Source organism: Pseudorasbora parva, chromosome 3, assembly GCF_024679245.1.
Source record: "Pseudorasbora parva isolate DD20220531a chromosome 3, ASM2467924v1, whole genome shotgun sequence".
Lineage (NCBI taxonomy): Eukaryota > Metazoa > Chordata > Actinopteri > Cypriniformes > Gobionidae > Pseudorasbora > Pseudorasbora parva.
Window position 1 is genome coordinate 23,324,682 of NC_090174.1, and position 118,576 is coordinate 23,443,257.

At 38.3% G+C, this 118,576-nt stretch overlaps 5 protein-coding genes across 12 annotated transcripts; 1 reads left to right on the forward strand and 4 right to left on the reverse strand.

Annotated features, from left to right (window-relative positions):
* Positions 1 to 11,688: 11,688 nt before the first annotated feature.
* gcnt4a (glucosaminyl (N-acetyl) transferase 4a) lies at positions 11,689 to 14,115 on the reverse strand. Its single transcript, XM_067440051.1, has 3 exons — positions 13,946 to 14,115; positions 13,500 to 13,569; positions 11,689 to 13,392 (listed from the first exon to the last, which is right to left on the reverse strand). The coding sequence occupies exon 3, from the start codon at positions 13,389 to 13,391 to the stop codon at positions 12,102 to 12,104; it is 1,290 nt and encodes a 429-aa protein (XP_067296152.1). The 5' UTR covers position 13,392; positions 13,500 to 13,569; positions 13,946 to 14,115; the 3' UTR covers positions 11,689 to 12,101.
* Positions 14,116 to 14,805: 690 nt separating this feature from the next.
* Positions 14,806 to 34,889, reverse strand: ankrd31 (ankyrin repeat domain 31). Of its 7 annotated transcripts, none has more exons than XM_067440054.1 (21): positions 34,732 to 34,889; positions 34,570 to 34,628; positions 34,144 to 34,217; positions 34,008 to 34,045; positions 33,863 to 33,918; positions 33,462 to 33,621; positions 32,709 to 32,809; positions 32,342 to 32,521; positions 28,440 to 28,582; positions 28,198 to 28,342; positions 28,041 to 28,108; positions 27,769 to 27,934; positions 19,211 to 19,299; positions 17,557 to 19,117; positions 17,333 to 17,488; positions 17,108 to 17,250; positions 16,419 to 16,617; positions 16,165 to 16,286; positions 15,907 to 16,053; positions 15,544 to 15,667; positions 14,806 to 15,137 (listed from the first exon to the last, which is right to left on the reverse strand). In XM_067440054.1, exons 1-21 carry the CDS (start codon positions 34,818 to 34,820, stop codon positions 15,001 to 15,003), a joined length of 3,957 nt encoding a protein of 1,318 aa, XP_067296155.1. In that variant the 5' UTR covers positions 34,821 to 34,889; the 3' UTR covers positions 14,806 to 15,000. The 7 variants fall into 7 exon arrangements, 5 of the variants coding, with proteins under 5 accessions (XP_067296155.1, XP_067296154.1, XP_067296153.1 ...); XM_067440053.1 differs by having other exon boundaries at positions 16,165 to 16,283; positions 17,333 to 17,491; XM_067440052.1 differs by having other exon boundaries at positions 17,333 to 17,491.
* A 1,619-nt stretch (positions 34,890 to 36,508) lies between these two features.
* hmgcra (3-hydroxy-3-methylglutaryl-CoA reductase a) lies at positions 36,509 to 47,836 on the forward strand. Its single transcript, XM_067438194.1, has 20 exons — positions 36,509 to 36,717; positions 37,543 to 37,732; positions 37,837 to 37,948; positions 38,038 to 38,125; positions 38,233 to 38,317; positions 38,668 to 38,773; positions 38,918 to 39,024; positions 39,101 to 39,220; positions 39,556 to 39,716; positions 40,974 to 41,215; positions 41,297 to 41,466; positions 41,755 to 41,949; positions 42,612 to 42,770; positions 42,930 to 43,087; positions 43,182 to 43,287; positions 43,638 to 43,808; positions 43,891 to 44,031; positions 44,144 to 44,302; positions 44,442 to 44,596; positions 46,773 to 47,836. Exons 2-20 carry the CDS (start codon positions 37,568 to 37,570, stop codon positions 46,825 to 46,827), a joined length of 2,655 nt encoding a protein of 884 aa, XP_067294295.1. The 5' UTR covers positions 36,509 to 36,717; positions 37,543 to 37,567; the 3' UTR covers positions 46,828 to 47,836.
* Positions 47,837 to 50,503: 2,667 nt separating this feature from the next.
* cert1a (ceramide transporter 1a) lies at positions 50,504 to 106,720 on the reverse strand. Of its 2 annotated transcripts, XM_067438195.1 has the most exons (18): positions 106,249 to 106,720; positions 102,867 to 103,001; positions 91,834 to 91,950; positions 74,387 to 74,494; positions 74,153 to 74,291; positions 72,773 to 72,847; positions 72,328 to 72,485; positions 62,361 to 62,453; positions 62,169 to 62,255; positions 59,143 to 59,232; positions 58,771 to 58,851; positions 58,536 to 58,631; positions 58,215 to 58,347; positions 56,128 to 56,198; positions 55,895 to 56,023; positions 55,581 to 55,710; positions 51,402 to 51,539; positions 50,504 to 51,307 (listed from the first exon to the last, which is right to left on the reverse strand). In XM_067438195.1, exons 1-17 carry the CDS (start codon positions 106,333 to 106,335, stop codon positions 51,412 to 51,414), a joined length of 1,857 nt encoding a protein of 618 aa, XP_067294296.1. In that variant the 5' UTR covers positions 106,336 to 106,720; the 3' UTR covers positions 50,504 to 51,307; positions 51,402 to 51,411. The 2 variants fall into 2 exon arrangements, with proteins under 2 accessions (XP_067294296.1, XP_067294297.1); XM_067438196.1 differs by lacking the exon at positions 58,771 to 58,851.
* A 676-nt stretch (positions 106,721 to 107,396) lies between these two features.
* Positions 107,397 to 115,460, reverse strand: arsk (arylsulfatase family, member K). Its single transcript, XM_067438198.1, has 8 exons — positions 115,107 to 115,460; positions 114,690 to 114,819; positions 114,422 to 114,581; positions 113,060 to 113,342; positions 110,998 to 111,169; positions 110,696 to 110,920; positions 108,437 to 108,652; positions 107,397 to 108,280 (listed from the first exon to the last, which is right to left on the reverse strand). The coding sequence occupies exons 1-8, from the start codon at positions 115,212 to 115,214 to the stop codon at positions 108,006 to 108,008; spliced, it is 1,569 nt and encodes a 522-aa protein (XP_067294299.1). The 5' UTR covers positions 115,215 to 115,460; the 3' UTR covers positions 107,397 to 108,005.
* Positions 115,461 to 118,576: the final 3,116 nt, after the last annotated feature.

A 118,576-nucleotide genomic window follows, 5' to 3' on the forward strand; every position in this document is an offset into this window, starting at 1 on the left:
GACTGAGGAGTGTGTGGTGCAAGTGGGAGCCAAGAGTAATCATGGGAAATGTAATGTGGTGGTGAAAAACCAGAAAGAGACAAATTAAACTAAATTAAGCAGAAGAACAACCAAAAACAGACAACTGACACATTCATTCTTGACACACAATAAAATAATAGTAAAAAAAAAAAAAAACATAATACGTCACAACAAGATAACATTATACATTAGAGACTTAAGACTTCACTCAAGACATATCATTAAATAAAGTTAAGTATTACACATATATGTAATATACCAATATACATATACATACACATTTTAGTTTGGAGAGTAGAATTGATAAAAAATATTCTTTTATTACTAGTTTTGAAATTGTGACATTTGAAACTAAGACTTGTAATGTAAATGTACCCAAAAATGTAAATTTGTCCACTTACTCACCCTCAAGTTGTTCCATGTGTATGAGTTTCTTTCTTCTGTTGTACACAAAATAACACTTTTAAAGAATGTTGCTAATCAAACAGTAGCCACTGACTTCTGTAGTATAGGAAAATAAATATGGAAGTCAATGGCTACTGCCAACGTTCTGGTTACCAACATTCTTTGAAATATAATATTTTGTGTTCAACAGAAGAACAGGTTTAGAACAACATGAGTGTAAGTGATGACAACATTTACATTTTTGGGTAACTAGCCCTATACTTTTGATCGGGATATTTACATTTACATTTAATCATTTAGCAGACGCTTTTATCCAAAGTGACTTACAAAAAGGGGAGAGCAATAGAAGCAAGGAAACAAACAAAGGCCAACAACCTGCAAGAGCTGTAAGAATTTTCAGTTAATCAAGCACAGGGATATAAAAGCAGTGTTGGGCTAATGCATTACAAGGAATGTTATGTAATCAAATTACTTTTTTCAAGTAACTAGTAAAGTAATGCATTACTTTTAAATGTATTGTGTAACAGTAGTAAACTTTGAGTACACAACTAGTTTACAACTTTGTACTGCAACCATACTACAAGTAAACTTACAGGTAGACTACTGAGTTTACTAGTCAAATACCTTTTAGTACACGCAAGTGTCCACTAGATGGCGTCATGGAGACGGGTGTTGTTTCGAAGCTTCGGCACATTTGCTTCAACTGTTTCAGTGCTTCACGAAGCCTCGGTCTGCCCATCACTAGCAAAGGGTCGGATATACCAATTATGTTCCACTGATACAGACACAAACAGTGTCAGTTTTAAACAAACAAACAATACTCACAGTTTCTAATATTCCTAACACAGACAAACTTAACTTTTATAACACACAAACAAACTCTGCATGCACAGGTCAAAACTCTCTCTCAAAACACAATCAATCAAACGGGCTACAGGAAGTGATGACAAGCTTTTTAACAGACTGTGGACTAATCAGGACATGGCAGCAATTAGCCTGCAGGAACCAATCAGATAAACATCCTGGTCAGACAGAGAGACTCACAAAACAGAGAGGTCACAAAATACAAAACATAGGGTTGTAACAATATTTTTCCACTTTTAAGGAGCTATTATGTTCCTATTTAGGTATTATTCTAGCTTCATCCATCTTTCATGGAACACTTGAATATAAGTTTCATTAGAAAAAGCAACATTTTTAACAAAAGGCTGAGAAAATTGCATTTTTTCAAAGATTACATACATATCAGATTCAGAACAATGATCAAAACATAGATGGAGTAGATTGAGTCGTTCCTCTTTCGACATTTCATCCTGTAAAATTAACCAAATAAAAAAAAATGTTTTGATATGCTGTTAATGTTTGATGATCATGTTATTTTACATTTACATCACTTGTTGCTGCTTCTTTTTCACGTGTGTTTTGATCAGGAGATTCTGTACTATTTCAGAAGATGTACAATAGCGCCTGCTAACATATAACAGTGAAAACATGGATAGCTGGAAAATTCAGTAGTGGCAGGGAAAGAGTAAAGTAGATTTGAAGTAAATTCCTATGCTCTACCAGTGGACTATACAGAAAAAAAAGTTGATTAGGAACATATCTGTTTTCTTTATGAATCAGTATTTTTAAACAATGTCAGTCAAAATAGTATTTAGGCTACTCAATCGAAAAAATTAAACACAACTACAAGCCAAGTAGAATACTTAAAGCTACACTGTGTGATATTTTCCCCCATCTAGCGGTGAAAAGGTATATGACCATCCAGCGAATAATTGTTTCTGTTCCTCTCAATTCTGATTTCGTTTTAACTCCTATAGTGGCCGATTTAATCCAAAATTAACATGGCAATCCCCCTCTTCACATTCGACACGGTGCCATCGAGTGTTAAAACGCGAAAGGAGAAGCTTGAATTTATGGGTATGTCCCTCTTTGGCTAATGTACTTTCAAGATGGAGGGGCAACATGGTGACCAGCATTCAAACCCCTCACCCATATGTATTTTCAATGGCATATTATAAACTTACGAGAATACTTTATTACTTGAAAGAAGTAAATATACATTAATGAGGAACATATATTTTTGAAAGAACTAAGTGTTTTTAGCTAAGAATAAACTAAAAAAGTTACACAGTGTGGCTTTAATTATACTTTTATTCAGTGTTGGGGAAAGTAACTTTTAAAAGTATAGGCCGAGTGCATCACAACTTTGAGTCCATACAAATTTAACTAATTGCATCACTTATTTGCATCAATATTTGTTTTTTGGCAAATGTAAAAGCCTTTTCACACTAAAAGATAAACAAGCCACATGCTGAAGTAAATGCAAATTCACACCTGTACAACAGAGACCGCAGCTTTCAGCTGTGGAGCCATTCTGGATCACTGAAAAATAGGACACAGAAGAATAAAGTTCAACACTCTTGCTTCAGCAATAAAAAGGAAAAACAAATGTAAAATGTTGTGTTTGCTTGTTAAATTGGATCATCGAAGGTCAGCAGCAAAGACATTGGTTAGTATAGTGAAATTAAAAACATAATGTATATTTGTGTAATTTAACATTTAATTAATTATTACGTAATAAAATTAACTTTTTTTTTTTGTAAGGGTAGTCTTGATCTACCCTTGATTTATAATAAATGGGTGGATGGCTGGATCACTGCTGAACCTGTCTAAAACTGTAAATGCTGCTGTTTTCTTCCACTCTAAGAAAAGGGTTTTTAAATACAACACAATGCAAGACATCATTCAAAATACGGGTAAAACAACTGTAAAAAGTCAGTACGGAAAATCTCTTCATATTTACACAGTTGCCTACACTGTGCCCTATTTTTAGAGACTTTTTATGGTGTGTACAGTATTTTTACAGTTTTGGCTGCTTGCCCAGCATTCAGGCCTCGGTTATAAATTTTGTTTAAATTTATAACATTTAAAAATTGGCCAACATGGCACTTATAAAAAAAAATACTCTTGAGATCACAGTTGCCTAATATTCAGCAAAAATCATAACTAGACTTATACTTGCATCAAAGCAAAACACATAAAAGTGTCAGTTTAAGTGGCAGTGTTTAACCCCACCCCCCTTTTATCTGCATTTCCCCCTTATCTCTTTACACACTTCTTTTAGCAACGCGAAGAGTGCAGGAAGCCGCTATGTCTCTGACTGTTCATCACCCTCTGTGGTGTCAGTGACCTGTAACCACCTGGGCAGAAGAAGAGTCAGGATACATAAGACTTCATATCAATAATTGAAAGAAACTCAGCCCCCTCGTTTTAATTTATTGATAAGCCCACCTCGCAATATTCTTTAATTACTCTGCCACCTGCACGCCCACCCTATAGAATGCAGAGGAAGCCATTACACGAGGGTAGAAAATGATCCCCTGCCTCAACAATTGTATCTTTGTGGCTAAGACTGTGAGTTAGGTGTTGTGTTTCATTAGTGCCCTCATGTTGATCATGATAGGGCACATTTCTTTGAAGCTTATTGGCATTGCTCTAACAATAGACCTTCACAAGCTGTGAGGTGCGAGGTTCTTCTAGTTTGTCGATTACATATATTTAAAGCATCTCTCATTGTTTGCATCACATTTGAAATATGTAGGTTATTGGTTTCCTGTTGTTTCTTAGAACAAGGATGGGCTTGTGGCAAACCAAAAGTCAACAAGCCAGTCTCAACTGCTATCAGTCAGGTTAACTGTTATTAAAGCCTTTTAAACAAACAGTGCTCATTGGACTTAATGTGTCAGCTGGATTTAACCTTACAATTCCATAAGAAGACTGAAACATTAACATTCCTCACGCAAACAGGTTGTGAGGTGGGTTGTGTAACTGGAATGCATGCTTTTCTTATTAGTTTCCACTTACCAAACAAGACTGACTGGTATAAAACATTTTGAACAGTCCTAGTAACAAAGAACCAGAATCACTGACAAAACACTCCCAGGTTGCCTAATGAAGACGTCAATTAATTCACATAATAAGTCAATATAATGTAATGCGTTTCAATATTTACTCAAGCTTACTTCAGTTTTTATACTTATCTTTCTCACATTATGACTTATCGAAATGTTTGAGTAACACTGGTACAACTTGATTTTCCAGAGTCACTGATGATACACTCCCTGGTTTTGCCTAATGAAGACGTCATTGACTCACATAATGAATGTACATTATAATTCAATATGTCCTAATACGTATTGATGTTTAGTCAAACTTATACATTCTAATCCTGTACATATTATATGCACTAACATATTACTGGCTGAATGTTACAGCAGGGATCCGCTCAACATATAGACATGGGCCTGGTAGTATATTTCCTGGTACAAACTGAAGACAAGCCAAGTGACATTTTTATGCCTCAGATTAGATCATATTAAATAGGAGGAGTTCATGTGTTCATGTTCTTTGTTTCTAATCAAATTAAAAAAATCAAATGTCCTTGGGGTACACAAGCTTAGCCTGGAGGGTTGGCGAGTGCTGCGAACGAGGAAGAAGAAAAAAGGCTCTTTGTTGCAGTTTGGTCGGTTCGCCTGGCTGACTCCGCGCACGATGCTGAGTGACGGGGCTTGTCTTGCTAGCTTTTGCGGTCAGCGTGGCTCTGCTCATCTGTCATGGACCCTGGGGCCTCCATCACCAGGCTCACAATGGGTATGATTATGGCCTTGATTATAGATATGATGACAGTGTTCAGAGTCGGCCAAAGAGCACAGACTCAAACTTCTTGCAGGAAAGGGTTTGTTTTTACAGGACTTCTGTTTTCATTGATTGTGACAATACTCTGGGAAAATGTAACAGTTAGTGGAAGATTAAATATACATTGTACGTCATTTCTGCTAGCAGTGAATTGTCTGATTAATGTGTTTAATTGTACAGTAAAACAGCATTTTGCGTCATACAATTAATTAAAATTAATTGCATGCCATTTAGCAACCCAAGCCAAGCAGCATTTATTAATATGATATTCTAATATGGAGGAGCGGGGTGAACGCTTAACGTTATAACATCATTTTCAACACAATCAAATGTATCTAATATGATCAACAGCTTTGCATTACCTCACATACGCTCGACTGGAAGAAGCAAAGAAAAAGCTTTGCTGCTGCTTTCGGGCTGTGTGTCACGCTCATCTCTCATTAACAACTGCCTTAGCAAACTCGTTCAGCAAGTTGTTCCAAACCCGAGGAAATAATGACAGAATTTTCATTTTTGGGTGAAGTATCCTTTTAAGGGTGCATATACACACTCTGACTCTGAAGCATTTTGAAGAGGCTAAATCAGATAAAAACTTTAGAATTGTGAATTGACAAACATCAACTTTTTTAGTTATAGCAACCCAATCAACTCTGTGAACGCAGTCCTTTGCTTTGAACGACTATGACAATTATTTTAAGAGTGTTTTGTGGGACTTTCAGAGGCTGCCATAGACAGAGAGCATGAAAACTGACAGCAGTCAAATTAAATGAGTTTTCACACCGGTTTCTTTCTGGCAGTAAGGAAGCCTACACAGGGTTGTGCTAATAATGTCACATCCTTAAATAGCACTAGCATGAATAACACAGAGGTGTGGTCTCAGTGAAGGCCTGCACATCGGTACAATGGATGACCCCTCATTTTGGACTTTTTTACCCTTGGGTTCTAAAGTAACTAAGCTCCAGTGCCTTTCTTTTTCAGTATCATCCATGAAGGCTGATGATATTTGGTCTGTGGTGACTCTTTGAGAGTGGAAAGTTAAACGTTACAAAAAAGGAAATGGTTGAGGTGATGTGGTAGTGCTTCATGCTATATGGGGTGATGTGGTAGTGCTTCATGAAACAGTTTCATTTTTGTTCGCTGCTGTTTTTATAAATATAATTTTTGAAAACATCTGAAAACATGCATTAAAAGCAAATGGTTACCAACCCTAATTAGTCTTAGGGATTCACAATAAAAAGGCTGGAATTCACTAAATGAAAATATTATTTTAAAAACAGTTAACAGTTTTACAATTTTAAAACACTGGGCATCACAGACTTGCTGACTTAATGGTTACAGGTGGCAGTAGATTGGCTACAAACCGGAAGGTTGGTGGTTTGATCCCCGGTTCCACCTGACCAAGTGTCAAGGTTTCTTTGTCCAAGACACCCAACCCCCAGCTGCTCTGAGCTGTATGGCGCCTTGCATGGTTGACCAAATGCATTTACAGAGAAAAAAATAACTACGTGTCTGAGGATCACACTTTGGGGTTAACAGCTTATGACCCGAGATCAGTAGTGATAAATGAAGACCAGGAGTCAGGAGTGCAATTGATTAAAGAAACATTTACTGAAGAATAGTTGCAGTTTCAAGTCTCTATTGTAGTTCAAGCCAGCTTCAAGTCTCACAAGGAATTTGTAGGCCGTGCTCCCTCTCTCCCCGTCTCATCATCATTGTACTGTAACCGTACATACAATTGTCCCAACAGTTATACTGTTTTCAAGGTCTATCTACAGCATACTGCAAGGTGGATGATTCTGATTGGCTCCGAGAAAATGTACATTCATGGTAAATTTCCACACATTGTCAGTTAATCAGGTTCACGTGTCCATAGATCACATGTTGAAGCTTTCACCCCGGAATTAAGCATGTAGTGACCTTCCAGATCTGGAGCAGGCATCCACCCATCTCTTAAGATGTCCATTGTACACTACCTCAACACAGATATTTAACACAGAATATTGCGCACATACAAAAATACACAGTTTATCCCAGGTTGGAGCTGATCGAGCTCCAGTTCTTCCCAAAATATAGTGATAAGATGTTTTTTTTTTCTCAGTGAAAGGGACAGTCATTAGTACAGGAAATATTCATCTTGACTCTTTAGTGTTTTAGTTAAAGGAAATAAAAATTGAAATTAAATTAAATTAAATTAAATTAAAGACAATTTCATATTAAATTAAACCACATTTCATATCTGGAATATCTGTTTCTGCATTCCTGGCATGTTACAGGTGTGTGATACCTCCAAAATCCAAACACACGACACCTTGTTGCTGTCAAGTGTTTAGTGACACATCACACATCTCTAGACCAGTCCCTCAGTCACCACTCAGAAACCAAATACACACTTTAGAAAACAAGAAAAAAAAACCAAGTGGTTTCTCTTAAGCAAAATTATAGCTGGAAAGAATCATTATAATAACATAAATATAAATATTAATTAAAGTTTTGATTATGAATTTAATTAGTATATATATATATATATATATATATATATGTATATCTGTATATATATATATATATATATATGTATATCTGTATATATATATATATATATATATATATATATATATATATATATATATATATATATTTGAAACAATGTGTTCTAAAATATAAAACATGCATTCAAAAAAATTTCTAGTTGTTTACTCAGTTTATTTAAATAAAATAAGCTGTAACAACACAATTCTTTAGTATTTTAATTAATTGCCATATCACTCAAATTTGTAAAATGTTAAGTTAACCTAAACCATCTGTGTTGGGACTACATGAATCTTTTATGTTGCACTGACTGAGGATCAGGAGAGTAAATGTTGAAATTAAGTTTAATGTATTTTTTTTTTAGTAGCGGAAAAGACCTGTTAAAGTTTGATGTCTGACATTTAAAAGTTATGTTGTGTTGATTTTTGAGGTTATTTGGTTAGGCACTGTTCTAATAAGCAACTGTGCTAATGCCACTGATGAGAAATTTGTACTTAATCATTACTTGCATGCTACAAATGTTACACTTAGCATGTAAACAAGTGTTGTGTTGACTATTCGTTTTTATATAAATAAATACAAATAATGTGTTTGACAGTTCCCAGTCTAAATATGGTCACCAGTTCCTACTTTATTTAGGTGGAATGACGTGATTGTTTTAGTAGTCTTGACTTAATTAATTTAAGTTCATGCACAAATCATTTTAAACCAATTGGATTTTTTTTTTTTTTTTTTTTTTGTAAAAATGTAATTCATGTTTGTGCAAAGACTTGTTTTTTGTGGTTTTTGATATTCTTAGACTGGACAGACTTTCAGTATGAAGCTAAATTAAACAGAGTCTGTGTCCATTATATATTTCTCAAATTTCTGGGAAATCTGTCATCCCCAACTGCCCAAAATATGCTGACTGGCTCTGACTTTCCGCAACAAGCGTTGACTCGTTCAGACTGCAAATCGTGGTGAAAATCTGGGCAAAAGTCATATACTGTTGCAGACATAAACATTTACAGACATGCAGACTCAAATACAAACCCATATTTTATTAATGTCTTACGTATAGAAATGTGGGAAATAATGTGACCTCGTGCAATTCTATTGTTTAAATTGTGATGTTTTAAATGCATAAAAAAATTACAGGGCCTAAAGCTTTATAAAAAATAAATTTGGTCCCACTTTTTTATATTAAGTGTCTTTATACGCTTTTAAATTGTATTTATTTCAAAATACCTGCATGTGTCACAGAGTGCTGTGCAAAACCAACTCAAAGTCCAACTCAAACCCACACCAGATGTGACAGCATGCTGTAATTAATTTCTGTAATAAAATCAACGATTACACTGTTGACTCCTTACAGCTTAACCAACCCTCAAAGCTAACCAAACCTGTCCCTGACCTTAACCGTACCCACCTCAATAACAGCAAATGTGCAATACAGTATGAACACAAAAAGCACACTGTGCCTAAACATTTGTTTAGTTAAAGACACAGATTATAAAGCGTGACCAAAAAAATGCAGCTCAGTTACAACAAACTTGTATGCTTCATCTCAAAAGTCAACATATGAAACCATGCCAATGGTGTTTTACTTTCACAGTGAATCTACAATATCACTAACGTAAGTTGTTTTCCTGTATGAAGAATCATTGAAGAATAGCATAGTGCATAACATAACATGAATACAATGTTGCAGGTTAATATTTCATGTGTTCAAATCATATTTGCATGTTGACTGTGTGGTTAAGTGTGTCCAGGGCATCATCACCAGCCTACTGGAAATTCCATATATCTCTGAGGAGTTGAGTCATTGCTGTCAGTTTCCTGTTTTCAGTCAGTTTAGTTCTTACATACTGTTTTTTTTTCTCCTGAGGCTGGCCTCATTACCTCTTAAGCCACAGAGACAGTTATCCTTTTGCTTCATCTGTTGGAAAGGACATCCTCGTGACAGCCTTTCAGGAAACACATTGACTGTTTCACTTCAGATCTAAAATGTTCCAGACTTTTTGTGAAATAGATGTATGTGCCATTTTTTGTATTCACAGCATGTACGTGATCCATGAACTGCAGCCAAACTGTTGATCTCAGAGCAGTAACTGGTATTAAGTAAATAAATCGTACACAGAGGGCTTTCTGTATTATTTTTTTTATCAATGTGGGGTCTGAAACATAAGAAAAAACGGAGAGGGTTTTAATGGCAGGCGTCTACATTCCAGGGTGCATTAACTTACACTGTCAGCACTATTACAGAGCCGCATGTGCTGGTCGTACTGCATTTAGATTGAGGAAATCGAGCCTCACTGGCTACCTCAGTGGTCAAACATGCTGTACAATCATGTCTTAGAGTGAAAACCTTTCAGAAAAGTAGGTTCAAGAGCTCCGTTTCCAGCCCTCTGGTAACGAACAGAGACAGACTGTCCAAAGGCAAACTCAGGACAGGCTAACAGATTTAAATAAAAAATGTTTAAATGACAAAAAAATCTATTAGAGTATTTGACAACATTCATTCAACTTCCAAAATAGTGAAAGGATTGTCCTACAAGCTACCTTTAAAAATGGCTCTTTTTAAAATGCCCCAAGGGACATATCAGTTATAAAAAGTGGCTTTTGGGAATTCCTTCGGTGTGTACACTTGAGTGTCTTGTTGCAGTGAAAGTTAAGGTGCTTTTGTCCAGCCACTGACTTGTTGAGCCTACGTATTGGTCTTGCATCTCCACTTTAAAGACTGCTGTGAGCTTTGACTCAACAGACGGCGATACAGACTGCAGATATCCTTTTTAAATAAGCGAGTTATGCAGTGCAGTGCAAAGATACTCAGCATTAGCAACTTTCACTTTACTACTTTATATGAATAATTAAGAATAATATATCATAAGAGTGTCATTGTTTCCGAATATCATATAGCACACGGTGATATTCAGACAAACATGATTGGGAGTATAAAATAGTTTTGTTCAACAGTCTGCCAAACAAAATAGTTAAAAATACTTGTTTCCGTGCAGCATGGAATAGTAGCATTCCAGAATGAAACAAATCGTTTGAGTGAATCAAGTTGTGAGTGACATCAAGTTTGAGTGAATGAATCTGTTTCAAATGAATCTGTTCAATAATTATTCAATGGCTTAACTATAAAGACTTATCACACATCGCCATCTACTGGTGTAATAATGTAAAATGCAGAACACGTGACTATGTACTATGACTAATGGTATGTTTACATGACACCCTCTTCAACTGAAAACTTTGTATGCATTTTGTCAGTTTATTTACAAAACAACGCCTGAAAACGTAAGGTTTCAAAGTGCAAGATTTTAAAAACTATGCCTTTACCATCTCCATGTAAACAACATTAATGTGAATTTGTGAAAATGACGGCATCATGCGCATGCGGATTACATGTTTAAGTATGCGGATTACATGTTCATGGGGTCACATCGCCAACTTCTGGCCTGGCATGCATTATACATCCTTTTTAGTCATTTTCACGGAACCGTGTCTGGAATCGTTTTCGTCGTCTGTTTTTTATACATCACTGTCATGTAAAAATACGTATAATATCCTCATGACAGTATGTCTGGAAAGTGTATATACAAATTCTAAAAGCAGAAATAGTATGAGAAGTGTTGCTTGCTATACTTATGCAACACTGCAGAATCACTAAGCTAAACAAATTTGAGGACCGGAACAAAATGTTGCTTCATAACATTTGCATCACTAATAGACGGCAAATAAGTACACAGGTGTGACTGTTTCACTGTTACAATACATAGGTGGGGAAAAGACTCAAGTAAACAGCAGTAAATATTGAATGTACAGTAGAGCACGTCAGATGTTATATAAATAATAAAAAAATGACAGCATTACCCTGGTGATGCTGTCACCAGGGTGATGCTAAAGATACTGTTAAAGATACTGTCGTGAAATTACATTAAAAATCAAAATGTGGCAGACTCAAAAAGAATGCAACTGTGAAAGCAACACTAGTTAATATTGCTAAAATAAGTGCACTACACAGAATATATTTACCGTCAGCTGATATTTTTTATTTATTTATTTATTTGAAGGCCAGTATTAATGATTTTTGACAAAAAAAAAAAAAAAAAAAATCAATACAACTTTCTCAACTGAAGCCCTACACAAGTTCCCACATAGACAGATTTAAAATAAAAATAGAATGAAAAAGAGGGTACCCATGCATCAAACATTACTGGTAATGAAATAAATTAAAATATATAAATATCTCAAGCATCTATACATTCATATTTTGGGCAGATTAAAAAAGCTGAGGCTAAAAGGCACTTCCAAACTGGCCTAGCATAAGCAGGTGACGGCAACATTTCAAAAGAATAGCTCTGAGATACACCCAACCTTCCAATCAGCTGGAACTTTGAACAGACATAAGTGCAGCAAACATACATATTTCAACTAAAATTCAGTTCAATGCACAAGGTCCCATTTTAAGACACTCTTTTAAGACATTGTTTAAGCTGTTTCTCCTCGAGTTTCTCTTCAAGACATTTAATAATGACAGGGTCAACTTTGGGATCAAACTTGTTTGCAAACCAGTGGCCGTCCTCCAGAAGCCACCGGAGCTCCGCTGCACCATAGATGCAGACACTGCGTCTGTGTGTGCCAGTGCACTGTGGATACAAATGGTTTTCAAGGTAATTCCATTTAACCACACGCGTCCTACTCTTTATATCTGACACATCAGGCTCAGATCTTTGGAGCTCCCCAGGAACTCCAGGCACTCTAGCCATGGTTGCCCAAAAGTGCTCATCAGGAGAATATGTGTCAGCTGACCACTGCAGAAAATCCTTTGCCAGTTGATTGTTCATAATATACGTCACAAAATCATATGTCAACACAAAGTAAGCACTCCCTACAAACATCTCAATGTCATGCGGTGGTGGGTCTTTAGCATTGGATGTTTTAATAGGCATTTTCTGGTATTCATACGATACATCTTTCAGTTCATATTGAAACTGAAATCGCTGCTTTTTCAGTTCGCTGGGCCTACTTGATTCGAGCATGTTTGCACCATTCAGTTTCTTAAACTCAGTCACCAGCTCATAATTGGACTTCAACGGGAAGTCTTGTCCACACAAATTGATAACATACTTCCATTTGACCTCTGATCTCAGCAGGTCTGAAAGACAGTTGAGATCTGCATTAAGTCTTGTAATGTGTGCATACTGAACAGACTCGATTTTAGATGCTATGAAGACATTTGGAAAACACTTCTCCAAGTTCTTCAGTGCTGCAATAAAATCTTTCGAGGACTTCTGGTCATAATGAATGCAGTAAATATTTTGAGGTGTGTAAATGGCTCGAAGAATCCTTTCCACCATTGCACTGTTCTTGTGCACCACCAAAGAGTATGCGATTGGAAATTTGCATTCCTCATCAGTAACAAAGATCTCATCATAGCCCCTTTTTTTGATGTAGTTTTTGCAGTCTGCCGTGAAAGAAACAATACTCTTATCATCAACCTCCACAATGTTTTTCCGTCTTATCTCCAATGATTTGCCAATTTCCACTGGTTCCAGTTCATAAATGGCTGTGCAGTTAATGCCATCAAGAGGCTGAGGTTTGAGTGATCGGTGTGTAGCTCCATAGGGCTCAATGTAGATACTGTCGTCCATTGAAATCTTTATGTACACCAGCTTCAGCACAACGAACAGGGACACAACAAACACATAGAACTTGCATCTTAACCAGTGTAAGATAGCACATCTTCTTTTCATTCTGTTGAAAAAAGTACATAAAAATAGGAGTTAGAAATCAAGCTGACATATGCTAATCTTCTGACATGAAGCGGTACTCGTATTGCGTCATAAAGGGGATTTGCCTACCTTGCACACTGCCGGTCTTTTGTTTTGTGCCACTGCCATCAAACGCTTCACAACATTACAATATATGAACCTGTTTGTCAAAGAAAGAATACAATATATCCAGACTGCAAAAACCCGGTTGTTTTTAGATTAATTCGTTACCTAATATTGCAAAAGTTGCCGCACGTATAGTGGCTGTTTGGAAAGCTTTAAAGCGCACGAACCAGATTAAACAAAGATGTAGTCTACAAGATACATTCCACTCAATTTGCTCAAAACACAAGAAAAGTTGACTTGTTATATATCCGCATCTCTATTCAAACTATTTGAACGACTTAATATATAATCAAAAAAATACTGAATAACTAGACAACACATTTGCGCGTATATAAAACAAACTTAAGCGATGAGATACCCATCAATGTCCCACCGATCTCTAAATGATATATCGAGTTTAGGATACTTACGACTGCTGTTAAGATTGCGTACACTCGGACCGTCTCTCCGCTCAAGATGAGTAAGTTCAGAGACTTCACTTTCAGTGACTCGAGAAGAGAGGCAGAATGAGACATGAACGCCAGTAAAGTTTAGTCCGCCCACTCATACTCGGGCATGGTCTTAAAACCTAGTCATCTAGACAGCTTTCCGAGGATCACACACACGCGCGCGCGTTGTTTTTGTGCATTGTGGGGACTTTCCATAGGCGTAATGGATTTTACACTGTACATTATATCACCCTTACACTGCCCCTGCTCCTAAACCTACCCATCACAGGAAACTTTCTGCATTTTCAAAAACAGAACAACAACAACACAAAAACCTTCATTTAGAAAGTTTATAAATCCATTTACCACGTTCTGAGGTAGGTGACCTGAGGTTTATTTCCCCCCATAATGTAATACAAACAAGTACACACACACACACACACATGTTGGTCTATGTGGTTTACAGGGACTCTCCATAGGCGTAATGGTTTTTATACTGTACAAACCGTATTTTCTATCCCCTTACACTGCCCCTGCCCCTAAACCTACCCATCACAGGAAACATTCTGCATTTTTACTTTCTCAAAAAAACATCGTTTAGTATGTTTTTAAGGCCATTTGAATTATGGGGACATTTGATATGTCCTCATAAACCACATTTATAGTGTAATACCAGTGTAATACCCATGTAGTTATACAAATTTGTGTCCTCATAAACCACATAAACAGGCTCACACACACACACACACACAACTTAAGCTAATCTAATCAAAGCACGCCTATAAAGGCTAGGATCCATACCAGTTAGTTATGCAATATACACATACAAAAGGAAAGGGTAATGTGTTTATTTTATTTTAATATCAAAACCATCAACTTATCATTGAACCTGATGGGTGTACAAAGACGTTTCACACATATTTATGATTTTCAAACCGAAAAAAACAACAACACTTAAAATGTATAAAAGTTTTAAACATTTTATAACACCATAACAGTTTTATCTTGATACTCTATCAGCTACTTGCTACGAGCAACTAAGTATCAAAGGTCCACTCCTCACTGCGTGCGAAAAAGTCCCAGTATATGTTCATCGTATGGCTTGGAAAAAACTCCTCATCGCTGACCAAATGAATCGACCTGATGTTCATGAAAACGTCCTTTTTCGATGGTTCTGTAGAACAAAACGAATGCCTTATTATACAAAATATATATATATATATATATTATATAACTAATTTCTAGTTTAGAGAACATTTATGGGAAGCTGTTACCACATAACTTGTTTTTTTTTTTTTTAAATACAAAAGGACATTGTATCCTTCCATTGTATGGAGATTTCTGTCAACACAATTGTTAGGAACTATAGGGGATTTTCTGTGGTAGCTGACAGCATGCCACAGTTCCTGCTTGTATATGATTTCAAAATCATCTTTTTAAAAATAGCCGATTCAAATAAAATTGGAATGCATGAAACTGAAAATCTGATCTTAAATTATTTTCTTGTACAAGTCTGTAATGTGGTTAGGGAACTAGGAGTAGTGAGGCTGATCCACAATTGAGTGACTTAGCTGACTAACCTTTTACAGCAGGTTCTGATGTACTGGCATTGCAACACTGGGGCTCTATTGATCTCGTGGGTCTTTTCTCTATGTTTAAATCACTTGAAATGTAATACCACAATGAATTTGACTGATACGTAACCTGTCAAGATAAGAAAAAATGGTGGTTAAAAAAAAGAAAGAAAGAAGAAGTGGTTTCAAGGTCACTACTAAATCATAAAAGTAATGAGCGCATATTAGTGAGATATATGGTATAAGTTGAGGATATTTACATTACACAGTATTCTTGTCTCATGATTGCTTTACAATTTTAGTCATGCATCAGAAATATAATTGCAGATATTTGCCTATCACTTCAAACTGCTGCACTTATAGGCCTACCCTTTTCCATGCAAAATCTGAGGTAACAGGAACTATGGATTGACTCTCCATGACTGATTCAACCCACTGTTCTGGAAGAAGGAAGACTCTGCCACTGGCATCTCTGATAAATCCATTTTCCAAAAGAGAGGCCTTGTGGCTACAACCCTACATTTCAATCAGAGCTTTAAGAATCCTATAAAAAAGTCACCAAACTAATCTTGAAATGGTCTAATGGCAAAGTCTTGATCATTACAAATGATTTATTAAGTACTGTACCTGAAGCGTAATTTCTAAATTATCATTCCCATGTCGAATGATTCCATCTCTTATAAGGCAGGACAGCTTCCTATTGCCACTAATATCCATCCTTGTTCCTGCTGACTGTAAACACTGATCTGCTGAGGACATATCAAACATATCCATGAACACACTGAAGAAATTATGACATTTTGACTTTCCTGTGAACATATCTCTTTAAGTAATAAGTCATTTTTGCTCTTTCTCCGTCTCTTCTATGCAGAGACTTTCACCTGGCTGCATGTGCTCTGTAGCCAAAAGCTGTGATCCTTGTTTGGAAGTGTCAGTTGTCCGGCCAGGTTTACGAAAAGGTCCTTTAAATGTCAATAGCAGCTCTTTGACGCTTTCATGCGCTGCGAGGTCTACTGCACTCTGTCCCAGCATATTCTTGTCATGAGGGCTTGAGCCAAACTGAAGGAGAAGCCTCACGATCTATGCATAAAACATCAAGATCAGAACTTTAACTGCTTTTGAAACTGCATTCACATTTTCTTACACACTGATAGTGTTAATGAGGTGGACCTCGGTTTAACGTCTCATCCGAAGGACAGAGTTTTTTTGACAGTAATGTCCCCATCACTATACTGGGCTGTTAAGACCCACAAGACCACAGGGTGAGCACGCCCTGCTGGCCTCACTAACACCTCTTCCAGCAGCATCCTGGTCTCATCCAGGTACTGACCAGGCTCAGCCCTGTTTAGTTTCAGTGGGATATGGTGATATTCTTTAGAAGAATCTAGAGCATGACTTGCATGGGTTATTTTTAAAGGAGCCCATGATCACTATTTTTATTGTATGGAAACGTGTAACAGCATGAAAGGGAGTATGATGACAGAATAAAATGTTAACCAGCACACCAGAAAGTGAAGCATCCTAAACATTTTAAAATTGTGGCAGATCATTACAGAAATATAGAAACAACCTCATATGAGTCTGTCTTAACAGCATCATGCAGTGGACTACGTCCATCAAGCCCTCTGCTGGTGACATCGGCACCTGCTTCCAAGAGCTGCTCCGCCACATCTACAAAACCCCTAGAACAGGCCTCGTGAAGGGCAGTCCATCCTGTCCACCCAAGATGGAAGATGAAAGCATGAAGTAGATCAAAGGTAACAATGTAGATATAACAAGGCAATGTTTCTCCCACCTGCATTATCTGATATATTAACATCTATCCCAGCTTCAATCAAGACTTTGGCCTGTTGCAGGTCTCCTCTTATGCATGCCTGGTGAAGGTAAGTCTCTCCTTTTCTATTTCTCTTGTTGAGATATTTTGGTGTAATTTGCATTTTCTTCTTTGATACTGCTGAGGAAAAAAGAACATGTTCTAAATTGTGAAGATAATACTTATGATTAACACCAGGGAATTACCTGTATCTGCATCTGGGTCATTTCTTCGTTTCAGCCGCTTTTTTTGCTGATTCGATTTCTTTTTCTGACTTGTTAGTTTACCTGTGTTGAAAAGTCCTTTGATTTCAAAAGCTATGTGTGGAATGTGTTTTAAACATGCCTTTTCATCAGTGCTATTCTGTGATGGATGTGCACACAAACTTTCAGGATTTTCAACATGACTCAAAACAGTCCCTGAGGTCACTGTGCCTGGTGTGCCCTCCATATTCTCAGATTCATTTTCACTATGCCTGTCTTCATAACCAGAGACTTTAGGTTGAATTGATGTGACGGCCACATCCTGAATGTCACTAGCGTTGGACCATTCCACCACAGTGCAGTCTGAATCAACTGAATTTTTCAACGGATCACCCTCAACAATACAATCAGCCCTGTGAGAATTTTCAGGATGCTCAACATCTACTCTAGAGCAGGAAAAAATAGGTGAAACAACGCATGGATTGGCGTGATCTTGAGGAACATCAATCCTTAGCTCATTAACTGGTCCCCTGCAGGAAGACTGTGGTTCTGCTCTACGTCCATCAATAGGATCGGTCGCATTTAAAATCAGTGTGCCACATTCCAGCTTTTCACATTCCATGCCATGATTTTCAGTGTAGCTCGTACTCATTTGAGTCTTACTAGAGCTGAGTGCTGTCTCCATTATCTCTACCACCACCTTCTGGTTCTGAACAGTGCTGTCTGTTTCTTCATCCTGCTTTAGGAACAGTCTATTAGGAGAATGCAGTTCTTGAAGGCTGATTTGTGTCAAGTCATTATGTGGTGTGTTTTTATAGTGTTTTGACCAGCCAGATATACTATCGACATTGATGGACTCAATGGCGGGGCTGGTTGATTGCATGAATGGTTCTTTTGATGTTGCAGTACCTGCCAGTTGTTTGTTGGCTCTGTCTAATTCCATCAACAGTTCATTGTTTTCTGAAAACTCTGGACTGCAGGTTAATCCTTTATTACAGATTTTGCCCATAAGCAGAGACAGTGAACCAGAGCTGCTCGAGTCAAACTGTTCCTCACTCTGTAATGGTGATTCCAGCATTGCTCCATATGGATTTACATTAATGTCCTCCTTGAATTCACCTTGTAAACACGAGTCAATTAGTTCATTTAAATGAGAGGGCAGTAAAGAAATGCTACATTCTTGACTGCTGTCATTGTTGGTGTCAGAAATAAACACTGTTTCAGATGGAACCGTTTTGCAAACATCAAGAGTGGACTGTTCATCTTTGCTTGCATCTTCATTCTGTTGAAGGGATGGGTAATCAACGTCTTTTACTGTTTCAAGACAAATTTGCAGATCAAAGTTGAGCAAGTACTCCAAAAAATCATTTTGTCTTTGACTGTTGTAATTTGTTTTTTTGATGCGTTTCTTATCCATGGCAGAGTCCTTATCATTACTAATGTCAGATCCATAAGTGGCTTGACAACCTTTCAATACCCTCTTTCCCGCTGACATGGCTTTGGCAGAGTGAACATGATATAAATCTCCAGTTGTGCTCTGACTTGGATTTTTCTTATCAGTAATCTGAAAGAAAATTCCATGAAATAAAAACGTGGATCAGTTTTGGATTACAATGCAAAATTCACATGACAGACTGGTTTAAAAGAAACCACTCACTGGATAGCTGTGGTCATGGAAATAATGTGAGCTGCTTGTCTCCTCAGCAACTGAACTGACATCATTCATCAGAGTTTCACCAGCCTCCCCTAAGAATAATACATAGAAACAAATAAAGATAGAATAAAAAGTAGGGCTGTCATTATATTATATTTTTTAAAAGTTATTAATTGAATCCCTTTGTGCAATTAATCGCACTTAACATGAAATTGAGCATACACAATTTATCTGGTTTAACAGTTATTTTGACATAATTTGCTATATTCAGCAAAGTAAACCATCAGATTGAAGTGTTATTCTCACAAAATGTTATATTCTGCATGCTTTTTTCAAGGTAAATACAGGTCCTTCTCAAAAAAATAGCATATTGTTATAAAGTTATATATTTTCCATAATGTAATGATAAAAATTAAACTCTTATATATATTTTAGATTCATTGCACACCAACTGAAATATTTCAGGTCTTTTATTGTTTTAATACTGATGGTTTTGGCATACAGCTCATGAAAACCCAAAATTCCTGTCTCAAAAAATTAGCATATTTCATCCGACCAATAAAAGAAAAGTGTTTTTAATACAAAAAAAGGTCATCCTTCAAATAATTATGTTCAGTTATGCACTCAATACTTGGTCGGGAATCCTTTTGCAGAAATGACTGCTTCAATACGGCGTGGCATGAGGGAATCAGCCTGTGGCACTGCTGAGGTGTTATGGAGGCCCAGGATGCTTCGATAGCGGCCTTAAGCTCATGCAGAGTGTTGGGTTTTGCGTCTCTTAACTTTCTCTTCACAATATCCCACAGATTCTCTATGGGGTTCAGGTCAGGAGAGTTGGCAGGCCAATTGAACACAGTAATACCATGGTCAGTAAACCATTTTCCAGTGGTTTTGGCACTGTGAGCAGGTGCCAGGTGGTGCTGAAAAACCAAATCTTCATCTCCATAAAGCTTTTCAGCAGATGGAAGCATGAAGTGCTCCAAAATCTCCTGATAGCTAGCTGCATTGACCCTGCCCTTGATAAAACCCAGTGGACCAACACCAGCAGCTGACATGGCACCCCAGACCATCACTGACTGTGGGTACTTGACACTGGACTTCAGGCATTTCCTTCTCCCCAGTCTTCCTCCAGACTCTGACACCTTCATTTCCGAATGACATGCAAAATTTTCTTTCATCCGAAAAAAGTACTGTGGACCGCTGAGCAACAGTCCAGTGCTGCTTCTCTGTAGCCCAAAAGTGGCTTGACCTGGGGTATGCGGCACCTGTAGCCCATTTCCTGCACACGCCTGTGCACGGTGGCTCTGGATGTTTCTACTCCAGACTCAGTCCACTGCTTCCGCAGGTCCCCCAAGGTCTGGAATCGGTCGTTCTCCACAATCTTCCTCAGTGTCCGGTCACCTCTTCTCGTTGTGCGGCGTTTTTTGCCACACTTTTTCCTTCCCACAGACCTCCCACTGAGGTGCCTTGATACAGCACTCTGGGAACAGCCTATTCGTTCAGAAATTTCTTTCTGTGTCTTACCCTCTCGCTTGAGGGTGTCAATGATGGCCTTCTGGACAGCAGTCAGGTCGGCAGTCTTACCCATGATTGCGGTTTTGAGTAATGAACCAGGCTGGTCATATAGTCAGGCTGGTCATATCTGGCCATACAGTGGTGGGATGGCTTGCTGTTCTGTTCAGTCAGTATTTCAAACAGCGTGATGCGTGAGGGTTTGCGTACTTGACACAACAATGACTATGTTGTTGACTATCTCTAACAATGAGAATATGTTTTAAAGCGAAACACACACTGGAATGAATAATTCACCAAAACGCAACGTGAGTTTCCATTCTCTCTGCCATCTCTGATGCAATCAGCCTGGATCCCTTATGCTGTATCATGACTTTGGCGCTATCCCAGGGGTGACCAGTGTCTGAAGCATGTGTTTAAAAAAAACGGCAATTGATTGGCAGATGGCAGCCCTAACAAGTCACATGTAGCACCCGTGAGTATAAAAGGGCACCTGACATAGATGTCATCAGCTTTTTTGTCTGCTTGTTCAAGTTTGTGAAAATATTGCCTGTCAATGTAAGCTTGAGAGCAGAGTGAGTGCTGTCAGTTTATGCACAGTGTACTTTTTGGAGAAGTTTTGGAGAAGAAAGAGCATTTCTCAGCTCTGTTGCATTTTTCAGTATCTCATACTTGGATATTAGAGCAGATACAGGTTATAGGAGAACCTTGCTTAACACTTGCTTTTACCCAGTGTGGCAAATTCAGAAGTAGTAGATACTCTTTCCGTGTTTATAGTTTTGAACTGGCAGGCATCGGTGAGGAAAAATGGCACATCCTACATTCTCAGATGCCATTTTTCTTTTATAAATACAGAGATGGAAATGTATGCTTCTTTAATGCTTGCATATATAGGCTTGCCAGATGTAGAAGATGGGCTATTCTGCTTCTCGCAGCCCACTTCATCATGTGTTGCCCCTCCAGTGTAGACATAGTGGATTTATGTAACGCTCCAGGAATACTTTATTCAGGCAATTAACTGATGAGATCTACGGCAGGCACCCTATTCATTTATTTTAATCACAGATGATAGCGTGTTAATATTGACAGCCCTAATAAAAGGAAAAAGCAAACAATAATTTGCCCTAAAACTATACTGTATTGTGTGCTTACAAAGAACCATTTTCATGTTTTTTCACCTTTTTTCAACCATTTAAATCAACAGAACAACTACACTGTGTCTTAAATTCCGAACAAATGAAACTATTGTAGATCTGCTATTACACATTTTAATTGCAAACTTGTATAACACTGCTTACTTCACATAACAAAACAAATTAACATACAGTTTTCTGGTTGGACATTCACTGTAAATATTTTAAATTGCAGCTGCAAATTCATGTGGAAAAATGCAACACTATGAACATATTCCAGATGTCTATACATTTTTGGGAAATGACTACTAAGGCGATGACATCACTTCCACCAAAGCATGTATTATCACAGATGGCATACAGCTCAAATGATGTAAAAGTACATAACTAACTTACAGAAAGTAACCCATATTTAAGTGTCAAATTTTAACCGTGTCAAACTATTTAAGTGTGAAATGAACTTATTAGATATTTGACAATCCACAGAAACATCTCTAGTTCTCTAAAAACCAGAGAAATCTTGAGTGGCACATAGAGTCCAATGCTCTGGTGATGATGAATTATCTTCGATATAGTCCACTGTAACATCACTGTCTAGGCAGCTGGAGGTGTCTGATCCCTCACTCTCTTGATCTTGAACCATTGAGGGACCCTGGTTACAGAAGTCCTGTCCTTGGTCTCTTACAAGACCCAGTACATTGCTGCTACTCAGAGGTGATGGTTCCACTGGGAAATGAGGACACACAACACCCCAATCAGACTGAGCGGCATATTCCTATTAAAGGGTTAGTTCACCCAAAAATGAAATTTATGTCATTAATGACTCATACACCCGTAAGACCTTTATTCATCTTCGAAACAAAGTTTAAGATATTTTATATTTAGTCAGAGAGCTTTTCTGTTCCTTCAGTATAGTGTGCATACACTTTCATGAAGGAACAGAACAGCTCTCTGACTAAATATAAAATATCTTAAACTGTATTTCGAAGATGAACGGAGGTCTTACGGGTGTGAAACGACATTAGGGTGAGTCATTAATTCAGAATTTTTAATTTTTGGGTGAACTAACCCTTTAATACTTAGATTATAAGTATCAGTGTTGGGAGTAACGGAATACATGTAATGGCTTTATGTAACCAGGAAACAAAAATCTGGTAACTGCAATTCGTCAGTTACATCAAAAAAGAAATCAGATTACAGTTACATTTGGTAAAAAATAGGAATACTTACAATTATAATGGTTTCACCTAAAACTAAATAAATTAGTGTTATGACATAACACTTTTAAAATGTTAATTTAATTTTAATTTAAATGAAATGCTAATGTTAATTTAAAAGCAGCGTACTTCAGTGCAATATGTTACTATATCATCATGCTTAAAACTGAGAATTATAATAATTGTAATATCACGATCGTGCACAGATATCTAAATGAGGGAAAATAGGTTTGAGTACATGATTTATATTAACAGCAAAATCTGTTGACTGATCTGATCCATGCATCTCTAATAGAGCTTTTCCATTGCATGGTAACCCTTGGTACGGCTCGGCTTAGCTCGCTTTGGTTTTCCACAGCAGTTAGCACTGCTTTAAAGTGGGTGGGATTATAGAATGATCGTCCTAAATGTGCCGTCTCTACTTCTCGGCATGTGGATGTTTTTAACTATAAGACGAAGAAGTTTGTTTCAAAGGAGGCTGATGGCAGCAAAACACAATACTGCTAAAAACAAGAGTCTTAGGCACTTGTAAAACACCACTTGATTTGCTCAAGGGGGCACAAGGGTAAACTAATCTTGTATTTAGCAATGTTTAGGGTCTCAATCGCTATGTCACAGTCACAAAAGCATATAATAGTAGTGACAGTGATCTGCAGTGTTTACACTAGGAATGGGCAACAGTCATCAAGTACTCGAACGTGACAGCGATGATCATGAATATTATGATCACTTTGACTTTAAAAAATATGTCTATTTTTCTGATTGGTTATTGCGGCATTTTGGGCTGTAACTGAGGTCTAAAGACAGTCAGTTTCACCAGCCTTCCAGACCGGCGAAATAAAGTGAAAATGAAGCGCACACAGCAGTGATGTCTGGAATCACTGTGATCATGGACACTATGATCCAAGTTATCCAACTAAATAAACAAATAAAATAAATTTATTAGGTCTTATTTAATTCTATAAACTATAATACTGATCTGCTAGCCTGACGTGGTCGTACTCAATTCTAGTCAGAATATGAGTCTGATACTGCTCCATAGGGCTGTAATTATGGGGCGTATTTCAACCGAACCAGGAAAGATATCAATTGGATAGACCTACAACCAATCAGAGCAACGAAGCGATGCATAACATTAGTTGTCAAATGTCAACAGAACTCAACTGCCAAGTCCGCGTTATTTTTCCACAGGTTGTTTTCCATGTCCGCAGGTTGAAGCGACCTCAATTATGTGATATATAGACCCAGGAATACGAATTTTAGCAGGCTACCGTGCCTGCTAAACACACATTTTAACACACATTTTACCCCACAAACGCCATCTTTTTCCGCCATATTTTTCACACAATTTACTTATCTGTACAGCGCTGTTTTCTCTGTCCTAAAACGGCCTGATGATTTCCTTGTTCTATGAAGTCCCTCCTTCAGAAACACGTAACGAGTTCTGATTGGGCCAGCGCTTCCCGTGTTGTGATTGGACAGCAGCTTAGCGCACTTTGCCCGGAAAGGTCCCGCCTCTTACCATAACGGGGAGATGCAAGCGCTGAATGCGCCCTCTTCTCCACTTGGGAGAGCAACAAGACCACGCCCCCTTTTTTGCGTGTTCTTGTGGGCGGAGGGTTAGTCAACAAACGGTTCTAGTGATGTCATTACATCCCTGCACTTCCTGCTGTAGTCCAAACAAGCTGTTCGCTGTAGGCTTTGAAAGGGAACTTCTGTTAAATAAAATATCTCGCTTGGCATTGAACTTTGAGCTTTATAATTTTACAGGTATTATTTATGCTCTAACAGCAACATTACACACTAACTAAAGTTTGAAAGATGGAATCGCAAAGAACGGGACCTTTAAAGTTATTTCTCATTATGGATTTTAATATGCTCCTGTTTTCATAGAAATTTCATGTTTGTGTGTCAACATGAATTTTTGTAACAGTCTTAAAATAGTTTCATATCTCCATGACGGAGACCCCAAACAATGGAAAATGCAGTGGAAAAGCACCATAATTGACAGCAGATTCTGTTGCTAGTCATGACTCATGTGAGCCACCTATTGGTGCATGTGCAATCATTCTTCCATGAAGGAATCTGAAAGTAATTGTGTGCTTAGATTTCATTACTGAATACTTTTTATGAAGTGATTTGTAACTGTAACAGAATACATTTTTAAAGTAACCCTCCCAACTCTAATTATAAAATACATATATCCCTAAATGACAAGAGTTAGACAACGAAGCCTCAACTCTGGCTAAACTTGTGCAACCCATCACAGGTCACGCAGTGTGCTGACATATTGTGCAGCAGTGACTTGGGTTGACTTGAGTTCAAGTCAAGGCTTGTTGTAATTTCCTTTTCCTCTATCTCCTCCCTCATTAATTCCTGTTTCTACTTCACAGTCTGTGCAATTTAATTAAAGGCAAAAATTCCACAAAAGCAGTAATTTTTTTTTTAAATGTGTCTCCTCAAGGAAACATTTAAACTAACATTTTCTCTAAAGCTGATTATACATATTGGAAAAAGTACTATACAAATAATTTTGCTGCACAATGTGGCCTAGACTAAACCACAATAGGTTTTAATTAAGAAATAGTATAACAGAATAAATGGGCAGTAATTTGTTTTATTTTATCTTATCTTATTTATGTAGTCCTTGGATCTAAAGGACTAATTTTAGTAAATAAAGCAGTTGGCAGAGGAGCTTGGGCAAAACATGACTCAATTTTTAAATTGTGTTGCTTACTAATAATGCATAGTTTTAATGCTGCATCACTCATTTGGCGCATAAAACTACTTTCTTTGTTTAATACGAGTTGTTATTGCAGTTCACATCAAAATCACATGTCAAAATAATCATTGTCTTACTCCATGAGGGTAAATTCTACATTTTAAACACCACTAAAACCTCATCTGTCAACTCATTGTTACAGTAAGCTCTGCAGCACCAGCGCTCATGATTCCACACTAACTAAACATATCAAATCCGATTCATATTAGATGAAAGGAAATATCTAATATACTGCATTTTAAAGGACAATCTTTGTTCTAATTTAAGATGGTTAACTTAACTTGACTTCGAACAATAGCTTACGAAACAAAAATATATTGCAGTATATTGGAAAATACCATGTAATACATTAGGCATTATAGTCACATATATGGAATTTAATATTGATATTAACGAATATATTGCAATATATTGAAAGCCGCAATCAGTTGTATATTTTGCTGTATATTACATGAATATATAATACACTCACCTAAAGGATTATTAGGAACACCTGTTCCAATTTCTCATTAATGCAATTATCTAATCAAACAATCACATGGCAGTTGCTTCAATACATTTAGGGGTGTGGTCGTGGTCAGGACAACCTTCTCAACTCCAGACTGAATGTCAGAATGGGAAAGAAAGTTGAGCAATCAAGCAATTTTGAGCGTGGCATGGTTGTTGGTGCCAGATGGGCTGTTCTGAGTATTTCACAATCTAATCAGTTACTGGGATTTTCACGCACAACCATTTCTAGGGTTTACAAAGAATGGTGTGAAAAGGGAAAAACATCCAGTGTGCGGCAGTCCTGTGGGCTAAAATGCCTTTTTGATACTAGAGGTCAGAGGAGAATGGGCCGACTGATTCAAGCAGATAGAAGAGCAACTTTGCCTGAAATAACCACTCGTTACAACCCAAATATGCAGCAAAGCATTTGTGAACCACAACACGCAGAACCCCAACATGGGCTACAACAGCAGAAGACCCCACCAGGAACCACTCATCTCCACTACAAATAGGAAAAAGAAGCTACAATTTGCACAAGCTCACCAAAATTGGACAGTTGAAGACTGGAAAAATGTTGCCTGGTCAGATGAGTCTCGATTTCTGTTGTAGAGTCAGAATTTGGCATAAACAGAACGAGAACATGGATCTATCATGCCTTGTTATCACTGTGCAGGCTGCTGGTGGTGGTGGTGTAATGGTGTGGGGGATGTTTTCTTGGCACACTTTAGGCCCCTTAGTGGCAATTGGGTATTGTTTAAATGCCACGGCCTACCTGAGCATTGTTTCTGACCATGTCCATCCCTTTATGACCACCATGTACCCATCCTCTGATGGCTACTTCCAGCAGGATAATACACCATGTCACAGAGCTTGAATCATTTCAAATTGGTTTCTTGAACATGACAATGAGTTCACTGTACTAAAGTGGCCCCCACAGTCACCAGATCTCAACCCAATAGAGCATCTTTGGGATGCGGTGGAACGGGAGCTTCGTGCCCTGGATGTGCATCCCACAAATCTCCATCAACTGCAAGATGCTATCCTATCAATATGGGCCAACATTTCTAAAGAATGCTTTTAGCACCTTGTTTAATCAATGCCACATAGAATTAAGGCAGTTCTGAAGGCGAAAGGTGGGGTCAAACACAGTATTAGTATGGTGTTCCTAATATTCCTTTAGGGGAGTGTATATTGTATAATACCATCAATATATTCCATGTATTTACAATATATTATAATATATTTCAAGTAATAAATTGGTAAATATATTTTCCTTTCATAAGGGATAACATATCAATTGAATTTTAACGTATGTGTAAAAGTTGTGATCATCAGAGTAGATGACACTCCTGTCGCATGTTTACTGCTATTAAATATTGCATGAGCCATATCTTATTCCCACAACCCTTGACTAATGTAGTGGAGAACCTTTCAAAGGGGCCTGAAACTTCTTGGACGTATCACAGTTTTGTTGTCCTCTGCTTGGACCAGGAATGGGTTCAGCTTCACGAGACTGCAGGCTGTTTTCATGCTCACTTGTATCCGCAGTTCCTTCAACACTTTCTGAAGATTTCTGAAGAGGAGCTCTTGTGCCCTTAAATTTAAAAGTAACTCATCAGTAATCAGATCATGTAATGAAGCCAGTCAGTGAGTCAGTGACAGCGGATATTTTATTTAATGATGTATCACATTTGACTTACTGTGACGGAGTTCTGGTTGAAAATTTTGCTCATATTTGGAGAATTAGTGGTTCTGGGTGTATTTTCAGCTATTCCAAAATAAGCACACACACAAAAATTAAGACTGTTTCGTATTGTAGGAATTAAAAAAATATTTGTGTATGTAAAGAGGATAGACCTGTAAGAGGATCTATTTGAGGCTTTTGCAGGTATTTCTCCATCAGTATGTCCAAAGAACTGTCTGTGGTCATGTCCATGGGAGTCTTCCCTCTCTCACACTGTGATAATGGATTAGCACCATTCTTCAGAAGTAGATCTACTATCTGTAAGCATATGTATTCAATATAATAACTATCGCAGTCTGTGTATTTTATAGGCATATTTCTATTTATAGTAAACCCTTGAATGCAATTTACACACCTTGTAATACTGACATTGTATGGCATCATGTAAAGGTGTAATTCCATTATCTCCTCTGCAGTTGACCAGGGCCCCAGCTTCAAGTAACATTTCTGTCATGTCATAGTTGTTTCTGTAAACTGCTTCATGAAGTGGAGTCCAACCTTAGAATCAATAGATCAGATAGAAGGTTAGAAATGTTGGTCCATCAGTAGGAAATGTGTGCTAACTTCAACCACTTGTGTACAACCACGGTGTCAAAAAAAGTGAAATCATATCCACCTTATTTTGCAACACAGAAAGCAATTTTTTGTGAATGTGCGAAAATTCAGATTCATTAGCAACTATGGAAAAATTAAGTTCACCCAAAAATGAAAATTAGACCATGATTTACTCACCCTCGAGTCATCCTAGGTGTGTGACATACTTCTTTCAGACTAATAAAATCGGAGTTTAAAAGGATATTAAAAATGTCCTGGCTCTTTAAAGCTTTATAATGGCAGTGAATGGTTATGTCGTTTATGAAATCCATAAAAGTGCATCTATCCATCACTTAACTGCTCCACATGGCTCCGGTGGCTAATAAAGGCCTTCTGAAGTGAAGTGGAGCATTTGTGTAAGAAAAATATCCATATTTAAAAGTTTATAGACTAAAATAACTAACTTCCGGAAGTCAGCAGTAGCAAGTCGATTTGGAGTAAAAGAGTAACGCGATGTACAGGAGCAATGCAAATGCTTGAAGGGTTTAAGGGTTACTCTTTTAGTGCTACTCATCTCGTGTACTGCTGACCGCTGAAGTTTTAAATATGGATATTTTTCCTACCCAAATGCGCCACTTCGCTTCAGAAGGCCTTCATTAACCCCCCGGAGCCGTGTTGAGCAATTTTGATGAATAGATGAACTTTTATGGACTTTATGGAACAAAATAACCATTCACTGCCATTATAAAGCTTTGAAGCTTTACATTTTTAATATAACTCCGTCATGTCCTACACACCTAGAATGTCATACACACCTAGGATGGCTTGAGGATGAGTAAATCATGGTCTAATTTTCATTTTTGGGTGAACTAGCTCTTTAAGACCACTACAGTCAACAAACGACCCATCAGTTTAACAAAGAAAGAATAAAGACATGGTAACTTTTTTGCCCATTATTCTTTGAATTTTCGTTCTACATCATTGTCTTCTCTGTATCAGAATAATCCATCGTGTCAGCGAGTATATGATCAGATGTATGGCTGTATCATTGTCCTTATATGCACATATATTTAATTTGAAGAAGAGGCAAATAAATATGTGTGCCTACGCTGTGCTGCTCCATGTTCAGAGCACTGGAGCACTTGATCTCATGCGCAATACAGCACAGTGATTGGGTTAAAATAGTTCATACTCATGAATAAATGTGGAGGACCAGCTGACGTAGAATCACACTCCAAAGGCACACTTCTACCTTACATTCTGTGGCGTTGCCTCGACTTTGCTTTTCAACCCGAAAGTACAAAATTGCTTAGAAAACCTCAAAAAACATTTTGAGTGCTTTTAGTGTCTTCATCAATATGCAGCCTGTATCTGTTATCTGTTCACATCTAAAAAAAAAAATTGTTTTGGGGTTTCCTGACCCTTTAACTTTGAAACAGGAAGATTAATTGAAAAGACTTAAACCTCACACCTAATATACACTGTATATTTCTCTTTTTATGACAGATCACACTGAATCCCCCTTTACGCCTAAAAAACATTTTAATCTGGAACGTTCTGAAACCCACTCATAACCAAAGAATTAGCGTTGGTGAAACCCGACTGTGTTGTTGCCTCACGTTGGGGGAAAAAACAGCACCTGAATGGTGCTGGTAAAAGGACTGCAGGCAACTGTCAACTAGCATGCGCATTTTGCATCTGCGTGTAAAGGAGATAACTGTATATTTAAGAAGATATATTGCATATTCTCCATTCAAAAAGGGAACGCTAAGACTGCAGGTAAAACTGGTCTGACATTTCCCGACAGATGATCGTCGGCTTGGTGTGTCCCTGGCTAAAAACCTTTTCAATCGGAAACCTGCATACAACAAATTATGCTTTATTAACAAAGTTCGGGAGGCACATGTTCAAACGATCCATCCAATCATCATGTTATTCCAACCATCTGTCAGCAATCAGTAATCAACAAGTGTAGCCAATCAGCACACGTGGAGAATCAACCAGCCCATCTTGCACTTTCACACCTGGCAGACGTTTTTATCCAAAGCAACTTACATTGCATTCAAGGTACACATTTTACATTGTCAGTTCTTGCTTTCCCTGGGAATCGAACCCATGACCTTGCTGTTGCTACTGGTTGAGCTACAGGAAAGCTGTCTTCTTCCGACAGCTTGCCGAGTGTGAGTCTTCCTCACACTCACCTGGTTACTTTCCGAACCAGAGATATTTTACTCTGTGTTCGGGCCAAATACAGAGCTCGGAGCCTCTCCTCAGACAGCACGCCAAATATACATATCATTTATTCTATTTGACTTATTTGTAAGTGTGAACTCGTGAAATCAGGTTTCTGGGGCGAAACAGGGATGGGGCGTTACAAGGTGACATTTGGATGTGGACGAGGTTGGATGTCCTCCACAGGATGCAGAGCCCTACTTGGCTAAATTTGCGTTTCAGTGAGTGACACATACAAGAAGGCAGGTAAGTCTAGGGCTGCACGACATATCAAAATTTTTAAATAGAAATCGCAATATTGTTTAGTGCGATTTCTGATTTACAAATGTTGCAATTTAATCATATAAATATATGTGCTAGCTCTGTGTTTTATAGTGATGCGTGCATGTGCAACTTGTAAAATACAATGTTTTCTGCATCTCAGAATGGTTCATAATTAAGCGTCTCCCAGTGCACATTATTAACGAGTAGAATATCATTCATATTACACAGGAGAAATAAAATGTCACGTAAAGGCTGTTTCGGGTCTGTTCATTCATCTCTGTCATCTGTTCAACTCAGAGATGTTGTCTTTAAGAGAGTGCATTCTTTGCGTTCCCATGTGCATTCGGCTACCTAACCAAAGGGAAAAGCATGTCTGTAAAAAGCATTTTACATGTACACACAGAACGAGTATGACAGCATTTTCTGTACTGAACACCCCAATGAGTTTAACCCATTTGTGCCCAAATTTTTCGGAATAGTTGACAGTTTGCAGTTGAAGTTGGCAGCCTCATGTGACAGGAAGGAAGTGAGTACCTTTTGTTCCCCCTTGAAATCTTTTATTGCACTGAGACATAAAACATTGATACCATCTAGAAAAATACCTATAAAAGGAAAATGACAACTATACACTGTGGCAACTAGTTGCCGGTGGGCTTACTCACAGTGTGGATCACAGTACATATCTAAACCGGAGCAAGCGTGTTTCAAGTTTTTATGGACATATCATCTGCTTCAAACGTGAGCCAATGTCGTGAATACGCACATTCACGTCACACACAGCAGTATGTCTGATCATGAACCCGATGACACGATGGATTATTTATGTACTAAGAACTTTGTTGTCATAGGTTGATATTTTGAACCCCCCCATACTTAAATATGAAACTTAAACTTAAAAAAACTTAAAACTGAAATTGATCTGGTTGAGTCCTGGAATGCAAATGTTTGGAAACACCTGAACTAGAAGAATTACAAAGTGCAGTAAATGGTAAAACTATTTGCGATACAAACCAATGTGTTAATGATTATGATAATAAATTAAAATAAAATGAAAACAAATACCAGTTTGCAATATCAAGCAGTATAATAGTTTTTCCCCCAGCTAAAATATGACACTGAACACCTAGTACATTTAGCTTACAAATGGCTGTACCCTCTTGTACTTGTACTAAAGATAAGGTTGATAGAGAAATTAACAATTTTATGATATTCTCCAACATGTCGTACCTGCATAATCTGTTACATTAACGGAAGCACCAAGTGTGAGTAAATGGTTGACGTCTCTAATGTCTCCCCTCATCACAGCTAAATGCAGCTTTGTCTCTCCAAATCGATTCCGCTTGTGAATGCTTTCGAGTGATAGGAATCTCCCTGTCTTTTGCTTTATATCACCTTTTCCATGGAAACCTATGGAACAGAATTTGGGGTCTCTAAGTGTACCTCACATGGGTACATATATGCCTTTGTACTAATGTCAAGAAAGTTATTAACTTTCCTATTTCGGTACAAAATCAACAAGAACACATGCTGTTACTTGTGATGTTACTTGTGTACAAATTTAGCCTAATTTTAGTGGTTCGGTTTGAGTACTTGCCTGGTTTGATGAAGGGTTTACAGGGTAGTGGCTGTTTTTCATGTGTAGGCGTATTGGACCCTTTATTGTACACTTTAGTGTCTGGACTCTCCTTCAGTGACCTGTACATACAAAGAAATATAACGTTTACAAACATGTCATTTTTTACTGATTTAACAATAACACCTGAATTAAATCAATAACATACAATGGGGCCCAAACGTCTAAAATTATGCTTAAAAATGCTTCTATTTAGCATTTTTCTAATTTAATTCACTTTTTAATAACTGATGACATGATCATTTGTCACAACTTTTATTATTGGACTATTGACCTAGGGTGCGTCCTCAAGTTGCCTAGGCAGTGAATCAGTATATTGTGTATTTCCAGTGACAATACAAATGTTCTCATTGTACGTCACTACTGGTATTTATGAACAGCTGAAATTATATTTTCCTATAATAATGTTTTTTTGGTAACGCTATTTAAAGTACATTAAGATTATACTTTGATTGGTAAATATCCCTTCAACATTCAGCTGTGAATTAAATAGTTTTATTTACAATGTTCAGGAGGAGCACATTCAGATAATTCATCTTATTAACATCTAATTAACGAGTTATATATACAGCAGACTTACCTCTGCTCATTGACAATTTTTCAGCATCCCTGTTCTGTATAATGTATCTGTTTAAGACCCTACCTTACGTTTTAGCAATCGACAATATAAAAGTTAACAATCTGTCAATTCCATATTGCATATTCAACATTGACCTGTGTTGAGTATTAAGTAGTTGAGGATTCATTGTGGCCAATGGATACATTTTTCCCCCACTTTTCATGGCACTTATTCTCGATGAACGTCTCAAAGAAGGCCCAGGCTGCAGGTGAGAAGCATCTGAGTTGCTGCCATGTATGGGAATGGGATTCACCACTAGGGGGCAGAATCCACATAAGAATTAGTCACAAATCAGAAGTATGAACTTCTTATTAGATTGCTGTAATCATGAAATCATGGGTGGATCATGTGCAATGCTGACAGTCAAAACGGTTTAAAGATCTATATGTCCAGTTAACAGTGATGCATTCTTCATTTGCAAGGCTCTCAATGTTTTTGTGGGTGTTATGGAACTTGTTTAAAGTTCACTTTTTTTGTACATCAACTAGGTTACTACCTTGACCGCATTCCCTTCCTGAAGAACTTTCTTCTCCATTAAGAACAGCTTGAACTCTGATAAACACAGAAAAAATCAATTAAATATTCTTTGAATTTTACAGTTGAATGTGTATTTTTCCAAGTCTAAAAAAAGATGTACAAACCTTATAAGATTTGCTGGTGGAATCACAGTGCCACGAGTCTGCTCGTTGTAAAATAAAATAAAGAAATCAATTCACAATGCAAGTAGAAGTGCCGAGGAGCAGATTTGATTAGAAGATTATAATTTATCTAAATTACTTGTTCTGTTGTCGATGTCTGGTTTAACACTGTCTGTATGCTGAAACAATGCAGGCCAATCTGAGGAGAAATCTCTGTCAACCAAAGAGATTAGCTACTTTAGCTGCAGCTGTACAGTTAATGGTAAAGTTAATATAATTACTGTGGTGCTGGCCAAGAACGGTTCAACCAACCGGTCTCAAAAAAAAAAAAAAAAATCAAAAGATTCGAGTCACAGATAAATCACAGCAACTAGAGTCGTTTGAATCGGAATTCGGGACCGCATATTGCGCATAATAACACCCTTGCATCATGGTTAAGTTAGAAGTTTTGCAACGACAAGCACCGCTGACATTTCAGAAAATAAAAATATATATAAATTAAAACTCATTTTTAGAGGATCAATGGCGAAAATTAGCCTGTTTGGTTAACGTTACATGACCATACCTTCACTCAGGGCACCAGGAGAGACGGGGGATGATAACTGATGCCCTGTCAACATTAACCTAAAAAAATATATGAATCAGTCATTACCATTGCAAATCTCGAATTTTTGCTACATTTTCAGGTAAACATATAGAACAAGACGTTAGCAGTGAATCAGTTGACCTGCTGAGGTAACAGTTTTCGTCCACTTCACCGCTGTCGTCATCCGTCGCGATGGTCTCATCCTGGTTAAACGCCATATTTGTTTGCATTAAACAATATGATCCACGTATAGAAATACTTCGGCTACGGTTTCTATTAATGTCTGTATGTTTGGCGGCAAATCGGGGTAACTGGTATCAGTTTCTCTAATCTGATTGGTCAAAATCGAGATCTTGTCGAGACTGTTTATTGGGGTTTTTTTCTTAACAAAATATACTTTTTAAACGTGCTCTTACTTTTTCCCTCATTAAAAACGGCATAAAATGAATTGTAAATTTGAAAAATAAATAAATAACATGTATCATGTCTGACAAGGGCATTTCTACAAGGGTTTTTTTTCTTAACAAAATATTCTTTTTAAATGTGCTCTTACTTGTTTCCTCATTAAAAACGACATAAAATGAATTGTAAATTTGAAAAATAAATAAATAACGTATCATGTCTGACAAACAGGGCATTTCTACAATATGGCTCCCTGATTGCTTTTGTATGATGGTACACATTTTTATCATGCAAGTGGGACGTGTTGTTTCTAAAGTCCAGCAGCAGGTAAACAACAGCTCCAGAACCCTCCATCACACACACACACACACACACACACACACACACACACACACACACACACACACACACACACACACACACACACACACACACACACACACACACACACACACACACACACACACACACACACACACACACACACACACACACACACACACACACACGTTTGTTTTAGTGACATATGGGGACATTCCATAGGCGTAGCCTAATGGTTTTTATACTGTACAAACCGTATTTTCTATCCCCTTACACTGCCCCTGCCCCTAAACCTACCCATCACAGGAAACATTCTGCATTTTTACTTTCTAAAAAAACCTCATCCTGTATGATTTATAAGCATTTTTAAAAGTGGGGACATGACCAATGTCCTCATATTTCACCCTCTCCTTGTAAAACCTATGTCATACCTATGTCATTATATACACATTTGTGTCCTCATATGTCACAAAAACATGCCCATACACTACACACACACACACACACACACACACACACACACACACACACACACACACACACACACACACACACACACACACACACACACACACACACACACACATTTGATGAAAAACTTTATATAAATCAGATCCCTTTATAAATATATTAAAAGAATAGAGAGATCTGAAATACATATAGGCAGTTTTACAGTAATTTATGAATATTAAATATGAGCAAGTGTTAGGCCAAACTACGAAAGTTACTGATCATTACTTACAATAATATGCCTTTATAATATATTATGCTACATTTTAATAAACTAAACAAACGCTGCATTTTGGTTCATATAGTTTATTTTTTTCAGAAATTCTGAAATGTACGTTAAACTGAATCATTATGTTCTTGATAAAAAAAAAAAAAGGTTAAACAAGATTAATTGAGAGTGTGATAAGAAAATCCAATGCTATTTTTATTTTATTTTATTTATATTATTTTATTTAGATCTGTTACAGCCATAGGGTTACAGCATACAGTTCCAAGGTCGGATAATTTTTTTTTCAAATGATGGCCAGATCACGCGTTCTCCGTCAGGACACGCCCTCAACACGGTTCACATGGAAATTGGGCGTGGTTTTTGCGCGTATCGGTATGGTTCGACGATTTGATTGGCTCGTAACTCGACTGACGCAGAGCCATGCCATCGCTTCATAAGCTGTGGAGGATGCCGGTGTTAGCGACCGGAGTCCTGTCTCAAACGACGGGATATGTATTAATATCCTCCGTAGTAATTTATCCCGGCCGCTCTAATTATGAAAATCACCGCTAAATGTTAATTTGTAACAGTGGAAATATCTATAGGCTTTTATTTATTTAATCGCATATGTGGAGGATTTTACAGTGATCTGCTATTGGTGTTTTTATTCTTTACATTGTTTACTGGTAAGTACCTGCATCGAGATCTACAGCCATTGCTTTTACTTTAGACATGCCTGCTTAATATACCATGTCATCCATGATTCAAAAATGTCAATTTTTTCCTTCATTTCGTTTCTGCCTGATTGCATCAGTGGCTCATCTGTTTTATCATCGTTGTTGGAGAAGAAAGTAGAACACAAGTTAGAATCATTGTTCGAGATTATGCAAAGTGCTGAAGAAAGTATAATTTTTATTGGCAATTTTTTTTATTGTAAATATTGAGTTCAATTAATTTTAGAAAGGGTATATTTTAAAATCTAATCATGATGTGTAATTTGGTTAATGATCACAAAAGTACGCACTTTATCACCACGTACAAAAAGTAGAATATTTCTATTTTTCTATTAGATCTTATACGTATTATTATTATTATTTTTATTTTATTTTACAGTTGTATCAGTCATTATAATATGGTCATTGGTCATCAAAATCAAAATATACAGAAACAGATGTCACATATGTATTTAGCACACTGACTTTATATCAAGCCATCTGATATTATTGTAGAATGTAACTGGTAATAAAGACCTTTAAAATAAAACAACTCAAAAACATCTTTTGAAGTTACCATTAAAAATCAAAATAGACCATTCTTATTTGTCTTATTTGTAATTACGTTGGACCAATTCATTCCTGCTTTAGGGGTAATTTAAATGTTTCTATCAAAAATGTATTGTGTGTTTTGTGCATGATTTCATACTCATGAAATTGCAATGTTATGAATGAAAGAATAACATTCGTAATTTTGTCACTGTAATCCTGTTTCTTCTTTGCTTTTGTCATCTACAGTAAAAGACTGTAACACACCTTCATCATGCTGACAAGACTTTTCCGAATCCACGGCCTCTTTGTGGCCTCCCATCCTTGGGAAGTCATTGTGGCTACTGTGACTCTCACCATCTGCATGATGTCCATGAACATGTTCACTGGAAATGACCAGATTTGTGGGTGGAACTTCGATTGCCCCAAATTGGAGGAGGTACAATGTGTTACTTTGAAAATAAATTACATAGTGGCAGTTAAAGTGAAGTTATTATATTATTGTCTCTGAATTATGATTTTTCCTTTTTATCTTTTCTCCAGCAAATTCTAAGCAGCGATATCATTATCCTGACAATCACAAGATGCATAGCTATTGTCTATATTTATTTTCAATTCCAAAATCTTCGACAGTTAGGGTCCAAATATATATTGGGTGAGTTGTAGCTTTTACACCTAGTTAATAAAATGATTTTGTGAGTGTAAAGTTTAAATGTAAAGTAAATGTTTAAATTTCCATTTCAGGTATTGCAGGACTTTTCACAATATTCTCCAGCTTTGTGTTCAGCACGGTTGTGATTCACTTCCTGGATAAGGAGCTGACAGGCCTCAAGTATGTACATTTGTGTATCACTCTCCATAGAAATATTAGAAGTATTGCTTTGGAAAATTATTTGTACATATATTTATGTTTATGTATTTTTTTTTTACTTTTCCCAGTGAGGCCTTGCCATTCTTTCTGCTGTTGATTGACCTCTCCAAAGCATGTGCTCTGGCCAAGTTTGCTTTGAGTTCAAACTCACAGGTACTTCACTTTTTTAAAATAATTTACTCCAAACCTGTATGAGTCTCTTTTTTCTGTTGAACAAAAAAGAAGGTATTTTAAAGAATGCTGATAACCAGACAGTTGACTTCCTTAGTAGGAAAAACAACATTAAGGAAGTCAATGGGCGCCTTCAACTGTCTGGTTACCAACATTCTTTTGTGCTCAACAGAAGGAAGAAACTCATACAGGTTTGGGACAACTTGAGGGTGAGTAAATGATGATGTGAACTAGTTTTGGGTGAACTATCCCTTTAAACTGAGGTTTAAGTAAATACAACTAATCACGTCAGTCTGGAGTTTTTGTAAATTGATTTTTTGGCTGTCCTGCAGGATGAGGTGAGAGAGAATATTGCCAAAGGCATGGCCGTTTTAGGACCCACGTTTACTCTTGATGCCCTTGTGGAGTGTCTGGTGATAGGTGTGGGGACAATGTCAGGTAAACTTCACCCTTCCTTATGAGACAATTAGCACATGTGGAATGAGCTATCTAACATTAAACAGATTTGTTTAACCCAGAAGCAATAAACTTTATTTGAACTTAAACTTAAATTTATTTTGCCCTTGCGTTGTTTTCCTGCAGGAGTGCGACAGCTTGAGATCATGTGCTGCTTTGGTTGCATGTCTGTCCTGGCTAACTACTTCGTGTTCATGACCTTCTTCCCGGCCTGTGTCTCTCTTGTGTTGGAGGTATGTAAGAATATTTGTGTAAAACACATAAAGGAAGACTAAAATATATTCTAACATGTATGCTTATTTCACACAGTTGTCAAGAGAAAGCAGGGAGGGACGACCCATCTGGCAGCTTAGTCACTTTGCTAGAGTTCTGGAGGAGGAAGAGGACAACAAGCCTAACCCTGTCACGCAAAGAGTCAAAATGATCATGGTACACGCTGAACCAAAAACACTACAGTAACAGTTAATCACAATATTCAAGGAACGCAAGAGAACACAGGACGGCTATAAACAACAATCAAGTAAAACTAAGGCAACACAGAACAAAGGAAATTAAGGGTATAAATACACAGAGATAAAAGGGTAACTAAATCAACAACAGGCTCAATCAGAAACCATAGAAACTAACTTGCAAACAGAACACAGGGAACAGAATGAAACTGACTCCAAAACAGAACAAGACCATTACATCAGTCTATTGATACTGTGATTTATAATATTAATAGTTTGGTCTCTAAGGGTCTGGATTGTGTTTAATATTTGCAGTCTCTTGGCCTGGTCATGGTTCACGCTCATAGCCGGTGGATTGCAGATCCCGCATCAAGTAACGGAACTCTTGATCTTCCTCAAGTTGGAGTGAGCCTGAATGACAATGTGCCCAAGAGGATTGAGCCAGACATGCCCCTGTGGCACTTTTACCTGTCCAGGTGGGAACACTTCAGAGGTCTTATTTATTTTATTAATAATAATGCTGGTTTTGGCCATTAATATTTGGGAATGTTCTGCTAGTTTCAATTTTTTGAAAGTTTTGTTCTTTAGTTCAAAGTTCAGTAGTTAAAATTACATAGTCCTATGTTTAATCTTGCAGCTATATCTCTGCATCTACATATATACATGCAAATATCATATTTTATAATAGTGCATACTGCATTGTATAATAATTACGGTTGCATATTAAATTACAAATTAATATGCACCGAAATGGCAATTGTGAGCCGCAAGGAACATTCCGGACACAACCGAAAAATAAATCATTCTACTACAGTTTGCAAACAAACACAAATTAAATAATGAAGGCAGCTATATTGAATATTGATTATTGATAATATAGATTTTTATGATGCATATATAAAATACTGTTTTAAGCAAAATGCTCTGCTCTAGAGTTTTTTTTTCTAGCTAACTAATGAGTTTATTGTACATAAAATAGCTTTCTTGAGGTAAATGTAACATTAAGTGGCATTGTATAGCCTACAAGCTGTTTTATTGATGCCTTCCCCTGTTTGAAACACTGATTGAGCAATTACATGATCATAAGTTGTAACGTATCTTTCAACATACCCTCTGATGTTCACCAAAGTTTATTTTGAGTCATTCCACACAGCTGACAGGTTTAACTGTTGTAGCTTATCCCCATTGTGTGCTCGAAATAGACGCTGAACGCAGTCAAAACCTGCCACCAGAGAAGCGCTAATTATCCGTCTGTTTCAGTCACTGATTTTAGCCCTCCAAAACCAGTTTTTGGTAACCGCAATTTTGGTACATCCCTAGTAAAAATAGTAGATTTTATCATGCACAATTAAAGGGATGGTTAATGTCTAACTGTTATTAGACCCCATTGACATGCATTATTAGAGCAACGGTTGGAGTTAAAAATCTTAATTTGTGTTTTACTGAAGAAACAAACATACCTATATATTGGATGCCCTGGTGGTAAGCTGATAAAGATCAAATTTTCGTTTTTGAGTTAACTATCCCTTTAAATATATATCAATAATATTAGCTGATAACCAATATTATATATATATATATATATATATATATATATATATATATATATATATATATATATATATATATATATATATATATATATATATATATATATATATATATATACACACTTAGTAATAATAACAATAATAAGACGATGATGTGATTATAATTTTAATCTGTGCATTTAGGATGATCAGCATGGACATTGAGCAGGTGATCACCCTGGGTCTCGCCCTGTTCCTGGCTGTGAAGTACATTTTCTTCGAGCAGGTGGAGATGGAATCTACCCTGTCCCTGAAAGTCCCCACTCCAAGCTCCATGCTCTCTCAGAAATGGTCTCCTGATCAGTGCTGTAGGAAAGAGGTTGCCTGTTCTAGCAAGCCTGAGAAAACCCCAACTCCCCTTCCTGTTGTTACCAAAGAGGAAAGAGGTATTCCCTTCTTCATTTTTATGTTAATTTTATGTGAAACCATCTTTCTCTAATGGAATCTAACAGCGATTTCTCTTTCAGATTTAGTGATTCGGCCCCTGCCTGCCCCAAAAGAGCCTGAGCATAAAAGTAATTTTGTTCTGGGAGAGGATGAAACTCTGGAAAACGCTGAAGTGTCGGAGCCTGCGATCAATGTACCCGCTGAACCTCGATCTGTGGAAGACTGTCTGTCCATTCTGAAAAACCCAGATGTAAGTGTTGTCAAATACCCCAGCAATACTGTTTCTTTTGTTGTTGTTTTTCCAACATAAAGATTAACTCTGGGTTTATTGTGGGACTGAAACCTGCAGTTATTTTTTACCTCAGGCTTGACTCCTGTAATCTCTAATGAGATCCTCCTCTTCTTCTTTACACTCTTACTTTTAGCCAATTAGTTTATGACGTTAGACAAGATCAGAAGCATGTAGTGAAACCATTTACCTCCAAGAGAAGACACAGTGTATGTGTGTATTTAAGTGTCACCTCTTCTGACTCCGCAGATGGGCGCTCGGTACCTTAGTGATGATGAGGTCATCGTTTTGGTGAACTCAAAGCACATCCCAGCTTACAAGCTGGAGGCCATGATGGAGACTCCTGAGAGAGGGGTGATGATCCGTAGAAAAATGCTCTCCCCCAAATTCCCAGTGCCCTCAGCTCTCACCTGCCTGCCTTATAAAAACTATGACTACTCTAAGGTAAGACATGAGGCCAATACGTCAATTACAGTATTTCATTAGTGGTGCTAATTGATTTGAACACAGTAGGCATGTTAAAACATGTCCAAAGTCCATCCAATATGATATGATTCAATAAAATTATTTAAAGGAACACTCCTCCGTTTTGAGTTGAATAAGCCCTATTTGTAAAAACGGTGGAGGTCTATTGTGAGACTCAAAAGTCTCACATAAGCAGAATTAAAAAAAAAAAAATACAGTAAAAACTGTAATGATTTGCTGCTTATGAAACTTTTATTATCATTGTTGAAAATGGTTGTGCTGCTTTTTTTTTTTAGAAACTGATACATTAATTTTAAGATTCTTTCATTAATAAAAAGTTTGTAAGAACAAAATTTACTTTCTTTCACTTTTTAGTTAAATGCATTCTTCCTGACTAGACTATCAATTGTAATAACTTAATTGTAAAAAAATAAAAAAAATACTGACCTAAAAAAAAAAAAAAATTTGAAACCATACTTTGGAAGTGGACTCATTTGAATTGGTCTAAGAAACACTATTTAGTAACGTCCCAGCAATTGTATAGCAACCCTGGCTACCTCCCAGAACATTTATTTATGTATTTGAGTCTTTGATGGAAACTGCCCCATTAATTTTTTACATTTATTAATTTTTAATTCCAGGTGATGGGAACATGTTGTGAGAATGTCATTGGTTACATACCAGTCCCTGTGGGTGTTGCTGGTCCTCTGTTATTGGATGGAAAGCAGTTTCAGGTCCCCATGGCAACAACTGAGGGCTGCCTAGTTGCCAGCACAAATAGAGGCTGCAGAGCTATAGCTGTAAGCAAAATATTTGTCCCAAATGTTTGTTTTTCCTGTTTCTTTTTAGTTCCCAAAGGGAAGCTGGAGGCTAACGCATTTAACGGCAGTGTAAAGTTGTGTAATGTCCAGTGTAAAGCACATGAATCTAATGCTCTGTCCTGAATTGCTCTCCCACAGTTGGCGGGTGGTGCCAGTAGCCGTGTTCTTGCAGATGCAATGACCAGAGGGCCAGTTGTGCGTCTGCCTTCTGCTTGTCAAGCGGCTGAAGTCAAGGGCTGGTTGGAGAGCACTGAGGGCTTCAAGATCATCAAGGAGGCTTTTGACCAAACCAGCAGGTACAGGACTATTTCACTGAACAGATTGATTTTGGTGGTGCAGTTTATCATGATTTTGTAATATATATATATAATATTTGTGTCGTTTGTGTAGGTTTGCACGATTAGAGAGGCTTTTGATTGGCCTGGCAAGTCGCAACCTGTACATTCGATTCCAGTCCAAAACTGGAGATGCAATGGGCATGAACATGATCTCAAAAGTATGCTGACTTACATTTTACAAAATGTTGTTAAGCATGATCACTGCAAAATATTAAAATGAACTTAAAGGAATAGTTCACCCCAAAATTTAAATTCTGTCACCATTTACTCACCCGAGTAAATGAGTTTCTTTGTTCTTCTGAACACAAAAGAAGATATTTTGAAGAATGTTTGTAACAAAGCAGAGAAAAAAACCATTCACTATCATAGTATCTATCCTCTTACTTGAGGGTGAGTAAATGATGGCAGACTTTAAATTTTTGGGTGAACTATCTCTTTAATAGACCTGACATGAATAATTTATTTTGCTTCGCTGAGTTTTTATCTTCCTTTTCTCTTTGGTCACCAGGGCACAGAACAGGCTCTCGCCAGGCTCAAGGAGGAATTTCCAGAGCTTCAAGTTTTGGCTGTTAGTGGAAACTACTGTACTGACAAAAAACCTGCTGCCATCAACTGGATTGAAGGCAGGGGCAAGTCAGTGGTGTGTGAGACCTCCATTCCAGCCAAAGTTGTCAAAGAGGTACACGACCACATCATATTTTACAAAAAATGTTTTTGGAATGAAAGTCCAGACTATAAGTCTCACGTAAGTGTTTTTGCAGATTTTAAAGACATCGACTGCGGCACTGGTAGACGTGAACATAAACAAGAACTTGGTTGGATCTGCCATGGCTGGAAGCATTGGAGGTTATAACGCTCATGCCGCCAACATTGTAGCTGCTATTTATATTGCTTGTGGACAGGTAATAAAAGTTAATACTGTATTGTTTGAAGTATGATTTTGATACGGATAATGTGTTGTGTGATTATTTCACAATACATGGAGATGTTTACAAATGGATTTGTCTTTGACAGGACCCAGCGCAAACAGTGGGCAGTTCTAATTGTATCACTATAATGGAAGCCTCAGGCCCCACCGGAGAGGATCTTTATATCAGCTGTACTATGCCCTCCATTGAGCTGGGCACTGTGGGCGGAGGCACTAACCTTCCTCCACAGCAGGCCTGTTTACAGGTACTGACACCTTTTTGATACAGGATCAATATTTGACCCTTACGAAAGACAGACATATGTTTTAGTTTCATTGTACAGTTAATAAAGCCACTCTCATAGCATCTCATTCAGTTTTATTCTTTCTCTGTCTTCCTGTCAGATGTTAGGTGTTCTGGGTGCCAGTCAGGAGTGTCCGGGCGAAAATGCCCGACAGCTTGCTAAGGTGGTGTGTGCTACCGTGCTTGCAGGAGAGCTGTCACTCATGTCTGCACTTGCTGCCGGACACCTGGTGAAAAGTCACATGACTCACAACAGGTAAGAATTCTTTATAAAATATGAATAGAACATTACTTTAATATTATTTTCTTTACATACATCTATAAATTCCCTTGTTTGAAGTGTACCATAAAGCTTACATGATAAAATTTTGGTAATACGCCTATAACTGCCTATCTTTTCTTTTTTTTTGCTAAACTATGTAATTTTCTTAAAATCTGCTAGTTAGGGAGAGTTTAGGTTAAGCGCATCTACAATAGCTTTGGTGCCTATGCCCTGTTGTTATGTATTGTCATCATTATCCCGCATTCTTATTGATTTGTTGGCATATGGGGGATTTCATGCTCAGGGAAAGCTGTCTACGGATCGTTCACCCAAGCAGAGAAAAGTGCTTTTGCTGTCAGATCTCAATAAACGAAAATCGCGTTGTATTTGACACAAAAATAAAAAGACTAAATCAAATGAAAAAAGTCATAGCTGAAACTATTTTCATAGTATTTTATTTTCTCCATATGGAAATGTATTATTTTACAAAAACTTAAACTGTTAAAGATAGACCTAGCTAGTAGCTACTGTAATTTATGTATACTCAGACTACCTGACAACAACCTTTGATTGTTAATGCTTTTGTTAAAGTTCAAATAGTTTATTACATCATTTTTTTTTTTAATTCTTAAAAAAAAACAACTTCCGGCATACATTTAAATTGACACCTGTCATGCAGTGTTTTGTACGCGCGTCCTCAGCAGATGCGTCGTACTGTTTAAAGGTGAAGAAGTTTCTGCGACATTAGTGACACCTAGACGAATTACAAAAATACAGCATATTTTGCAATTGGCCTTTTTGTCCGTCATTCCTCCCTCAACTCAAAACATCTCAATCACACTTAAGGGTGCTCGTAATGGCGTCTTAGGTAATGTAGGCTTCTTTTAATAAAAGGTCCAACATATTATTAGAATACTTTTAGCTGTGTTGCTATGTGTCTGTAAAAAAACATCCCACTTATAATATAACCATCCTAGTGTTGGAGGTAATAATAATAATAATAGATTTTATTTTAATAGAACTTTTCATTTCAAAGAATCTCAAAGTGCTACAATGGAAAAGGGGAAAGTACAAAAATTATTCAAAAGTAAAAATATAGAATAATAAAAACAATCAACACAGCACAGCATATTCTTTCAGAAAAAAAAATCAGATTCTTTTTACAACACAGCCTTTCTGAACAGAAAAGTCTTCAGTTCTGCTGGTCCAGGCCCTGTACTGTTCTCAGCTCACTGGGGAGGTGCTTAAAAATTCCCTTTACAGAATAAAATTCCCTTTACAGATTTACCTTTTCAAAAAAGTAACACAAGTTACTTTGTTTTACCAATTATTGACTGACAGCTTTGCGAGTAAGTGCAAAGACTGTGCCTTGTGTGTAAACATGATGGTTATTGTGGTTCTAGACTAAATGTGCGCATGCATTAACTCATCTCACGTGCACAACAAAGGTTCAGTATTCCTCAAAAAATGAATAGAAATATTACAATGCAAGATCAGAATACTACGCAAAACCTCCAATAATTAAATATATTTAAAAACACTGTTTGCATTTAATCTCAACTTTATTGATCAATGTATTTGCTGCTAACCTTTGATGATTCAGTTTAACCATAAGCAAAAATGACTTTAGATTTTTAGTTTTTATTGATGAAGTGACTTGAAATAACTTTCTTCTCCTTTGTCTTGTTCTTCTGCAATCCAGAATGGCATTGAAAGGTTGTTTAAGATGTAAAACTCTACAGAACAGGCATGCATTTACATTTTTCAATTTGTGTCAAAAGGGCCTTTTTGTTATTTAAAAAAAAAAAAAGATAAACCAGCCCAGGTCAGAAAAAGTAACGCTACACATTACTCTTCTTTAAAAGTAACTAATGCAAATAGTTAATTTTTAAGGGAGTAATACAATATTGTAATTAATTACTTTTCAAAGTAACTTTCCCCACCAATGACCCCTCCAACATCTGCATCGGGCACTTATCAAATATATGAAATGTATTTAATATATGAAATATTTTAAATATATAAAAACATCAAATATATAGCAATATATCATTATACTAATTGTAATCTTAATATCCTAAAAATAAAATAACCAAATAATTATTAAAAAATAAAATATAGTATCATCAACAAACACCTGTATAATTGCTTTTTTATATTTTGCCTTTAGATCAAAAGTGAATTTGCAAGAAGCTCCAGGAACATGTACTAAGCAGGCATCTTGAGACGTCGCCTGTTGAAGACGCAAAGGGCCATTAAGAAAGAGGATCTCATCTTCAAGGCACAAATGATTAGTAATTTAGATTATTTTCAAGGACTGCAAAAGGAATACAGACTAATGACTCTTCATGGTTTCCCTGATCTGTTAAAGAGGAGTTGTCTTTATAACAGTTTCGAAAAATTAAAGACCGGACTCAAGACCAGCTGTGTTCACAAGCCTAGAGCCGGTATTTTTTTAAATGACATCTTAGCGAGATCGCTGTTTCCAGGCCTGCTTTGTTAAGCTTAACTCACTATGAACAGCAAATAATCTGATCTTAGATTCACAGCAGCTGGTAAATACAGATAAAAAAGGCCATATAACATCATTTGTATTTTAAGTCAATGTTGTTCAGGTCATTTACAAGGCCGACTGGATGGGATTTTGTAACAAAATTAATTTATTGGTGATGGCAACTGGGAGCATATCTTTGCCAACTGGACAGCAACATTAGAAAGGGAAAGAGAACGTTTACTTCTTTGCACTAAGAAAGGAAAATTGGTACAGACAGTATTGACACAGAGAGAAGTACTATGTTGGCACACGTAAAATATTACAGAACGACTATGAAATTGCCAAACGCAGCCGTCAGCAGTCATCACAGTGTTTCTCGTGTCAGAATGTCCATTCGTTTTTCTATGACACAGGAATGTATGGAATGACTTATGTAACTGAAAGTGGGTAGTGCTACGGCATGACGGGACAAATATTTCAAACGGTGCTATGATCCACGTTTCAGTTCTTTGTTCATTTACCGATTTCTTTACTATAATGGGTTTATGTAACAATACACAGCACATTGCGTCTTTCTGAAGGCTTAAAATGGCTTTTATTCAGTTGGTTCTGGTTTTTGTGTAATGGAAAATGATGTTCAGACATATGTACTTTTCATGCTGAAGACACAGAAATTAAGCTTGCTATTTTTTTCCCCCAAAGGCACAATTGAAATGATTAAATAAATAATAAACTGCAAAGTTTTGTATATTTTTTTATAATAAAGGAAAATATATTATACATCGTCTTGTGCTTGAATTGATCATATACTCTTTTTCACTTGGGCAACTTTAAACCAATTAAATATACTAAACAAACATTAAGAAAATGTTGCTAGAATTTTCATTTTCAATTTTCATCTCTACCAAATGTAATATTAAAAATATTTAATATTAAAAAGAATGTAGGTGGCCATTGTGAAAATGACTATTTATTCTTGTGTGTTAGTACAAATTTACATTACAAAGTGATAAGACTAGGGGGGAAAAGGCACCAAATGAATCATTAAATCAAACGAATCATGTCGTTATCTCACGTTTCCTCTATAATACAAGCTACAACTAAACTTTGAAACTAAAAAAAAGCCGAGCTGTTATATTTTAAGGCTGTGTATGCTTGAGACCTGATGGTGGGGAGATGTCGGAGTTCTCTTAAGGCAATGCCATTATAGGCTCTTGCCTCACCAGAGTGTGAACCAGCCAATCAGCTTGCCCTGCATCACATCTCACCAGAACACTGACTGCTGATTGGCTTAACCTCAGCGAGGCCCCAGACAGACCTGCAGGGATGAAATGGGCTTTACACAAACACACACATACAAGTTAATCTCAGAGTGCTAACTGTGTTACTCCTCCCCTAAAGCTTATCTTGAATAGTAACCCCTATCTCATGCTCATGCCATATTAGCCCATGGGTTTGTCAGTCATCAATGTGATTGAAAATGCTCCTACACTTGTGCACAGTGCAGAGTTCACAAGGTTTATTCCACCGTACTGAGATATACTGTATTCTTCCCATATGAACTTCTACAACACAAAATCAGTTCACTTTAAAATGAAAATTAGCCCATGATTTACTCACTCTCAAACCATCCTAGGCGTATATGACTTTATTCTTTCTGATGAACACAAATCAATAAATATAGTCAAATTAATAAATATTCTGACACTTCTAAGCTTTATAAAGGTAGGGAACAAGGCTCACGGGTTTGAAAAAAAGCCCAAAAAAGTGCATCTATCCATCATAAACTTACTCCTTATGGCTCTTGGGAGTTATTAAAGGCCTTCTAAAGCTAATCAATGGGGTTTTTGTAAGAATAATATCCATATTTAAAACTTCATAAAGTAAAATATCTAGCTCCCACCAGACCCGCTTCCGTATTCAGCTTACGAAGAAAATGTAACGCCTCTCGCAGTTCAAAAGGCTTACACTATTTCCTACATCATACATTTCCGTAAGTTGAATACGAAAGGTGGTCTGGAGGAAGCTAGATATTTTAATTTCGAACGTGTTAAATATGGTTATTTGTCTTGCACAAATGCATCGCTTTGCTTCAGAAGGCCATTTATTAACCCCTGTGAGCTGTGTGGAGTACATTTATCATAAATTGATGGATGCACTATTTTGAGATTCAAATTTATGAGCCCTGTCTACCACCATCATAAAGCATAAAACCATCAGGATATTTATGAATATAACTAATTGTGTCAATTAGAAAGAATAATATCATATACACCTAGAATGTCTTGAGGGTGAGTAAATCATAAGCCAGTTTTTATTTTAAAGTGAACTAATCCTTTAAGTGAGATAATAAATAAATAATATAATCTATAGGCAGTAACACTTTATTTTACAGTGTCATTGTTATATCTAACAGTTAGTTACTATAGAAATAGCTGTATTCTGCATAATTGCATGCAATTAACCCTAAACCTAAACCTATAGTAAGCACATGTAGTTAATTATTACTCGGTACTTCAAAAATAAATAACCACTGTAACAAACACAACTTAAAACAGTGCGCTTCCGTTTCATAAAATGTGGTTTCATTAATAAGTTGGTGATGTATGGAAAGAAGTCATTTACAAAACTTTTTTTCTTTTCAAAAAGCGATCAACATTTGTAATCAATCTCAAAATTAAATCAGAAAGTATTTTTGCCGCCATGAACAAAGTGCTTCACACCATTAAACTAAATAAAATTGCTTTAAGCAGAACTGCAGCAGCAAATCTGTGGCAGCAGGCGGGTGATGCAATGATTTGATCATTTATTATATGCACCAAACAGCTGTACTGAACGGGAGTATTAGTATGGAAATATTATGATAGTTTAGTGCATACAATGTTACTGACATAACATAAAAAAAATAATAAAAAAAAAACATGACAGTGAGATGCCTAAATTAATAAATGGATTTGCCACTTTCTTCCAAACTTGTGACTTACTTTCTTCTGCAGAACACAAAATATTTAGTTATTACTATTGCATGGAGAAAAAAGCAACTTCTCAAAATATCCTCTTTTGTGTTCTACAGAATAAAGAATTTTCAGGTTTAGAATGACATGAGAGTGAATAAATTAAGTTTTGGGGTAAACTACTCAAAGTCTAGAGACAGCTGAAAAAGTGCCCAATTCATTCATTCATTCATTCATCCATCCATCCATTCATCCATCCATCCATCCATCCATCCATCCATCCATCCATCCGGTGAATTAGACCACAGTGAGTGATATTAAACGAAGAAGTGGCATTACAGTTGCAATTTTTCATGAATATAGTTGGCACAGCTGCAATAATTCCACATGAATTATGTAGATGGAAGACCAGAAGGTAATGATGAACCAATTAATTTAGGAAAAAGTGTAATGTCTTTGATGAAACTGCTGTAATATGGTCCAAACACAGGCATTTGTACAACAAAGGGCCATCTACCTGCAGAAAGTGTTATTTTTGAAACTTCTGGAAATTAAAACAAAAATTAACTTAAAAAAAAAAAGACAAGAAAAAATAAAAGGGAACATTGGTCATATACAAGTCATTACCAACTTTTTACAGGCCTACCAAAATACCCTCTACTTTTCAAGATAAGCAGTTTCTTTAACATACTTTTAGCCTAAATCACATTTATGAATTATAATAATCAAAATGTGCAATGACTTCACATGTAAATACCGTTAAACATTCAGACACTAACTGTACAATAGATCTTCAGACTGAAGTCTCTGACGCCCTGTTGATCATGAAGACAAATGTCTATTGGACAAGGCCAGTGAGATTCCTATAAATCAAGGCATCAAGTTTACAGTATATATTTCATCAAGACCATAGTCTGACCTCAAACTATGATCAAATATTTACAAAAAATGTAAAACACTTTAACAACCTGAGCTCCAGCTCATTTTACGACAATAACAAATAAGGCCTTTTGAGGATAAACAGAGTGTGTTGGTTATTCTAGCATTTGACTTTTTAAAGGTGCTTTTACAGATATTTGAACCGTTTCTGGTGTTGGTGTACCGCTGTTGTTCAGTCTATATGGATACGGTTTGAAAAAGGTTTCTGAAGAGTGTCAAGAGCACTTGGGCAGAGCAGCGCTTTCTCGGTTAAGCGTAGTGAATAAGGCGTTTCTTCAGATGAGTCGGCAAGCAAACTGGGAATGTATATTAAACATCCTGTAGGAAGAGAAAACAAGATTTGGAATAAATGTGTAACGCATTGTGATTTACAAGCAGAAAACAGTCACATTGTTTTTAAGGTGCGAGTTACCTGGTGTTGTTCAGAAGAGGATAGACTCACAGCTGGTCTTCTCTTGAACATACGAGGTGAAGCGTTTGAGGAATTTGGGGTATTCTCTCTTGGCTACAGCTCGCAAGACAGATGCAGGGGCCCAACCACCAGGATTTACTTTGGGATTAAATGAACACAGCATTAAATGTGACGCATTATTTATAATGTATATATAATAAAAGAAAGATAGCAAGATTTTTTTAAGTTCTCATACTTAAAGGTGTCATGAACTGGCTTTTTAAAACTTTTTTATACTATTGTCTGAGGTCAACTAATGATGTTTGTGTGGTTTTTACATTAAAAAAAACATAACTAATAAGTAATAGGCTTTTTTTTGTTTTGAGACTCTTTTCAAAACTCTGGGCTTTGATGGGCATGACGCACTGGAGATTTGGAAGTAAACTCCCACGGCTAGGATTGGATAATTATTCCACATGGATAATATTTCCACAATGAGCTTAAGCTCCACTGTCAGTTCACATAACGGAGAGGAGAGAATGAGGGAGAAGCGGCAACCATAATGATTCTCTTGACCACAGGGCTCATAAACGTCTTTATCAAACAAACACAATGTTTTATTTCTCATCGACCTGCAATTGAGTGGACTATTATTTTTATATTACACATAGCCCGAAAGATCGGACGATATAAGCGCAAACCGCGCACACACACATACACGTTTGGCATACATGCACACGCCACCCTTCAGGTGTCAACTCGAGAGAGAGAATAGCAGAACAAGAACGGAATATAATTAGATTCATCGGCCTGCCAGGCTTGGCGAACCCTAACCCATACGTGTCTGAGTCCAGCGTGCTAAAGGTATGTTTCTGTTAGACACGTACACATAAGCAAAACGATCTATAACAATGCAATACTATTACATATAAAAACACGTTTTACTCACATAAGTGTGATCCAAATCCAGCATCGACCGCAGATTTGTTTACAAACGATTTCGCAGTGAAACGAAGTGAACACCACTGTCTTCCCCATGTGAGCTTGAACTTCATTAAAAATAAATGAAGTATCACACATTCCTAATATTATGATCCGAAGGAAGCTTATGCAGCGACTGTGTTCTTCCACAATATCTTGCTTGCTATCTTCTTCCACATGTTTATTGCTGCTGGCTTGTGATCGACCGAACAGCTCAAAGAGTTGGTGGGTGAGGCTACTAAATTACACGTGCTGTAGAGGTGTGTGATTCACCAGATGTAAGGATGAAGCACAGGACCGTTTGCCGAGCCTGGTGTCTATAAAAGCTTTTCTTTGACTAACAAGGAAGTTTTCAGCTCTGAAACTTAGAGGATATTCTTATATTACCATGACCTTTTATATATCAAAAGCTCAAGGGAAAGTTGATTTCTCAATTCATCACCCCATTAAAAAGATTAGAGAGGCCTGTAATTTTCATCATAGGTACACTTCATCTGTATGAGACAGAATGAGTGATGACAATCACAATGTCTGATTTTTAAAGAATTTATTTGTAAATTATGGTGGAAAATAAGTATTTGGTCAATAACAAAAGTTAATCTCAATACTTTGTTATACACTTTGTTAGCAATGAAGTCACCACAAAGTTGTTACACACTGTTGCTGGTAGTTTGGCCCATTCCTCCATGCAGATCTCCTCTAGAGCAGTGATGTTTTGGGGCTGTCGCTGGGCAACACAGATTTTCAACTCCCTCCAAAGATTTTCTATGGGGTTAAGATCTGGAGACTGGCTAGGCCACTCCAGGATCTTGGAATGCTACTTACAAAGCCACTCCTACATTGCCCGGGCAGTGTGTTTGGGATCGCTGTCATCCTGAAAGACCCAGCCACGTCTAATCTTCAATGCTCTTGCTGATGGAAGGAGGTTTTTACTCAAAATCTCACAATACATGGCCCCGTTCATTCTTTTCTTTACACGGATGAGTCGTCCTCGTCCCTTTACAGAAAAACAGCCCCAAAGCATGATGTTTTCACCCCCTTGCTTCACAGTAGGGATGGGTCTCCTCCAAGCACGACAAGTTAACCAAAAAGTTCTATTTTGGTTTCATCTGACAGTCTCCCAATCGTCTTCTGGATCATGCAAATGCTCTCTAGCAAACTTCAGATGGGCCCAAACATGTACTGGCTTAAAGGTGCACTATGGAACTTTCCGTCCACTGGAGGGCGCCTATTCAAAACAAATGCGTAGTTTAATGACGCAAAGTGGGAGCGCAGCATCTTGGGAGATGTGGTCTTCTCATCACAGCCGGTGGAAAATAGGACTCGGGCAGAAATCACGTTCATGCATGCGGTTATTAACGTTACTGTAGTCTAAAGCAGAGAAGGACCGAGTGGTATGGACCTGATCACAGCTGCTGGAGCGATTGTTAAACAAATACCTGCCTCGCGAATACCGGGACTTTTATTATGACGGGACGGGACACAGTCGCCGGGCGCCTGCACTGATCCGCTCTTCCGGTTATGATTTTGAGGTAATGCTGCTCTGTTTATCATATTAGATACATTTAAGTGTGTTTAAAACGATGTTATGACGTTACTCCGTGCGTTCACTTGTTCACACTGCTAAGAGTAAAGCGCTCCTGCCAAATAAAAGCCGAAACCGAGGGTAGCGCAGATATGACGCAATTGACAGGCGACTCCCTCAAATGCAATGCTGAAACGTCCCTGTCCTTAGTTAAAATAGCAATTTTCTCACAATTTACAAATAGTTGGAAACATCTGGGATATTGTAGTTACTCAACTGATCAAAATATATAACACTGGCCTAGTGTTTTTTGGATATTTTACTGCAAAAATACTACATAGTTCACCTTTAAGCAGGGGGACACGTCTGGCACTGCAGGATTTGAGTCCCTGGCGGCGTACTTTGGTCCCAGCTCTCTGCAGGTCATTAACTATGTCTAGAAATCTTGTTTTTGTAGGTGACCAAATACTTAATTTCCACCATAATTTGCAAATAAACTCTTTAAAAATCAGACTGTGATGTTCTGGATTTTTCCCCCTCATTCTGTCTCTCTAAAGCCCTATTCGGACGGTAATTTTTTCTCGTGGGGTCGGTATTTTCATCATTGATAGGGACTACTCTGTGATTTTTTTGCTGTCGAAATCCAGAATGTCAGTGTTTTTCTCCCACCACCTGCAAGAATCTCCTGCCAAATTACCTACTGTTTTTTGACACACCAAGGTCCTGTGGTAATTTAATTGCCATCCAAATCCACATCTCTGAGTTTTCAAGTAAAGATTGCTTCAAAATGAACTGTTTATATCCTTTTTGACCACTACAGAGCACCTTATTGGTACGTTTTGCGTAAACATTTGAAATGAGCCGTTATTACGGCTCTAATTAATGTTATATAGGTTAAATTTGCAGCATTGTATTAACTTATTTGCTCTCATTTCCACATTTGTAAAATGACTCTTTTTTTCAGGAGATTTTAATAATTAAATAATTAATAATTTCCAGACAATCATTCGACTGACCACGTGAGCAGTGTTCACAGGTGTGCAAGATCACAAAACTCGCTCCTCCACCCTGAATAAATCGCCATCCGAACGCACAAGTTTTATCACTGAGGTGGCATGCAAATACATTTTTATGGACGTCTACATGAGAAACAACTACCGTCCGATTAGGGCTATAGTTGAAGTGTACATATGATGAAAATTACAGGCCTGTCTCATTTTTTTAAGTGGGAGAACTTGTTGCAATTGCACAATTGGTGGCTGACTAAAATACTTCTTTGCCCCACTGTATGATATTTAGGGACATTCAACTGTTTCTATTTTAATATTTCAAAATGTATTCATACATTTTAAGCATCATTACTCCAGTCTTCAGTGTCAAATGATCCTTAATAAATCACTCTAATATGTGATTTGATACTCAAGAAACATTAATGATTATTATAAAAGACAATTTTTTTACAAACAGCATTTATTTTAAATATAATTTTTTGTAACATTATATATTTTTTAAATATTTACCCTCACTTTGATCAATTTAAAGCACTTACTTTCTTACTGCCCCAAACATTTAAACAGTAATGTATGTACGTTTAATACATTATTTAGATTTTTAGGGGGGGTTAAACCTTAATTAGGACGGTCAGACACCCAGACCCGTGGAAATTGGCAGTGTGGTTGAAGCGCTAGGCTTACCGTTGGCTACATATGTGATTTTACAGAGGATGTTGTCCCTGGTGATTTCTTTGTCTCCATCTGGTGGGCTGATTAGGGTTTGACAGATCATGGCTACATTGATTTTGGCACGAATGCATCTAGCAGAGGGCTGGAGGAAACATTAAGAAAAAAAATCTGTTAACGCTTATTCCGATGCACAACTTATTGTATACCTTTAAAAGTTGAATACATTTTGTTTATACGTTTCTGGGTTTCTAGGAACAATGTCTGTGATATCAAATTGTATGAAAAGAAAACATTTTAAAAGATTCTTATGCAATCTAGGTACTTACTGGATAACTGTCATGATCCACTGAGAAGTTGCACACCAGCCAGGTGTCTGGATCGTTCTCATTGGTGGAGAGAATTTTACGAATAACCGATACATAAAGCACGTCCCGCTGGGAGGCAGGCCACACTCTCTGCAATAGAGTATTGAGAAAGTGAATCTAAAAATGTAGCAACGGCAGCAACCACAAGATTTCAGAACCAACCAGTCATAATGTAATAGTGAATGGTGTTATACCTTATGTGTCTGATGAATGATGACCGCTTTATCTGAAAGCGTCTCAACCACTTGAAAGCTTTCAATGGTTGCTGTAAAAGATGAGTTAAATGCGTTTGCATGATTAACCAAAACAGTGTTGTCTTATTATTTGCATCAGTTATTATCATTAAATAATACTATTAAAAACATTTTCGCTAACTGAAATAAAATTAAAATTTAGATGGAGGCATATGATTCGCTGTAGCAACCCCTGAAGGGAAAAGCCTAAAGAAGCAGAAGATTTGTTGAAAAACTTAAGATTATTTCAAGTCAACATAATTTCAGCACTTAAATTATTAACTGGAAATAAATGAAAAATAAAACTGAAATAAAAATACATGTAAAAAGACAAACGCACTATGAAATGACTAAAAAAGTTAATTTAAATTAACATGAAAAAATATAAATACAAGACATGTAAATCAGTGTTAGTTGAGGCCCTGATTACACTTGGTATTAAAGGATTAGTTCACCCAAAAACGAAAATTCTGTCATGAATTACTCACCCTCATGTCATGTCATTCCAAACCCGTAAGACCTTCGTTCATCTTCAGGACACAAATGAAGATATTTTTGATTAATCCAGAGCTCTCAGGCTCCTCCATAGACAGCAATTTAATTGAAGCTTTCAAGGCCCAGAAAGGTAGTAAAGAAATTGGTAAAATAGTCCATGTGACTACAGTGGTTCAACCTTAATTTCATGAAGCGACGAGAATACTTTTTGTGCGCAAAAACAAACAAAAATAACGACTTTATTCAACAATTTTGTTCTAGCCTGTCCCAGTCTCCTACGCAGTTTACGTTGTAAAAACAGTGCAGCTCCCATCATGGTGCTAACGTGCTGCACTATTTTACAATGTAAACTGCCAAGGTTGAACCACTGGAGTAACATGGACAATTTTAAAGGGATAGTTCACTTTAAAATGAAAATTCTGTCATCCTTTACTCACCCTCAAGTTGTTTCAAACCTGTATGAATGTCTTTCTTCAGCTGAACACAAGGGAAGATATTTTGAAGAATGTCAGTAACCAAACAGTTAACTGGAGCCACTGACTTCCATAGTATGTTTTCCCCCCTACTATGGAAGTCAATGGCTCCAGTTAACTGTTTGGTTACTGACATTCTTCAGAAAAATCTTCCCTTGTGTTCAGCTGAAGAAAGAAATTCATACAGGTTTGAAACAACTTGAGGGTGAGTAAAGGATGACAGAATTTTCATTTTAAAATGAACTATCCCTTTACCAATTTTTACTACCTTTCTAGGCCTTGAAAGTGTTAATTATATTTCTGTCTATGGAGGGTTCAGAGAGCCCTCGGACTTCATCAAAAATATCTTTATTTGTGTTCTGAAGATGAAAGAAGATCTTACGGTTTTGGAATGACATGAGGGTGAATAATTAATGACAGAATTTTAATTTTTTAGGGAATTACCCTAGCCTAGAAAACTAGACGCACCCTAGCGGCAGCAAATTTAATCTGCCCGCAAGTGTCGTATAGGAACTCACAATACCCTTCTGAATTGTATTCCCCTAACTCTTGCCTGACCAATCACATCGTGTATAGAGTCAGTGGGCGGGCTCATAATGACGACGGCCGAGTTGCGTTTGCGTGCTTCTAGTAAACACAGAAACTGGTGAACGGTGGCGGTCTTTCGAATCAGCTTTGACTGCGATTCTGGAAGACTTGGAGTTAAGCTTTTCTCTGAGAAAAGAACAAAGAACGGCACTGAAGTCATTCTTAAAAAGGGAAGATGTGTTCGGGGTTTTGCTGACTGTTCAGTGAATGTTTAATCTATCAACAAGCTCTGTTTCACCTTCGTTGCTCTGGTTGGTTGTAGCGCTATCCTATCGCGTGCAGAGGGAGTTTGAAAGACAACCGTTTATCCGCCCCTCGGATTGAGCCCTGTCTATGTTGAGTTTCCAGACCAAACATCTTGATGTGGGTCTGGCTTGTCAGGCTAGAATTACCCCTTTAATAAGTGTAATTGAGGTTTAAAAAAAAGGGTCAGTTTCACAATATTAGATTAGAAGATCAAAAAGGCAAAATTATGTGCTGAGGTGAACATACTCTCCCAGTCGTTCCGATAAGCTGTGTCCCAAAAGTAGTGGCAGACCTCGTGACCTGTGACTCCTCTGACAGAATGAGTAGCTTTGAGAGGATCTAGAACGATGCCATTCTCCTCCACCTCTCTTCTGTACACCTGGGGGGAAAAAAAGTTGTAACAAGTTACACACAACCATTCACAACAACCAACATGCAATTTTAAAAAAAGATATAAAGCTTAAAAGTTATATGCTTTTTTTACTCTATGGAAACAGGCTTCCACAGAAACAGCTCAGTGTAAAATAAATAACAAAACTAATTCTGTTAACTGTCTATACATCTTACCTTCATGTCCCCTTCTTCAATGACCAGCTGCCAGTTTGCATCGCCACCCACATCCTGTAAAGAATAAGTCATGTGACTGTGCACCATCTCCTCAACCTGTGAACAAAACAAGAAGAATGTATTGCTAAGAAAGTATACAAGCAAAAAAGAAAAAAAAGGTTGCAAACATTTCTTCAAGTTAAGAACAATCGTACGCCTGCAGATCACCCACACTAGTGTAGTGCCATATCTCTACCTGAGCACTGAATCTGTGCACGTCATCTGAGGCACTTATGAGGTCGACGGAGGAGGACAAGGAGGAAGTATGACTGCGAGGCTGAACCCAAGAGACAGAAAGGCAGAGGGAAACAGGTCAAGGGAAAGAGAGGATCACCCAGAGAATACAAAGCAGACTTCCACTGTAAATCAAACTTCCGCAGGAGGAACTGGAAGAACAAAGGCAGTATCACAAAATGTAAAAGCTCCAAGAATTTCACAGAGCAAATCCACCATCAGCAATCACAGAATTGCATAATCCGCCACGAAGAAGCAAATGTGCTTTGATAGAGTGTCTGTGTGTAGGAGTGTGTGTTTGTTTGTGTGGGTGATTTAGAGTGGTCTGACTTACCTTAGTAGAGTATTTCTGAGTGCTGATGGAGGAATAGGTGTCTGGCGTCAGCGAGATCTGTCGAGATACCCTGCTCCTTTCTGCCTGGGACTGCAAAACATTTATATAAAAACATTGAAACAATTAAAGTAACTGGAAATACACTACACCACAAAAAGTATTGGGAAACTCCTCTAAAGCTTTGAATTCGGGTGTTGTAATCACTTCCATGGCCACTTGTGTATAAAATCAAGCACCTAGGTATGCAGATTTGTGAAAGAATGTCTAACTCTTAGGAGTTCAGTGAATTTGACATTGTACTGATAGATGCTACCTGTCCATTTGTGAAATTGTGGGTTATATTGTGGATTTGTTTTTCAGGGTTTGGCCTTGGCCCCCTAGTTCCAGCGAAAGGAACTCAAACTCTACGGATTAAAAATGGAATGTCATTAAAGTTAATGCGCATGTAAAGGCAGTTGTCCCAAAACTTTTTGCAATATAGTGAATGTTTCTTGAATGGTATATCAGCTGTTGGATCCCAATGAACAATGACCTGTAGGTCAGGTGGGGTTTGAATAGATTCCAAACTGAATCGATTCCAAAACATTTTTCCAAGGCAAAAGTTGGAATCTATTACATCAAGGGGAATCGACTCCTCTTTAAGAGAGTTTTTTGTACTGAGTAATAATCACTAACAACATGTACTTGAACTTTATGATTAGGTTTAGGGTTTGAGTAATTGCATGTAATTGTGCATACTTTACTGTAATTATGTACATGTAGCAAAGTAACATGCAGGCTCATCTGTTACTCCACAAAATGAGGTCTATATTTATTATTAGCTCTGGTACCAGCTAGTGGTAGACTAATACATCAACAAGGAAGAGATTTCAAATTTTTCTACATTTTTGTTCTAATTTCAACATCAAACCAGACTTTCAATGTGATAGACCGTGTTCTTAAGGTACGTTAACACCCATAAAGATAACTATATTATTATTAATGGATGAAGTTATGCATTTTAAGTTGCTTTAAATGGTTGAGGTCAGTCAACGTAATTAGTGTAGTGATTCCAATTATATCGTTCCTCTGTAATTATCATTGTAGCTGTGGTCTGGACTTCCATATTCTCATAGAAACTCTAAAATTAAAGATATACATTTTGATGTGAATGTCCCTTTACCGCGGAAACGCACATTCTGAGATGAACCTGTAGAGTTTTTCTACAGGACTGAAAACATATATTTACACTTCAACAGTCATGATGATTAGGGGTGTCGAAATTAATCGTTTCTTCGTTGTGTACCTATGCAGATCAGAACGATTAGGTATCGTTTCAGTAATAGACCATAACCGATTATAATGTTACTGACATCACATATAATGTGATTTATCACCTGCATACAGGGAGAGGGAAGCGAGAGACATGAGGGCTAGTAATTAAAAATGCTCCAAATACTTTAAAAGCCGACATCTGGAAACATTTAGACTTTAATAAACAAACTGGTAAGCACGACCTGGAAAACATACGCGCTATAAGAATTTACACACTCCCAGTGTGTAAATTAAAGCTATGATTTATCAAAACGATATACAAACCGCAATATGAGTGAGCACGGCCACAACACTGGTGAGATCCTTCAGTTTCTTTACTTTTGATGAAGATGATTGCATGTTGAGCACCTACAACTTTACTTTCGGTTTAATTTGCGATAGTTTGTGCGGTGGCTTGATGAAGAGATAACTCGGTGCGTTCAAGTCATGTCATAAAGAACTCGTATTTACGAGTTGAACGTGCATGAACGCCATCACAAAGTTGTAAATACCAGTGGGAAGTTGGGGATTTTCTTTAAGCCCCAATCTGTACGAGTTGGGGGCGTGTCAGTGAGAAACATGGCATCATGAGAATCAATGGATGCAACGTCTGTAGTTGAATATAACGCGTATTTAGCAGTGAAACTGTCATGATTTATCATTTATAACAAAGTAAACTGGCATTGTAATAATAGCAATTAGCCTAATATATAACGATACCGTTTACAGTGGCTTCATTGATTAATTAAAAATGTCAAAGACTAGCTCACCTGATGCACATTCTTTGTTCTTTATTTTCTATGAGCAGAGTTAACAAACCTTGTTGTATTTTCGTGAAATTCATTAAAAGAAGGTACACCGCCAACATCTCCGACCAAAGAGAGATGTTCATATAACTGACTGACCAATTTGTATACATGAGGATGCAGTGATCCGTCAATGCATCATGATATCAATTTGAAAAGAATCGAAGACATTATGATCGTAATCGAACCGAACCATGAGACCAGTGTAGGTTTACACCTCTAATGATAATGTGATCAAAGGCTATAGTTTAGGCCATGTTCACACTGTCAGTCCAAATCCAATTATTTGTGTATCCGATTGGAATCTGTGATAATGGTAGGCATATGCCAAAAAACAAAATTGTTTGGGTCACAAGATGGATTTTCAAAAGAGATAAGACTACTGCATGAGGCATGAGGCAACGGCAGAAAGGTAGGCTAAGATGCGAGTCTTTATTCTGTGCTGTCGTCTCTGCAGGTTTCAAATAATGTTTCCGTCATATTGTCATTTTCTGGTCGTCCAGCACTTTGCAATAACACAACCTTGTTTCTGCAGTGACTTTCAGCATTATTTCTATAACAACGTCTGACATTTACGCTTTATGTGGAGTGATAAAGTCACATAAACCAGCAAAAACTGATTAGCGAATTCAGAGTAAAATGGATTTCCAGAAACGTATTTTGAATAGGATTTCAAACCACATGAACCACATGAATGTAGTTCGAAATAGATTTGTAAAAAAGTCGCATTTCATGTGTTTTTTGGCCATTCATACCTGCTAAATCTGATTGGATTTGAGTGTGAACGTAGCCAAACAGTGCATTTCATGAAAACGGCATTGCAAATGGAATGGCAGCTCAGTGTAAAATAAAATATGTTATGTTAAACATTCAGATTTTTAAAAAAAAATATGAATTCATCTGAAATAAGGATGACTGATTCATTACCTGTTCTTCGATCTGGTCATGCTTATCCAATGCAGCTTCCACAGCATCAAAGAACTCCTCTTCATTTATCAGACTGTTTGGTCCTTCCTGCACAGACACGTTTAGCACAGAGGAAATATCTCAGTCTAAATGGAGGGTGTGTGTTGGGCCGCAGATGGGCAGTACAGTATGAATTAAAGGTTGTGAACTTACTTCATAATCTGGTCCTCCAAAATGAGGCTTCTTCTTCAGCTCTGTCAATGCAGCTTTGTAGGCATCTTCAGCCCGTCTTCTCTTTTCAATTTCCTTTTGAGAAAAATAAATGTTGGCCAGTTACTATATCTAATATAAATCAATGAATTCAAGATGATCTTAAAATAATAACAAATTTAAAAAAGAAGAAGTATGTTTTCCCTAAACTACTACTACTTTTTGTATTCTAAAGTTTAAAGTTGTATGGTGTTTGGAAAAGGATACCATCACCTACTGTATCCTGATTTATCCGTGTTATCTCACTGTGACCAAGTTTCTCATCACCCAACAGGCATCACTGACATGTAAATGTACATTACTATTCAAAAGTTTGGGTTTCTAAGATTTTTTAAAATGTTTTTGAAAAGTCATTTCAAAATGTATTTATTTATTTGATCAAAAAATACAGTTAAAAACCACAACATATTACACATCCTAAGAACCATTTTCTGATTTAATATATTTAAAAAATGTAATTTATTCCTGTGATGACAAATCTGAATTTTCAACATAATTACTCCAGTCTTTAGAGTCACATGATCCTTTAGAAATAATTCTTGGATGTATAGGAAGTTCAAAAGAACATAATTTATTTAACACCATTTTTTGGTAATATTATAAATGTCTCGACTGTCACTTTTGATCAGTTTAAAGGGTTAGTTCACTCAAAAATAAAATTGATGTCATTAATGACTCACCCTAAGTCACCTGTCGTTCTACACCCGTAAGACCTCTGTTCATCTTCTGAATCCAGTTTAAAATATTTTATATAATAAGATATTCAGATATTCAGATCGCCAATGTCACATGATTTCAGCAGTTTAACACGCAATCGGAGTCATGAATCAATCTACTAATTCATAACCGTTTGAATCTTTATTTAAAAATTGAAAACAAACCAGAAAGAGAAGACAATGCTGAATAAAGCCGTGGTTTTGTGATTTTTGGACCAAAATGTATTTCCGATGCTTCAAGAGATTCTAATTAACCAACTGATGTCACATATGGACTACTTTATGATGTTTTTATTCCCTTTCTGGACATGGACAGTATAGTGTGCACACACTTGGATAAATATATCCAATTCATTAATGACATAAATTTCATTTTTGGGTGAACTAACCCTTTAGTGCATCCTTGCTGAAAAACTAAATTATTTATTTATTTAATAATAATAATAATAATAATAATAATAATAATAATAATAATAATAATAATAACTTACTGACCCCAAACTTTTGAATGGTTTCTGATTCACACTTTCGGACTGGGCAAGTTGTTTTGAGTTCTACAATGTATACATTTTCATACCATTAAGATTCCTAATGAATCAACTCTCCTCATTTGATATGCACTCACGAGGACTCAAGCTAACAAAGTTTGCTTACAAATAAATCCCCAAAATGTCTGTTAAGGATCCAAGTGGAGAATCCAGAGCAGAACAAAAGACACAAGACAGGCTATCTGACAGGTCCGCTTGTTGTTTCATGCTTAAAGGGGTACTTCAGTGCTGGAAAGATGAATCTGTATTTAAACTGGGTCATTAATGTAGTAGAAATGTGAAATTAATTTTGAATTTGGTGCCTTCCAGACTGAGAAAAGACAGAAAATGTATTTTTGTCTCATGGGGATGAAAGACTACAATTCCCAGAATGCTTCGCTGCCCTGTGAGGCCATTCCCAAAGCCACCTACTGGATTACATTGACTGAGTTAGAGAACAGACACTATAATTAAATACTGAACGTGTCTGTTCAACATAACGATCGAGTTGCCGTGAGTCTCACAGCACTAACTCAGATTAGGAGTCAGATTACATTTACCGTCATAAATGAGCTAATGAGCTCTCGTGATGAGAGCTGAGGAAATCGCGACCACATTCGCGGCATACATTTACAACACATGTTCAGTCTGGCGCATTTTCAGTTCATGCCTTTAGAAGCTTAACTTTAATAGAAATGAATTTGAGAAGTTAAAACACTTACATTGCTTAGCATCCGTTTAAATATATGCCTGCAGCTGCGAGCTGTGCTGTGAGAGCGATCTCCCATCCCCCATGTGCGGGTTGAAAACATGTGGAAATGGCTCCCTCTGCTGGCTGTAGTCTTTAGCCTCTGGCCAAACATTCCAAAGATGACGCAAATATCGTCAATTTGCGTCACCGGAGGAATGTTTCCAGAAATATAATGCATAAATCTCTAGTCTCAGGGGGATATGGGGGGTGGGGGAGATATGCCATATGCTAATCGCTGAAGTAACTCTTTAAGCTAAAGCAAACACACCCATTTAAACTGTCTATCCCACTATAGATGCCACTGAATGTGTCTTGCTTCTTTGGAAGGTCATTCATTCAAGTCACAGGGTGGAGCCCATACCACCTGTTTAAACAACTAGCAGAAATCCAACTTTTAAACCAGTCAAACCCTTTTCAAATAACTCAAAGTAGAATCAACAATGTCTTGCCACATGAAGTCTTTACTGAAACATGTTTGTTCAGTTAGCTAACGGAGAAGCTTTGGGTGTTGTAGACTAATTGGTGCATCATTTTGTTTAGTGAATAATAAATAAAATCTGTTCTGAAACTGACAGGTGTGGCTTTGCTAAAGGCACCAAAACACCTCTACTATGGTCACGAGACAATTACTGACAACACCCAGCTTAAATGACAGTTGATAACAACTATTAAAAGGTGGTAACTTGAATCCACTAAACCAGAGCAATTAAACACTAATGGCAGAGCTAAGATAAAAACGCAAAAGCATGCACTTACATAGCACAAATTCAAGACTAAAACACGTCAAGACTAAAAAACACAAAAAGTAAAGTGACTCTTTGAAGCACTTGAAACAGAAAGTAGCATCAAATAACCAGTGAACTGGACAAGCATGTCAAACCTACAATGTAGAAGCTGCTGTGCGTACATAGAGGAATCCAGTTTTCATTAGCGCTATGAAGAGCCACCCAGTTCTGCCACGGCTTCAAGGCTGAAGAACTGTACACTGTAGTCATCCTCTAGAATCCAGTTGCTAACATCACAACACACAAACCTCAGAAACTGGAATCTCTGGTCATTTTGGAGAAAGCTTTATTCCACTCAAAGGTCCATTCAATCCTGTTGATTGACTGTAAACATACAGTAAAATCACACGAGTCTACGGCAGCTGGAATTCACGAAGCCGCTTCCTGGCTTATAATATAGCGGGGGTTGGACTATAGATGGAAAAACTGGTCGGGCAAGTGCAAGCAGAAGCTTTACACTCAGATACTAATGACAGAGCTAATGTGAGGAATGCAAGGCTTCTGGAGAGTAGATGCACTTTTGTTTTAATGGATGCATCTTTGTGACTCATCCAGTAATTAAGGTGTTATGTGGGAAGTGTATGGGAAAGTAAAAAAAAAACAAACAAAAAAAAACATTAAGCCTGAGACCAAACTGCTTGATGCTGAATGCTTCATATTTAACTAAATGTACCCAGTCTTTTCAACACTGCAGAAAAGCCCTTATAGAAGCCTCAAACATAACAATACTTCCTGTAAAATTCCTGGAATTATCAAAAATTCACTCTTAAATTAAATGCAGTATAGAGATAGATGAACACGTCTTCAAAGATTTTAATCAATGTACAGTGTGAACGGCAAGTATTCAAACCCCATTAAATTTTATATTATGTTATATGGCATCCATTTGCTAAAATCATTTTAGTTATTTTTTTCTCATTAATGTACACACAGCACCCCATATTGACTGAAAAACACAGAATTGTTGACATGTTTGCAGATTTATATAACTGATGCATTTATGCCATTTTAAATAGGCTACTGTAGTCTATGAGATGCGACATCTGTGAAAATACCGTGTCAGGCAGGCTATATTGATCTTCACTTCACCTCTTTTTTAATAGGCTACTGTACATCATTTAACTTAAAATATTTTATTTTGTACAAGAAAACAGAATAGGTTTCAAAATAAACTATGTTGATGAAATATTGTAAAGTTGTCATATGAACTGTGAACTCATATTCAATTTTGATTTTACATAGTTTTTGGTGACCACTTTCATATATCATAATTAAAAAGTTGGGTCAAAAAAAATAAAATTATAGTTTTTAATTACAAAAAATGATGTAAAGCGACAGGCTATTAAAATAAAAAGTGCTTAAAAAGTACACAACTCAAGTAAAGGAAGATTTCTCCCCTCACTTGCAATGATAGGCTATATGCGCGGAATCATTATTTAGGTCAGAAAAATAAGGAAATTATAGCTTTTAAGTATAAAAAATGATGTAAAGCTACATGGGCTATTAAAATAAAACGTGTTTAAAAGTAAACAACTCAAGTGGAAGGAAGCTTTTTTTCTCTCATGTGCAATGATAGGCTATTGCTAAAAAGCGTGAATTCAATATTTGGGTTAGAAAACTTACAAAATTATAGTTTTTTCTAGTAGAAAATAATATTTATGTAAAGAAATATATTATATTATACTTGCAACCTATTTAGAAAGCAATTAGTTGGGTTAGTAGAATAACTAAATTAAAGTTTAAGTATAAAAAATATTTATGTAAAGAGATATAGTAAACTAAAAAGTGTTTAAAAGTGCACAAATATTCTTAAGAGGAAGTTAGCTTTTTTTTCCCTCATGCGCAATAGCCTAGAAAGCGCAGATGCGTCATTAGTTGGGTTAGACAAAAATGACGAAATCATATTTTTTTAAGTAGAAAATAATATTTATGTAAAGATAAACAACTCTTAAGTGGAAGGAAGCTGCTTTTTTTCCTCTCACGTGCAAACAAAGCGCTGAGACGGGTTAGTAGGCTAAAACAACCTCAGGTGTGCAACCTGTATAAAAACTAAGCGCGGAATAAACATTTTACAATTTCAATTGCTGTTGTCTTGCCATTTATGGTGATAGATTTGCACGTTTCTTTAAAATAAATAAATGATATTTGTCTACTGGAACGCTATTTCTTTTATTCACTATTGATTTAAAACGGTTTTAAATTAAAAAAGCCTAATAAAAGCCTGCTTCAAATAAAAGCCGGTTCCCTTCGGCAGTTCAGGTTAATAAAGGCCCCGGTCTTCATTTGAGGAAATACGGTATACTGATTGGACTTGTTTAGGAAAGCCACACACCTGTCTTACAAGACCTTACAGCTCACAGTGCATGTCAGAGCAAATGAGAATCATGAGGTTAAAGGAACTGCCTGAAGAGCTCAGAGACAGAATTGGGGCAAGGCACAGATCTGGCCACAGTTACAAAAAAAAAATCTGCTGCACTTTAAGTTCCTAAGAGCACAGTGGCCTCCATAATCCTTAAATTGAAAACGTTTGGGACAACCAGAACCCTTTCTAGAGCTGTCCGTCCAGCCAAAATGAGCTATCGGGGGAGAAGAGCCTTGGTGAGAGAGGTAAAGAAGAACCCGAAACAGTCGGGTGAAGTCAACCATCACTGCAGCCCTCCACCAGTTAGGGCTTTTTGGCAGAGTGGCCCGACGGAAGCCTCTTCTTAGTGCAAGACACATAAAAGCTTGCATTGAGTTTGATAAAAAAACACCTGAAGGACTCCAAGATGGTGAGAAATAAGATTCTCTGGTCTGATGAGACCAATATAGAACTTTTTGGCCTTAATTCTAAGTGGTATATGTGGAGAAAACCAGGCACTGCTCATCACCTGTCCAATACAGTCCAAACAGTAAAGCATGGTGGTGGCAGCATCATGGTGTGGCGGTGTTTTTCAGACTGGGCTGAAGGCTTACCTTCCAACAAGACAATAATCCTAAGCACACAGCTAAAATAACAAAGGAGTGGCTTCACAACAACTCTATGACTGTTCTTGAATGGCCCAGCCAGAGCCCTGATTTAAACCCAATTGAGCATATCTGGAGAGACCTGAAAATGGCTGTCCACCAATGTTAACCATCCAACCTGATAGAACTGGAGAAGATTTGCAAGTAGAATCCAAATCCAGGTGTGAAAAACTTGTTGCATCTTTCCCAAAAAGACTCATAGCTGTATTAGATCAAAAGGGTGCTTCTATGAAATACTGCAAAAAGGTCAACAATTCGATGTTTTTCTGTTAATCTGGGGTGCTATTAATAAGTTAAAAAAATTACCTTAAATGATATTAGCAAACGGCTGCAATATAACAAAAGCCCTATTCGCACGGGATTAGTATTATCTAGGGACCTCTGTGATTGAGAAATTACTCCCCCACATCTGAATTTTGCATGGCACATACGCATGGGATAAGCAAAGCCTGTGATTTTACTCAAATTTACTGACTTATCTCCCGGATATGATGTCAAGACTTGTAAATGTTTTTTGTTACAGATATCTGTATTAAATCATAAAAAGTTTATGTATTGATATCATTTTGATTGTTTTATAGTAATACAAATAATTTAATTAAGTTTGAGAACAGACTCTACAATTAAAGACTGAACTGAGCACAGACCAGCGGCAGGAGTCAGATTTTATTTATCACGAGTGAAAAGCTGACAATATATGGCTGAAGATTCAGTTTCAAAGCTAAATCTAAAAGCAACCATTGTGCCCAAGCGAGCTTGTCATTGTACTGTACTGTTAAATTAAGAATAGTATTGATATTAATATTAAACACACCATTCAAGCAATTTGCTCCCAAATTGGTACTCATTCTAAAGTGAAAGTAATCTGTGCAGCCTCACAGGAATTCATAACGGTGCGCATTATGAATGCAGCCTCCATTCTTCATAAAAGATAGAAATGTGCACAGGAAACAAAAACCTTTATAAAAATTATTTAAAAATCTTAAAAAAAAACCTTAAAAATTATATACCATCCACCTAATCCTGGCCATTACAGAGGTGCCGATTCACACGGGACTACTACCATCACAGTACCTCTGTGTTTGGCGAAATATAGTAGGTAAATTGCGGGGGAATTTTTAATTTTTACAGACATGGCCGATTTGCACAGGATTAAGCTCACAGACATTCTCTGCAATTACTACAAATCACCAGACGTCCCCAGATAATACTAATCCCGTGCGAATAGGGCTAAAGAGTGAACAATGTAAGGGGGTCTGAATTCTTTCTGTACCACTGTACATGTCATCATTATGAGTACCTTTTAATTTATAGTGAATGAATGTTGTATGATAGTTAGTTTGTAAGGGTTCAGAGGACTTGAAATATAACACAGGAGTTGGATGGACTTCTTTAATGGTACCTTTTTGGAGCTTAATAGGCAGTGGTTACTGTAAGCTTTGTTATATTGGACAGAGCAATGTGAACACACACTAGCATTCAAAGGTTTGTGCTTGGAAGATTTTTTTAAAAGGAATTCTCTTATGTTCACCAATGCTGCATTTAATTGATGAACAATACAATAAAAACAAACAGTATTTTTTGTGAATTATTATTATCTAAAATTACTGTTTTCTATTTTAAACTTTTAAATGTAATGTATCCATTGAAGGGCAAAGTTGAATTTGCCTTCACAACAGTCATTACTCCAGTCTTCAGTGTCACATGACCCTTCAGAAATCATTCTAATATGCTGATTTGGTGTTCAAGAAACATTTCTTATAATTAGATAACAGTTGTGCGGTTAATACTTTTGTGTAAACCGTGTAGTATCGCGTAGCCAGACCTTCAGACTGACGGCAGAAGGTCTGGACTCTTGCCGCTTTCATTTGTCAAGGGCCGCCCAAGAGGAAGTTTGACTGACATGTAATGCAACCAATCACTGTTTGTTTTGTTCCGTATCATGTATAGGGGCGTGAAGATGTTAAGTCAATGTCAATATGCCTGCAATAACATACCGGCATGGGCCTCACTTTATATTAGGTGGCCTTAAGTACTATGTATTTACATCAAAAATAAGTATGATGTAATTATTGTGTTCAAATTGTATTGCAAACACCTTTGCTGATATTGAAGTGGGATACGGGTAGAGTTAGGGACAGGTGTGGTGGTGTGTGTAAGTTTAACCACTTCAGCTCTGCAGCACATTTTGCATTTTTTTGAGATTTAGGAATATATGAATTTAAAAGAGCGCCCTACCCACATACATTGGAGTAAATTGATAAAAATGGTCTCATTTTACAGAAAAAACTCAGTGGTAAAATTTTTTTAACACAGTGGTGGAATATTGCATATATTATATTGTATCTATTCACAATCTTATGATAAACATAGATAAAAAATAAATATTTTGATTTATTTTTAATTAATTTGTTATTTAAAAATCTTTATTTTTTTATCATTTTGGGATCCAAGCTTTTTGGAAGTTTCTGTTGATTCTATAATTTGGCACTAAACAGGGGAAAAAAGACTTTTCTTGATATCTCCTTGCAAATAAAAGTTATTGAGATTTATCTGACCAAAGTGTCTAACAACAACTGCTCATCTCCATTGACATCAACTGGCCACTAGGAAATCGGAAAGAAGGCTCCGCCTCTTCAACTTTGTAAAGGGAGATCTTGGGCTCTGATTGGTCTAGAATCATGATCCACGTGTCTATAAACAGCTGAGATTCTCAGCTTTTCTGTAGCATGATGCAATATGTGATGACATCATCAAAAATTGTGGCTAACATCGACAATCAAAACTAGCATTAATAAGAGTATTTGTCTGCATCACATTTTTTGATCTGGACATCGGTGACATTTTACAGTGTCATTTGGCCATACTTGCTCACAGACATGAAAAAATAGTTTTGAAGCAAACAACCTAAGGAACAAGCTGATATAGGGTTGAGGCTAGTAGCTTTACAACGAGTTTGTGATCCGAACAGGAATATGACTCATGTGTTTGCTTGTTCAAAGGAGTCATTTCCATCTTTGTGATTTTTTTGATAATAAATTTACTGTAAATTATTGGATCGGTGAAATTAACTGCTCAGCGATATTCCTGAGGCCGATAGCTTTCATTTGATATATGACTTGTGTATTTTAGGTGTGTTTGTATGATAAAAATATGAAATCTTATATTATTTGCATGATTTTCTCAAGGGGTGGTAGTTGCGGTGGGGGTCGAATTCAGACCGTATTATTTTCTTCTATGTAATATGAATGCAGAAGTTATTAGGTTATTAAGAAAGCTGAGGTTCTAATCTTTCAAATGATACCATGTATGTCTAGTTTTGTGGTGCGCGAGTTATAGATTTTTTTAAAAAGATTATGATGATGCAATTTTGGACCCACCGGTGGGTCCAAGAGGGGGTGCAGAGCTGAAGTGGTTAAGGGTAGGGTTAGGAGTAAGGGAAGTGCTAACTGTAATTACAAATGTAACTACAGAAATAAATTACAGACGTAATTACATGCAGGTATTTTTTTTTAATGTAAGTACAATGTAAAAACATGTATGTACACAATAAATGCATTGTATTAAATGATTAATTACAATGTTAGTACATAGTAGTTAAAGCCACCTAATATAAAGTGGGTCCCCGGCATGCATCTATACATTATTAATTCAAGAACATTGTGCAAGTTTACTGCAACAGTGGAGCCGCAAACTTCACATACTTTTGAAAATCCAGCGATTAGTTGATGCTGATAAGCGCTCATTGTCACATGAGGGCATTCTTCTTTAACGAGAGGCTTTGGTGTCACGGCATTTGTTTCCAGGTGAACCGTTTAAGAACCAGAATTCAATTAGAATTCAACCAATCAGATGATGACTTTGAAACCCCTTAAGTGTTTCCAGATAAGAGTGCCATACGCATCTGCCCTTGATCGTGACTCTGATGCTGAGACTTCTTCAAAATAACAGCATTTATTTGAAATAAAAATAGTTTGCAACATTACAAAATGTATTTTACTTTTGATAAAATTCATCCATTCTTGTTGAATAAAAGTAATGTGATATTTCATTCCTAAATTCTGTCAAAATATACTCACTAAAGATGTATGAATTAGAATTAGATTTTTGTTTGCTGCACAGTACCTTATCGAGTCGTCTCTGCCAGCTCTCCTCTCGTTTGACCAAAATGTCAATGCAGTGGGATAGTGTGGACAGGATTCCTGCTGTAGTGGCTTTAAACGTGATGGCTTCACCCTTGAAATCGATGCCTATGGGAGCTTTGAGGCTGTCCACAGGGAATACTGCAGGAAATCAAGTAAAATGAATATTAAACAGCATCAGTACTGAAACATTTTGCTACTTCTGAAGAAACTTTACTTGCTTAATTAAATCTGTATTAGTATCTTCTTATCAATTGTCTTCGGCCCCAGACAGAAATATGTCATTTAACAACAACCTCCATGGACATAATGGATGGATTTCCACCATTATGTGAGTGAAAAGCACTTTACACACTCCAAATTGATATTACCACTAACTGCATGACGTGCAGTGTACAGAATATTGCACACAAAAAAAGAAATCTCACATTTCTCTTTGCTGCTGTTGTTGTTGTTGAGCAGATCTGGACGCATGTTTGGAAAATTTTCCTCATCATCAAATACTGCAAAGAAAAAAATGGCACCTTTTTAGCATTTACAACAATTCAAGCAACTTCAGTGTGCACATCCTTCAAAGGGAAAGATCACCCGAAAGTTTGAATACCGCCAACATTTCAATCACCATAATGCCGTTCCAAACCCATTAGACCTTTGTTCATACAAGATTAATTTAATTTTAATTTTCTCTCATCCTTTCTGTCCATGTAACCAAAACATCCATGCATTAAAAAGTACAAAACTACATTGTAAATTAAAGAGTCGAGTGATATAATCCAAGTCTCAAAAATGAAAATTCTGTCATCATTTACTTACCCTCATGTTGTTCCAAACTAGGGATGCACCGAATGTTCGGCAACCAATAAGTAAAAAGGCAGAATAATTTTTTCCGAACAATAACGTTTTTAATGACGCAATCAAATAGTAACCCGCGTGGAGTGAGAGGCACGAGCTTTATGCAGCAAACATGTCAGCAGTGTGGAAGCACTGTTTAGTGCTGCATCTCATGTCATCGATAAGAAGAGGAACCGACTTTCATCTGAGAAAGCAGAGAAGCTACTTTTCATAAAGAAGAACCTGCCACTTTTCCTGAAGAAGTAGGCCAAGCAAAGCAAAATTTTACTGTTTAATTATTGCAATTGTAAAAAAATTGCCAAATAAATGGAAAAAATGCGAAACACCGCGTTCGGTATTCGGCCTTCGGCCAAGCATTTCATTATTATTCGGTTTTGGCTTCGGCCAAGAATTTCATTTCGGTGCATCCCTATTCCAAACCTGTATGAGTTTCTTTCTTCTTCTGAACACAAAAGCTGATATTTTGGAGAATACTGGAACAAAGCAGATAGAACAACCATTCACTACCATAGTATTTTTCCCCTACTATGGTAGTGAACGGTTGTTCTATCTGCATGGTTGCCTTGTACCGTGCCCGAGCATGATTGGACATCATGTAAATATACTTGAATTAATTGAAAAGTGTATCCAAGTAGTAATAGTTCTGTGTTTGCTGTTGTAATGACAGTAGAGCTCAGCTCCCCCGTGTTTCGGAGATGTTAGCGCTCACATTACATGCGTTCCGCTTGGGCACAGTACAGAGCACTTACATACTAGTCAACCGAACCAGACTTTGGGGGTCAAACGCACTGGGCACGGTTCAGATCACCTAGTACACCTTAAATGCACATTATAAAAGAACACTCCTCTAAAAACTAAAGGAGGTTGAATGGTTAGATGGTAAGTGTTCTCCTGTCTGAAGCCAAGTTGGTCCCTCAGCCATATAAAACACCATGTAGCATAACCGTTGTCCTCACCTTTGTCCCTGTGAAGTTCATCTTTACTGTCAGTATCTGCGCAGTTGTCAAAGTATCTCTGCAGAGTGTCCACCTGTCTGCAGAGAATGTCCCGGAAGGTCTCCATCTCTGCTAGCTTTTCCCGCAGACTGTATCCCTTCTGTTCAACGGTTTGCAAATGAACATTCAGTTGTGATCAAAATGAAATGTTGCAATGTTTAAGTTCTGACTGTGGAGGCAGAGGCTGATTCTCACCTTGAAGGAGGATGCGGAGGCGGTGGAGAGGCCACTGGCGCCAGAGGTGAGGGACAGTAGGGAGCCATGGCGGCGTAGACTGCTCTCGGACCCGTAGCCTGACTCCGCCTGCGCACAAAACACAATTAGGTAACTTCACACTTGTTTAAAAATAACATCGAATTGAACCATGGGGCAGTGAAGCGTCATGGTCGAAGCTGTGCATTGACAGAACTGAGACAGACAGAAGATTTCTGAGACTTGCAAAGAAATAAAGCGGCTGGTAGGTTAAACACTTAAAATTGCCAGTTATCAAATGATGAATGATAGTTCTGTAGTAGAACTAATGGCAACATTTTATGTTTTAAAAAAGTTGGATGAGAGTCACATCCGATATTTCATTTAATACTGAATTACTTGTAGTTTTAAAGTTAAATATTAATTAGTTACTCAGTAGTATAAACCTAATTATTATGAGCTTAACTTTACCATAGTAAGATTTGTATATTCACAATTAATTCAATGTGTGCAGGAAAGCTAGGCTGCATTTATTTGATCAAAAATACAGTAAAAACAGTAATACTGTGAAATATTAATACAACTTAAAATAATTGTTTACTATTTTTTATACATTTTAAAATGTATTTTTTTATTCTTGTGATGGCAAAGTTACATCATACAGTCTTCAGTGTCACATGATCCTTCAGAAATCATTCTAATATACAGATTTTTGAGGAAACTGTGCTACATTTTTTTCAGGATTCGTTGATGAAAAAATTAGTTCCATTGATCAAAAAAAATTAATCTAAATGTATTTAAAATAAAAAATCTTTTGTAACATTATAAATGTGGTCCTTTACTGTCACTTTTGATCCATTTATATAAATAAAAGTATTAATTCCAAAAACATAAAAACATTTATGCTACATTCACAAGCACAATGAGATTGAACCTGTCTATTTGAATGACATATGATACATGGCATGAACATAAAGAAAAAAATTGCTGTTGCATGGGCTTTTAACTGTACTTCCGTTCTGGTCCAGTACCGTTACACCACCTGACAAAGTAGCAGAAGCTGCATGAATGAGGAAGTATGCGGAGTCTCAAGTAGAGGAACAAATGAAAATCATTTTACAACACACAAAACGCATCAGACACCCTGTCCCCATCTCAATCCCCCATCAGTATCATGATACTGTAAATGCATTTCCTGGCAGCGCCTTGAAGGAATCCAGATATAGACTGAAATATAGACTGCATTACTCTAAGAAAAGGAAAGTTCTGAATCAGATTTTTTTTTTTAAGTTCTCAATGTACACTATCCTTCAAAACTGGGTTTAGTATGATTTTTGATTAAGAAAAAAATTATAAATTCTTTTATTAAGCAAAGAGGATGCAAATTAATCAAGTGACAGTAAAGACATTTACACTGCCATTCAAAAGTTTTTGATTGGTAAGATTTTTTATGTTTTTAGAATAAAGCCCCGTTTTGTACCAGGAACTTTTTTACAGGAACTTTTCTACCCCCCAGACCTGCAGCTGTCTGCGTTTCCACCGCGATCTAAAGTTCCGTGAAGATTAGGCAAATTAGTCCGGTGATGAAGGACTGCGCGCGACTGCTCCTCCAAGTCAGTGACGGACAGTAATCATTTTTGCGCGACTGCAAAAATGAACAAAAAAATGACATTTTTTGTACCAATTGAAAGATTTAGTGGTTTACTGTTTACATGCGACGTTATCTAAACCGATCTGGTGTTTACATGTGATGACTTTCAATCGCAATCATTTTGTCACATGCAGTTTGTCTGCCGCATCAAAAATGCCAACGCTGTTTTCTGCACCAGCTGGAATGTGTTAACTGTAGCCATAGCAACTCTTAACGGCCACCAGGACTAATACAGTATTATATTAGCTATTTATTTTTTGTAAAGTGTAATAATCATCTCAGAAAAAAAAAATTCTTCTGCTAGGCGCAGTTAAAGTAAAAACTGCCAGGGGAAATATACGCTGTGTCATTATTCCAACATTATCTTCATAACTTACAAAATAAAAAGTTTACTCCTCAGAAAAATGAGCTTTCCTCTCGTCAACATGAGCGCGGCGCTCGCTCGTAAAGTTACTTTTCTATTCGAATTTATTTTAAATTGTAATTTATTACTATGATGCAAAGCTGAATTTTCAGCATCCAGTCTTCAATGTCACGTTCCTTCAGAAATCATTCTAATATGCGAATTTGATGCTCAAAAAACATTTATGATTATTATCAATGTTGAAAACAGTTGTATACCCTTTTTTTTAGGATTCTTTGAATACATTTCAAAAGAACATTATTTATCTGAAATAGAAAGCTTTTGCAACATTGTACTTTCGTTCCAAAGTTTTGGGTCAGTAAGAATTTTTTTTTTAAATTTATTTTGGGAAAGAACTTAAATAAATGAATACATTGATTCAGCAGCAAATAAGTGACAGTAAAGACATTTATAATGTTACAAAAAAGTCTGTTTGAAATAAATGCTGTTTTTTTTACTTTTTATTCCAAAAAATGTTGCTGTTGTAAATTAAATAATTCTGATAGAAGAAGAATAGAAGAAGTCTTATGCTTGGTTGAGCATAAGACTTCTTCTAAAAACATAAAAAATCTTACAGATATATAAAAAATAAAAAAAATAAAAAAACTTACAAAAATGTTTATATTCATATATGTTTAAAATATTAAACAGCATAATGGTTTTCAACTGAAAATTCAGGTGTCATTCCAGAAATACAATAAATTGTAAAATAAATAAATAAATAATAATTATAATTATATAAAGAAAACAGTTATTGTAAACTGTAATAATATATCAAAGAAATGCAGCATAAAAGACCTTGTTTCATAAACATTTCAAGTTTTTTTTTCAATCGTACCGACCCCAAACCTTTGAACGATAGTGTAAAACTAAAAAGTCACGTTAAGTGCAATCAGTACTCACGTTTTATTTTGTCAGTCACTGACTGTAAAAGCCTTCGCTTTTCAAAACGTCCTTCCATGACTTCCCTGTAAAACTGCTGACACTTTGCTTGTGGAACATTTAATTTTATAAAGTGCTTTAAGTAATAGCCAAATGACAGATTGGCCCGTTGTTAAAGAAACTGCTACTATGGATCATCCTAAAAAATAAAAAAATAAAAAACTGCAAAATAATATATATATTTCAGGAAAACCCTAGAATAGCCTGCTTCAGTCTTAATCAATGAATTATTATTGTAATTGAATTCCCCAGGAAATTTATGTTGCTGGTTATGTAAAACATAATGAATGGTTGAGTAAATGCTGGATGGTGAATAAATAAATTGCATGATTTAAAAAAGCCAATGTACTAAAGCCCACCATTTGCCAATTCCAGCAGCCAAAGCAGGACAAGGCACTGCTGCAGTCCTGAGTACTTGACCTCAGCATGACCACTACTCTTTCCAGACGCTCCCAAAAGCGCTCCTTCTCGAGGCTGTTAAAGAAATCCCAGTTCTTTCTCCAGACACTCCAAGAAATCCCAGGTCTCTATACGAACAATTTAAGGATTTAAAATTCTCTCTCTGGACACTCCAAGAATTCCCAGTTCTCCCTCTGACACTCCAAGAATTCCCTGTTCTCTTGCTGGACACTCCCAGAATTCCCAGTGCACTGACTGCAGACTATTCACCAGCACATGGTCAAGCAGGAATGAAGGAGGAGACCAGTGTCTGTCTGTTTTCAGCTTTAAAGCAGTAGTGATGCCATTAGCGTTCGCAAAGATGTGAAGAAATTATGCGAGCTGGGTTTCTGTGGCAGAACACCAGAGAGATTGTGGGTGGGTCTGCAAAGCATGTGAAGGAGAGCGAGAGAGAGAGCGAGAGAGAGATAGTGAACCACACAAACACAAACTCCTAGAGCTGCCGCACACGCTACACTCACCTAACTGTAATAAAATCGACATAAATCATCCAGAAACCACCGCCGTCACTTTGGCCGGATCTAATCCAGCAGCATGTGAGTGTGTGTGTTTAAGAAGGAGACCTCAGATCCGGCTGGGCGTGTGCTCTCATCGCTGTCTCTTGTGCTGTTCTCCTCATCTTAGCGCTCATCTTAAAGTGGACCAAGAAAGATGTGCTCCAGCAGTTCCTGATCCAATCAAGCCCCTTTATTTTGGTTCAGAGGTATTCTTGCTTTGCAGGGCTTTCAGAGCAGCCTCTTTATGCGACTGAATATACTCATGAATTATGCAGCTGGACGACTGCATCTCCCACGCACACATACACACAAGCTCACCTCGACGAACGGAGAGTCGCGATAAACAACGCTGACCTGAGTGCCAACAGCCTCTCTACTGTGCTCTTCTGCTGGGGGATTGGTGATTCAAATAACACTTTTAGATTTGAAGCCGTACAGCGCAGAAAGTAGAGGCAGGTTGAAACAACAGATTCATCACGTCAGTTTGTGTTTAGATAGGAGATTTCGGAGAGATAGATTGGCATGAGTAAGCCTCTTTTGTATTTTATGTGGAACCAACTACCACATATACCACACATGCAATTATAAATGCAGCACCGAATAAACATTTTTTTCAAACACAAACAGTAAATCACCGTACTAAGTCAATTGGCGTAGTGGCCAGTGGTGTAGCGGACAGGCTTGTACTGCAAGGGGGGGTGGGGGAAAGCACCCTCAGTTGATAATGTAATATCATATAATGGCAAAACAGATTTGGCAAATGCTCAGAGCAAGCATAACGTAAAATGTTTCTTTTTACATTGTGGTTTTTCCAGTGTGAGTAATGTAGCCAATCACAGATATCTGTTGATTTCTTGAATAGTGTTCGACAGATATATTGGTCGATTTTTTTTTTTTTTTTTAAACTGGCATCGCTGAATACATTTTCAGTTTGGTGGACAGGAGAGTTCAGCTTTACTGAAGTTGCACGATTGACGAACTTTAAAACCTTGATTTCAAACATCGCTCTGCTATATTCTGTTTCCACAAAATGGCCTATTCATGTCATTTTCACTGTGTGCTGTATGCATTAGTGTTGTTGCCTGGTATTTATTCGAAATAAAATATGATTCCCAGTGAGCATAAACTAGATTGTTGAGTGCCCTGTTGGTTACAGTGTTTTTTTTATTTATTTGAATCACTTTTTATTCATATTATTTTCGAACGATTTCTTTATTTGTGAAAAATTATATAGTACAGTTACATAATCAAAGCTGAATTAATTATATAGTACAGTTACATAATCAAAGCTGAATCAAAGCGGAAATTTAAAAAAACGATATCGGTTGACCACTACTCTCTCTCGAACTGGCCAATTAGTCAAAATCCACTCACCACTTAAAACGAGTTTTTGTTCAGTGCCGAGTTCTGCAAGCTCATGAATCCTCTCATTGATAAAAAAAAGTAGACACAATGTAAATTAGAGATTCATTGTGCAGTGTAGACAGCTTCATTGATTATAACAGAACTTTGTATGATCGCAGTGAACTGAGATGAGGGACAAAGGGACAGCGTTTTAGTGATTATAAAGGGAGCGCTCTTGGTTTGCATGCTTTCGACGCGATATAATCCATTGAATAAGTCTCGTTCTTCACGCTGTTGACGGCCAATTACATGCTGCAAAGTTTCGGAAGTGACATCCACACATTAATGCAGGATTCACTTTAGAAATTGAAATAAGTGACAGTGATAAACATAGCATGCAAACATTCTTATCATTTTTAAAATTGTGGTTTGCGGATTTTTTTTGGTCGTTGATATTTGATAGCGGTTCAAATTAGATTTTTTTTCAAAAATGACAGCCCTATTGGTAACATTACTTTTCATAATGATATATTTTTCTTTTACATTTCTGTTGCAGGAAGAAAAGTGAACCAGAAAACCAGAAACAATTTCCTAACATTGAAAAGTGGTTAGAGCCTGGGACAGTCAAGCTCCAAAAATAAAGCTAACGAATGCACCACAATGTGGCCCATTCAAGTCATCTGATATAGTCCCTGTATGAAGCCGTACGGATGGACATGCACCCAAATAATCCTCAATCTGATTGAAAAACCTTCATGAAGGTTTATAAACTCCTCAATAGGTCCGACTGAGCTTGATCCAAATTAAATTTAGATCTGATTTGGGGTGTAATGGGTAATGTAGACCTGAGATAATCCAATCAACGGGAAAGAGATAAATATGTAAATGTTTAAATCTGATAATTGAATCTGACTACTCAACTGACATATTCAAACAAATAACAACAATTTTCTGTTTGGTCCTTTATAGGTCTTGAAATATGCGAAAAATTAAAATCGACCACTTTTATAGTTTGACGGAGTTTGTCACATTTTTGGAACTTGGAAGATAGCAACCATAGTACCCATCCTCTTATTTTATGAAAAAGCAGCATGGACATTCTGCCAAGTGCCAACCATATCCAATTGTGTGCAACTGTAGAAAGGAAACCTTTTGGGACAAGAGTTTGAATAAATGACTCATTTTCTTTTTAGGGAGAATGATTCTATGCTTCTCTGAAACCTGTAAAATGCTCCCTTTCTGAGGACACATTTCAAAGTAGGAAGGCATCAAGGCATGTCCGAATCCAATGTTAGCTTTACTTCCTGTCTCCTCTTTCTGTCCTACTTTTATCTGATCGAGTTTTGAAGGCAACATAAATGCATCCTTCGCTGCCTTTGATATTTCACAATTCTTGTGACAGATGAGCTAGGGAAAAAAAGATGGCATCCGAATGTTGCATTTGCTGGTCAGTTTGTGTGTAAATGTGCGTTTATGATCAAGATGACTTCTGATGTCATTTTTAGCGAGAAATTACTAATGTAGTAATTAAATATTTGTTTAGTTCGCACTTAGCTTTTGCTGTAGATCAAACTGTTACGCTGCCTCACCAAGTCTGGTGAGGTGCCTTCATGAACTAACAGTCTTTGTCTGGCAGCGAGGCAAAAAAATCAGCTGCCTAGGTTTTTGGACACAGCCTATATTTTAAGAGAGTAGAAAGGATCCTGCTTAGAATTGTAAAATAGCTTTTTAGTGACAAGACAAAACTGCAATAGCATTCTTTACCAACAGATGGCAGAAGTGTCTGTGAGTGTAAAACTGCCGGAGAACATTTGTATTATCAGATTTTTCCCCATGTTTGTTTAGTAATGCTTTGAAACAACCTGTATTGTATAAAGAGCTATATAAATAAAGGTGACATGACTAATTACAATGTTCCCAAAAGGACTTGGTCACTTAACAACCAAACTCACGGTTAAGTTCTCCAAACTCTAAAAATACTTGTGTCTATGTCTTTATGACCTTCAAAACAAGCAAATATCTTAACATGGTTTCACTTAAATACTCTTCTATACACATGTAAAAACATAGAAGATTATGATTTTTCTCAAGAAATTAACCTGCTAAATAGCTGCCTAGAAAACACAACTGTACAAACACACCCTTTTCTTTTGGATCCAAACACAGCTGTGCAGAAACAGCTCCACTCCTTTTATTGAGTTCAGCTCTACGCACATGTGAGAGTCATTCAGATCAGCACATTCCACAAGACCCTGCCTTTGTAAATCTCTTAAGACATTATACGTCATGGCAAACCAATGCCAGATACAATATATATCTTGTTTCTCTTCATGCAAAAGAATCACAGCCAAAATGTCACTCAGATGAGCCAAAGGCAATCCCAAATATTCATACCACTCTGCCAAATAGCATGTTAAAAAAACAGTACAGTATATCAAGTGAGTCATGGCACAGTAAGCAAACAATTAGGTACTAAGAAATTGTTTGACAGACAAGTCAATTATTTTCGCATTTGCTGTTATTATGCAATAGGTCAAAGGACAATGCCAACATGGCAGGTGCTGTATGAACCGGTATGAACAGGGATGCATTATAATATGGTCAAAGTACAGGTGTGCGTTATCGTCTGCGAGAATATCATAATTGTCGTTTTAGCGATGTGCGATCTGACATTATCGAGTATATCCCTCACACACAGTGTGTATATCCCTGTGTGTGTGCGTGATGTAGTCTTGAAGATTAAACTAGTGCGGGTGCACGCTTTCCCTGCATGTATTTTTAATAAATATCACAGGAAGAATCCAGATATCAGCATGATAACAAATGTAGACAGTATATTGCCCATTTTTACTCTATTTCGCCAACGAGAATAGCTCAAAACAAAGTCACAACACTGTAATCGCCTCTCTGAGCAACACGCAGTGTTTTCTATACTGAATGAATCAGATTTTTGAACAAATCATTTGAATCAGTGATACAGTGAATTAGACAGATTAATATAGTCAAAGGATTCATTCCTGAATGATAAATTATGACTTATTTAATTTGATTGGTAACAGCCCTATTGTGTCTAAGATGATGCATCCATATAACTAGGTAAAAAAAAAAACACTTAAGACCTTTTACCTAAAGGCACATAAGACTGTGTGATATAGAAGAGAAAATGTAGTTTTATGTAAACACACGCCAAGGTCTTAGAAATGTATTCTTGTTGGTTTCATGTGGTTTTGAAAAATAGAAGTTGATAAGTAACACAATATTCATTGGAGTATATAATTACAAAGTAATAGTGTTCTTTAAAAAATGTCAACAAATGTAGGTGTACTACATTAATTATCATTTTCAAATACATATTAGAAATGTATATTTTTAAATGATTAATTTATAAGCAACATTGAATTTCTTAGGAGTCAAATCACAACATATTTTACAGCTTGAACTAACCTTGCCTTTTCATAAACATGTGAAATGATCTTGATATTTTAAGACACTTATTGACCTTGACAGTCATGAGTCTGCAGGGTTCACTTTATGATATCATTTCCTGTTTTATGTCTTTTCCCCAACATTTTTTTACAACTTGGAGCAAAGGAGTTAAGCAGTTAAGAAAGCATAGATATAATACTACAGGATTAGGGCTGGGGGACATGTAAAACATTTTTATATCTCGATATTGTACATTTTTACTGTATTCGATATATAGCTCGATTTGTTTGATAGTGCTTTTAACTAATAAAAAAACATGATTAAATGTATGCCCCCATTAAAAACAACAAAAACTATTTATATTAAAGGTGCACTGTGCAACTTTCCGTCCACTTGAGGGCGCCTATTCAAAACAAAGGTATAGTTTGATGACGCCAAGTAGAGTTTAGATTCTCTGCCCGAGCCCGAACCCGAACCTGACCCGAACCGACCCGCGGGCCGGGTCGGGCTGAGATTTCCCTGCACTATCCTCGGGTCGGGTTGGGCCGGGCCCGTGATCAAGCGTTTTTTTTTTTTTTTAATGATTAGCCTACTTTACTAGTCTAATTGGGTGGGCAGAAAGCTATGCTATAATCAGAAATTATATATATTTAGCAAAGTAAGAACTAATACAACAACTAAGAAACAAATGTGTAGGCTACAAAACTGCACAAGTCAGGATTAGTGTAAAAATGCGCGTTAAACTCACAGCTCGAGCAGTGATGAAGCGCAGCATTATAAACAGAAACGCTCTGCCTCTGAGTCAAGAGCTGCTCGTGAACACTGCACTTTGCTTAATTAAATATCTTCGAATCGTTTCGTTTAAAAGTGGTCATTTAAAGCTTTCTATACGCATATTTCTCATGTCTGTGAGGCAAGTATAGCCTGCTGAGTTTCGGTTTATTAATGAGACGCGCGCTCCAGTGCATGAGGAATGAAAGTGATCACTCCCACGACTTCACCTCGCGATTATAGTCTGCTATTTGCTTTTTATTTATTAAATCCAGGCAATTGGTCTAAGAAACCTTTTTTTAAATTAAGATACAATTTAAACAAAACGAAAAAAATGATTTCAACAAAACAAAACTTAATATTAAACTAAATATAACCACCAAAATCATTTCTGACCCACTCGCATCTTTTCACTTATCATAATCAGATGAAACATGTAAAAATAATATTATAATATTTAAACATAAATATGAAGGAAAAAACACATTGTTTAATGGCAACAATAAAGTAAGCTACAGATAAATGTCTGAGCTGGATTTGAGCAAACATCAGTTTACCGGTGAGCGGTTCATGAGCGCGCGCCTGCGGATTATTGAGCGGAGTCAAGTCAACTTTATTTATAGCCTATAGCGCTTTTACAATGATGATTGTTTCAAAGCAGCTTCAAAGTGTTAAACATGACAATATTGCAACAAAATGTTATTCGGCTGTACAGTCGCTGTGGAGAAAACTGAAAACTAAATGTAGTTTTATCATGAGCCTCACCAGTCCGTTTCGCTGCGCTTTGCTCATTACAGGCTCGTTCTCATCAAACGCCCACGTATTGAACAATGGTCGGGTTTAAATCGGGCTCGGGCTCATAATTACAGTTAATGTCTCGGGCCGGGCCGGGCTCGGACACATCGTGCACGGGCTCGGGTAGGGTCGGGCTTGATTTTTTGAGCCCGATCTAACCTCTAACGCCAAGTGTGAGAGCAGTATTTTGGGACATGTGGACTTCACCTCACAGCTGGTAGAAAATAGGACTCGGGCAGAAATCATGTACAAAGATGCGGTTATTAACGTTACTGTAGTATGAAGCAGTGCAGGACCGAGTGTTGAGGAGCTGAGCACGGCCGCTGGAGCGATTGTTACACAAACACCTGCCTTGCAAACACCGGGACTTTTATTATGACGGGACACAGTCGCCTTCCTAGAGAGGGTTCTAGAGAAGGAAGCCGCCTCTCAGCTCCACAACCATCTAAAAACAACTAATTATTTGAGATATTTCAATCAAGCTTTCGCCCGGCCCACAGCTCTGAAACAGCTCTGCTTAGGGTGACAAATAACCTTCTAATGACAGCTGATTCAGGATCACCATCACTGCTCATTCTCCTCGACCTATCAGCGGCATTCGACACCGTGGACCATACCATCCTCCTGGACTGCCTCCATAATACAGTTTGACTATCTGGAGCAGCACTGCAGTGGTTTCAGTCCTACCTTTCTGACAGGACTGAGCATGTTCTATTGGGAGAATGTGAGTCCAGGCTGCTCCCCGTTACATGTGGTGTTCCGCAGGGGTCGGTTCTCGGCCCAATCTTATTCATCCTCTACATGCTTCCCCTCGGTCCTGTCATCAGCAGACATGGACTATCTTTTCATTGTTATGCTGATGACATGCAACTTTATATCAAAACTGCCCCAAGACCCTCCACAGCTCTGTCACGACTCACCACATGTCTAGAGGAGATTAAGGCATGGATGTGAACTAACTTCCTCCAGCTGAACTCCAGTAAAACTGAGACACTACTGGTTGGCAGATCCACTCCTCTCCATTATCCCAGCTCATCTTTGACGGCCAGGTCATCACTTTCTCCTCCTCAGTCACAAATCTAGTCTCTGATTTGAGACGCGAACTGTTTAGAACTATTCAGTGCGATTTGGTGAACTGGTTCGCCCGGCGCACTAAAAAGAACGATTTGTTCGTGAACCAGACATCACTAGAGTTACAATTGACATTGTAACAGAGATTTCTGGTGCATTTCGGGTGATCTCAAGTTTGAGGGAGCAGGAGTTTGGGGGAGGTTTCATGTGAAAGGAAAGGCATGTTAATTAGAGTTATTCGTAGATGGTTCACTCAGTGTGATGTCGTCTCGGACAGAGACGCTGTATGAATGAGTTCAGATGCTAATTTCCTTTTTTTTTTTTTCAGAGCGACTAGACATTTCGGCATCTACTAGGTTTTTCAGCCTTACAATGCATACTATCCAACCTAAATACTATGTAAAATTAGTAACTCAGTCTATATTTTACAGCATTGTACAATATAATTCTTGTGACAATTATAGTCTATACAAAACCATTCAATGTATATTTGTCATTCGGAGTATATATATAATATGACAAGCATACACATGCATACTTTTTATACTTCTTCCTTATATTAATTTAGTAAAAATAAGATACTTATGTGTGTTTGTCAAATGGTAGATATTTGAACTTGAAAATAAATGTCAAAGACTTTATAACAGCGTTAAATTAGATTTTCCATGTATATTTCCACCAGGTATAATTCCTTTACTGTCCCATATTGTCAGCTGTAGAGTAATGCAGGGAGTCTTGTGAGAGGTTGTTAAGCCAGTCAATCAGAATTTAGCTGTCTCATCTCTGATTGGCTGGAATTATGCCATATTGTAAGTATGAGTTGTGTTGAGCAACTGAGCCGTCGAGCAGTCTGAGCTGGTATCGGAGCGCAAGCAACTAAGACGTTGCACATGCGAACGAGGACATCCGCGCACATCCAAATTAGCTTATTTTACATGCAAAATCGATTTTCGTTTGCTCGAAATTTGCAAGACAAACATTTTTTCCACAAAACTCAGTTCACGCACGTGCGAAATGCTCTTTTGCACGCTCAAAATACGATCTTGCGCGCGCAGAATTGGGGCAGAATAGTAACCTCATACTTCATGGCTCCTCAAGGTGGCGCTCAACACATGAATGAAGGAAACATGAACACAAGTTAAAGGAGTACTTCAGCGCTGGGAAGATGAATCTGTATTTAAACTGGGTCATTTATGTAGTAGAAATGTAAAATTATTTTTTAATTTAGTGCTTTCTAGACTGAGAAGAGACAGAAAAAGTATTGTCGTCTCATGAGGATGAAAGACAACAATTCCCAGAATGCTTCACTGCCCTACGAGGCCACTCACAAGCCACCGCTACTGAATCACTGATCACTTTCCCACCACCGCGTTCATCTTCATAAAATCAGTTCAGTTAGAGAACAGACACAACAATTAAAAACTGAACGTGTCTGTTCAATATAATGTGATTTAGCCACTGAGGAAGTGTCAAAGCCCAAACGCTGCAGGAGTCAGATTACATTGACAGTCATGGATGAGTTCGTGATGAGGGCTGAGGTAAACACGGCCACGCTCGCGGCATAGATTCACAGCGCATGTTCAGTCTGGGCGTTATCAGTTCTTGCCTTTGGAAGCTTAACTTTCATATGAATTTATTTGAGGAGTTGAATGAACATGAATGCCTGCAGCTGCGAGCTGAGCTGTGAGTAAGATCTCCCATCCCCCCATGCGTGGGTTGAAAACATGCGGAAATGGCTCCCTCTGCTGGCTGTAGTCTTTAGCCTCTGGCCAAAAATTCCTCCGATGACGCAAATGAACGTTATTCGCGTCATCGGAGGAATTTTTCCAGAAATAAAATTCATAAATCTGAGGAGTAAGCTCAATCATTTGAATATACTCCAGGGTTTCTACTGATTGGTGTTTCTACAACACCATATGCTAATCGCTGAAGTAGCCCTTTAACTGGCCTAAGAAAAAGAGGTTTTTAACGGGATGGCAGACAGCAGTGCGAGTAAAATAATGGACGCCCCAGCAGCCACGATTAAGTCCAAAGTCTGGAAAACCTGCACCTAACCTTTTCAAAGCTGTTGTTTTCATAGTTAGACAGATATGAATGATTAAAGGGGTACTTCAGCGCTGGGAAGATGAATCTGTATTTGAACTGGGTCATCAATGCAGTAGAAATGTGAAATTATTTTTGAATTTGGTGCTTTCTAGACTGAGAAAAGACAGAAAATGTATTTTTGTCCCATGGGGATGAAAGACTACAATTCCCAGAATGCTTCGCTGCCCTGTGCCATTCCCCAACGCCACCAACTTGATTACAGTGACTGAGTTAGAGAAGACACTACAATTAAAATGTGTTCAATATAAGGAGTGAGTCACCGCGCGAGTATCACAGCACTGAGCACTAACTGCACGAGTGATAAGAGCTGAGGTAATCGCGACTACACTCGCGGCATACATTCACAACGTGAGTTCAGTCTGGCGCGTTTCAGTTCATGCCTTTGCAAGCTTAACTTTCATAGAAATTAATTTGAGAAGTTAAAAGACTTACATTGCACACCATAGCTCCGTTTAAATGAGTGCCTGCCAGCTGAGCTCTCCCTGCAAGCTGAGTGTTATCTCCCATCCCCCATGCGCGGGTTCAAAACATGCGGAAATGGCTCCCTCTGCTGGCTGTAGTCTTTAGCCTTTGGGCAAACATTCCTCCTATGATGCAAAAATCGTCAATTTGCATCATAGGAGGAATTTTTCTAGAAATAAAATGCATAAATCTCTTGTCTCAGGGAGATATGAGGGGGGAAAGCACAATAATTTGAATATACTCCAGGGTTTCTACTGATACAAAGCCATATGCTAATCGCTGAAGTAACCCTTTAAATGATAGATGTATCATAATGGGATTTTCTAGCCATATATTATCGCAGAATTGTGATATCGTGATATTATCGGTATTGTGTATTGTATCGTACCGTGAGGTATCCTGTGATTCACAGTAGAGATCGACCGAATTGGGTTTTTCTATAGCCAATGCCGATATTTAGAGGTCCGGGTCAGCCGATGGCCGATATGTGCTGCCGATTGTTTTGGACAATATTTTTACGTTTTTCTTTAGTTTCTTTCTTTAGTTTTATGATAAAATGTCACACTAATAATAAGTGGATGCACAACATTTCTAAACTTATTGAACACTGACTTGAAACTCGAAGTTATAAAACTCATGTTGCACAGCCTTCTATGCAAGGACAATGCTAAACCCTGACATTATTGAAAGCTAACATTATGCAGCTTTAATGAAGATGATAACTGCAAAGTTATTATGAACTTTATTAGTCTGATATCCATTTATATTCACATTATACAGTTAATGGAAGCACACATATGCACATATTCATGAGGTGAATTATTTTTTCTTTTTAAATAAATTTAAAGGGGGGGGGGGGGGTGAAACACTCATTTTCAGTCAATCTCATGTCAATCTTGAGTACCTATAGAGTAGTATTGCATCCTTCATATCACTGAAAAGTCTTTAGTTTTATTATATTTATAAAAGAAATATGGGCTGTACCGAGTCTTTCCGGAAAAAAACGAGCGCCTGGAGGCGTATCGTGTGGCCGGAGCTAAAGAATGACGAGCACACCCAAAACGGTGACGTCCTCAAGCGTGGAGAAACCCATGTGTGCTATCGACCCATGTATGTTATTGATCGGATTCAGCTAATACGTGATCCAGAATCAGGCTGAAATAAATTGAACAGGAGAAACAGCAACAGCAGGACGTCCGTCTCTGTGGTATGTACAGTATTTAGTGACCTATCAACATTTGTGTGTGATGTACCAGAGAAGTTTGATAACAAAGGGCAGCACGCGTGATCACGACGATCTCAATAGTTCTAAACAAACCAGTGCAAACCGGGGTGCCGTGTAAAAGTTTACGGGACGCACTTGCACTGCGGTTCATCTCACATCTAATGACGCATCTTTAATATGGGTTGTAACTTGACAATAATGCTTCATGTATGTTTCTGTCGATGGATACACGTGCTGGCTCCTCAGTTATACACTAAAACAACAGCGATAATAAAAGAAAAACGTGGGCAAAACGGTCTCTCTTTGAAAAACTTATGTTCAATGCATGCGAGTGCTGCCTTATGTCCGAATATGAGCAGTTATTTAAGGTAAGTAAACAAACCTTCAGCCAGAAGTAGCATTATGCCAGTTCCCGACGGTACTATGTAATTCGTTATTCTTTCATTAAGTGAAGCAACACTTAATAGCTTGCTTGTAATAAATTGTAAATATATGGCAATAGGACTTTGAACTTTGAACCGTTGAAGTGCATGACTTTAAATCGGCGCTACTGAATGCGGATATCGGCCGATGCTGATATATTAAAGGTCCCGTTCTTCGCGTGTTTTCGAAGCTTTGATTATGTTTACAGTGTGCAATATAACATGAGTTCATGTTTCGTGTGAAAACCCCCCTAGTATTTTTCACACAATTTACTTATCTGTACAGCGCTTTTTCCTCTGTCCTAAAAACGGCCAGATGATTTCCTTGTTCTATGAAGTCCCTCCTTCAGAAATACGTAACAAGTTCTGATTGGGCCAACGCTTCCCGTGTTGTGATTGGACAGCAGCTTAGTGCACTTTGCCCGGAAAGGTCCCGCCTCTTACCATAACGGTGTGTTCACAAGGGGCGTAGGCGTTAACGCTTGACGGAGGGCGAAGCTTGGTGCTGACCCGATCGTCATAGTGACAACAGCCAATCACATTAAAACTTATTTGCAGCTTGGACCACAACACAACACAAAAAAACGCCTTTTTTGACAGCTAGTCTGAGAGACGAAATGGATGCCGATTTGGTCGTATGTGCGATTGCCCCTGTAGTTGTTGTCAGTGCACTGCACAGGTGCTCGAAGCTGTTCAATCCTAAAAAAGCGTCGACGGCTGGAAGAATATCACATACTGGTCCGGGAGCTGCGTCTGGATGGTTCACGGAGCAGTAATGAACACAATTGGCTAGCGCCTGCTCAAGGATATTTGCATATGGCGATCTGATTGGATGACGCCTGCGCTGGCGCTTGAAAAGTTGAGAAATCTTCAACATCTGCCTCTTGCAACGCGAGTGAAGTGACGTGACGGTTCGGCAACGGATGATGTCACCCATTCAAAGTAAATGGGAAGCGTTAACGCTTACGCCTCGTGTGAATGCAGCGTAACGGGGAGATGCAAGGGCTGAATGTGCGCTCTTCTCCACGTGGGAGAGCAACAAGACCACGCCCCCTATTTTGCGTGTACTTGTGGGCGGAGGGTTAGTCAACAAACCGTTCTAGTGACGTCATCACAGCAGGAAGTGCAGCGGTGTAGTCTAAACCGGCCGCTTGCTGTAGGCTTTGAAAGGGAACTTCTGTTAGATAAAATATCTCGCTTGGCATTGAACTTTGAGCTTTATAATTTTACAGGTATTATTAATGCTCTCACAGCAACATTTCACACTAACTAAAGTTTGAAAGATGGAATCGCGAAGAACGGGACCCTTTAAAAAAATGACATATCGGCCTGATATATCGCTCGACCTCTAATTCACACCCCTACTCAGGACAGGTTTCACCCTAACATTTTGAATAATCACCACTCAAAAATAAAAAAATTAAAATTAAAAATGACGATGCAAAATTTTAACAAGTCAAGGTATATTCAAGTCACTGTATGTGTGAATTGCATTTTTTGAATAAATGATTAGATTGGCCAAAAAATAGGCTATGCATCACATCATTGATCTACTACACACCTGCATACCTAAAGAGCAAACTTAACAACCAAGACGGAAGACCACGACTAACACACTCATTTTGATTTCTAGTCCTCTAGAAAGGAATCCACAGAGGCTCACTGTGTACTCAAATGACAGCACAAGGAAATGATAGCCAAAAAAAGAAAAGAAGAAGTATGCAGGACACATTCCACTCCACCGTGCCTCCAACACCCATAATTCCTCAACAAAGGAAATAAAACACCCATTCAGGTTCTGCAACACAAACATGATCACTCGCTATCAGAATGACACTGGAGCTGCCTCTCATCTCGCTGCTTGTGAGGGACTCACCTTGTGAAGTTCGATGGTATCGATCCACTGCTGCCGGAGCAAAGGATGTTCAGCTCTTAGGTACCAGATGCTGTCGTTCACACTGATGTCAAACCGGCATTCATCAAACTCATGAGGCTGAAAGAGAAAGCATCAAAAACAATAAAGGATCAGAACAATGAACATGTTGGAAAATGGAATGGAACACAGGCCATAAACTTTCCATTCTCTCTGCCATTATGTTTTTGGAGCACCTTTTCCTGCTGATCCTGATAAACAACTCCCTGCCACCGCAGCATAGATTTGCATTTATTGAATAGGTTCAGAAGACCTCAAACATTTTCAGATGGCAGACCACTTTAACAGTAAAACAAAAAATGTGGTGCAGACCACATCAATCTTTAGAGGGAATGCATCGACGTCACTTTCCCGCCGTAACACGCCCCCTCGGCCGGGCCTGACTGGATACTGGAGGTAATGGAGGAAAACACGAGTAGAGCAAACGATCCTTACAACTTACCAAAGATTCAGTGATCCATGGATAATGATATGCACCCAGGAATCGTGTTCCCTTTCGAGAGAGGTTCCTCGTATTACGTATGGGAAAAACTCCTTTTCTCGAGAATGTGAAGCAAAACTTTTAATAAAGGTATCTATGTAAAGCGCAGTGAGCTGCACGGCCATAGCCCAGCGCGAGGAGCGCTCTGATTGGCCGGGCTGCGGCAACTGCAGGAACCTATGGTGAGGCGGCTGAGAGGAACGAACCAATGGGGGGCGTTCCAGAAGCCCGCCGAAAAAGGTGCTTATATTTGCATACAGGAGGCTATATAAGACCCTAATTCGCCATAGGTGTCAGATTTTATCTCCTTCAGCGATACCTTCGCTGGTCTCCGGAAGAAGCACCGCCGTTGAAAAGGCACCAGCGGAACCTGCAGCTGAGGACGACGGACTCCCTCTCCGCCTTCTCTGCCGTTCCAGCTACGCCATCCGGCGTTATATATCCTTTAAACTGTGTCTATGTTGAGTGTTATATGTGTTTGTGTTGCCGCTGCAACGCCACTTCTAGAGCTTACAGGCTTGTTCTACTCGAGGACTCTCTCGTTCCGCCGCGTCGTTAAGCGCCGCGGAAAGACGGAGCTCTTCTCACTCTCCCTCTGCTCTCGTCCCGTCGCGCTGAATAGCGCCGCGGAAAGAGAGAATGTTAGAGGACATGAGCACACTCAAGCCGAAGCTCTCTTCACTCTGCCGCCGCCGCGGCTCTTCTTCCGCCGCTGCCACAGAGTTGTTCCCACTCTTCTCTCATTCCGTCGCGCTACAGCCGCGGACAGAGAATACTAGAGTGAATAGGCGAACTCGAGCCGAAGCTCTCGTCACTATACCGTCGCGCTGAGGAGGCGCCGCGGACAGACGGAGTTTTTCCTCGGACAGAGTTTTACCTCACGCTTCCAATTCTCTCGTCCTGTCGCTCTATCGCCGCGGACAGAGAATACTAGAGTGAATAAACAAACTCGAGCCGAAGCTCTCGCCGTGCTAGAAGCGCCGCGGACAGAGTTTTACCTCACGCTTCCAATTCTCTCGTCCTGTCGCTCTATCGCCGCGGACAGAGAATACTAGAGTGAATAAACAAACTCGAGCCGAAGCTCTCGCCGTGCTAGAAGCGCCGCGGACAGAGTTTTACCTCACGCTTCCAATTCTCTCGTCCTGTCGCTCTATCGCCGCGGACAGAGAATACTAGAGTGAATAAACAAACTCGAGCCGAAGCTCTCGCCGTGCTAGAAGCGCCGCGGACAGAGTTTTACCTCACGCTTCCAATTCTCTCGTCCTGTCGCTCTATCGCCGCGGACAGAGAATACTAGAGTGAATAAACAAACTCGAGCCGAAGCTCTCGCCGTGCTAGAAGCGCCGCGGACAGAGTTTTACCTCACGCTTCCAATTCTCTCGTCCGGTCGCTCTATCGCCGCGGACAGAGAATACTAGAGTGAATAAACAAACTCGAGCCGAAGCTCTCGCCGTGCTAGAAGCGCCGCGGACAGAGTTTTACCTCACGCTTCCAATTCTCTCGTCCTGTCGCTCTATCGCCGCGGACAGAGAATAATAGAGTGAATAAACAAACTCGAGCCGAAGCTCTCGCCGTGCTAGAAGCGCCGCGGACAGAGTTTTACCTCACGCTTCCAATTCTCTCGTCCTGTCGCTCTATCGCCGCGGACAGAGAATAATAGAGTGAATAAACAAACTCGAGCCGAAGCTCTCGCCGTGCTAGAAGCGCCGCGGACAGAGTTTTACCTCACGCTTCCAATTCTCTCGTCCTGTCGCTCTATCGCCGCGGACAGAGAATACTAGAGTGAATAAACAAACTCGAGCCGAAGCTCTCGCCGTGCTAGAAGCGCCGCGGACAGAGTTTTACCTCACGCTTCCAATTCTCTCGTCCTGTCGCTCTATCGCCGCGGACAGAGAATACTAGAGTGAATAAACTAACTCGAGCCGAAGCTCTCGCCGTGCTCATTCTACCGCCGCCGTGCTGAAGCGCTGCGGACAGAGAATACTAGAGTAAGTTAGACGAGCGAGCTCGGGCTGTTGGGTATGTCAAGAACAATGTCGCTGCAGCGCGCGCTTACTGCCAAGGAAGTTGTAATGGCTGCCTTGTCATGATAGCGCGCGCCCCTTCCACAGCGCGTTGCTGACTAGAGCGCGGCTTACGTCATAGCACGCGCTCACTGTCAGAGCATAAGGGCGTCGGAAAATGGCTGCCAAGCTAAGCCCTTTTTTCACTCTATCACTTCCAGTCCCCTTTATTCAGGCGGCTGGAAAGGTTTTTACACTGTAGACAAAGTGTCCACTACACAGTGTGCACCCCTACATAAGCACTGTTAATTCAGCCTCACAAAATCACAAATAAATCCCGCCGCGGCCGGATTACACCATATAAAGTCAACTAGCCTTATTGCAGTCAACTAGCCTGTGGTCAAACACGCTTGTCTGCATGCGCGCTTTCAGTCTAGACTAGAGCATAACGGCATTGTGGAATGGCTCACATACCACCCGCACTTCCTTACATTCTCCCAGTTCCCTTAAGTTAAGTGACTGGAGATGAAATATTGCAGTCAACTAGCCTGTGTTAAACACGCTCGTCTGCACACTAATGCTGTGTGCGTTTACCCCTGTGGATTTGCTCACTGGTTTGCACCGTGGGTATTCTACGTAGGTTGTGCGCCACTGCACATTGTTTACACTACACACAAAAGAGCTTTCTATGTAGGAAATGTGCCCACTTTACAGTCTGCACTCCTGCACCCAAGCACTTTTCACAAAGTTTACTCTCGCACACACAATATAAATGTGAGGCGTGCGCCCACTGCAAAGCCTGCACCGCCAAAACTAACACTATCCCCACAGTGTTAAAAGCAGTGTTACAGCACAAGCAACCCGGCTAACAGGCCCCTATTACTAAGCGGCCAGCCCCCGAATCTAATTCAACCCCTGGCTTTACGAGCCCAGGCCTGGCAGGCCATTCCTGGTATATAATATTGGGTGTTGAACATATAAAACGAGGTTCTCGCTACAGTTTTGCTCGCAGACCCCGCGATTCAAGCCGTGGTCGAGCCCTCTGTAAGAAGCAGTGTCAGTCACGTGCTTCTCGCTGAGGCATTGAGACTGTTAAAGGAGAGAGCGGCGAAAACAGTACACCCGACGCTAGCGAGTCAGGTTTTTACTGTCGCTAATTCCTCATGCCGAAAATGGGTGGCGGTCTCAGGCCCATTTTCCAGGCATCTGAACAAAGCACTTATGACACGCTCGTTTCAAGGTGCTGACGGTGAAACAAATCCTCGCGCACATTCGCCCCGGGGATTGGGTTTTCTCAATAGATCTGAAAAACGCATACTTCACGTTACGATAACCCCCCACCCCCACTACAGGCCATTCTTGAGATTCGCCTTCGAGGGGCAGGCTTATCAGTACAGTCATTGTCATAGACTCAAGACTTACGGCATAAGAACCACCACGTCTTGATAATGTACATAAAATCGCTAGGGCAGCCGAGATCAGACTCTGTTCACTGCATGGCTAAGCATCTCCTTTTATGGGCAGAGCACAATCTGAGCTCCCTAAGGGCGGCTTACGTGCCAGGTATTCTGAATCAGGGTCCGGACATGTTATCCAGAGGACCCATGTCCCCAGGGGGATGGTCCCTTTACCCGCAAACAATTCAGCTTGCACAGCACACGCTGCCCAATATTTTTTCTGCAAACGCAGGGATGCCCTGGCCCATGTTGGCCCAGACTCCCTCTATATGTTCCCTCCGATCGCGATCCAGCTGCAGCCTGTGCTTTTTAATAGCCCCACTTTGGAAGAACCGCACATGGTTCTCCATACTGTTTCAGCTGTCAGACACAGCCCCATGCCTATTCTGCCAATGAAAGGGAAGGTCTGGCATCCCAATCCCGAGCTGTGGGCCCTCCACGTATGGCCCATCAACGGTATCCGGGAACCTCTCTGACAAGTTATGAACACTATTTCGGAAGCTAGAGCCCCTGCTATCTGGCAGCTCTGCTTGAAGTGGTCAGTGGTTTTCTAACCAATGTGCTACGCGAAACATCGACGCACACTCATGCGAACTGGCGGAACCGCTCGCTTTCTCCAAGAGCTAATGGATGCGGGTCGTCCCCCCTCCATACTCGGGGTGTGTGTCTCCGCCATAGCAGCTAGCCACGCTCCTATCGCGGCACATTCACTAGGGAAAAGTGATCTTATTGTGTGTTTTCTTAAAGGGGCCAGGAGATTCAGCCCGCCTTGCCCCTACCTCGGTCCCTATTTGGGACCTCGCCATGGTTTTGGAGGCCGTGAAGGGTTCCCCCTCCTAACCACTTCAGAACACGAGCTTGAAGCACATATCACTCAAAACCGTTTTTCTGCTGGCTGTGGCCTCGGTTAACCGACTGGGTGGCTTACCTGCACTCTCCGTGAGCCCTTCCTGTCTTGAGTTTGGGTCCAGCAACTTCAAGGTTGTGCTCAAACCGAGGCATGGTTTTATGCTGAAAGTGCTATCAACCCCTTCAGTATGCAGCTCTTTGCACTGCTTAACCCGCGTCTCAGAGAAAATAAGACGCAAACATATTCTGCCCAGTCAGAGCATTGAGATTGTATCTAGAGCGCTCCGCCCCCTTCAGGCAGTCGGATCAGCTCTTCATTGCTTCGGTGGCCGCACTAAAGTTTGTGCTGTCATGAAACAGTCTCTCACACTGGATAGTGGATGCAGTCCCACTAGCATATAGGTCCAGGACCTAACCTGTCCTACAGGCATTTAAGCCCACTCCTCTAGAGGCATGGCCTCATCTTGGGCTTGGTCGTGTGACATTTCTTTGGAAGATATCTGTGCGGCGGCAGGCTGGGCCTCTCCGTCCACTTTTATCAGATTCTACAAGTTGGAGGTTCCAGCTCTACAAGCAGGGCTTCTCTCCATCTAGGCTCTATCTTGACCCTGGCAAACAGATTGCCTTACATTTTGGCCTGTACACATTAGTCCTTAAGCACTATTCATTCATCATAAGATCCGACTATGTCCGATCAGCTGTTCAAACGAACCGACTCTTCCGGTTCTTCATTCCCCTTATAAGCCGCCTCTGTCGGTGTCTCGGGGGTTTATAACATGTGCTTTGGGTATACTGGGTCAGTCAGCACACACGGCGCTTTACATTGTGTTCCCATACGTAATACGAGGAACCTCTCTCGAAAGGGAACGTACTCGGTTACTTTCGTAACCTCGGTTCCCTGAGAGAGAGGAACGAGTATTACGTTCCGTGCCGTGTTTATGCTTCTCAGGTATCGCTTCAGTCGATCTTAAAACCTGACACCTATGGCGAATTAGGGTCTTATATAGCCTCCTGTATGCAAATATAAGCACCTTTTTCGGCGGGCTTCTGGAACGCCCCCCATTGGTTCGTTCCTCTCAGCCGCCTCACCATAGGTTCCTGCAGTTGCCGCAGCCCGGCCAATCAGAGCGCTCCTCGCGCTGGGCTATGGCCGTGCAGCTCACTGCGCTTTACATAGATACCTTTATTAAAAGTTTTGCTTCACATTCTCGAGAAAAGGAGTTTTTCCCATACGTAATACTCGTTCCTCTCTCTCAGGGAACCGAGGTTATGAAAGTAACCGAGTACGTTTTCCTGACATTTTTAGGAGCCTCATTTCGACAAGAATGTTCATAACTGTCATTCATTACATTTTTCAAGTGAATCCCAAGTGAATGGGATGGGTCTGTGTTTTGAAGCGTGTAGTGGTGGTAATAAACTTTATATTCACTAAAAGCTGTCACTCATTCAATAAACGCAATCTCATAAAGTTCCGCAGTGATGTTGGTATACAATGAAAATCTTATTTGCACAATGTCTGCACTTACAGAGGATTGCTGCGCGTGTTTAACTGAACTCAGTGCCTGGACAAAAGTTCGAGCGGTGAGTGATTCCAACTTCAACACCTGTGATTGGCCAATTCCGTTGTAGAAGTCTACAAACATGTCTGTGATTGGCTACATTACTCACCGAGGCGAAAACACGTTGGAAATGTAATCATTTGACGAGTGCAAATACAGATACACACTATACAAAATCTTTTGCTAGCTCCTTTTCACTGATAAAATGCAATTATTACAAATTCTTACAGAGGATTACAGATCACAGACAAGCAGTTATGGGCAGCTTTTCACTCTAAAAGCAGAAGCAGCAGCAGGTGGCAGTGGTTTGAGTCTCAAGCTCAGAACAGCGATAACTATGTGTTCCGTGGACAAGCCTCCCCTACCCCCCTTCTGGCGCCGGGCCTGGTTTTGTGAGTTTTCGCTGCATTCGCGCTGTAAACCAATGCTGCCTCTCAGTCTTTCTGCCACTCAGCGGGGCGTAATCACAGTCACTCCAGCTGACGATGACGTCACGTGCATTCCCTCTATTGAAAACCACTATCTACCTCAAAACAAGCTTTAAGTAGAGCACAAATTATCCATAAATTATAACTTTACCAATCCATACTGTTTTTACTTGTCATTGTGTTACCTAAATGAGCCGAAAGTTGTTGATCAATCATCAGATTAACTAAATATTGGTTTTGGCCAATTATTCAAAATTATAATTTCTTAAAGGGTTAGTTCACCCAAAAATTAAAAATGTCACTCAGGCCTAGTCCACACGTACACGGGTATTTTTATTACCGGAGTTTTTCCTCCTCCGTTTTAAAAAACAATCGCGTCCACACGAGGACGGTTTTAAAAAAAAATCTGTCCACATGAGAACGCAAAACTACGCTATGATTGGCTGCCTGATTTCCACATGGGTCCCATCCACGGCACCGATGCACATTGCACTGACTGAGGGATGCCATGAGCTCAAGTGAAACCCTTCTACAAGTTCCTTTACTTTGGACTTATTGACAGGTAACTGTATATACACAGGTGCAGGGCCGAAGTGGACTGTAATAGCTTCACACACTTGCTTTACTATTTTGTATTATTGCATTCTGGCGACTTTTTTCTGCAATACAATGAAATAACTGAACATGTATCTGTAGGCTATAGCGTATGTGATAAGCGTTGTTAGAATCCACCGCATAGACTCGACACACGTAAATCAAAAGGAGATAATGTGGAAAATCTGACGTCAAACATAGGAGAGAGCGGCGCGCACTTCGACTTAAAAAGCCGAAATCTCCGGTTTCACCATCTACACGACAACGCTGTAACCGGAGTTTCTAAAAATCTTCACCCTGGCCGGAGTTTTCAAAAAAGTCCGGTTTCAGTAACCGGATACAGCGTTTGCGTGTGGACGAACAGCCAAACCGCGTAGAAAAAGCTGCGGTTTTGAAAATACCCGTGTTCGTGTGGACAGGGCCTCAGTTTCAGTCAATCTCATGTCAGTCTTGAGTACCTATAGAGTAGTACTGCATCTTCATATCTCCAAAAAGTCTTTAGTTTTATTATATTTATAAAAGAAAGATAGGCTGTACCGAGCGGATGGAGGCGTATCGAGTGAGCGGAGCTAAAGAATCACGAGTGTGCGCAGCTACAGCACGAAAGCGTCTGAAAGCTGTGACATCCTCGAGCGTGGAATAGAAAACGTTACCCTAATAAACCATGGCTATCAATCAGATTCAACTAATACATATACGATCCAGAATCTGACCTAGAGGTTGAAATTGGGCAGGAGCAGCAGCAACAGCAGGACGTCTCTATGAGGTATTGTTACTGTATTTAGCAGCTTGTCAACATTTCTGTGTGTTTACTTGTGGTTTATGGGGACATTATTTGGTTTATGGACTATTGTGTGCGACTAAATGGTAGCAGTAGCAAGCAGAATGGTACGACCGGGAACTTTTATCGCTGGAACAGTTCCATCAAAAACACACTTTGGTGACATTGTTGATATGGTGAAGTACTGTGACTGCAGTGAGCGCAGCGTTTATGGACGTGCATTTGCTCTCTTGTTCTGGTCGCGCACGCACCCTTCCGGGAGAAGAGCCTGTGAGGCCCGTACAAGGAAATTCTGCCCTGTTCACATCAAGCGGACCCATACTCAAAAAAAACTTTCCGAAACTTGTAAGAAACCAGATCAAGGAATACTCCATCAAACGTCCAACTTAGTTTTTGAAACTTTGTCCATGTTTAGGATGGGAATCAAAGTCTTTAACAGTGTTAAAATTTACTATGCATGAATAAGTATTTCACATATATATAAAAGCTATATAATACACTGCATGGAAATAATCCAAAAGGCCACTTTAGCTATAATGTCATGCATTATATAGTGAACATTCCTTGTAGTAAGAATCTACCAGGGAAGAATACGAATCTTTCTGCTGGAGTAGTGGGCATGGTTAGTAATGGTCTAACTAGAGAGTAGTTTGTAGACTTTAGGACACAGATTTAGCTCTTATCAGAGACGGCACACTGATCCAGGCCAGAGCAGGGGTGCTGAATTCAATCAGTGTTTGAGGAACATCTGTTATCATCAGATCATCTCTGTTTTCTCCTACAAAACACACTGAAATCAAGCGACAACACACATTCCAGAGAGGGCACTGGGGCCAGACCGGCTTCAAAGACTTCCAGGGTTTTGCAGGCACTACTGTGCAGCTCAGAATTGACCATGTGTGTGCACAGTCAGTTTGTGGAGATTCATGCACCTCCAACATGCCGAGATTGTACAACAAATCTTTTGAGATCTTGATCTACACCCTAACTGCCCATGATTTTTAACAGTGGCCCTGTAGTCAAGTTCACTTTTTCAGACCAAAGAACATCTCCTAATAAACACCATAAAGCCATCTGGACCATGAGCATTGCGAATCTAAGCTTTTCAGGTTTTCTTTTTTTACACACGAGAACTGCTCCCAGATCACCCTTTTCACAATGAGATATGTGATATGCACCGTCCGTCACAGGACGTTCCTGTGGTTCTGCTCACCCTGTTCTAATCCTCAAGAGAGACTACTTTAATTCACTCAACACCAGAACAATGTAGCAATAGTGTGTCAACCAAAAGACATACTACAATGGAGCTTTGTTGGTAGTCTTACTGACGAAACAACGTGCGGCAGTCCAGTTCATAGACATACAGCAATATAAATTAAAGCACACCAACATAAATTAAATAAATATATACTTTTATGGGAATGTATTAAATAAATTGCTTTGGGCAGAAAATGTGTTTCTTGACAATAAACAAATAAAAATCATCTTTTTGTTTAAAAAAATAATAACGTAAAAATAACCTCTGATAAGTCAAATCATATCCAAAGTGATGAAAGTTCACCACTTATGAACTGACTTTAATGTCAGCCATTCAGCAGCTCTACAGAAGACAAATGTAAGTGAGTTCAATATTGATTCAATTTGTTGCAATAACACTCAATTTTAGTATTAATAAATTATAAAATGATTTTAAAAGCAGTTAAATTACCTAAGTTATATTTGCAACAACCGCAACAATTATGTAGTTTGTATCACATTTTGCCAAAGATTATAAAAAACAGTTATAAAGTAATCTTATTTAACCCACAAACCTGTGGGTTAAATAAGACTGCATTATATTATATTATATTATACCGCACTATAGTAAAAGGGACTTTTTTTTATAATTATTATTATATTATGTACACTGTAAAAAAATTCAGGCCTCTCCAATTGAGCATTTTCTAGTGACTGATACTATTATATTATATTATATTATATTATATTATATTATATTATATTATATTATATTATATTATATTATATTATATTATACCACACTATAGTAAAAGGGACTATTTTTTTAATAATTATTATTATATTATGTACACTGTAAAAAAATTCAGGCCTCTCCAATTGAACATTTTCTAGTGACTGATAACATCTAAATTTTTCAGTTGGCCAAATGTAATTTCTGTGAATTGATACAATTTAATTCACAGAAATTAAATTTGGCCAAATGAAAAAATTAGATGTGACCAGTCAGTCAGAAAATTTTCAATTGCAGACCTGATTTTATTTTAGTGTACAATTTCAAGTAAAAAAAAAAAAAAAAAACTTAGGCTTACACTGGAACTGTAAGTGACATCTCAATTTTATGACAATTAATCATCCGCACCAAATCATGATTCTGACAGGCCTCATCAACAGATCAATACATTTTTGTAATATTAATTGTCTAATGATAATTATAATCATAAGGGCCATGATAATGGTAATTCCATAAAGTTGTCAGGTGTAGTCTTGCAGGATGTTAGTATGGACCACACTAGGATGTGTCTGTCCAAAGTAAGCAGAGAAGTACCCTTGTTCTTTCTACTCAACTTCATGTTCTGCTTTGTCCACCGTGAAACAATCAGGCTGTTCAAGAGAAACCCCCAAAACAAGTATGACTGCTTCCCACTGGCAATAGCAGATGGATAAATGCTGCATGACGAACAGGAAGCATTACTGTTCAAACATTTCCCACTGTAGTACATATCAGGACTTTGCAATTCATATCACTGTGTGAAGCCAAGATAAGGCTTTGGAATCATACAGGTAAACATAACAGTATCAGCCTTACCGTGATGACAGCCTTGCTGAGACAGATGGACCCCCTACAGCCAAATTCCTTCTCATCTGCTGACCTGTAGTAACTGAGAATGTTGCCCTTCAGTGCAATCCAGCGGTCCTGCCATCCATGAATGTAGTTAGTCCACTGTAGAAAAGCAAAGAGTTTATCATACTTGATATCACATGGCTAATTGTTATCGCTGCATGACTCCACATACTTGCAACGTAAAGATTAAACCTCTCTGAAGGTTCAAGGCTTCAAAGTTTAACAAGTGACTTTCAGTGTTGGTGTGAAACGTGACGCATTACAATATTGTGCAACTCCTTAAAATAGTAAATAATTGCGTTACTTATTTACTAGTTATGGAAAGTAATTAATGTGTGTAATTCAGCCTTGCTTGTTTGTTTGTTTGTAATAATAATTTTTTGGGGGGCAAATGTAAAGACCTTTCACCACCAAAAGAGAAATTAATAAGCCTCGGGCTGAGGGAAATGCAAATTCCCACATGTACAATAGAGTGTGCAGCACAAACAAACCTTTCAGCTGTGCTGCCATTCTGAATCACAAGCTGTCAGTCAGTAAATGGAAGAACAAAGTAACTTGCGTTAACTCGGATTTTTTGTGTGTGTAAATTTAAAGGCAAACTGAAGTGCCTTGAAATGTGCAGCATTATTCAATGTGTTGATGTAATTTCCACTGAAACAGGAAGATAGGGTGGGACACATCAAACAGCTCCTCCCTTTTTAAAAAGAGCCAGTAGCATTTAGTTTAGTTAGCATCGAGTTCTGTAAAGTTGCAATTTCCTGCTAATCTCTAAACATTTCTATTCCATATAGCTTTCATATATAGCATTCTGTGCATAATTAAAATAGGTGCGATATGTTTTGTGGTCTGTGCGGACTCGCACATATGATCCGCTCTGTGCTATCATGTTTTTGGAGTGGACCGGAGCAAACTGTGTGCACTACGCAGTGGTTCACATGGTACTAAAACAAAACCACACTTCATTTGCACTAACTAAAAACAAATTTACACTTTCTGAATCATTCCCCATCCCCTATAACAGGGGTTTTCAAACCTGTGCTGGAGGCACCCAATCACTCCACATTTCGTCTTATCTCCTTAATTTATTACACATGATTCAACTCATCAGCTCATTAGTAGAGAATGCAAGAATATCTGTGTATCTGATAAGTGTAACATTCAAATTGTGCAGGGCTGTGGTGCCTCCAGGATAGGTTTGAACCACTGATGTACAAACCACTGATGTAGAAAATAGTAAATGTGCGAACTAGTGACCGATTCTAGCCACAGCTTCATCTATTTGCATCTATTTGGGGGAGGGATGCTGTAGATTCTAGAGAGCTTTTTTGACTGGACAGAAATTATGATGAGAAGCTAAAGTGCAGAGGGATGTCATCAAAATCATTGACCCATAATTGGCAGTAGTGAGAGTTTCAAACGCTTATATCTTCTTCTAAATGTGAATTTTGTTATTGTTTTGGAGCACACTAGCTTATATACAACAAAAGCCAAAAACTTGATTTCATTGGGAATTTTAAAGTAATGTTATACTTTACTAGTTACTTGAGAAAATTAACTGATCCTATTACGTAACTCACGTTACTCGTAATGCATTACTACCCCCAACGATGGTGACTTATGAACATTATTCAAGCTACAGTATTTTAATGGGTTTATTTAGCAGAAATTCTTATGTTATGTACTGACTAAATAAAATGTAAATAAAATCATTCCCCAAAATGCCAAGTCTCTGTGCTAATGACTGCTATTTTGTTGACTAACTAAAATATCAAATAAAAAAAAATTCCGCGACTCAGCGAACAAAAAACAATCAGTGATTAATTTGTCATTGCCATCAGAGGCATAGGCAGGGTTTTAAAATCAGTGAGGTCTCACATTTGAGGTAATTAGGCGGGTTCAGGGGAATACTCCCCCGAGAAAATATAGATTTTTCTGAGCTATATGTGCATTTTTAAGACGTTTAAAGGCCCCCCAAAAATATAAATTATATTCTATACTTTTATGAATTGAAACCATAAGAAAAAGGTGAATAAACACAGAGTCAATGTTCAGAAAGTATCAATTAATATGTTTTGAACTATGTTGTATAGCTGTATTTTACGATGTGTTTGCTGTCAAACTCAATATATATATAAATACATATATTTTTAATTTGAATTTTTAGTGACAAAATATGTAATATGCTCATGTTACACTGTACCCCACCTGGGTTCATTAATAGTTTCCTTTAATTAGGTTCATTAATGTTTATTTTCCCCTCACATTGACAAAATGTGTTACATTAGAAAAAATTACATTAGTTACATGAATCACTTAAATTATATAAGCCTATTTTTTATTCAAAACGGTAACATTTAGACATTTTTATCAGTTGATACATATCTATCCTAAAACAGCTGTCAAATATAAAATGTTAAGTTTAGCTACACTCACACTTTATGTCCGTTTAAAGAAGCGTTGAGCTGGAATTCGCGCTAAGCATCTTCTGTGAATGTAGCCCCCCCGCCAACTTTGATTGATTTGATTGGTCATCTTAAATATAATAATTTGATGAGCGGTGACAAACCGCCGCAGTTCCGATGAAAAGCTCAATTGGTTCTGTGCTCTTGGTTCGGTCCTTGCAGCACTAAAGTGGTGTTAATACTATTAGACAATTATTTCAAAATATTTATTATCTACACCTCAGGGAAATACCGAGGTCCGGACCGGTGACCTCATAGCTGGTTACGGCCATATAACCCCGTAAAACATTAGCAAAAGTAATTTACAGTAAATTGCACTTACAATAAACGCTAAATTGAATAAAAATATTTTTTTTGCCAAGTCACTTATTCATTTTATTTTTTTCTTATTAAAAACGTATTAACTTAATATATAATCTATCAGTTTATTTATTTTTAATTTCTGCAGGTTTCCTCCATACCACAGATAGATAGACTGTAACAAAACAGCTCCAAACACTGCTAGTTAGTTGGAGTTGGACATGCCTGAAAGCTATGATTACATACGAGTTATTGACTCAAAAACCAAACGAACCGATTCAGTCCAATTCGTTTAGAACTAGTCACCAAACCGGTCCACCTGATTCACTGAAAATATTATTTTCAAAAGAACATGACACTTAGGACTCGGTTAGACATAGTTCATGTTGCTGATAGCATTGCTAGTGTAGATAACGTGCGCAATCACGAAAAACCCATCAAAAAGCTGCGACATTAAAACAAACGAAAGAAAGTACGTTAACTCCCTAACCTTAATGTCAACAACACCAACTCTAAATACCGTCGAACACTAATAAAAGTTGGAAAACTGTAACGTTAGTGTTTTTACAGTCATCGCAAATTACCTTGCTGAGCGTGCCGCCGAGCTCGTCCAACAGCTCTGACTCCGGGTCCAAATCCTCATCTGAACCCGATGAGCTGCAGTCCGACATCAGGAATGATTATGAAAAAAGTCCACGATCGTCCCGCTTATAATTTGAACTAGATTCTGTTATGAATTAAACAGACAAAACACCAATACTAGCTCTGAAATCGCTTAAGGTCTGATGTAAAAAGTGCCAGGTGCGAAAGCCCATCCTACTCCAGTATCTAACCTCTGATCAAACTAATGACGACGTGCAGCGACGGGTTCAATATATCGCTAGAGTTATGTCTTCAGGGCCACTCTTGAGCCGTACTCCAAGAGAATCACGTGACCAGTGTTGCAATAGAAGTAAACCTTAAATACCGCACGTCTACAGCAAAAAACACACTGTTGGTCTGGCACATACATACCGTGTCTTCTGTCGCTAGTACACAGACACACATTTCACGTTTATCTTCTGGGGTTTTAAAGTTTTGACTTTTAATATCACCCCCTTTCGGTAGTACTAAGTATTACATAAACCATGTTTCATCTCCACTTGTTTACTCCAGGATTCTGTCAAAATCCATCAAAATCTAACAAAAGCGCATAAAGGGGATTAAAACAGATGGTCATTATTCATAAATCAAGCCTATCTGTACTAGTTTCTATTTTATTATATGCATTGTATTATTAAAATTATATTATTACTTATTTTATTTAAATCAAATAAATTTTACTTATTTAATGATTTGTTTTTATGGATTTATTTTTCTGAATTATGCAGTACTTTAGAGAAAACAGATGTAATGTTTTTTTTTTTTTTTTTTTTACTGTACAAACCATATATTATATCCCCTAAACTACTCCTACCTCTAAACCTACCCAACACAAGAAACTTTCTGGATTTTTACATTTTCAAAATAATTAATTCTGTAGGATTTATAAGCTGTTGTACCCATGGGGACCTCAATGTAGGTCCCCACAGTGACAAAACACACACACACACACACACACACACACACAATGTGCATGGGTAAACCATTTAAAATAAATACAGCAAAATTCCATATAAAAATATTGTCCATTTTGCTTTTCATAATGACTTTAAGATATTTATTTAAAAAAATCCTATCACTGTACACCATATTACTTTTAGGGTAGTGCCTTTATTTAAATAATTACATCCATATCTTTTAAAACATTAAAAATCATAAAATCAGATCACACAGAAAATAGAGTGCAATTATTTAAGCAACTGTAATTATAGTAAGTTCTACTTAGCCTTGACACGGCCGTTCACACAAACATCATTTTCATCTAAATACGGAAAGCTTTTTTTGTTTTGGCCGTTCATTTGCATTTTGGAGGCCTGAAAACACAAACATTTGAAAATGGGTTTCAAAGTGCATGTTTTTTTTTTAAACAAAGTATACTGTTATCCTGTCTGTGTAAACTACAAAAACAGAAATTTGTGAAAACAGTGATGTCATGCACGTGTATTATGTGTTCAGTTTAAAGGCACAGTATTTCTTTACAGTGACATTGCCAACTACTGACCTAATAGCGTTTTTTGTTGTCTTTGCAGATCTGTGTTCACAAGGATCTTTTTGACAACATTTTTTTCTGTATGGAAAAAACGTATTGTTTTTAGTACATCGTTGTAAACGTACTCTTCTGCAGACCACACTATTCTTATTTTCTTAATAGAACCATGAATCTCCTGTGCTGATCATGGACAGTTATAAACTCAAATGGTCAATCTAACCCTGACAGCCACTCCTCAATGTCTCTCTCATAGGTCTTGGCATCTTTTTGCCAGTCAATATGCCATCGCAGATTAGCTATGACCTGGGTGTAACTGTCCCCTAGACTTTTCTTCCATTCCAGAAACTGTTGCTTATTGTAGCGGTGAACAGTTTGGGAGACACTGGGGTAATCCAAAATTGTGCGTAACAGCTTGTCCAAGTCCTGGCATACATCAGGAAAATGGGATGCAACATTTCTCAATTCTGATTCATCTTTGGACAAGTCTGTGGAAAGAACATTAAAATCATTATCTTAGGACAGTTGTGATATGTAACACTCATCACAGGGACATCACATCCCTTGTTGTGCAGAATACTAAAGCAAAAGAACATGTGTTTTATTATATCTTCAGCAGAACTATCATGAGAAGAAAAGCTCACTAAAAAGCTGTGGGGGAACGGTCAAGCCATCGGCATATGTGATGTACTTCCACTTGGCAATCCTCAGCATATATGTGGAGGCGTTGGCATTGCAACCATGATATTCACTGAGCACCCAGCCAGGATGAGGCTCCTCAGATTGAACGCTGACCCCAGAAACCAGAGGCATCAGCGAGTGACCACTGAGGCCCCCTGGCTTTGGGACACCAGCAAGATCTAACAAAAACACAAACACAGCAGATGAAAACTTTTTCAGGGTAGTATAATTCATCCCAAAAATCAAAAATTCTGAAATGACAGCTGCATTTTATGCATTTATTTATAATCTGTAATACGTGTTATTTTTATTAAATTGTATTCTTATTCATGTTTTTGAAAGAATTATCTTATTTTGGCCAAGGCTACATTTATCAATGAACAGAAAGTTCAAAAGAAAAGCATTTTTTTGTAATATATTTTTATAACATTGTCTTTATTGTAACAATGTGTCCTTGCTGAACAAAATGTAAATACTTCTTTAAAAACTTTTGTTGCTTTTACAAGTTTATATACATCAATGTAGTAGTTTTACTGATTTACATGCATGCTAAAAACCTGTTAAAATATATACAGCTCTGGAAAAAAATTAAGAGACCACTGCAAAATTATCAGTTTCTCTGGCTTTACTTTGTATAGGTATGAGTTTCGGTAAAATTAACATTTTTGTTTTATTCTATATTATTCTATATTCTATACTGACAACATTTTTCCCAAATTCCATTTATAAATATTGTAATTTAGAGCATTTATTATGCCAAAAGAAACAACTGGTCCAAATAACAAATAACGATGTAGTGTTGTCGGACCTCGAATAATGGAAAGAAAATAAGTTAATATTAATTTTTAAACAACACAATACTAATGTTTTAACTTAGGAAGAGTTCAGAAATCAATATTTGGTGGAATAACCCTGATTTTGAATCACAGCTTTCATGCGTCTTGCCATGCTCTCCACCAGTCTTTCACATTGATGTTGGGTGACTTGATCACATTCCAGAGGTTTTCAATGGGGTTCAGGTCTGGAGATTTGGCTGGCCATGTCAGGGTCTTGATCTGGTGGTCCTCCATCTGCACCTTGATTGACCTGTCTATGTGGCATGGAGCATTGTCCTGCTGGAAAAACCAGTCCTCAGAGTTGGGGAACATTGTCAGAGCAGAAGGAAGCAAGTTTTCTTCCAGGACAACCTTGTTACGTGGTTTGATTCATGCGTCCTTCACAAAGACAAATCTGCCCGATTCCAGCCTTGCTAAAGCAGCCCCAGATCATCATCGATCCTCCACCAAATTTCACAGCGGGTGCGAGACACTGTGGCTTGTAGGCCCCTCCAGGCCTCTGTATAACAATTAGAAGACCAGGTGTTGGACAAAGCTGAATTGGACTCCTCAGAGAAGATGACCTTACTCCAGTCCTCTACAGTCCAATCCTTATGGTCTCTTGCAAACCTTAGCCTGACTCTTCTTTACATCTCATTGATGAAGGGCTTTTTTCTAGCTTTGCACGACTTCAGCCCTGTCCCTAGGAGCCTGTTTTGAACCGACCTTTGCTGTGCACTTCACCCCAGCTGCCTTTTACCATTCTTTTTGTAGGTCACTTGATGTCATACTACGGTTGTTGAGTCGGCGGTCATTCTGGTCAGTGGAGAGTCATTTTCACCCTCTGCCAGGCTGTAGCTTTGTTGTCCCAAATGTCTGCTGCTTGACCTTGTTCTTATGAGCGCGCCGTCTGTGAAATTTTATGGATAGAAGCAACCCAATGCTCACTGTATCCCTCTGCCAGTAAAGCCAGCATTGAACCCTTCTTTTCCTCACTCAAAACTTTCCTTTTCTACTTTTTTGGCATGGTCAATAATAGTTATTTTTTCTTTGATTCCAAAGTTTTGAGATACTACTAGCACTGTTTTTGTCATCAAGCTGGTCCTACTGCAAGAGGATAGTGATGACCACAGAAGTGTTTTTTTAAAATACTTTTCCTTATTAAATAAGATTTGGTTCAGGTGATCACCTAATCAGCACCTCATCCAGTATAATGAGGTGTGCCTGTGTTGGAATTCAAGTATTGTTTGTATTAGATACATTTTGAATGTATTTTGTTTTGGGCTGAATTATAAACCTTTTTTTCTTAAGATTCAAATGCTTTATTTTGAGTAACTGTTAACAACCACAAAGAACCTAAGCCTATAACAAAACAACACTACAAGAGCTCCCAGTTCCCAGCCTTACCAAGCACAGTGGGATAAATGTCCACTAGTGATACAGGTAGACTGATTTCAAAGCTAGACTTCACTCCTGGGCCCATTATAAGCAGAGGGACATGAGAGCTGCCCTCAAACATGGACATCTTATAGAACTGCCTGTGTTCCATGGCCAGATCCCCATGATCCGAAGTGAAGAGTATGACTGTCCTATTCAGTAAGCCAGTGTCTCTAAGAGCAGCTATCACCTCACCTAAAACAAACAAACACAGAATGACGTAAAACAAATCAAGTGGCAAAACAGCATTTATAAGGCATCTAGCTGCTCACCCAACATACTGTCCGTTTCAGCACACATGGCATAGTAAAAAGCTCTTATCTTTCTGATCTCTTCTTTCGTGAAGTGGCCACTGCAGTTTTTGGTGAAGGTGGAGTAGAAATCCACAGGGTGCATATCTTCAAACCGCAACCACTTCGGAACAGACACTTGATCATAAGAAACCTTTGAGAGAGAACACAGTCAATGTCACAGCAGCTCAGATAAACTTCCTGTGGGAGTGACAGTTACTGTACCATGTAGTGGATAAAATAATTATAATAAAACAAAATATACAAAAATTATATTGTGTTTTTGTAATAGTGTTATATTAATATTATTTATATACTATTGTAGTGTTTTTAATATCTTAAATGAGCACTTATTTTTATTTTATTTTTTAGTAATTATATTTTAGCAAGCTGACAAGGCAATATTTCAAAAGTTTATGTTTTCATCTAATATTTATATTTTATTATTTAAGCTTTATTTCAATTACCATAGTTAATAATAACATTGAACACCGAATAGCAGTATGAATTTAACATTTTAAAAATGTTGTTGTACACAAATATTATACACATTTATTAACACACTTATATTTATGTTTAATAACTGCTTGTCCATTTGTGAAATGGTACAACATAAATCCGCACTGGCTGTTTTAAAGGGATAGCAAAAAATGAAAATATTGTCATCAATTACCCTCGAACTGGGGCCTGTACCATGAAGCTGGTTTAGCTGGCTAGCCAGATTTGTTTAAGCCTAGTTTGTGCCAATCCTGTGTTTTAGGTACCATTAAAGTAGTTTGGCTTTTAGCAGTGTTCATCATCATATTAACTTATGCTCTACAGCTAACCTGCTCTGGGGAAGGTTATGTTCTGGATAAGAGATCTCAAACTGAAATTGGACCAATCAGCTGCGAGTAAAGTCACAAACTTCTAATGCAATAAAGTCACTCCCCTGTTTCTACTCCAAATGAAAGGTCACTACATAGCAAATAGTTTTTAAAGACTAAAGCGTCTGGCTTTTAACAATGCTTATTCATGATATTAATCATTTTAATTTTAAATGATTTAGATATAATTGGTGTAATTATTAAACCCTTAATCAATTACACATCTATCATTTTAGTTAATCATTCATTAATAGGCACATTGTTAAAATGAATAAAATAGCCTATATAAAGTGATATAAATAAGCTTTAAAATCAATAAATAAAACTATTAAAAAAGAAGCTTATTGGGCTTAAATGTTCAATTTTCTTCATTTACTTCATAACTTTTACTTGCATTGACGTAAACTATTTTTTTCTTTAAGTTGTCCTCTTTCATAGACAGCTTTTCTTCTTGCAGTGTATTTTTTTAATTCCTAATATTTTTCAATCATGTAATATTCTGCAGAAGAGAGAAATTAATCTCACTGCTTCTCTCGCGAGTTAATCTCAGTTCAACAGTGTGTGATTGGCTGTTCACTGCTGATGTCACAGCTAGACTCTTGAATTTAGGATCAGAGTTGACAGAGAAAGCTGAGAATCAGCATCATGGGACCAACGAAGCCTTAATACATTGGTTTGGTTTTGTCAACTCAAAACTAATCATGTAGTTTGTTAAACTACCATCATGAAAACAGGCCCCTGTTCTAAACCTTTGTGAGTTTCTTTATTCTGTTGAATGCAAAATAAGATAATTTTGAAGAATGTGGGTAACCAAATTGGTCCCTATTGACTTCCATAACATGAAAAAAAATACCATTGCATTCAATGAGGACCATAAATCGTTTGGCTGAATATTATGAGACAAGCCTTGTTTAGTTTCTGATTCTTTGGATTCAAATCCAATGATTAAGAGCAGAATGAAATTCTTTGCATTAGAATCTAACATTTACAGATTTGGAGAGATGCATAAAGATGCAATAATTTTTCTATGTGGAGATGTGGTATGGCATCTTGTGGTTGAACACCCTCATTGAGCTTTTTGCCTGCTCGATGTTCACACATCTCCTCTAATTCTTGCTTAACATTTACACATGATCAATTTCTCCATTATATCCGGCAAAGCAAGTCAAGCAACCTGCCTTGTTTAGCCAATACGGGGAGGTGCGGAAGGTGGAACCCCCGGCTGTGGGCCCCAGGGAGTCTGTGCGGTACGGGTGGGGAAGATTCAAACCCAGGTACAGTGCAAATGGCTGGGCGAAAGATGCAGCAGTGTGCCGGATCCACTGGACCGCAGAGTCAGTGATGTTCCAGTCTTTAGTCATCACCCTCTTCGTGGACGTATCACCCACCAGATCTGTGACCGGACGGCCCTCCTGTCTCAGCAGGAATGGAACGTCTCTGGTCCACGCCTCCACACGATTACTGAACAACAGAGAGGTGTTCATAGAGATCATGACTAACAACAGGTGTTGTAGAAAGTATGCAAGTCAGTCATTTTATTGTCATTCAGACTGTACAACAAGGAGTGTACAGCAAAAAAAATAGTTACTCCAGGCTCTATGTGGACCTTTAAGCATAAAAGTACTGATACACATAAAAATAAATAGACAAAATGACAATATAGACAGACCAAAGACACATACAGGTCTAGAAACAGTGCACAGGTAATGATAAAGTATTGCTCAAGTAATGGTAAAGTAAAATAAATGAATAATGGTAATTATTGCACAAGTAATATTAATGTAATGTAAACAGACACTAGTGAATATTAATGAAGTGCATCATTGGTGATGATACAATGATTATTGCACACCAGTAGCAGCATTCTGAGTTGTGTACAACAAAGTTGTTGGTTTCAAAAGTAATAATAGCATAAACAGTCCCTGTTGAATATGAAGTGCATGACTGATGTGATATCGATTGAGTTTTTCGACTATGAGTCTGAATACATCAGTTTCTATACTGGAGGAGTCCAGCATTTTTCTATACTGTTAAAGGGAATTGAGAAAGAAACAGTATTGTGTTATAATTTTTTAAAGCATGCTAAAAATATTTTGCTTGAAAAGTATACTTTAGCTATCGTTCATAAAAATAAATTCCACTTAATTAGATATTTTGTCATCAAAAGTCTTACTCTACATGTCAAACGTTTTGGGTCAGCACGATTTATATTTTAAACAAACAATTCAGCAAGGATGCATTAAACTGTTCAAAAGTGGCAGTAATATTAAATAGATATAAATCATTTTAAATAAAATCCTGAAAAAAAAAAGAATGGTTCCCAGAAATCAAAATCAGCATATTACAATGAATTCTGAAGGATCATGTGCTACTGTATACTGGAGTAATGATGCTGATTCAGCTATGCCATCACTGGAATAAATGACATTTCAAAATAGAAAAGTTTATTTTTTAACATTGAAATTGAAACCCAAAATTTTGTTACATTTATAGTGCAGCTGAAGTGTTCAAATACATTTTTGAGGCTATACAAAAGTCACCTGACAGAGTGATCTCCTGACGTGTAGTCTAGTTTCCCCATTCTATGAGTGTGGTATCCACTCTTTCCTAAGATGTCCATCCATGTAGTGGCATTGGGATCAAGACATTTATAGTTGTTCCAGGCCTGAGTCAAATGAACAAACTGTCCACTCCACATAGCTGCCAACACAAACATTTACTTATGGACACCAAGATGTTCACCTTCTATGTTAGGTGCCTAGGTTAGGTGCACAATAAATTTCAATAAACAGAGGCTTAATACTCTACCTGCCCTTGAAGGACAGCAAATGGGTGAATTAGTATACGAGTTGAGAAAAATAGTACCCATTTCCCTCATGTAGTTGATGTAAGGCAGCTGTACAACTGTATTGCCAGGGTGAAAAGTTAACCTGCCATCCTTTAGAAATAAGAAAGCAAAAGTCACACAACACAGATTATGTCCTAAAACCTTGCCTGCATCTCAATGAGCACTATCCATCCTACATAGTAGGCATTAGTAACAGTACTAGTGTGCACATTGGGATGCAGGGCTAAAGAGTAAGCGCTTACGTGGTCTATTTATAATAATAATAATAAAATAATATTTATCCAGCTCTAAAAACAGCCAGTATCTCAGTATTTCTGCAAAGTTAGTAAACGGGAGAGTTGAGACGTGAATGGATTGTATTAAAACGAGTAACTTACGAAGGCATCCGACATAAGTATAACTATGTTTGGCCTGTCATGTGATGTCCCGTTCAGATACGCGTTCATATAAACCGCCAACAATAATAACACACTGAACATAAACATGTTTCTACATCCAGAGGCCAGAGACGGCAGAAGAGTTTCAAAACGACTGTTAAAGACGACGAAGGTTGAAAATAGGCCAAATCTTCTTCGTCTCTTCTAGCGAGATGTCCGCTCCGCACATGAAACCGCTAACATGTAAATTTACACATAACATTTGAACTCCGTTTTATATCACAGAGAAATCTGTATGCACGTTAGTTTTTAAAGAAATCGCTTCTCTTCCTTTTCCGTAAACAATCAGGTACTATCCGCCCCCTACTGGACAACATTATACTGCTGTGGACAAAATTCATGATAGTGTAACCCACCCCCAATTACTACGAAAGGTTAATTCACAGGTTCTCTACTGGACCATGAATTTACTGTGGGCTCAATAACCAAGAAAACACTCAAGTACTCAAGAGAGAAAATATAACAATTTTATTCATGGACAAAGGTATTAAAACTCAGGGGGCGCCAGGTTTACATGATAAAGATAGGTACAATTCACTGGAAATTTGTTAATTGATAATACTAATACCCAGCAAGGTTAACTATAAGAAGAATACAACATCAACAAGCAGGAACATATTTAACTCGGGGTCTCAACAGTTATTATAAAAAAACCCATTCAATTAATTCCTAGGATCACAATACATGCATGATTTCATTACACCGCAAAACCTCACCGTAGCATAAATAATCAATTCATTAAATAACACCAATAAATACACACCAAATATCACTCAGACCATCGATACCACTCGGGCCAAATACATAGCCTTCGTCGAGCTGTATAACCTACAGGAGCGTTAGGAGATAATAACCTGCCCTCAAACCCCCTGCACACACACGCTCACTTTACAGACAAAAAGCGCCGGGGGACCAATATTGGCACACACATGAAATAAGTCTCCCCGGCAATACAACCACCATATATATATATATCTCAATACATTAAAAAAACACATCAAACACTACAGCGGTGAAAATAAAAGTGTACTGCTGGCTTCCTTACCCGCTACCGGACGTGGGATACAGCGTTCGGGGAAATCAACGGCGGCCGCCCAACTTAGTAGGGGAAAACCCCAATACTACAAACTATCCCTCCCAGCTATTCGCACGCAACAGGAACAATCCTCAGCCCACGTCCCGACACGGCAGCCTCGGCAAGGAACTCAGCAGCACTCACAGAAAAAGCCCTCCCAAACAACAAAAGCATCATACCTTTATAGCTTTAATCTCTAATTACTAATTTGACACAGGTGTTTCTCTCTCGCCCGGCACACTCAAGGAAACCCCATGGACGCCACTGACGTCACTGCCCTTATTTGGGATGAGCAGCTTACAACCACCCCCCCTACTCCAAATGTGTCCGCACATTCCCACTCAAGCACCTCACATTCTATACCGTTGAGGTAACAGGCCCTTCGTGGCTCTAGTGGACCGTCTTACACCCTCAACCTGTGATGCATTTGGGGTAGAGGGACCTTCCCCCTGTACGATCGGCAATGTTGTCTCATCAATGTCCATATTATGGGCGATTTTGCCATCCTTCTGTACGGGTGCTGGCAACTCTGAAAAACATCCCCCCACCAAAGGATACACACACCAATTACTGTTCACAGGATTAACAGAATCAGGAGGCAAAACCTCTACTTCTTTCCCCTCTAGGGGCAAGGCAATTTCAAACTTGCATGGGCTTAACATATTACGGTGCAACACCCGCCCGTCATCATCAACCCCTTCCCGCTTAACCACATAAACAGGTATATCAAGATTCGGTTGTGACGTAACTATATATACATTCCGTTCCCATTTATCATCCAATTTACCTTGTCCCCTAGCCCTCTTATTTAACACCATTACTCTCTGGCCCACCAACAAAGGTTCCCCCTTGACTCTACGGTCAAAACCCTTCTTTTGATGAGACTGCGCCTTCTGGACCTGTTTTCTGGCTTGATTATAAGCAATCGCTAATCTTTTATGGTGATGATGCACCCAGCTGCCCGCTGTCCCTGAAAATTCCTCTCCTCGGCCCAGCATCACATCAATGGGCAATTTCGCATGGCGGCCAAACATTAGAAAGTAAGGGGCATATCCTGTAGAGGAATGAGGTGTATTATTATAGGCCTGTACCAACTCTGCCACATACTGGTCCCAGTTCTCTTTTTGATCGTCCCTTAATGTACCCAGCATACTTAGCAATGTCCGATTAAAGCGTTCACACTGTCCGTTTCCTGCAGGGTGATAGGGCGTTGTGTGAGACTTAGTGATGCTGTACAATGAACATAGCTCCTTGATAACCTTTGATTCAAAATTGGGGCCCTGGTCAGAGTGCAACTGATCAAACCCCCCAAAAGGCTGTATAAAATGTTCCCACAACACCTTTGCGGTAGTCACTGCTGTTTGGTCCAAAGTTGGCACTGCCACCGCGTAACGAGTGAAGTGATCCATCATTACTAAAATATTACACATTCCACTGCGTGCAGTCTCCAATGACAAAAAGTCGACAGAGACAATCTGTAGAGGGTATTCTGACCGTATGGATACAAGAGGGGCACTCACTCTGTTGGCTGGAGTCTTATGCAGGTTGCAACGGACACATTGGAGACACCACTTCTCCACTCCTCGTGCCAGCCCTGGCCAGAAAAAACGTTGACGAGCCAAGCTTAGGGTCTTCTCCACTCCCAGGTGTCCTGCGTGGTCATGCACCCATTCCAGGACTTGATTCTGCAGATACTGAGGTACAATTATTTGTTTCCATTTGTCAAATGTCTTTGGATCACATACCTCCCTGCACAGCAGTCCTTGACTCACACAGAGGCGGGCCCACTGTCGCAACAGCACTTGAGTAGACCGATCTTCAGCTGCTCGTTCTTTTGGAACAGGCCCTCTCCCTCTGTCCATATAGACCCACAATCGTGACACCACTGGATCATTCCGCTGTGCTTTTACCCATTCGGCCAGCAGGCTGGGGCCAACTCGGTCTTCTTGATTCATTTGTGCCCCTGCCTCAATCTCCTGGCCCTCCTCCACATCTTTACTTGCTGGAACGAAGGCCTGAACACAGGCACGGACCACTTCCGATGCTACATATCCACCCTCACCACATGGAGCTATCCCATCCTCTGTAGTCTCACAAGATGTCTCATTCACCGGCCACCTGGAGAGGGCATCTGCGTTTCCATTTGTCCGCCCCGGTCTATAACGCACCTCAAACTGAAATCCTGCGAGCTGTGCTGCCCATCGTTGCTCCACTGCACCCAGGTTTGCTGTATTCAAATGAGCCAATGGATTATTATCTGTAAAAACAGTAAAGGGAGATACAGCAAGATATTCCCTAAACTTTTCTACTATGGCCCATTTTAACGCCAACAGTT

Bases quoted from the DNA above. Each gene is read 5' to 3' on its own strand.
- hmgcra (XM_067438194.1), top strand. From the start codon at position 37,568: ATGCTGACAAGACTTTTCCGAATCCACGGCCTCTTTGTGGCCTCCCAT. The intron at 39,221-39,555 runs GTACACGCTGAA...TAATATTTGCAG, and splicing joins AAAGAGTCAAAATGATCATG to TCTCTTGGCCTGGTCATGGT. The intron at 41,467-41,754 runs GTAAGTGTTGTC...CTGACTCCGCAG, and splicing joins CCATTCTGAAAAACCCAGAT to ATGGGCGCTCGGTACCTTAG.
- ankrd31 (XM_067440052.1), bottom strand. From the start codon at position 34,820: ATGCAAACAAATATGGCGTTTAACCAGGATGAGACCATCGCGACGGAT. The intron at 28,343-28,439 runs GTGTGTAAATTG...ATATGCTTACAG, and splicing joins TACAATGTCAGTATTACAAG to ATAGTAGATCTACTTCTGAA. The intron at 15,138-15,543 runs GTTAGTCAGCTA...TTTGTTCTACAG, and splicing joins ATCAGAACCTGCTGTAAAAG to AACCATCGAAAAAGGACGTT.
- cert1a (XM_067438195.1), bottom strand. From the start codon at position 106,335: ATGTCGGACTGCAGCTCATCGGGTTCAGATGAGGATTTGGACCCGGAG. The intron at 72,486-72,772 runs GTGAGATTTCTT...GATTTCCTGCAG, and splicing joins CAACAGCAGCAAAGAGAAAT to TATTCCCTGTGGACAGCCTC. The intron at 55,711-55,894 runs GTAAGTACCTAG...TGTTTCCTCCAG, and splicing joins TGGATCATGACAGTTATCCA to CCCTCTGCTAGATGCATTCG.
- arsk (XM_067438198.1), bottom strand. From the start codon at position 115,214: ATGTTTATGTTCAGTGTGTTATTATTGTTGGCGGTTTATATGAACGCG. The intron at 114,820-115,106 runs GTAAGTTACTCG...TTATTTCTAAAG, and splicing joins TACTTATGTCGGATGCCTTC to GATGGCAGGTTAACTTTTCA. The intron at 108,653-110,695 runs GTAAGGCTGGGA...TGTTTTTGTTAG, and splicing joins CATTTATCCCACTGTGCTTG to ATCTTGCTGGTGTCCCAAAG.
- gcnt4a (XM_067440051.1), bottom strand. From the start codon at position 13,391: ATGAAAAGAAGATGTGCTATCTTACACTGGTTAAGATGCAAGTTCTAT.